The sequence below is a fragment of the Chelon labrosus genome (genome assembly GCF_963514085.1).
Source record: "Chelon labrosus genome assembly, chromosome: 18".
NCBI classification, from domain to species: Eukaryota; Metazoa; Chordata; class Actinopteri; order Mugiliformes; family Mugilidae; genus Chelon; species Chelon labrosus.
The window spans coordinates 17254495-17388792 of NC_140351.1; the positions used below are offsets into that span (position 1 = coordinate 17254495).

General features: G+C 40.8%; 5 protein-coding genes across 6 annotated transcripts; 2 read left to right on the forward strand and 3 right to left on the reverse strand.

The window, feature by feature from the left end:
• Nucleotides 1–201: 201 nt before the first annotated feature.
• ube3c (ubiquitin protein ligase E3C) lies at nt 202–27403 on the reverse strand. 2 transcript variants are annotated; one of them, XM_084565998.1, is made up of 24 exons: nt 26932–27403; nt 26198–26308; nt 26005–26058; nt 25813–25887; nt 24771–24917; nt 24568–24683; nt 24314–24471; nt 23560–23713; nt 22193–22413; nt 21923–22074; nt 19860–20047; nt 17037–17123; nt 16734–16891; nt 16225–16451; nt 13780–13884; nt 13426–13513; nt 10654–10751; nt 10260–10392; nt 8258–8505; nt 5709–5921; nt 3411–3599; nt 3255–3321; nt 2971–3101; nt 202–1361 (listed from the first exon to the last, which is right to left on the reverse strand). In XM_084565998.1, exons 2-24 carry the CDS (start codon nt 26261–26263, stop codon nt 1191–1193), a joined length of 3246 nt encoding a protein of 1081 aa, XP_084422124.1. In that variant the 5' UTR covers nt 26264–26308; nt 26932–27403; the 3' UTR covers nt 202–1190. The 2 variants fall into 2 exon arrangements, with proteins under 2 accessions (XP_084422124.1, XP_084422125.1); XM_084565999.1 differs by lacking the exon at nt 26932–27403 and having other exon boundaries at nt 26198–26439.
• A 4861-nt stretch (nt 27404–32264) lies between these two features.
• Nucleotides 32265–34509, forward strand: mnx1 (motor neuron and pancreas homeobox 1; the record flags this gene model as incomplete). Its single annotated transcript, XM_084565966.1, has 3 exons — nt 32265–32757; nt 33479–33639; nt 34222–34509. The coding sequence occupies 3 exons, from the start codon at nt 32265–32267 to the stop codon at nt 34507–34509; spliced, it is 942 nt and encodes a 313-aa protein (XP_084422092.1).
• A 2186-nt stretch (nt 34510–36695) lies between these two features.
• On the reverse strand, nt 36696–44852 carry nom1 (nucleolar protein with MIF4G domain 1). Its single transcript, XM_084566766.1, has 11 exons — nt 43694–44852; nt 43492–43604; nt 41821–42016; nt 40801–41124; nt 40609–40719; nt 40181–40351; nt 39545–39666; nt 39312–39444; nt 38635–38766; nt 38435–38544; nt 36696–37176 (listed from the first exon to the last, which is right to left on the reverse strand). The coding sequence occupies exons 1-11, from the start codon at nt 44624–44626 to the stop codon at nt 36999–37001; spliced, it is 2523 nt and encodes an 840-aa protein (XP_084422892.1). The 5' UTR covers nt 44627–44852; the 3' UTR covers nt 36696–36998.
• Nucleotides 44853–44995: 143 nt separating this feature from the next.
• Nucleotides 44996–79397, forward strand: lmbr1 (limb development membrane protein 1). Its single transcript, XM_084566137.1, has 17 exons — nt 44996–45173; nt 49753–49825; nt 51379–51418; nt 52127–52266; nt 53846–53949; nt 60971–61097; nt 61370–61438; nt 61537–61601; nt 61922–61994; nt 66139–66228; nt 67290–67366; nt 67836–67913; nt 72403–72476; nt 72727–72817; nt 73494–73560; nt 76377–76538; nt 77609–79397. Exons 1-17 carry the CDS (start codon nt 45111–45113, stop codon nt 77692–77694), a joined length of 1479 nt encoding a protein of 492 aa, XP_084422263.1. The 5' UTR covers nt 44996–45110; the 3' UTR covers nt 77695–79397.
• A 920-nt stretch (nt 79398–80317) lies between these two features.
• On the reverse strand, nt 80318–90178 carry rnf32 (ring finger protein 32; the record flags this gene model as incomplete). Its single annotated transcript, XM_084566658.1, has 7 exons — nt 80318–81090; nt 81853–82020; nt 84998–85106; nt 85534–85691; nt 86976–87118; nt 87194–87425; nt 90080–90178. The coding sequence occupies 7 exons, from the start codon at nt 90176–90178 to the stop codon at nt 80851–80853; spliced, it is 1149 nt and encodes a 382-aa protein (XP_084422784.1). The 3' UTR covers nt 80318–80850.
• Nucleotides 90179–134298: the final 44120 nt, after the last annotated feature.

Genomic DNA, 134298 nt, shown 5'->3' on the forward strand with positions numbered 1-134298 from the left:
CACAATCTTAATTTGTGCTCGGCCCGATAATGCATCTCAAGGCCAGAATAGTTCTGCTCAGTGTTTCTTAACTGGATGTTTCTTTAATTATATGTCAGAGGCCATAAAACCCAGGAGGAGATTTTCCCACAAAGCACTGTTTTATGTCTCGGTCATTACTGTAAATTACAAGCAACAAGAAAATGAGGAGACTTAAGGAAGGAAAATGCAAAAAGAAAAGTGTGTTTATTCATTTCCATACACTTTTTTTTTCCCACCCTGTTGGTACACTGATGATTTGCGAGCCTTATCAACGTGACAAAAGTTGTTGCTCCCAAAGAGCAAACTTTCAGGTGCTGACCAGGGAAGAGATTGTTCACGGAAACGGAGAGCCTCCAGTCATCACACAAAAGGAAAGAAAAACAAACCTGTACAAATACAGAATAAATGAATAATAGAAGAGCAGTTGTAAACATATACATATTCACAAAACCATAATCATATAATCCTTTCCCCAGATTTAAACCAGCAATATAACTCATTTCTACGCTTCAGATGGCGTGTGCACATTTAAGGTATGGTTATCGGTCATGACAGTTAATACTAGTAATAATACTAATTTGAGAAACGGCAAAAAAAATGGAGTTTCAATGACCTCTACGTGAAAATACACGATGGCTGTACACAAAAGCTCCTCCGCCTCCGCAGCCTTTGGCACACCACAAGGTGGCTTTAGAGTCCTACTGTCTTTCCTCTTGTTGGTATATTGCCTTTTCTTTACATGATGCCACGTAATCTTTGGTGAAAAAAAATAACCGTCCATTCATGCCAGATTACACAAGAGCAGATGCTAATCTTGTTTTTATTTCAGCACATGGTACTTCAAAATTCAATTGTATTGTTTGTACTTCTGAAGTGTTCTGACAATTGATTAAACATTTAAATTACTTAAAAGCGACAAGGATAAAAAAAACGGCTTCCTACCCAACTTCACCCTTGCACCCCTTTTTTTTCAGTCTGCGGGTGAGTGTTTCCTCATCCTCGGCTTGGCACGCACACACACACACACGTATACACAAAGAAGCACACAATAAACCAGGCAGGTCAGTGCATCATTCGTTTTCCCTCCTCTATCTTTAAGTCTTTAACTCCGAAGCCACTTCTGCGGCGTCAAGTCTGTGGATGCAGAGACAGAGGAGCATTCGCCCTGCTCAACTCAGCTCGAAGCCGGCGGAGGACTCGATGGCGTACAGCAGCTTGTTCCTCATCAGGTGCTGGTCGCAGAACTCGGGGAGCTTGAGCAGGTTCATGCAGGTGCTGGCGGTAGGCAGGCGCTCCAGGTCGGTGCCTCCGTTGTGAATGCAGAAGGCCGGGTAAAGCTCCTGTTCACACATATAAGCTCATGATTAGCACTTGACATATTGGCAGCAATCACAGAGAGAAAATTGAACATCTTGAAGACAGGTGAATAATGAGAGGTGACTCAACACGTGGCACTAATGATCACAATTTCCAAACCAATTCAGATTAAGCAATAAATGTCAAATTCCACAAGGGGATAAATGTTAAAAGAGAGACATTAAGTGTAAAGCTAATACAGTGGAAGAATAAATTTAGGAAATCAGCTTAGTGCTTGAAAGGTACTGAGTGGGAAAAAGGCCCACAGTTTGACCTTTGGATGAGACGTTGGAGGAATGGTCATTTCATGTTGTCTATCTGGCATTTTTTAAATCTAGCCTCCTACTGATGAGGCCACCTCATCTGCAGACTGTGACACCAAGCGTTTCCATCACATGCCTGGCGGACGCACAAGCTGCTCCGCCCTGATTTCATCCTGCTATTTAAAGTTAGCCTATACGGCTCAGCGGCCATACTCGCCCGATTAAATGGCTCTTCGGGGGCTTAGCCATAATGACCCCATTTTTCTGACAATTACCGTATTAAACTATCGTTGCTTATTGAGAAAGTGTCATTACCACGGCTATCATTCTGGAAAAAAAGAGAGTTTCCATCATCTTTTTTAAATGGTTTCTCCTGACAGAGCTATTTCTCCTCTAATGAATCCTGGGCCGTTTCAAGACAGCTAATTAAGGTTTAGCTGGCTCGAGCCGAGGGCCGGGTCAGGGGCCGATCCCACGCGAATTACCTCCCTTTCCAGGCCGGGGAGAAGACAAGGTGGGAGGGGCAGAGTATCCACCCACTGGCCAAAGTCAAATTTAGAGAGAAGGCACTTTGACACAATTTAAGGGGAGTGTTCTTCCCTCTTTCTACTGCAGAATATCAATAAAGATTTCTTAACTAATGACAGTAACCAAACCAATCAGATCACGATTACAGCTTTTGGATAGACAAAGTATGATGAAGTACGGCCTCGAGTAATGCTCTCTGCTTTTTCTCCTATCTCAAACTACTTAAGTATCCCACAAATCAAGACAGTGAGAAAGTGAAACAGTTTCCAATTAGTGAATCGTTTCAGAAATAGGTTAGCTATAATAATTCAACCCTGTTGAATCAGTGTTCCGAAGTAGATGGGTATAGTTTCTGTGTATATTCATCTAACATCTTTCTGCCATGTTCCACAAAAGGAAAAAGTTGAAAAGTTCAACTTGCTACCAAGTTCAGAATGACAATATTTGTCCAGCCAAGGTCTGCAGCCAAACCCACAAACACGGAGCTGCAGACAGAGTTCTTCAACAGAGGAAGGTCATGAACTATAAAACAACAGTAGACGTGGAGATAACAGTTCACTCCACTGCACTGCCCTGGTCTTATCGCCACATAATTTGAAAATGATCATTTTGAGCGCCGTTATCACTCTGGGTATTTTCATTACAAGCCCATTAAGAGGAGACACTCCCTTCTGTTGAGCTCGGAAAACCTGCTGATAATGGCGAATACCGGTAGTATGCAAAGTCTGCAGAGTATGTATGGGGAGAGTGGAGGAGAAAGGCTGGATGAAGGGGAAAAGTTCACGTCGAGTCAAACCCTCACCTTGAAGCCCAGCAGCGGAGGTCTGGAACAGCTGGTGACGAACCTCAGCAGCTTGCGCTTTTCCTCGTCTGTGAATCCTTCGACCACCTCCCAAAAGATCTGGATCACAGGGTGAGTGGCTGAGTACCCGCCTAAAGGGAGATGATAATGATGAAAAAGATTTCATTAATTTGCACTCGTACATAATGAAAAATATCTTTATTATAGCTACCTGAACTGAGGAGACTCCTAACTAGACACGTCAGTGTGTATTTATTAATTTAAATAGATGTAGCAGCACCTACCTGAATAGTTTGTGAAGTTTTTTAGATCATCAAGACAAATTGGCACATGAGCCCCAGATATCAGAACCTATCAACATCATGGAAACAGCAGATTTTAGTTTCTGTGAGTTATAAAAATGCTGCAAGTCTTACTTTGGCACGTCATGTGCAGAATACCTGGATCTCCTGCTGGTCAAACATGCGCAACCACTCGAGGTTGACCACGTTGGCCAGACCCTGTCTGAAGGCCAGACAGTGAGGCCTGATCTGCTTGTTCAGCCTGTAGTCGGCCACCAGATGGATGTAGGCTATCCGGTTTGCTGTGGTCACGGGAATATCTTTGCCTCCTAGCTTCAGCTCAACCACCTGGATCAAAAAGGCACAAGGCTTTTAACCAATTCTATTTTCATATTCAATTATTTTTGTTTAAATTTGATGTATTGTGTGGTTTTGGTTGCCATATTCATTATGCATATCACTGGCTCCTGCTTCAGGTGCCAGATGACCAAGAAACAATGTGAGTGGTTTAATTGTGCCAGGTGGATTTAATTCAATCACAGAAAGTTATTTAAAATGTTTTCCAATCACACTCTGATTAAAGGTGAGGCTCTCTGCCCAGCTGAGTGCAGTTCAGTGTTTCTAAATATAGCATGTCCACTGAACATCTGGTCCAATACAATTTGGCCAAGGGCTCGCTTTTCATTAGCTTTAGAGCAGTTAGCACTTGATAAGATGTGCTCATCTCTGTTCATAAGGCTGGATGTATGATGATATCATAGCACCGACAGGAGGACAAAATAAAATGATCATCTTTCTCCAGTGCGGGTTTCATATATGTATCTTAACATATAAATTAACTTAAGCTGAGCTCAGACTTCTCAGATTTTTAAAATCCTGTCCGACTGGCGTCCAGTTGTACCTCACACTTAAGCAGCAACTTTACAGATATTTATTACGCTAATCACACTGGTGAATGATATTATATAAAATACTGTGCCAGGACAGGGCTAACAGAAGATTGCTGTGCAACCACTCGCTGTAAATCTACTGATCCACACTCCAGCTGGTAGATGGCGTTAATGTACCTGCCAGCTGGTTTGCCAATCAAACCAAAAGGCGACAAAGACCTTGCTATAACTTTTTGTGCTGATCGTGAGGAGTGGTCAGTGTGGGGATAAATCAGTCAGAATCTGCTGGAGTCTGACCCCAGCATTATTTGTAGAAATGTGATATCTAACATTTAGATTTTTTATTTTTTTTAGATCAACAACAAACATCTAACAAATGTAAAAATGACTAATCGGTTATTTCCCGGAATTTCTGCGACATAAACTACAAATTTTATTTTAACACTGCACAATGGGACAAGTTAAACATATTGGAAATAAATCAGGACTATCTGCACACTGGATTTAAGTTCTAAAGATAGATTTTTGGCCATTGAAAACAAAGTACCTTTCTGAACTAATATGGGAAAATAAAGGTTTTCCCAAAAATCCCCTTGGGACATGCGAAGCAGGAACACTGCATCAACAATGAGTCACACGTAGAGTGTCACAAAAACTGACTGATAAACATTTAACAGGATATTTGTTTAGCAACAATACAAACTATGTCAAAAACTGCAGCAGACATGAATCAGCACCTCTCTGACGCAGTCTCAACAAAAACTGATCGATAAGCTTCACAAAGGTATTCACTGCAGTGATAGTGAATTAGATTGTACTATAACGCGTGGTGTTTCTGTTATTTCGCCCATGCTGAATGTGGCCTCACTGACAGGTAATAATTTTCTGCCTTTTTCTCACTCACAGTGGATTCTGATTATGTGCTAATGTAAGAGAATTACTGTTGTTATCTTGCTTGCTTTGGCTATCTCACGAGGGCAAATGCAGGGCAGACTGCTCCCGGGTGTGTGCCTAATCTTTCACAAATTGTTTTCCCTATCGTGTTTGCGATGCCCTATTTGCGACCAGGAGGGCTACATTGTAACTCAGCCATTTCAGGTGTTGTTTGAGAAGAGCTAATAAGACGCGTTAAGGCCCTGAGCAAACAGGGGCTCCGTGTAGAGTGCAGGTCTGGGCCCAGGTGACTCAGAGTGGTGGTGGTGGCTCGTCTCCGCAGCCTTGAGCTTTGGAGGGGGCGTGCTTAAGAGCAGCTAGTTGCTTCTGTCAGGCGTGTTCTGAGATAATTTCTGGGGAAAAGGCAGGTGGAACGGTCAACAGAGCTGCTGTGTTCCCTGCACTGCAACGGGGCTTAGGGCGACAGTGGCGACGTGCTTTATCTCTCTCAGAGCTGAAAAGTGGTACCATCATGAAGGAAATGAATTATTAACGGGACAAAGAGAAACCAAACAGGAGGAAGGAAGGACGGCCAATCGTGAGGTATTGACCAGGATAGAAACAGAGATGGAAAATAAGCACACATGAATCATTCATCCAGCTCAATCCCACCCTGTGCCCAACCCCCAGTCACCTGAGCTTCTCCCAGATCGTTGTTGACCACGGTGAAGTTGAGGCCCAGCTCCTCCACGTCTCCTTCATAGCTCTTGAGGAAGAGGAGGTTGCGATACATCTCTGGGTCAAGCGAGGCCAAGTGGTGGATGTCCACATCTGCGCTGGTTCCCAGAAGTTTGGAGAGGAAGAAGCTGGCAAAGGGCAACTCCACTAGCATGTTCTCATACAAAGCCTGTGAAAAAAAAAAAATTACCTCAATAAAACAACGTGATTCGATACACTTACACGAGATAGGACGTTACATTTGCCTGCTACTCTCGTATCAAAGATCTAGTCGATAAGATCTGATCGCACCACGCGCCTCTGCTTCACTGGACTCAAACTTTATAAATGCCAGTTCTCACCTTGACCTTAAATGCCATTAAGAACCACAGCCGGGCAGGTGACTCATAAAACCCAAAGCTAATGTACTGGAATAGTCAGAAAAAGAGCCCACTGAAGGCATTAAAATATACAGGTCTTTATAAATGATAGCGCTAAAAACCCTGACCGCATCAGCTAAATGGATTATAAATCTAGAGGATTTCCATAATGCATGCATCTTAAACACACACGCACGCATAAATCACGGCTATTTTCTAAACACAGGTTAATTGCGCAACTTCAAACATTGTCTATTTTTTATGCAAAATAATCCACTTAGTATTTCTCCCGTGGCCGGCGCTCGTTTCAGACCATATGCGCCGCGTGGCCCCTTGAAACCTATCAATAACACTTGTGCCGGGAAGAGGCAGCAATAAGTATATGGAAAAAACCTGTAGCCTTATTTTTTCAGTGCCACTTACTTTATTTATGGGCGTTTATTGCCAGAAATTGTGCCAAAATGACTTGGGCTGGAAAGAATTAATTATTATGGCCTGGGCCTTTTAATATAAGTGAGTGCAGTGGCAACGCAATTAAAGCAGATCGCGGCACCATCAGGTGGAATAAATGCCAACAACATTGCAGGTGCATTCTGTTAGCTGCCAAATAAATTCCTTAATTTACAACATTAAGAATCAATAAAATTATAATGCCTTTCAAACGCATCTCTATCAATCAGGGGTGCAGACTTCACACGCCTCCAAAGGGGGCTATCAGCTGCAGGAGTTCTCGGTAGAAGTCTGGTTTTAGAAACTAAGGAGGATCAATGAGTCCTCACCCTTACAGTTTATGAAGTGAAAAGGCCGCCGCTGATGAAGCTAATGAGAGACAAATGAAGCACAGAGAGCATCTCTCACAAGTCGTACCACATAATGAGAAACATTATTTTGCGGCAAACGCTTCCATCATGATAAAATTAACTTTTCAATCCTTAAGTCGAACGATTGGAACCACAGACGCAAAGGAACCTGTTTTCATGTTTCCCCATTTGTGGCTTAAATCTTTCAGCCTGTCAGCATGGTGGACAAGTGAGGAAGAAGGATGATGACCGGCCTCTATTCTGATGTTCAATCCCATTTCAGTGAGTACCCCAGACAAGCCACTCCTGCCTGTAATACATCACCTCCACAACAATGGCACGCCTCGGACATTAATTAACAATATTAATCTCCTGTGTCCTTTGAGCCGCAATGTGCACTGTGCACACTGCAGCAGTGGTGATGCAATCCCAATCTATATAAACGGTTGCCTTTTATCCAGGCAATAACGGCACTAAACAAATATCAATACGCCTCTTAAATGGCCACTCAAACGTCCATTTTTATGGAGAAAGAAGGACTTAAGGTAGGGTTAATTGAAAGTCAAATTCAAATTAATTTCCCCCCCACCTAATTGCCTGAACCATTAGCTATGGAGAGCACAATATTGTAGGGGCGGGGAGCTTGTAGCTGCTGATTGATCATTTCCTACTTGCATAGAATACAGAGGAGAAGAGGAACAGGAGGAGGAGGAGGAGTTACGATGCTCTGATAAGTGGACCGGACCATCTAGGGCCGAGCAAGAGAGAAGAGACCTGGATGTTCCTGACTGTAAAACAGATCAAAATGCTATTACCACATGCTTTGAACGCTTATTTATGTCCTGTCTCTGAGGGCCCGCTGATTTAGTGCCAGCCAAATGCAATCACTACACAAACAAGAGGTAGGAATCATCGGCTAATGGAAGCCCTAATTGAGAGGCGGCCGCTTGTCATGAGGTAATTCTTCTCCAGGTTGAGATGATAGCCCCCCCCCCACGAGGAGGGCATCTTGACAAACAATCACTACCACGTGCATTAAGGATGATTTAGAAACATTAGGCTCTAATAAATAGTGCCATCGCAGGAAAGAAAGGTCAGAAAAACAACGCCGTCAACAAATTACGCACAGGGCTAATTAACGAAACTAAAGCTTGCATGGGTGCCAGGTTCAAGTTCTAACCCCAACCCTGAAATCTTTTTAAGAAAGAAATGATGGCAGCTTCTCAGAACGCTGCCAGCTGCTGGAGCAAATGCCAAAGCAAGCCTTATACTTTCATTTAAAGAGAGGATACTTTTTATCTTCAGACACACTTCAGGTTTATATAAGGACAACTTCGGAGGCTCACCTTTCCGAGGATCCTGCCCAGGAAGTAGTAGTGTCTTGTGAAGGAGTCGCCCACCAGCATCTCTGCAGTGGGGCTGGGGTACAACAGGCCCTCATTGGTCGTCTTGAAGAAGCCCTGGTTGGGGTTGAAGCCCGACTTGAGGAGTTCATTGAGGAACTCACGAAAGATACCACCACCGTCAATGCCCGCCTCATCCAGACCGTGAGCGTTCAGCAGATGGACTCTAATTCTTTTCTTCAGGTCCGGTTCTGTTGTTAAGGACACAGGACGTGAGGAGGAATTCAAAAAGGTGTTCAAGACGTTGTCCAATAATGTTCATGGTCACAATAAACACAATTTATCTTCACTCCATAAATGTCACCAACAGCCTCCTCCAGATCCTCTGTGAGTTTTATTCATTTTACAGTCAGTGGGAAAATTAGTTCAGACAAACCGACATGATCTTCTGTTGAGAGGTGATGGTTATGTTCCCACTTGATAATGGTCATAAACCTATTTTCTTCCCTGAAGTTAATAGGGTTAACATTACAATTTAACAACAGCAGCTGCTTTTGACTCATTAAAGCAACTTACTTGAGAGGGTACACACTTGTATATGACAATTATATTTTTATATTTAGGATAAATAAATGCATGTGTTTAACTGTTTTCATTAAATTAGTAGTTTTACCTTGGTCCATCTACCAAGAAAGGACAACGAGCCTCTTGCACATCTTTGTGTGATCATGTGGATTGGGTTATTTACTGACCTTTTTATGTCCATCTTATTTTCTACCTCGTAATAGCCAGCCATGGTATCCAGGATCATATAAAATTATTTACACATTCTTTACTTAAAAAGGATCAATAACCTACGTTGGCTTGAGTACTAGTGGAGAGAGACGGGAATTAATGGGGTGAGAGGAAGGGGACAACTCACAGTAAAGACTACAGGCTGGAATCAAACCTCAGTCTATGGAGCGTCCAATCACCAGCCTGGTTGAGCTATAACTACTTCAAATATTTTTCTTCTTACTTCTTAAGTTTTTCATCTAAGCAGGACATCTACTTGATCTTGAATTGACTGGTGGGTCAAAGTTTAGGTTTTTATTATCTGTGTTTCCAGGTGCTTTTGTTTAAGTTTACCTTTTGTTTGTAAAACTCTCCAGGTTAAATTTCTGAGTAACTCTGTGGAGCGATCCACTAGTTGTTTTTTTTTAACAATATCTACATGGTTTGTTGTAATTCAGGTTGTTCTCAGTTTTCTTTTTACCAACACTGCTTCAGTGTTACTTATTTGTCTAATTCCATAAGTCAGCAAAATAATAACATGTTTTTACTTGTTATTATTAGTGTATTAACTATATTAACTTTTTCTTACAAGATGTAAATAAATCACAAAACTCTCAAAAAATAAAAAACTGAATTCCCAGATGACATTGTGCTGTTTTTTCCTAACCAACGTATTTTGCAAGAAAGCACTTTCTTGACCTGCTGAATATTTCAAAACAAATTCTCAAAGAGGTCATCTTTCAGAATAATTAATGTACAGTGATAAATCAAGGCAGCTATAACTTATAGACACATAAATGACATAGATCATGTCTTCAGCTCAGGTCTCCTACTACTCTTTTTAATCAGATTGCCCCCACTGAAGTACCCTTTCAAATTCAAACACAAAGGAGGTGACTTAAAATAATTGATTCCGCTTTTATGTGATCCATTATAATAATCGGAACCACAATTATTCTTTGCCGAAATTCAATACTCTGCAAGGGGGAGAGGGCAAACCTTCATCTTTAATGCTAACCAGAACCTTGAACCTCAATATTGAGATTTTATAGAGCATAACAAGAGTTTCAGGAGGGGCATGTTTGTGGTATTTAGCTTGAAATAAATACAGTACATAACACTGCTGTCTTTTCACGCAACATGACATAAAAAGTGCCGACATCACGTTAAACACAACAAATAATTCACACATAAAGCTGTTCTTTAATTGGACGTGAAGCGCAAGACATACCGTTTTCTGGAGAGAGCTTATCGTAGGCGTCTTCATAGATGTAGTTGCGTCTGATAGTGACATTGATGCCATCAGGGAACGGCCCATCTCCCTGCACGTCCCGTTTGTCAGCGTAGATTAATCTCTGGAAGATCTACAGGACACATGTAAATACAGGAGCAGGGTAAGGGACAAATCTTTTATAAAATCTTTTGACTGCATGTACGGTGTATGTCACTCTTGATCATCTTATCTTTTTGATAGGTCTGCGATTGCATAATGGATTAACCTGTTTATGTATGCATGCAATATATACAAAACATATTGAAATGACACTGTCATACCAGGAAGATCCTTAGATAAAATACACAAAATGCATCATGTTGCTGTCGAGTGTGAGAGATCAGTGTCGTACCTTCACTCGCTCCTCGAAGGGAACTACAAAGGGGAGCTCTGTGAGGATGGCCAGGTGTCTCTCTTCGGACACAGACAGCTGCGGAGGCTCTGAACCAACTGCACAAAGACACACGACGTAGAGGATTTTAACGTTCGATTATTTGGTACAATCAAACATATTTTCTTCATCTACACCCAGAAACACATTTTCGGACTAAAATTATTCTGAAAAGTCTGATTGCAGCAGCATAAACAATATAAACAATCATAAAAGTTACATACAAAATGCTTAACCCGTGTCCTTTTGATGATTTCTGTGCTATAATACTGTAACTTAAAAGTCCAAACGTCCTAGATACTCATGTCACACTGGTGATGCTTGACAATGGGCAAGTTGATCCAAAACATCGAGCAGATTCAAATCAGCTTATTAGAAAATATCATGTGACAAAGCAGCATGCAACAGTCTGGTCTGAGATTAATAGTCCACCTTCTCTTTGCCCCGTCTCTTGGACTCACACCAGTCTTGGTTCTTCAGTGAGTTTTGTCATTGATCTATGATATTCTCTCAACAATATAATATAAATAGTTGAATCTATACAACATTGTCGTCTTAGAATAGTGTCATCTTCATGATCAAAGTGCAGTCACAGAAAGGAAAGAGGATCATAGCGACAGAGTGCTGTCACTGTTTTCTTAATACTTCTATGATCATTCAGTAGCGCCTGTGCTGCTAAAATATGCCCCAGAACCAAGTCACCGTTAGAAGATATTACTTTTGCGGAGATATGAGTTTTGTGCGTATGGTGTAACCCGAGAGTGTATCTGAGGAAATCAGCTGCTATAGATAAACATTATTCAAGGTGATGTAACTTAAAATGGATCTGTTTGTGGTTCATTGTAAGAAAAAAAAAAAAAAAACTCTACATGGATAAACTAAAATTATATTTACTAACTGCTAGGGAAATGTAGGACGAAGGGAAGGAAGTGAAAATGGAGGTCGTAGGTCAGGTTCAAGTAGCTGATTCGAAGCATAGGTTTTGCAGACTGGGTGGTATGGATTGAGTCTCAGAATGGATCAGATGGATGCAAATATTAAAAAAGCTGAAGCCACGCATGCAGCAGTGAACACTGAACTTGCAAACGTCTCAACTTGATCAAAACAGCCATCAGAACTTAAGTTTAAAATGTTGACATTTGTTTTACATTATACATTTTTAATAATGATTAAAACAAGATTTAAGAATTGCTGAAAATACTCAGAGTTACGTCTTCATCTTAATTATGTGATGACGTGTTCAGAGTCACGGGGTGTCAGAGTTGGCTACAGGCAAATAGAGCCGACTCTGGTACCGTTTCACAGCTCAGTGAGCTTAGCCTAAGCCTCTGTGTGTAACATTATCATTCCTCACTGTGATTAAGAATCAGTCCACTGTTTACAGGGCAACCATTACAGACATTTCCATCCTACAGCCTTTTAATTACACACTTTTAATTAACCCAGCTGTTAACTGCTGGACTTTATCCATCAAGCTGACGTTTGTTTTGTATTAAACTGAGGGTATGGACTACATAGCAAACACAAAAATGCCACAATAGCTAAACCGCTTTTCACCCTCCACTGTTGCTTTCACTGCAGCTCAATTATTCTGCTCAATTAGTCAATCTGATCTGCATTTTCCCATCAGGTTTCCATCTTTGGGGAGAAATATGGCCTCGGAGTGGTCAATACGTGGCTCATTCATCAGCCAGGGGGCTGTCCATTTAAGGAAATGAGAAAAGGCCAGACAAACACATGGACCAGATGTGGCTGAGTTCATCAGGTACTTTCACACTAATTGAATTTATCCCATACAGCCTCAGAGTGGCATTAGGTAGATCATACACACATTGTTATCAGCTTGTTTTCACACCATACTTCACAGAAACCGGGGATGGCTCAAAGTGAGCCTGATGAATCCCTGCCTGCGTCAGTGCATTTTCCTCTGAGTGCTTAATTGAGTCGATGAAGAAAAAACGTGGTTAAGTTGGAAACAGGGTAGGTTAATTACTTCACTGAGGGTTTCAGCACTCCCTTTGAAGTGAAGAAATCTTTACAGTTTTATCAATCAGAAACTCCAACTTCTCGTCTTGTGCCATAGAAGGAGACAAATAAAATAACTCCTAGCTTTTCTTATAGGACAAAATATCAATGCACATCTCTATAGAATATGAATAGCAAACACAGAGAAGGTGACTTTGGACAGCAATTACCATGATTTCTTGGGCCATGTATCACGCTGACACAAGCATTATACGATTCTAAATTTTCCTCCATTGCCAAATGCCATGGCATAGCTCGGTGTTGTACGTTTAATACAGCACTGTGGATAATAGGCTTGCATTCCAGTTGTTCTAGTTGATGACAAATTGTAACACCCCTCTGCACACTCACCGGCCTTGCAGCACCAGTTAGGCTGGTGCACAGTCTTAATTACCTCGACAAGCCATACCTGACAAGGAGTGGATAAAAGGCCTTAGAAACGCCCTTCTTTAGGTGCAGATGCTCCCCAGGCCTCATTTTTGCCATCTATCAGTGTTTTCAATGTATTTTTTTTTTTTTTTTTTTTTTTAAATCTGATGTCCCACTTTATGTTTGCAACCCTCGAGCAGGATTGTAACACAAATACACAATGGGAAAAGACTTAAGTTCAGTTATTCTGAAAGGAATTTAATGTTTTTCAAGCACAGTGGGCCATTTTGACAAGAAGGTGGTTGTCAACAAAAAACTCATCAAAACAGATTACAGTACCATCAAGTGTTGACTGAAGTGGACCAATACGACCCATTCTTCGTGTTCTCCACACATGTCTTGCAGATGGGACATACAGCTGGGTGACCTGGAGAGAAAAGAGGCAGGTGATGAAGACCATAAAGCTCCTGTTAGTGCCTTTGGTCTAGAATCAGAAAGACGGGCACTTTAATATCCCAAAGCTCCAAACATCTTCCTTGTAAAAAGTGTTGCTTTAGAAACTGTGCATCCTTGGTTTTCCACATTTTATTCATAGGAGTTTCATTTCACAATAATGCTAAAGTTCGACTTAATATCGCATCTCACAGTTAACAGAAAGACAAAAACTAATCAGCTGGGATAACTGCTGAATACCTTATCGGCTCGGATGTTGACTTCCTCAGAAAGCCAATGACCTGCCGGACAGAAGGGTCGCCTGATGTCCCGAGCTTTGACCATCTTCACCAAGTTAGTGATGACCTGGGTTGTAGTTCAAACAAATGGACAAGTACACACATCACATTAACATCGTTAACTCTGGAAACTGTCTCCCTACAAACAAAACACTTCTCATGTCGAGAAAAAAGGCTGATAAAGGGCTGTACAACAGGACCTGATGCCTTCTGTTAGTAGAAAAAAAAAAAGCAATTTGAGAATTTAGCCATTAGTGCGCCATTTACGGGGAGTATAAAAGAAAAACGACCTGCGCCTTCCCTCAATGTCCAGCCCCGTTAATTACTGGTGAGGTCTGCTGACATCAGCCATCGGACAGAGAATGCAAACGGCAAAGCAGCTTTGGTTCACAGAGCTGCGAGTACCAGCACGGCTGTAGCCTTACAGTGATATTTCTCCTTTTTTCTGAACCTTCGTAAGGCTTTCAAATGCTGCTTTTTAGAAAGAGAGTGTACCCTAAACTACTGAAGATGAAAACCTAATGCCTCCACTGGGATATCTTTCAAATAAGGGCGAATAAGTGAAGGATTGGAACCACTATTCTTTGTGTAAAAAGTTACCAGGGAAAGCATTTGAGCAACCTTCAACATAATAGGCTCCTCTGTTGCTATGGCAAGTTACCTACTGAGCAACCTCATGCATGTCATTGCATGAAGATGTCATAAGTCTACCATAATAGCTACAGTCAGTCAATTTTCATATAATGCGCAAGCTAGATTATTTCCATCGAAGAGTTCTTTTCTTAAGCACATCATTTTCATAGAGCGACCATTAATCTTGGCCAATCACCAGGAGGCAACCAGAGTCCGCAATAATGGCAAGTGCAAAATGCTGTAAAAGGCGCGTGGCGATGGGTTTGGAGCAGACCTACCCCCTGACTCTGGGAATGAATAAGCATTCCTTAATTAGCCCATCGGGTTAAGTGCAAACCTTAATGGGCCTTTCCCAAACTCCGGCGTGACATCGTTCTCCAAACATGGCCAAGAAGAAAGTTCCATTAGCAATATTAATACAAGCTTAGATGATCATTTTCATTCAATTAACTTCTTTCAATTAAATAGATAGCTCGACAATGGAGGTGATAAAAGATGGGGAGGGACGGCTGATGACACGAACCAAACATTAGCGTGTTAGGGGTCAGCAGCGTTAAACCGACTGTAAATCCCACTGTTCAATTTGGAAAATGCATTTTCCCTGCTCCTCACTTCTTTAATGGGTCGTTTTAGCTGACAAGAAGCCTTTGAGCAGATCTTTTATGAAAATTCCCAACGTGCTATTGGTGTATTTGCCACCTTTCACAGAACGCCACTTTTCAATCCTTCCAACAGCCAAGAACAACGTCTCTTAAGCATTGTTTCTTGATAGAGAAAGGAGGGAAGGAAGGGGCAGAAATGAACAGAGGCGGTGGAAAGAGAGGAGAATTAAGTTAATGCTGTTTTCTGCCTCATTTCCTCAGAGTAAATAAGCAATGGGTGACCTCCAAGGTGCTCCATCTTGTCTTTGCCTGTTCATGCATACACGCTCGACTTCCACTAACACAGACGAGCATTAATCTGCCTCAATGCACAAGGAGACTACGCAACAATCACACCTAACGCTAATGTGTTTCATGTAACTGTTTACACTCTTAGCTATTGATGTAAAAGAACAACACATTTTAGCATTGTTGTAGGACGGTGATTCAGTTCAATTCAGTCGATTAATTAACCTAATGGAGACGATGTGAAACTAGATGACTCCTCTGTCTGCTCTGCTTGGACCGTGTCGTTTTGTTTAGTCTCATCACTTGTGTTTCTATTCCCTCCCAGTTCGTTGCACCACAGATTCCACAACATGCTGAATTGTCTGAAAAGCCTGCGTCAGGGCCCAACCAGTGTCACACAGCAAACACCAGTGTCAGTGGGTGGGACACACCAACGCTGGAAAACGACCATTGGCTTGACGCGTCACAGCCCCTAGTTAAACCTTTCTGTGCATCTTTTTTCTACTCAGAACTTCCAACTTTAATTTTCAAATCGTCAACTTCGCAAGTCTGTGTTTGTGTGTTTGAGTGTTTTAAGTGCAGTGCAAGTTTCTCACCTCCTACATTATTTCCCGACTATGTATTGAAAGAGAACAAGAAAGTGAAAAACACCCCACCCCAGGGGAAAAAATTTCAATTTTACATAATAAATCCAAATTCCACCTTGTCTTGTTGACAATGACACTTCTAACTATCCATGGAACTTATCTCAGCCGCAAGTTAACCATATTTTCACTTAATTAAATATGTTTTAAAAGATGGAATGAAGTGTAATTTCACACATAAGAAGAGAAAAAACTGATGCACACCCAGCTGTAATGTGTAGGCAGCACCATGCATCTTACCTTGAAGAGCTGCACCCAGCGCTTCTGCTCGGCCTGGATGCGCTGCTGAACCGCGGTGTTCGTTTTGACACCAACGCTGCGGAAGGCGGCCATGTACTCCTCTCTGTGCTCTGTCTTAGTCTCAGGATAGGCCAGCTTGATGATACCCAGACAAGCATCTCTTAGGCAGCGAGACAAAGTCACCAGCTCTAACAGCGTGAAGGGCATCATGGAGGACTGTGCCTGACCTGTTTTAGAGGGAGAATGTATTCACTGTCTTTCACAGATATTGATCTTCACATTTACTCACATTTGTGGCAAGCCAGTCTGTGACTGCTGAAAACGAACAATGACAATGTATTATTTTGTAATGCACCTTGTAACTGCAAGGTGATGTGTGTCTTGCATAAATAATGTCCAGCAGCCTCTATAGAATAGTATTCATGTATCAACAAACCTCTAAAAAAATACTGTATGTAAACCACAACACTAATAAAGGTTACATCTCACGTCACACATATGATTACTACCTTCCATTTCGTGTCCAAAAAATTCGCTGTCATGCACGGAGATAAGAGAGTGGCTGAAGAGAGAGCTGAAGAGATAGAAGAGGGGAATGATGCGGTTGGAGTCTTCGAACGACATGGGAGACCCCCGGGAGATCAGCTGAAGCAGCGGCACCATAGAGCTGAGGGAGCAGACACGGAAAGTTAGACAGTATAAGGCACAAACAAGCAGGTATGTCGTGAACAAGAACAAGTTTGTGTAACTGCGCAAACAAAGATACACATACGAGTGTGTATATATTATACAAGATAATCAAAGTAGCTCACCCGGTGATCATTTTAGTTGTCATTGAAGTTATCAGGTGCCAGATATGCCTCAGGAAACGTGCATTGAACGCTAAACTGTACAGAAGTCTGCGGACAGAGACACATAAAATTGAACCATTTGTTTTGATTAAGCATACAGCTCTCATCAACAAGACGACATGACTTAGAGTGGTATTTCGATCAAATGACACAATCGGTGCGAGGGACAATAAAATTACTCTCCGCCAATCTGTCTGCTATGCTGGGATTGTTAACTTTGGCTGTTAACCAGAGGACACAAACAAAAAGGAGAGGAAAAAAATAAATGACACTGTTAACCAACATTTCCCTCATAGAATTTTCTTGGCCTTTCTCTCCTTTTAAACCTTGTGAGGGCCAAAAGGAGATTAAATGAGCCATTAAGCTTTATTTAGGCGAGGCACCTTCCATTAGTAAACTAGTTGCCGGTGAGGGTGCCCAGCTCGGGTCATAAACAGCCCTATGGCTTCCTGCTGGAGCACCATTTAACTTAATGGCTGGGAGAGCAAGACAATGGAGGACGGAGGAGGAGGGGAAGCCTGGTCCTCGCTGTGACCCCGCAGCACCAGCATGCTTCCACACTCACGGCGAATTACATGATAACAGCGAGGAGGGCCCGCATACCTCGCTGAAGTCGCTCTACACTCAACGGGCTGTGGCACCAAGGTGTGAAGGTGCTCTTTGTTCAAGTGTGTGGGTGTTTGTGCATACTCCTAAATTGTATGGCTTTTCACACAGAGGGTAAGTACAGGTGACAATAATGTGGTAAGTAAGCTAAAAAGCAAAATAAAGTACCCCTGCATATAATAGGCCCTTGTCTAAGAGCGACAGTACTGACACCTATAAGGATGCCTGCCTTTAATAGCCCTGCATCAAGTATTCCCAGTACATAAGAGGAATAAAGATCAACAGATTTAGCAGGGGAAAAAATAGGTACAGATGAAAAAGGGAAATGCTGTGTTTGATGAATATTCTCCACCATTTGTCCATCATCCAATCTACCGAAAACCATTAAAGAAAATCCCAAAATGGAAATGAACATCCTGAGCAGACTGTCAGACAACCCTCAGTATGGCTTGAAAAATGGTTTGTGCCGAGCACGGACCATCTGTCAGTGCAACAAGGCTCAGGAGAGAAGCGAGGAGTAGTGCTGTGGGCTCATAACAAGAGATGCGGGTGTTTGATTGAAATGGGAAACAAAGCACTAAATGCCAGCTGACACGCTGATTTACAGCCTGAGAGAACCCAAACCCCCATTTCAATCATGGAATGAACCACTAATAAACAAAGTCAAGACATCAAAAGTAACGTGTACATGTGTGTATGTGTGTATGTGTGTGTGAGGAGCAGCTAGATGAATAATGCCCGGATCATTTCATTTTGCGGTAATGAAAGATTCTCCATTCAGCAGTAAAAAAAATAATAATAATAAAATAAAATAAACAGTCAGGCTCGAGTCAGAGTTGATACCTCAAGGACCGAAGGATTTTCCACCTCAGTACAAATTTGTTTTGCAGACTTGTGTATTAACACAATCATTATTTAGGGACAACACAAAAATCACAGCAACCGCTCAAAAGTAAATGAAGGTCACTTTCATCAGAGCGAGCCCGTTAGCAACCGAGTGCTACGCTGGGGGAAAGCAAACCATCAAAGTGAGATTACACCAAATATCCAACACAAACAATTAAAAGTGAAATTAGAGGATACTCTCTAGAGCAAATCAGATCGATCAAATAATAGTTTTGGTCTCAGCTAATTAAAACACTTTTCACATTTTACATATTTATTAAAAAGGCAGCATGCTGGACGAGTGGCCGGCATCTCTCTCTCTTTCTTTTCTTTTTTTGCTGTAAGAGCAGTAAATCAAGGCCGGGATGCAATTTGCTCCCCTTAGCCTCTTGTAAAGCTATCCCATCCACTCCTGCAGTGATTAATCTTTCTCAGTGAGCTAATTATTTTGTACAGATATCCAATAATGATGGAAGACGAAGGACAGGATTTATGGTAAAAGCGGGGAGAAGGAGGAAGCCGTAAAAAAATAAGAGGAATGCGAAGTTATGCGCTGAAATTCTCGTAGATTCTGGTCAACCACGTGCAAGTAACTGTGTGAAACTACTAGTTGACAACTGGACTGCAGCTACACATACCTCGTTTTTATTATCGAAGACCGTATGCGTATGGTTTGAGGTAAGCTGAGGCTTCAAAAGTAATGACTGTAAATTAGATAGTAAAAGTACAGTTGCTAACGTGATTAGAATACTTACACATGCACCCCTCCACCCTCACAATTAAAGGACAGCAACTGGCTCCACTAATAATTAACCAAAGCAGGTTGGTCATCCATGAAGCTCAGTCCGGATCACCTCCTGTCAGTCAATGCACCATCTACCACCCCCACACTACCTCTGACATCCCAGCCCTAATGTAATCAACCTGAGAAGGGGTAATTGCCCTCATCCAGAACTGACAGCTTCCCTGACATCCCTGCTTCCTCTGCCGGTTGTAAATGCCAGTGGGTGCGGACCACTGATAACTGCCTGCCTGCCGCACTCCGCCGTTATTTACATTACTGCTTACAGCGCGGAAACACATAAAGACACAATTTTCCTCTCAATCAGTTAGGTGTGTAAACAAGATCTTGGGACGCAAAGCTGATATCGACAAGGTGTGTAAAATGTTATGATATGAAATAAAAAAACTGCAAGCGTTTAAATTTATTTTCAGGTTATGTTTCGATTCGGAAGACACCTGCGTCGCTTTGTGTTGTTTTGTAATGTGTTAATCTGGACTGCGTCTTTGTACCTGACTTTTGGCACCATGAGGCGATGCTGCACCATGAGAGTGTGACAGATGGATGCCATCATGGTGAAAACCTCCTCGCTGGCCGAATCCCGCCACACCAGGTTGAGCAAGGCATTAGTCTGCTGCTTGGTGTCCAACTTGTGCACACACTCCTCTGTTATCAGCTGCACAGAAATCCGGCTGTCGTCCTGACCGAGAAGGAAACAGACGTTGTTTAGAAGGCTGGCCTTAGCAATTATGTGCAAGAGTAAAATAAAAAAATAAATAACAGTGGTCCTATTTTCCTATTCAGATTTATTCCTTATTTGCATAAAACATAAATTTTACTTCATCCCATTTTATGTCTCAGTCCAGAGACAGAGGACGTTAGAGGACTGACAGGAAATGAGAGGATGAAGGATTCAAATAAACTTGAATTGTGAATGTTTTTATTCAAGTTCAGTATCTTAAATTCAGGATGAACCACCAGGTAAAGATCAGTGAGATGGCATGTACGTATGTTTACCTATTTTGAAAGAGTACACTATTTTACTTGCAAAGTAACTGATTGGGGACAATATAAATATGACACTATGCTGCAGACCAACTAGCATATTCATATTTCACAATGAAGCTGCAGACCGGCATTCTCCGCAACACTGCTTTGTTTACATAATGAAAAGGATACCCCTGTCCCGTCTGCTCTGTATTTTGGTGAATTATAGCAGAGTATTTGTTGGACAAATCAATTAAATTACAGACAGTACATATTTGGATCAATTAATGGAAATTGCTGTGACTATGAGTGAGCATTCATTCATTATATTTGGTAATCCAGTTTCAAAAGGAATAGACGAAAAGGTGACAATTGCTTCTTCTTCTGGTATATTTCCAGCTTATTTGCCACCACGGGAAGTGCACAACCACTTTGTGCATGTTATATTATGATGAATGGTGAATGTAAATGCGTTACATTATTTTATCAGATCATCTTCAAATCAAATAAAATCACTTGTTCTTAGCATTTAAAACATCCATACAGACAAAAGAATAGTGAGCACACTGTGAGCAGCCACGCAACCAGCACCTGGGGAGCAGTCTTAGGGGTTGGAGGCTGCATGCTGTAGAGGGGACCAGTCCACTTCCTTAACCATTAAGCCACAGTTCCTTTTCATTTAGCATCCATATACACATCTGAGATGGAATCTCTAATCTGAATAATTTCAGTCGAGTGGAAGAAGTCCATGTAAACACGTTATAACTATAACGTAATCCGAACTGGACATATGTTGTGCAGGCACATACACATGCCTGAAGTTTAATTTATTTTGATATTGAGGTCGAACAAAAGCATAAAACACATGTTAGAAGTAGGGATGTCCCGATCCGATCACGTGATCGGAAATCGGGGCCGATCACGTGGTTTCAGACTCGATCGGAATCGGACGTTACACACCGATCAGGGATCGAATATATATATATATATATATATATATATTTATATTTATTCTCATTATTTTTTTTATCAGATCTATAATATTTCAAAACAAATGGGAAAAATAACAGCTTAGTATTTGCTGTTATGTGGTGGTACAGAGTCAGAACAGAACAACACAGAAACAACGTATGCGGCATGACGTCACTTTGCTGCGTGCTGTAAAGGAAGCAGAACACGGCAGCAACTTCAAGCTAGTGGCGCGAATATGTCTGCGGTGTGGAGATATTTTAAAGTTGATGAAAGAAATTTCGCGATTGTTGATATCATAGAAGGATAAAATAAAAAATCAGGGATATCCTGGATCTGTTTCTTCGCTGTTCTTCATTTTTTTTAATGTACTGTAGAAGTATCGGATCGGGACTCGGTATCGGCAGATACTCAAAATCAAATGACTCGGACTCGGACTCGGGGGCAAAAAAACCTGATCGGGACATCCCTAGTTAGAAGTGACCTTTAACTCATGAATTAATACCATCAAGATACTAATTCTGCCACGATCCTACAAACTTTGCTCTAACCTTCTTTAATCCCATGACCAGTTTACGTGTACATATATTTTAAGTCCTTATCTACATGATCATTGTACCTGCATGGGCAACGGGTGAATGCCAGCATCATCGTCATCCTCCGAGTCACTGTTTATTTCTGGCCTGCTGCTGCTTTCCGACACTGGCAGCAGAGGCAGCAGAGTCTGCAGAGCCCGAAGGTACAGCAGGAGACCCTCCTCTGATAATGATCCTGCCAGCACATCATTACAGTACACATTACACATTATCTTCCTCTCTATAAATCAGTCTCCTTAACACACAAAGCTATATACATTAGAAACATAACGTACAGCTCACGTGCTACCCACCTAAGCAGTTCTCCCCTACAGAGAGGACAAAGTAAAACAGCCACGGTGCCTGACTCTGTGCTGCTGAGGAAGAGTCAATCGTGGCCTGGAGGGAGCTCAGGAAGGCCTCGAAGGGGAATGAGAAACGAGAGTCGGACAGTGCCGGGATAAAGAAGTGAAAAATCTGCTCGGTAAATGGCGCAGAGATGAACTCCTCAGTAAAAGCCGCAAATACAAACTGCCTGTAAGACAACAGATAAATCAGATATCAATGCACTGCATGAAATGGTTAACATGATTTGAAAATAAAAATAAAAAAGTAACTCAAAATACGAGGCTGGTTTATTTTAACATCACTCTGGCCTTTCTGCTGTGGGAGTTCTCCAATATTGTCTCTCCAAACAGAGCTGCTTTGTGTGGCCCAGTCACACACATCTGGTGGGCCGAGTCAGATAATTAGCTGTTAGAATCTGTGTGTACACAAGTTTCTCTCACTCCCGCCTTGCTTTTCTTCAAAGAAGAAAAGAAGCCTTCTTGTCGTTTGTTATTAAGCATGTCTCAAACTGAGGGCAAACAGCCTAATATTCTGCACTCTAGTGAGCAAGCGAGTCTGGGAGACTTTTATGGCTTGTTGTAAATTGGTCTCCGAAGCAATTACTGCTTCAGCACTGACTAGAAGGAACAAAAAACTGCTGTAGTTTGTCTGATCGTTTTAATGGATGATTTTAAAAGAATTCCCTACAGACAAAGGCCTTCCGTTCCTGCTATTAAGCAGTTATCTTCTCAACAGTTTACTGTATGGACCAGGAGGTCCTACTACAGACATGTAAAAGTGTTCCTTCTGTGACTGCTTATCTTATAAAGTTAGACATTGCTGTGCAGTTTTTGTATTTTTTTCATACACAATAGAAGAGATTCACTTTTCAATCAGCTGCTCCAAAGGAAGGCTCATTGCTCATGAGGACTTTGGCAGAGTTGTGCCAACAGTCCCAATTACTTATACTTTTACAAGGCTGGATTTCTTTATATTTAATAAAATAATTCTCTAATTTTGTGTCTGGTGAGTTTGTCTTCTTTAAGTTATTTGCAGCAGAAAAAGAGCTCTTCATTTTCTTGTGAAATTACCGCCCAGTTGAGGAATACTGTCACCAATATCTATTTTTGTGGTGAATTTGGGAAGAAAGAACACCTCAGGTTTAGTCTTGGGTGTACCTGCAGGCAAAATGTCTGTCTGATAGCATGAAAAGCTAATATTTTTTTTAATTATTTAATAATATGTTTAAAAGATTAATATAGGCAGGTAACTTTGTGGAGAACATTTTAAAGCAACCATCTTTCTGTCCGTCTCCAAGCAAAACCTAAAATGGTAATCTTTGATTTTGCTGTACCTTGCGCCTATTGTGCAGGAGGAGTAGGTAAAGTGCAGAGGTTTGAGGATGTGCTCCAACAGTGTGCTTGCCAGAGGGATAGAGGGAGCATCGCTGTACTCCAGACTGGAAGGAAGTCTGTGATTCACGAGAATATACAGCGACCTGTAGTATCCTGGCAAGTGGACAGAGAGGAATTGAGAATCAAAAACTCATTTTATAAAACATCTAATGCAATTACATGAACATAAAAAGAATTTGAAGTCCTGTTTGCAGTGATTTTTGTAATAAAATAAAAGGAAGTCAACAAGCAGCAACACATTTCCTGGTTAATTAAGTTTCAAAACATTCGAGTCCAGATGACGTAAAAAGACTAAACAAGATTCTTTGTGTTGACAAGTATGAATGATGTTAAACAGTGCTACTGAAATGAGTCATACGTCTGGGAAAATGCAAACGCTTCGAGACTGACTTGTGCACAGGACTGTATACACTCAGGTACCAGTCACAGAAAGAACTGCCCATGTACACTTAAAAGTACTCAAACACTTGAGACAAACTGATATTGACACACATTCAACATCCCTGTACAACACTTACTGTTTGACAATCTGTGCTACAGTAAACTGTGGAACAAGATCAGTATATGCGATACTGAAATTAAAATATAAATTATGCATATTCTCGATCACTGCAGTGACAGTAACATCAATGCTACTTCATCCAAAATCTGAATAAATGTACAATAAGCCAACGACACAAACTGTTAACTTACCTTTCTGTACCATATAGTGCAAAATCTGCTCGAGTATTGAAGCTACATAGTTAGCATCTGGAATAACAGGAAGATAGGTTCTCTCTGAAGAAAAGATTTCTAGCATGCGCATGGGAACTGCAACATTTAAACTGTCGTCGGTGCAGTTTAGCAGGAGTCTGTGAGTAGGAGACAGCAACACGTGAGACAATGGAAACTTCAGGCTCTTAAAATATCCAGCCAGCTTGCTGTCTATTTATGTATTAGTACTGTACCTGCAGCAGAAGCCTAAGATCCTCTTGATCTGAAACATACATGTCTGCTTCTGTGGGCCCACCAACAGCTTCACAAACTGGCTGTTGTGCTTCACCAAGTTCTGGCACAACCATATCTTTAAAATAAACACACAACGTTTTTGCCTCATACATTTCGACTTTACTTTCAACTGAAAATCACCAAAAACATTTTGCATTCTTACCAATCTATGTGCATCCACACTCTGTCTGTAGAAAAATATGAGTTGTCTTGATAAGAGGCAGAGAGTAGGACCATCCAAGGCGTGTTGAGCTGCCCCCGCCTGTGTCTGGCTGACACCCGCATCAAATTTAGCCCTCTGAATGGCATACTGAAAGTGAAAGTTTAGGACGCATGTTGTTAGTAATTTGTTTGACTAGTGTCATAAGAAAATATACAGTAAAATTAAACGTGCATACAATTATTGAGCATTTAGAATTTCATCACTTGTCTTGTTTGGATAATGACAAGTTAATATGTTCAATAAGTCAACCTGTTCAAAGACAGTACGATGAGTTAATGGGATGCTGCTACTACTTAGCAAAATGTGTGGGCTATATCTGTGATTTGCCAACAAACAGGCTATAGTTAGTGTATTGTCATGTGAAATGAATGTGTATCAGTGGTGGTCAAGTAAATGAGCCAACTTTAAAATAAAACTAAAGAGTTTAACTCTCTGAAAGACTAGGGAAGCAAAACATAACTGCATCATCACACGAAAAAAATAACAGTATGACTGATGAATACTGATTGTAAATCAGTAATGTATTCAAAGGCAGAAAAAACAAAATGAAAATCTTCCACAAAGGACATAAATGCTTATCAGCTTCCTTCCTGAAATAGTAGTGTCTCAATCCCAAATCTGCATCAGACAAAAGCCCAATACTTAATTCGAAAGCTAAATATCCCAACCCTATTAAAGTGATGGCTAAGTCCTCAAAAACACTGGACCACATTTGCTGGACCACCAAACAAGCAGCACTGTTCACAAACCACCAATGATTATATAGCGATACATCTCACATATTTTACTTTAAATCTGGCTCAAAATAGTCAGTATAGAAATACCCATCATGTTCAGTTACAGCTTTTACCAAAACGTATTCAAAAGTTATTCTTTGTCCTTACTTTTCCTTTAATTCGAAAGATTTACTCAAAAACAGGCGAAAGATGCACAACTTTGAAGGTTATTAAAGAGAAAAAGGTGTAAAACTAAGCAGACATACCTGTTGTTTCAAGTCCTGGTAGCCACGAATGTAGGACTGAATGATAATGGCATTCTTCAGGCGTTTTCTTTCATCCTAAACAATAAAAGAATAAATCTTAGACATGATAAAGTTGTAAAACTTAATTTTAATTGTACATTTTATTTAGCACTTCATTTATTTTTATTTGTTCTTTCACATTAAGCCACACACCTCTCTCTTTCGTCTTTCTTCTTGAGTGCGGTGCAACAGCGATGCTTTCTCCTCCTAAAAGTAATAAAGATAAAAGAAAACCTTTGTATGATTTAGGACTTTTGGGAGCATAAATATGTGGACTTTGACTTTTTGTTTTTCCAAGAACAACACACACATTGTTGCCGCTAATTTGAGGTCAGGCGATACTTACCTTCTTACTTGCTCCTCCAAGTGATACCTTGGGTCTTGTCTTGAAATCTCCCTCAAAGCTAAACATTGTTAGACTTTTCCCATTGACTGATTCACACGCTGCCACCAATTTCTGAGAAGATAAAATGAAACAAAAAGAGTTCAGATGTCCTCAAAAGTCCCAATGCCTAACAGCAATACTGAAATTAAACTTGACGACTGGTTACTTAGCTCTAACTTATAAACAACTAGCTTCGGCTAACAGATTGCCCAGTCATTATGGTTCGTTGCTACGTATACCGTGTTAAATTTATGCACCCAAATAAAAGAGTCATGAACGCCTTTGTGGATAACTGTTAAACGATTAGTCAGAAGGTTAACTTCAGTTAGGTATCCGGCTGACAGCTTCAGTTTTGTTGCAACAATAGTTAGCTAGCCGGTTACCTTAGCTAGCTAATGACTCAGCAGCTGTCAGGGGCTTAACAAGGCTATTTACGGTTATTTTTACCCCATTTAGCAAACGAGACACCACAATACAAAGCATTTATTGATGACATGTCTAAACACACATTCATATATGTGTAGTTAGCATGATTTTGTTGAAGTTAGCACTGCAGCTAACTAGCTGGGCAGCTAAGCACAGGCTAACTTTACGGGGGGGGGGGGGTCTTCCTATCCGCATGTCCCTTTTGACATCTTTTCTTTTACAGGACACACCTCCGAGAAGAATAATTCAACAACCTATTAATCGTTTACCTTTGACGTTTGAAACAGACACAATAACACTGAGAATGCTGCTTAGGTTAATCCAAACGTCAAGTCTTCTTTTCCTTCTCTCTAGAAATCAACATAACACAGGGAACTTAACTGCTTCCGGTTCCTGCGGGTCCAGGCTGGTGATTGGCTGCAATTCCCGTCAGTAACAGCTAAGACCCGCCTACCAGCTAGATCCATTGAGAAGCTTCTGGGACTAGTGTGTGTGTGTGTGTGTGTGTGAGAGAGAGAGTGCGTGTGCTTTAATTATTGCTCATTATGTTCCCATAACATGGTTCAACCTGACATATTATAAAGATCCGCCTCCCTTTAGGGGGAAAACAACAAGTCCTCACAACGCATCATTAATTTGTGTGTGTCCCAGTAGAATAATACTAATATTAATGAGAACAAATAAGAAAACAATCAGTGTTTTGTAGTCTGCTCTGAATATGCTTGTTTGTGTACTAGTGTAGTATATTGCATTTTCCACTAATACGGCACCTGAGATATTGTGAGGAATTAGTTTTGCTGTTTAAAATCAGCTTGTATGGAAAATTACTGGCATACTAGTAATATATTTACATTTACAATTTTCTATACATTTTTACAGATTCTTTTCCTCCTTAACACCAAGGTCAAGACCTGTAGTTAAATTCTGACATTAGAAACAGCCATATGTACTTAAAAGTATTGTTATAAATTAATTTAAACAACCATCATACTTAGCACTGATCCACAGAAAATGCTAAATCAAATCCCTGATAGGTTTTTATATGCTCATTTCTGGGCCAAGAGGCTTCTGGTGATCTAAGCACTGTCGCTATTGTTATGTTATTCATCTAAGTTTTAGCATTAGCATTGTGCATGCTGTTTTGGTATGCCTTTCTCTTGAATTTCAACGGATTTTATTTTAACTAAAATATTCACTTATATAATGAACAACAGTGTTATTAATGTGTGTGCATGTGCGCATCTCTTCACAGCTGATGCTCTGACTTGTCACAGCAAACAGTTTTAACTATGGAAGTCCCAGTAAACCACTCACTTTGCACAATGAACTTGGGAAGTGGATCCACTGAGTGAAATGCAGCCATTCTTTCTGTTAATAATTGCATCTATGATTTTAGTTGTTTGGAACAATCCAACATGTCTCACATGACAAAACGTAAATTATAAGTGGTGTACCTCAAGGCTCATTCCTTGGACCCATTTATATTCATACAGTTTTGGTGGCTTTCAGTCTGTGTGAGTTATTGACAAAACCCTTTTTTATTATTATTATTGAAATCTAATTTTAAACCATGTTCATTCTGGGTTTTTACCACGCTGATGGATTAACCTTTTCCTATTTGTTTCTGTCTTGGGTTTTGGGCACATACTGTATCATTCATCTATCTTGATTGTGTAGTAACTTTTGTTCCAAAAACTGTACAAAGGTTTTCCATATAAAGATAATATTGACTACTGCACTTTCAGCTGTCATCAGGAAGTCCAGCTCTGTCCTGGGCTGCCCCTTGGACTCAGTGAGGGAGGTGTGACGGGAGAGTTCTGGCTAAACTGTCCTCCATGCTGGACAAGGAGTCCCACCCCCTGCATGGTGACCTGACAGGACTGAGGAGCAGCTTCAGTGACAGACTGCTTCACCCTCGATGTGTGAAGGAACGATACAGAAGGTCTTTCCTTCCTGCTGCTGTTAGGTTCCACAACGAGCACTCGTTTATTATATCTCTGCCATTTCTGCATGCTGCTGCAAACTGCAATTTCCCCATTGTGGGACAAATAAAGGTTTTTCTTATCTTATCTTATCTTAGAGGTATTCTGTTTTCTATTGCTGTTTCACCTGTTGCAGCACCTGCTTGATCACTGACACCATTTTGGATCAGTTTTGAGATGCATATTTTTAGTTCAAAACTATCAATTATATAATAGAATCAAAAGCTGTTTATTGGTTTTACAGAAAGGCCATCATGATAACAATAACAGTTTTTTAAATAAATTATAATTTTTGTACTTATAATTTTGTACTAAATTATAATTTTTGGCTTGGAAAATCTTCAATAAACCCTAAATAAATCTTCATTAATCTGACTCTGCGGACCTTGAAGTAACAGAATCAGAAAATGACCGTTATGATGGAGTCCTCTTAAGTACATACATATATAGGACAGACATCAGAAAGGGCACAGCAGACAATAAAAATGATAAGATTCAGTACACTCCAGCTTTGCTGGCCATCCATGTAACATGACATGATTTTTGTTTTAACACCACAGAAGCTTCATTTCCATAAAACAATGAAGCAATGGGTGTCAAAGGCAGGCAAGGAACTCCTTGACTAATTTAGAGCATTAATTCATTTCTATAAAATAAACAAAAAAATATCTAAATCTAACTTGTCAGAGACTTAAAATGTGAGCTTTTTGACAAAACGTTTTAAGTCCAAAATCCAATAAATAACAATGGTAAACCAGAAACATCAGATAAATCATATTTAGTTTAAAAACACAAACAAAAAAAATATTAAGAAACTATTTAATTCGTGATTTTTTAAATAATTCACTTTCTCTGTATTTTGTTAGTATTTCGTATTTTAATAATACATTATTATTATTATTATCAATATTATTGTAGCTGAAAGAATATAGGCTGTAAAGACATCAATTGTTCATTTTATCTATCTGATTTGACTATATACTGAGAACACGTTTAAGACAAATTAACCACTGATATCGAACTTCACAAAGACTTGGAGATCTTTTCAGTCGTTCTTCAGTTATAATTATGTCCCACTGATATTGACAGTCATATTAAGGCTTTTCTTCTGACAGAGATTAGGCAGCCCAAGGGATGCCACATTGAAAAATCAAACTGAAAGAACGATTTGGGGCCATAAATGTTTTTAAAAGCAGTTTTGCACATTTCACTAAAGCAGCCATTTGTGCCAGCTGATGCGAAATGTGGGCTATTTATCGCATTAAAAGAGACAGAAGGTCCCTTTAAATTGCCTTTTCACAATGAAGACGTTTACAGAAGGTAATTAATATATAAACTATCCCGATTTGTCAATTTGATTTGTATTTCAGTTAATTGTGAAAGTAATTACGGAGCAAATTAACAGCTTTCAGGAAAGAAGAGAGGTTTAGGGTCCGGTTCCATCTTGGGCGCCTTATTAATTTTCTCTCTCCTAGATGTGATGAAAAGGAGCGATAAATCCCGGTGATCGGCGAAGGCCAATACTAAATGGCACCATATTTCACCGCAGCTTTAATAGAAATATTCATGTGGGTCCCTTAATGAAATTAAACCCTCGGTGGGGACAAGGCGCAGCTCGGGTGTGGCGATCAAGAGTCCGGCTGTTAGAATAATCGTGAAAGAGGCTGATAAAAAACCAAACAAAAAAAAAAAAAAAACATGAAATGCGAAAGGGAGACGCCTGTTTTCATTTCTGCTGAATGTCCAGAGGTGAGTATATTTATTTAGCCCTTCACAATATCATAATCATTTCTAGATCGCGGCCGCGCTCTCTCACCTCGTCTCATGGTTTGGGCCAAAAATTGGAAACTAGAGTTTTAACCTCTTGATTTAAGAGAAATTACTCACAAAAATAAACAAAACTGGAGTATATTAGGACGAATCCTTAAGAACTGGAGACCCTTGATTTTAAATTCAACCCTTATAAATCTTCTCATCATTGATATTTGCGCATCTCCACTTAAAAATAAGATTTGGCGCACATTTTTTCTTACAAAGGCACATTAGTGAGCTGACTCTTCCCCTCTCATTCTGCCTTTGTATTTCTTTTCTTTCTTTCTTTCTTTCTTTCTTTTTTTTTGTTCACCCCGTTTCCCTGCAGGCCCACATCAATCTCCCCGTTATCATTCTGTAATTGGTCATGATCATCAAGGTCCACAATTAAATGGCGATCCTTTACCTGAAAACTACCCGGTGACTTGTTGATTTCCCCCGAGCAAATAAACGTCCCAGGAGCGCGGTTAGCTGATGAATTGACAAAAACTAATCAGCTTTATTGGTAGACAGGTTAAGGGCAACGGGGTGTCAATAATTCTCATTTTGACCTCCTCTTCCATTAACTTTAAGTGGCTTATTAGACCGAAGTCACCCGGAGCAGCGGGCCTGTTACATTTCTCCCCGGTGATCACACTTTCAGGCTTTCAATTACAAAATTTTGCTCACGGATTGCACCGAAATTTGACTTATTTTGACAGCTGCGTGTGTCAATTCAGGAAAATATTAGATTTTCTTTTTATTCATTTGGAAACCACCAATGATATTTGTCATGTAGTATGGATGAGAATTTTTTTTTTTTTACTGAGTGAAAATCGAGTGAGGCTGTAACCTAATTAATTTAGGCATACAGCTCAGTTATAGCATGTCAGATGTGCGTCTGTCACCTTCAGGTCTGGGAAGCGACAGAAGGAGGGCTTTTACTTAAATTTCCCTGTTGGCCTCTTTGCGCATGCTGTCTTTTTTTTCTGCTTTCAATAAGAGAAGAAGGCGTAGCCTCATGTTACGTCTGAAAATTGAGTTTTACATTAGGATTATTAAACATGTCTTTTATGTCATTAAATAAATATTTGGTTCAGTAGTTAGGGCTTTTTCTTTTGTTGCTAAACCACCCCTTGTCCCGAGGTGAACCATGAAGCACGCAGGCCCAAGGCAAACTCCTCCTCTGGCAGCGAGAACGCCTTGAACTTGGAGTGGAAATAATTGCATTTTCATTTAAAGAAGACGGATAAAAACTTAAATATGAACTTTTACAGAAATAATGTTATACTATTAATAATTTGGAGCTTCAGAGTTGACAAAAATATTATCAGACCTGTGACCTGGTACAAACCGGTGAAGTTAATCAGTCCCACAAACCGTACATTGCTGTAATCATGAAACGAAAGAGGTCCTCTCTGATAATTAGTCACATGGAGACCTGCCCTTAACCTGTCGCAAATTGGTGATATTATGCCAAGGTAAAAATAACATCCAGTTATACCTGGCCCAAAAAATGAAGTGCTATTTCAAACGTTTGCGTCATTTTCCTGTAATAGCCATATTTTTATGAAAGCAATAACGCAGCCAACACCGTGCTTTACAGTGATTAGAGCAGAGAGGCGTTGTTGGGTCCGCTGTAACGCTTGGGACAGCCCCCTACCAGACGCATGCACCAATCGCCTCCATCCGACGGGGATTAAGTGTCACACAGAGCTCCTCTCTCACACTCCGGATCACATCATAACTTTGAGAGGTGGGAAAACGGCACTGATTTCTCCTCCAATTTAACGGTAACAGAGGCGACAAGGACGCGCACCGGGAGACCAATGGAGAAATCCAAAAACTTTCGCATTGACGCGCTCCTAGCAGTCGATACACCCAAGGTGCAGACCTCGCCGCTCTCGCTTGTGACTTCCCTGTCCTCCTCCTCCATCCCGTCGTCTGGAAGTGTTGCGGCCCCGGACCTGACCACCGGTGCCGAATCTTTACGCAACGAAACTCCGTCCCCGCCGAGGATTTCCGCCTGCGGGCTGATTCCTAAACCGGGTTTCCTCAACAGCCCGCACAGCATGGTTGGATTACATCCGCAGAGTACCGCAGGGATCCCGGCACAGGCTCTCTACGGTCACCCCATGTACACCTACTCCGCTGCTGCTCTCGCAGGCCAACACCCTGCCCTTTCCTACTCCTATCCACACGGCTCCCATCACCACCACACCAGTGATCCCATTAAACTGACAGCCAGCACCTTCCAGCTGGACCACTGGCTCCGGGTCTCCACAGCCGGGATGATGCTCCCCAAAATGTCTGACTTTAATTGTGAGTAGCAGTTTAATTTCAAAATATTCAGGCAATTTCTCCAAACAAAAACATTATGTAGCCTATTTGTTATATGTTTAAAAGTCTGCTTTATTACCAAAATATATTAAATGGTCTTAGACATAATACAGACTCACATGGTGCTTTCAGACAGCATGTGTCGCTGCGTTAATGACGTGCACAAATCCAAACACTAAATTCTTATTTTACTTCAAATAAAGTTAGTTTTGTGAGATTTCTTGTGCACATTCTCCTCTAGATATTTCCATTTGAATGAAGAGGCTGTGACAGAGTGATGATTTTTCTGAAAGGAACTAAAATGGACAGATAATGGACAGTGGGAAAGTGGCAGAGGAGTGTGAAACCCACAGTCGACATGCTATTTGCTCACCAGATACTGCCTTTTTGTCTCTGCTCGTTTTAACAGATTTGTTCAAAACGAAGTGGCAAATAGCTTGTCTATGGACATATTCACATGAAGGGCTGTTTGAGCAGAGAACAGACACCTGAAGAAATGTATATTCTATTGTACCATGAGAAGGATGGCAAATTCATGCAGTTTTTAAAGATTTCTTCCATTAAAACATAAATGTTCGTTCATATTGTCATTATTTGGATTATCATTTATTTTATTTTTTCTTATAATATTGTAGGCTACATTCTATATAAATCATTTGCTGTAAAAAGCGTTGAGGCTAAATTTTTTGGTTTACTCTTGCAGCTCAGGCGCAGTCCAACTTGCTTGGAAAATGCAGAAGACCAAGAACTGCATTCACAAGTCAGCAGCTGCTGGAACTGGAGCATCAGTTCAAACTGAATAAGTATCTGTCACGACCGAAGCGCTTTGAAGTGGCCACGTCCCTCATGCTGACAGAAACTCAGGTAAGCCATGTCTGCACCCATCACACTTATGTCATTACTTGAGCATTTAATTCATATTTTCTGATAGGTTACAATACATAAGACCAAGTTAGTGCTTGGTTTTCAGTTCATGATGAAACGAAAAACTCATTTATATCCCACAGAAAACAATTCAGAGATTACGCAGGCATTTCCCAGGGATAGCTATCGCTTCACTTTCAAAGGAAAATGCCATCATATTAAAATTGTCCCTGTACTCGACTTCAATCATTTTTTGAAGTTCAGTTCTAGAATAAATAACATCTTCGACACGTTTTATTGCAAAGGTCAATGACAAGTGAACTGGTGACCTTTACGCATATTTTACGCACAGTGATCCTCTTTCTTATCTGCTGTTTTAAGTATTCTGGGGGCATCTTTATGACTTTAAATGAAAGTGCAAGGACGTAAGAAGCTGAAGGGGAGGGATAAAATTAAAAATTTTCAAGAAAGTGTTCCGGACTGACCAGAACCGTGGACATTGTCACAATGTTGTGCGTCTTGGCCGCCAACAGGCAAAATGACGCTTTGTTAATAAAACCAAATTATCGTTTCTTTTTCCAGGTGAAAATCTGGTTTCAGAACAGACGCATGAAGTGGAAGAGAAGTAAGAAGGCCAAAGAGCAGGCCGCCCAGGAGGCCGAGAAGCAGAAAGGCGCCAAGAGCGGCCAGGATAAAGGAGACGGACACGAACAGTCGGATTACCACAGCAAGACAGACTCAAAAAATGGCAGGATAAGAGATTTCAGGGACAGTGACGACGACGAGGGCGACAATTTCCTGTACAACTCCTCAGACTGCTCTTCGGACGACGAGAGGAACCACAACAGCGACATAAGCCCGCAACCTTGAAGCTGAAGCAAAAGGTTCGAATGTGGCGATCTCAGTTTCTAACGACTCTGGGGGGGGATTTTCGCTGTATTAAAATACAGTTGCATGTAATCCAACCTCTAATCACCTACATGGAATTATTGAGAATTTTTTTTATGTTATGAAAAGTATAAAATTTTAGGTCAAGAATAGACCCCGGTGTCATAATAAACAAGCAATAAAGCAGGAGATTTAAATCAGCACTCGGCTATAGGTAAACTGTGACATATTGCATGGTTATATGCAAACGCTGTAAACTGGCTCAGGATTTTGCAACCTTTACCTGTCGTGATGGTTAGTTTACCGGCAATAATCTTTCAATAATATCCTATAGCCCATACACTAAGTAGTTCTTTTGTTTTTTGTGATGTTACTTCCGTATAGTGCGTCATATCACGCTGAAAAAAATGTTCTGTTTATTTTTCTATACTGTATTTATAAAAGGGTCATACAAGTGCATGCTAAATTATTGTTTAGCGTCTCTCTTGCTGCAAAACAATGTGAAATAAAATGTTTTCTATATAAAAAGAAAGAAAGAAAGTGTATGTACATTGACGCTTTTTCTTTAAGAAATAGTCCCTTGATTTATGACTTACTTGCAGTGTGTGAGCCTGGAAGCGGACAGAGGCGTGTGTTTTTCTCCTTGCTCTGACAGCTCGGGTCATGGGAATTACTGTTAATAGCGCTGTCGGATCTGTGCAAACGTGCAGTGAGAGCAAACAGCAAGCAGGCAGTCAGACGCAGGAAACATTTCACACCACACTAGCAATGGGCTCGTATTAATAAAGCATTTAAAAGGCGCGCTGAGCGACAACTTGGCTGCTCAGCCACTATTTTCGGGTCGTTTTGCAACTGAGCCCAACGAACAAAGAGTGAAATATATTTAAGGTTTACGTACTGTGACACGAATTTAAAGCTCATACAAAATGAATAAACCCCGCAGAGCTTTCGTTAACATTTGGATACTCTCGTGCGTTTTTGGTGACCCTGGATGACAGAAGAAGTTCCTCTCATCTGATGCTCAAAAGCAATTAAAATCAGAACAATATAACTTGGTCATATTATTTAGCTGAATTCTGCATTCAGAAACGCAAACCAACGATTAGTCCCACGTAATTATTTATTTAGGGTGGGTTGCTTTCTAATTTTCTAATGACAACATGACCTTTTATTTTATTATGATAAACATGGGGGACACCCACCACTCAGACCGAGCTGAATGACTCACCTGTACATGTGTGTCTGTTCCTTTCCGGAGAACACTGCTCACTAAATGATTGTTCCCCTAGTCATCAGCGTGGCTCTATGGCAGGGTCTGACTGATTATGTGTCATTTGTAACAGGATTACTGAGGGATCTGTTGGTTATCTTCGCCTGTTTGCTTTAGCTTTGGCACGCTGAATCAAAGTTCAGCTGAGGGTCAAACCCAAGCAGAGTATACACCAGGTAAAGCTGAAGACTCATGGCTGCAGACTAAGGTATGGACTGAACAGTGAGCCCATTGATCCCATTATCTCCCACCGCCTACCGGGCCCCGTCTCACTTGTCCACAGTGCATCTGTGCCCTCGTGTCGATGATGCCCTCACCTCCGAATCCCCTTCGACGCGAGCCTTCTGCGTAGTTTGAGCACTAGTCACAATCATTTCCTCCGGCTGACCTTGGTGGCCGATTCCCGACCTCAGGCCACGCTCCAGCTTTAGATTGATACAGGCCATTGGAGCTAATTAATAGGAGCAAGTATCAAATGTAACAGAACGACTCTGCTATGCTAACCACGCCGCGAAGACACTGGTGTCAGCGAGCAAACAGAATAGGCCAGATTCAAGGCCCTGGGTCACTTCGTCGGGGCGTGTAAACACTGAATGAACGACAACGCAATACCAACAACGGGGCTGAAGACTGAAAAGGGGCTTGGGTGAAATATGCTTTATTGTGCCTGAGGTGTCAATAGACTCAGTTAAGCCCAGAAGAATGGTTCCAGGTGTCTGAACTGATTACCTCTAGTTGAACACTGCCTCCAAGAGGGCTGTCTCAGAAAGAAAAACTGTTAAGGCATAGAGAAAGAAATAAGGTTTGTAATTTTTTGAGGCTTTAAGTCATGAACTCTATATCATTAACCTGGTACGGAACAACACTTGTTGATATTTCTTTGCCGTTTTATTAACAAATATACAAATACCAGTATAGTATTATACAGTATATAATGTATGTAGTAGATGAAAATGTGCAATATCTATGGTATTGCATGGAAATCACTATTAAACACAAGAAAATCTGCATTGAAATATCTCATTGTTAACAATTATGTACAAGCACGTACCAAACAGTAAATGTTCACTGGATATCAAAAAGTATTTCATTTCTTCTTCAAGCACACTGTGTTAGGACGTAGTCTTCTTTCTGTTCCACCTTTGTTCTTCACAGTATTGGGTTTCTGGTGTCGCAGTGTGTGTGTGCGTATGGGTGAGTTTTACAGTTTGAGCTTGGCCTCTTTGGCCTCCATGGCTTTGGTTGCGACCTGGGCGCGCTCCGACAGCAGTGCTGCTTGCTCAGCTGGTCCCTGCGACTGGACATTCTTCAGGAGGAAGTGGCTGATGAAAAGCTTCAAGCCCTCCCGCAGCATTCCTAGCTTGGGAACTCCTGAAATCCTGGAGGACGGGGGAACAATGAGAGACACTGATTTTCAGGCTTTGTAGTGTGAAGCATTAAAGGGGAGTGGTTTCACAAGATACGACAAACAGACGTTGACGTTGCAATAGAGCTTTTAATCAAGCTAGCAGCAGTTCTTCATGGATGTTAATGTTGGTCTATCAACCACTAAGATCCAGACTGAAATAGCTTAAGGTACGAACACACCCAACCTCAAACAGAACATCACCACTACTGGCAACAAAGGCTGACTGTGACGTCTCTTCACGTTTTCCGAGTCAACAAGTTGCAGCTGAACACAAGGCAAAGACCACAGAGCTAGGCAATCACCAGCTGGCACATTGGTTCTGCACCTGTAACTCTTTATACCAGCATGCATGGTTCAGCAAGCCGATCAGCAAAACTAGCATCTCAGAAGCTTGTGATCAGAAAGACCCAGGCAAAGAGTTGACTGTCGGTTTGGTGTGTCAAGACTCAGATAGCAGTGAAATTCTGTACACTCACTGTACAAACATTCATGGTCCCCAGAGGATGGATCCTAAAGACTCTGGTCACCCTCTCTAAATCACCACCACTTCTATCTAAAGAAGCAGCTGGTTCCTCAAGAGATCACATCTCGCCAGGATTCATTTTAGCCGAGGTGGGGATCAATCATTGTTTTTTGTGCACAAAATTTTCTTTAAAAATGCAACAAGATGTGTCATGTGTCATTATTTAGCTTGCTAAGCCTTCTTGCTTTCAAAGCTCCTCAGACAGCAGATTGCTGCGTTTCCTCCATGCTCTCTGGTGATAGACAGTTCATCCAATCACCCGCCAACTATTTATTCATAAACTGCCTGTCCTTTCTCTAAATCGTTTCCATTTGGCACATAAGGTACAGCCTCGGTGAGCGGCCATCAAGGCTGTAGACTCTTAGATTGTCTGCCATATTTCATACACATTTAAATCTTAGACTGAGAGAGATGGCGAATTTATTGATCCACAAGGGAAATTAGTTGGTCACAGTAGCTCAGTTCAACAAAAAGCAACAACAATAAAAAAAAAAACTCTCTTGAAAAACACCATTAAAAATAAAAATAGGCATAAATAAAATAGTATAATCAAAAATATATGTTTTATTTCCATCAAATCTACAAGAAATATAAATATACACTATATACATACAGATAGGATAAATGATAGGGTGCAATAATTTGGATAGAGGAGCATTAAATCTCTAAACCTCTATCAACCAAGTGTATGAACAATGCAGCTCACCTTGCAAATATGCTGGCCAGCTCCTCAGGTTCAGTTTCTTTTAGAAGTCTGGTCAGCACCTGGCGTAAGAATCGCACCGTGGGCTTATCTAGTTCCCCAAACTCTATCACCTACAAAGACAAACACAGAGGTAACCGTTTTCACGCTTGACTCATTTATAACATCAGATATAACATATACAATATGACGAAAGCCTTTACTTTAAGTATGGCGAGCGAGAGGCACTTCCTCTGAAGGAAGCGGGTCACCAGCAGGACCAAATTATTGAAGGTGCTGCTGGGAAGGTTGGACAGCTCCTTGAACTTGTCCCACAGGCTGAACTGGAACGTCATCTATGAGACCACAGAGGAGGTTTGATTCAATATTGACATACTAAAATATATCAGAATATTGATTAAAACATTAAATAACAATGAGCACATCTCTGATTCTCAAAAATCAGTAGCAGACACGGCATAGAGCCGACTTCTTCAGACAGGTAACCCTCTCCTCTAGACCCAGCTTACACGTGAAAAGCAAACATTCCCACCAGCTCCGTTTCAAGCTCTTTGATGAGGACAATGGTCATCAGTTTCTGATATGAGCTTGGGGGCCTACATGGCAGCAAAGTAGGAAGTGTGGTCTCACCCCCATTGTTTGCAGTCACAGTTAGAGTCAAATCAGAAGTTAGAGGTGCTAAAGGCTCCCACACTGGAGAGGTGAACTGCAGGCCACATGCAGGTCACACCAGTTTAAGAGAGTGGGTGGCCACACACACATTTTCCAGGTAAGTGATCCCTCCACGTAACCTTAATTACACAATAATCATCTATTGAACATTCATCATTAAAGCTACCGGCGTTCTATTTGTAGGTGCGGCCTCCGTTATTGAGAGTACCTGGAAGCGTCGGTCGTGGGAGCAGAATTTCTCTCCCAGCACAGCGTAAAAGGCGTTGAAGGTTTTCTCCTGCAGACAGCAGTCCATCAGAACGTGAACGATCTCTCTCTCCTGCTTGTCCTTCAGACCCATCCTTCACGCGGAGCAAATAAAAATCAACATTACAAGCGCTCCGTTCCATCTTTGCTTGAGTAATTTATTAAAAAGAGACACTGACGCGAGCCAAAACAAACCTCAGCAGCTTCTCAAACGCGTCCAGGTAATCTTCACTGGTCATGAGCACACAGAAGATGTTTCTCCTGACGTCGGTGTTCATCCTCTGTTTCTTCGCCAGCTCTAAGACTTTGGCACTAAACTGATAGAAATAATGATGACAGTTAAGGCGGATTGCATTTTCACACTTTAAACACTTTACTTTCAGAAATATAAAAGTGGTTTTCAATAAATGTCTTTTTTACTGAAAAGAGACACTTCTCAAATTTTACCCATGAAGATTTCCAAGGAATGTTTAAGTTTTAGTTTTAGCTCTTTAGGGGTTGCCTTAGGTTTTAATCTGAGCAGGAAAAATTAAAGAAGATTTCAAATCTTTCCAAAAAAACATACTCTCGAGCCTCTGACATATTTTGGTTGGTCACCAAAAAACATTTGAGGTTCAATATCCAGCCCTAATGGCAACATTGATCTTATTTTAAAGCATATATTGCAGACTAATGATATTGTACTGACAAATATCATTCAGTATTTACTGTCGATACCCTTGAATGATTTAGGCCTTTTACAACAGAAGCAGCTACAGTTGTACAAACATTTCCAAAATAAACACATGGTCTGCTAATAATAACATGTTGCCTGTGGTTCCAGTGATGTACCTGTCCTTCAGCGGCGTTCTGTTTTGTGTTTGTGTCTTCTTGCCTGCTGATCATGGGCGCTCCGCTCCACGAAGAGCCGACGATCCACCAGCGGCCCACTTGATCCGCAGCCAGGAGATTTTCTAGAGAGACCCTCAGTTTCATGTCGCTGCCCGCTGCAGTCCGGTGGATCTGAGGATCACGCATTCACCAAGAATTAGTCTAGAGTACATTTAGGAGTCTAACTCCAGTCCTGAAGGTGAAAACTGTTAGAAAAGCCATATATAGAAGAGAAAAGGTTGGACTCTGGGGCCACCTAGTGGTGCAAGTAAAGACTACTAATGAATGAGTGCCTATAATCCACTCAGTTATATCTATCTAGGGAGCATCTATTCAAATTCAAATTTATTTTTACTATTTTGGGCAAAGTAGTTCAAACTATCACTCACCAGACTCCTCTGAAGCTTCTTCAGTTTTTCCACAGGCTCAGGATCATACCCAGGGATCTTCCTCATGTCATTATTTTTTAAGGCCAGCATGGTTTCCAGCATGAATCTTACCTGAGGACAGATTTACACATCTTCAATAAACTAGACACATGAGTAGGTGGTCAAAGTAAAAAGTAGTTCTGTTTGCCCTACTCTGTTCTGATCCTGAAACTTGGACCCCAGGTCGCTGGCCTTGCGCTGGGCGTCAGAGATGAGCTCCTTAAGAGCCAGAGCGTCGTCCTTCCTCAGGGCGAAGCCGACGTTCCTCAGCACAAACAGAACCAGCTCGATGTCCTTCTCTGTAAACGTGGCCACCAGCATTTTAAGGATGTCAAAGATGAGGACAGAGTGTACCACTTGGAAGTTGTAGAGGTGAGCAACAATGGCGATCAGGTTGTCACACTCCTTGCTTTCACTTGGGGTCTTGTACACCTCGTCGAACTTGCGCACAACTGTCTCCAGAAAATGGGCTCCCACCTGGAAAAAGATTAAAGGTTAGGGATGCTGCTGTTGGTACCTATGATCAATTGCATATGAGGTTATTGTAAACAGACGCTGTCAAAGCCGACACTTTTAATGTAATTGGGCTTAAAACATGTGCTGGAAACAAAGAAGTAAATGATGGACTCAGAAGTAAAGCTGAAAAGTAAAATAATATTAGGAATCTAACTGACAAAATTAAAATCTAAGTGGGTAAATGTTCTTCTTTCAAAGAGCTGTCACACTGTGACTTGGCAGCCGTTGACGGTGACTTATTTAACTAGTAATGCTGTTTTAAGTTATTTACAGAACGGAGAGTCAACAGTAGACAGATGACAACCCTATTACACCTCAAAGGAGATCAAAGTGTTACGTATCACTTTTTAATTAACCTAAAGGGTAGTAGCTCACAATTGAGACGTGCGAAAGAAGCTAATCCCTTTGAAGAAAAGCTTCCTATTAATAATCTAAGAGCGGTTGTCAGTTTTCAGGTCAGAACAGACAAAGTAAAAAGAAGCATGGCTCCTCTTAACAGTGTAGCAGACTCCAAAGGATAATGCCTACAACAACTAAAATCTAAAAAAGCTCAATTCAATTCATACACGTAAAGGGAAACCCATACTCCTCTAACCAGTACCACACAATGTTTTTGAACATTATAAACCTTGCTATTAAAGATTAAGATTATCTTACTTCCAGCCCCACAGCATGATGGAGGACGCTGACGAGCAGGACATGCTCCATTAGTAGTCTGTCTGGCATCAGGCTCGGTGTGACGCAGGCTGCCAGTAGCAACTCTGTCAGGGTGTCATTCATGTCCTTCCTGCTGCTGCTCATGTACAGCTCCTCCAGCTGACCACTGATGGATGCCATGTTGGCCTCGCTCAGCCTGAAGATGTCACATAATGATGAGAGGCATTTGAACAGAGCAAACACGGATCGGTTAAACTGAGCCTATACTATGTGTATATACTGTATATCATTTGAAGGAGACACTGTCCTCAGATTTGTGTGGCAGGACTTCAGTGTCTGTTCAACAGAAATGAGACTAAGGACACAGAGGACAATCTCTTAAAAATAAACACTATATTGCCAAAAGTATTCGCTCATCTGCCTTTACATGCATATAAACTTCAGTGACATCCCATTCTTAATCCATAGAGTTTAATACGACGTTGGCCCACCCTTTGCAGCTCTAACAGCTTCAACTCTTCCAGGAAGGCTTTCCACAAGATTTAGGAGTGTGTTTATGGGAATTGTTGACCGTTCTTCCAGAAGCACATTTGTGAGGTCAGACACTGATGTTGGACGAGAAGGCCAGAGAATTGATCCCAAAGGTGTTCTATCAGGTTGAGGTCAGGACTCTGTGCAGGCCAGTCAAGTTCTTCCACACCAAACTCGCTCATCCATGCCTTTATGGACCTTTCTTTGTGCACTGGTGCACAGTCATGTTGGAACAGGAAGGGGCCATCCCCAAACTAACTAACCAAGGGGCCAAGCCCAACTCCTGAAAAACAACCCCACACCAAACTTAACACTTCACAGTGCAGTCAGACAAGTACCGTTCTCCTGTCAACCGCCAAGCCCAGATTCGTCCATCAGATTGCCAGATGGACAAGCATGATTTGTCACTCCAGAGAACGCGTCTCCACTGCTCTAGAGGCCAGTGGCGGCGTGCTTTACACCACTGCATCCGACACTTTTCATTGCACTTGGTGATGTCTGGCTTGGATGCAGCTGCTCGGCCATGGAAACCCATTCCATGAAGCTCTCTACGCACTGTTCTTGAGCTGATCTGAAGGCCACATGAAGTTTAGAGGTCTGTAGTGATTGACTCTGCGCACTATGCGCCTCAGCATGTCATTTTACGTGGCCTGCCACTTCATGGCTGAGTTGCTGTCCTTCCCCATCGCTTCCACTTTGTTATAATACCACTGACAGCTGACTGTTTAGTAGCTAGGAAATTTCACGACTGGACTTGTTGCACAGGTGGCATTCTATCACAGTACCACGCTAGAATTCGCTGAGCTCCTGAGAGCGACCCAATCTTTCACAAATGTTTGTAGAAGTAGTCTGCATGCCTAGGTGCTTGATTTTATACACCTGTAGCTATGGAAGTGATTGGAACACCTGAATTCAGCTATTTGGATGGGTGAGTGAATACTTTTGGCAACATAGTGTATATTTTATATCTTGCTATTCATATTCCCAGTTCTTCATAGGTTGTTCATTTTGTGTGGTTTTGTAGCTTTTATTGGACATTAAAATGTATTTTTATTACCAATATATCACCAATGAGTTGCAAATAGTTTTAGCATTATAACAAACAAGACTCGTCTCCTAATGTTGTGATGGGTCCGTTACCTGTTCATCAGGCCTTTCACATTCCTCTTCAGTTTCTCCAACTCAGCTTTGCGCTTATCATCGCCAATGTTACGCAGATGAGGGGGCACATACTTCCCACTTGTAGAGGGGACCTTGAAATTGGAAGAATAAAGTAATTATCAGATCCAAGATGTCAGTACTAAAATAATCTTAATTTGGTATCGCATGTGTCTGAATTTACCGTGTCCGACTTTGTGTCTTGATTTTCCGCTTCTTCCTCTGCTTCCTCTTCATCGTCTGAGTCAGCTGCATCGCTCTCAACCAGTTCACTGTAGTCATCGTCCATGTCCTCCTCCTCCTCTGCGTCCTCCTCATCAGCCATTTCTTCATCATCCTCCTCATCATCATCCTCATCCCTTTCCTCTTCATCAGCCTCATCGTCACTATCGCTGCCTTCACTCGCCATCTCATCTTCAGCTTCTTCGTCCCCGTCCCCATCCGACAGGTCGCTCTCATCAAGCTTTTCAAAGTTGTCTTTTGCCATGTCCATGTCGTCGTCGTCATCGTACATTGCTCCAGCTGTTGAGCCGGAGTCAAGCACGCCAAGGATGTAATCAAGTCCATCAGCCGCGAAGGACTGTGGGAGACTTTGTTTGTTTTTCCTTTTGTTTAATCCAAGCCATTTCTCTAGTTTCTTTATTTCTTTGTCCTCTTGTTCATTGGCTTCCAGAAGCGCCAATTTTCTTGATTCCTGAAGCTTATTAATTTTCTTGCCTTTCTTAGCTGATGTTTTTTTGTTGTTGTCAGATTTCTCAGAAGGAGCTTGGGCAGACTGAGATGAGTTTGTTTTTGACGGCTCCTTTTTTGTTTTGTCAGCTTTTGTCTTCTTCACCGGTTTGTCAGCTTTTAGTCCTGTGTTTTTATCATCAGTATCTGGTAAACTGACGACCTTTTTGCCCTCATAATGACTTTTCATTTTGGCTTTTTTCAATTTTCGCTTTTCTTTGCGCAATTCCTTTCTGCTTTTCTTTTTTACAAATCTCAACCCATGGTCGCTCTCTGCTTCCTCCGTGCCACCTTTGCTCTTAACGAACTCGTCCACTGCCACCATGTACTTCTGTAAAACTTCGCTGCCATTCTTCTTTTTGCTGTTCTGCTTCCATTTCCCTTTCATTTCTACAAACTGAACTAGTTTGTATTGTAGATAACGTGAGCTAGCGTTAGCTTTAGCCGGCTAACCTCCTTTCCAAAACGTACCACAAAACAAAGCTCAGAAGTTTTTAAACGCTCTAAAGAGGTAATGCAGAGGCTTAAAATCTGTAAATATTTTAATCACACAAATACCTTAAACTGCACATGTATCTCCATGAGGACAGAGTTATTGCTATGACCCGCGAACACGTGAGCATATCCTTCCGGGTTACGTCGTTGAAATTGACGCACGGTGATGACGCACTTTATTTTGAGTTTTTTTTTTCTTTTTTCTTTTTTTTTTTTTTTTTCTAGCACGGAGCGGTTGAGCTTCGATGTAAACTGTCTTTTAACCAGTCAGGGCAGTTTAGTGCAAACGAGGGTGGAGGCTGGAGTTGTTGTCGCCAGCTGTACGAAGTAGGATGTTGAGAGTCTGTAGCTTTTTTTTGTATTTTGCAATATGAAGAATGGAAGAAGACGATGTTACTATAAGAGAGCAGAATTTTCACAGCCAAGTTCGAGAGTACATCGTAAGTAATGGCTAGTCAAGGCTAGCTTGGCTAACAACGTCCTCTAATGCACATTAACGGTATCGGTGGCTAGCATTAGCATCGCCTGTCAGTTTGACTCGGCAGAATTTACAAAACGTAATTTTGTGGTGCACCGAAAAATGTCAGTTTCGATATGTAATCACGTTACAGGACAAATTTAGTCAATTTTCAAAACGGCGAATTAACGCGCCAATTAACACGTTCTCCGTTAACGTTAGCTGCCTCCGACTAGTAAGTTGATCGCAATGGTAGAAGTTCGCCAAGCTAGGGGGTGTTTAAGCAGACTTGTAAACATGCCTGCGATTAATAAGAGAGATCTGGGACATGGACAAACTGTCCTAGTCCTCGCCCATTCAATGAGACGAGGTCCTTATATTTCAAATCGCATCACGGTGTAATATTCTCGCTTCTCAGTGCAAATGGTTGCATAGTATCAAATTTAGTTAATATTTGCCACATAGCCCCTCAAGAAAATCCAATACTTTTTTTTATTAGGCGTGTCCGTTTTATTCTTAATTACAAGATATACGATTTAAGGGCTATTTCAAAAAGATGTTCTCAGTTTAATGTGTGCAGGGGACCTAGTTGGTGTCAGTATTTGTTGCAGTGTAATATATATATACACACTTGTAAGTGTATTAGGTACACCAGTGAAAACAAATGCATTCTATAATAGAAAGGTCCTGCACTAAATCTAAGCTTCGTGATGGTTATGGTATTCAGTATTTGTTTAAAATAACCACGTGTATTTAGTTGTGTTTTGGAGGCTGTGTTTTGAAGGACTACTGAATTGTGTTGTGTTTCTATTATTTTGGCAGCCCCATTTTAGTCAGTGGGCTAGGCTGACTAACAGAAATGGTTTTTAGTTCGTTACAGTTTAACAGCACCTCAAGCCGCACATGCAGTTGAATTACCACCTTTCTCTGAAGGGGGATGAGCCCCAGACGGTTGCTGACAGAATGCTAGTTTACCTAATGAACTGGCACGTTGTGGATTTAAGAAGTATTGCTCTTGGCTGGCAACTGTTTCCAGTTGCAACTTTTATTTTTAGTGTCTTACACTGTACTGTGTCCAGGCCTTGTAAGCACATGACACAATAAATAATATGAAATTGCATGTGACTTTCCTTTGTCAGAAACTATATTGTTAGTGGCCTCTTGATGTCCCCATAGCTTCAGGGTGAAAGAGATAACTTAAGTGACGGGGGGGAGTGTGTGGAGTAGGTCTTCTTGATTATTCCTGACACACACATTTGAAATATAGAAACTATCAGATGTCTTCACAAGCAGGCAAGCTCAACACCTCAGCTTTTGCTTGCACATTTTGTCTCAGGCGTATTCCGTATCCGAATTCTTTACCTATGATCCCTCTCTGCGTGATGCCGCATCAGGGTGTCGTTTCGTGTTTATGCTGAGGCTTATGGATGGATTTCTACAGTGATACTTGTTATTGTGTGAGCTTGAAGTTACTCTGGGTCAAGTTTAAAGTTAGCATGCATGACTCAGTGACAAGATGGTATGCTCCCTTTAGACCTGAAGTGTGGGAAACGGTTTCTGCCTCTTTATACATTGACTGAGAGAAGAGCAGAGGAAATCAGGTTAGTGTGGGTAAGCAAGTTATAGCAGCATAATATGTCACTAGTTTACGTTTACCCACGGCAGATTCGAACAAGGCTGCAACATCATTATCAGTTTGTTTTGTTTTTTGTTAACAAAGGATGCGTTGTGTTTTTATTGTCATATGTCACCATGTCTGAAACTGCTATGTGGTAGAAATTTTTTTTTACATAAGGAAGTTATTATTCTTACCCTTAGGAGAAAGTACTTTTGCACTGCATTACAGACGATCCAACACTGTCGTCGGTTTCGTCTATGCAAATAATGCAGTTATAATCCCCCAGATAATAATATCCCGTTTACGCTCTGGTATATTCATTTCACATGCACGAATGGTTATCAGGCTATTCTTAAACTTGCAAAGGGAACTCATGCTTCTGGGTTTTGCCTCTGAAATCAGACTATTCCCAGTTCTTGTCTAAGCACTAGAGTGCATGAAAACAGACTGATTATCTGTTTGCAGGAATATCCCAAAGCCCCTCTTCGAAAAAAATGTTGTTATTGTCCCACAACTCCAGCTTGAGTTCATGCATCATAAGAGTGTGAAATAGTATGGCTGACTTGCTTGGAGAGGCTTGTGAACTGCTGGCAACTAGTCACCAACCTGCTGTGTACATTTGAGGGGAAACCAAGTGATGTCCAGGCAAGTAGCAGTGACGTTGATCGCTTTCAACTATCTGTTATCGCCCCCAAGACTCTTGTATCTTTCTGTGCCAGTTTATCAGCTCTGTGCACATGATTCTGTGTTGTTCTGGGTTTGCCCCTTTAGGAGCATTGTCTGACTTGAGTAGTGGTCATCGCAAAGTTTGTAGCTTGAAGTATTATAGGCAAGCTTTCATTTGGAAGTTGGACTATATGTTATAATAAACAGTATTTGTGCCTTATATTATTGACAGAGGAGGTTCGGTTTGTCTGTCTGCCTGTGTCATCTTATAATCCCAGCTCAGCTACTATGAGATGAGCAGCGTTGACCGGGTGCAAAGTGCTGAAGTGGGAGCTTCTAACATTAGTTGCGTCCTAATCGCTGTCACAGTAGAAGAGTGGAATGTGGAACGTGATCTTTCTGTAAGGCCATCCTGCTTGTTTTGAGGCTGTGGTTACCTAATTTCATACCTAATTGCTGTAACAACTTTGCATTGGCCTAATTAATGTCATCAGAAATAGAAGAGCAATGATGCATTTTCTCATTTTCCTCCCCATAATCACATAAACTGGTCATATTCTATATTCTATATTTATACTTTTGTTTTTTTTGTTTCTTTACTTATGGCTTGAATCGGGACCAGAGTAACCAATTTCGTTCCTTCCCATGTACCAACATGTGTCGTAATGACAATAAAGAATCCTTGAATCCTTGAATCCTTGAATATTCAACAGATTCATAGCCTTTAATTGTGTTGTAAAAACAGGGTTGACATTTATTTATTTTCCTTATCCTGCATCAACCTTATAACTGACATAAATCACTTTATCTAATTATTTTAGGGCGACACTGTCAAACATTTACAGGCGCATATTGTACACAGTGTTATTACCAGAGCAAATTGACACACTTGGGTGGAAAAGTCTGTACGGTCCCAGTATTCTGAGGTCTGCTCAGACAGACGACACATTCATAAACACAGATAATTAGAATTTAAACTTTTAGAACTGAGTCATTATTTATTTTGACAATTTGACTATTTTCTGACAAGCATAAAGAAATGATTGGTTTCCCCTAGTTTTTTTTTTTTTTTAACTAGTTTTAAAATTGGTTTCGGACTGAATATGAAGAGCAATTTAATCAAATTGCTGTCATTATGTAGACCTGACAACCAAGGAATTAATTTCACAAATATTTGGTAGATAACTGCTAGTGACAATAATTTTCCACTTTCAACCTAAAAACTGTATGTTGTTTAAAAACGTGTTTGGCTTTTTCAGTAGTTTAGTAGAAAATGCGTTGCATCTAGCGTAGGGCTGGGCGATATGGCTGAAAAATGTATCACGATATAAGTGTTTCATATCAGTCGATATCGATAATTATTGATTCGTTTTTTTAACCTTCTACCCAGACTTCTCAACTGTGCTGAACTGCATCCGTTATTTCTTTATATCGCTTAGATGTTTTGTCGTATGGCACTGCTGCCGTGTACGCTAGCCTTTTTCGTTGTCTGTCACTTTGACTGACAGGGTCATAAAAATCCCGTCATAACCCATTTTTACCCGTCACTTTAATTTTTTTAAATTTATAACAATGACATATTCAATAGCATTTCATTTTCATTCATTTTTAATTAATATTCAGTAGCGGTGGAAAAGAAAGATTCGGCTCATATAACCGGCAAACTAAGGCACTCAGACACTCACTCACTTAAGCACAATACGCAGAGAAACGAAACTTAACCGACTCATAACCGCTGCTCGTGGATCCCTGCTTAACCGAGTCAGCAGCCACTCACTCGGCCGGCAGATAAACGAAACTTAACCGACTACTAATCAAGAGACAAGAGACAATATGCTCACTCGAACGTATTTTCTATTGGTATCGATCACGTGTCTATCGCGATATATATCGTTATCATTTTATCGCCCAGCCCTAATCTAGCGTACTTCTGTAATATACATAGGCCACACGTGCCCACTGAGATCTGTGACTGTCGGTCATGTGTAAAGACTGAGACATCAGTATTCGCATGTGTGTAGGGTCCACAAGTGTAGTATAAGTGTGTATCATCACATATTTAGGTAATGTATATACGTGTATTACCAAGCATCTTGCAGCTTTAGACATGCAGTATATTAATTTCCACAAATATCGTTATTGCAATTAACAATTCATTGAATCTATAAAATTTCATGAAACTACACCCATCCCATAGTCTAATATGGGGAACAAGGGAAGAACGCAGAGTGAAACAGAGTGATAACTTTATTTCTTCTCACTTCTGTTGTCGTTTCAGATTTGCTTCCTCCTGTTTGCTGTCCTCTACATTGTGTCCTACTGCATCATAACCAGATACAAGAAGAAGAGTGGTAAGTTATCAGTAATATAAGAACTCTCCCTGCGTGGGAGCAGTAGATGCTTTAACTGTGTTAAAACATCTGTAACACTTAGGCAGCAGAAGCGTGTCTATGGTGGAATCATTTTTACAGGAAACACTGTGACGTGTTGGTTATCTCTTTTGCTCACGCACCGAGCCTTTCATTGTGTTTAGACTGCAGGGAAGTCACAGCCAAGAAGGCTTTAGGTGTATACTTAAGAGACCACATCCAAATAATATAGTACAGTCACTTCTTTATCAGTATGAGCTGGATCCACCCCAAATTGATTTTAGGGATGTGGCAACATCAATACAATTGGTCATTGTTAAGCTATTAAGCTAATACTGACATTACCGCCCTTGTAGAATGATAAACGAACAATTACATCCCAATCAGTCTGAACTTTACTTTCTGACACATCATCAGTGCTACGGCACGTAAACATTGATACTATTAAAAAGGGAGCAAAACAAAAAGACGTTATGAACTGCATCCCATTTTCCCGGGACAAATATAGTGTGTCCAGGTCGCAGAGACTTTCCATGTCTCATTTTAAAACTAGACCACTTTGCACCAGAAATCCCCTCTGGAGGTTTTACTGTGTTAAGTTTAGATTATTTTCAAATGATGGTCTAATCTTTTGTTAAATGTTTTATCTGCTACAGTCAAACGTACTTTTGTTTTAAGTAAAAGAACTAGGAAAAGTAAAAGCACAAAGCACTTTCCCTTGTGGATGAATAAAGTCTAAGTTCATCGTTGTACATTAGTTCAAAATGAATTATACTTTCAGTGTTTGACCTATTGTAAAAGTTCTCAAGACAACAATTGCACGTTGAGAAAAAGTCACATTTTAGCAACTTTTTCACGTATGTCAGATGCATTCTTAACACTATAAATAGGTACTCCATGTGGTTTAGACCCTGGGTGGTGTCTGGGTTGAGCTACAAGAGGCAGGTCATGATGGACCTCACACAATTGCCCACTCACATATCCTCGGTTCCTGCTACCTGCTCTATTCATACTCTGGCTCAGTTGGACATTACACAGACTTTGTACTTGGGTTATGGGTGAAGTCCAGCAGATTCTGACATGTGCGTTCTCGCCGCTCATCTGGGTATTGTCAAGGAAAGTTCAGAGCTGCAGTGCCTGTGTGAAAGTGTTTCAAATCTTGACACGCTTTGCTCTATATTTGCACAGCAGTCAATAATGAGTGTTGATATTGGCTCATGTGGGTAGAAAACATTGTTGTTTGACTGTCAGTTGACCTTTTCCACTGTAGGCATTTTGACTTACAGTACAGAAAGCACAGGTGTATTAATGATGGCTCAGTTCCAGCGTCCCTCTGAGCCAGCATGAAGACAAGCAGTACCTCCCATAAATGCAAAGCACTTATACAGATGTGTGCTTTGAAAAAAACTAAAAACATCTAATGCTGTGGTCTTGTCATTTCTGTTTGAAGTATCACTTAATGTATGGAAATATAGACGCTATAAAGCTCATTAGCATTGCACCTTGTGGCTGAAGTGATCTCGTTTCCTTTGTAGATGACCATGAGGATGAAGATGCCGTTGTCAACAGAATATCGTGAGTGATGCTGATTTCAGTTCATCCTTCTTTGTTGAACAAAATAATTTTGAAATGTGATGGATATTGGGCATTTTTCACTAATTTCTCATATTCTGTATTCTATAATCAATTAATTCATTAATCAAGAAAACAATCAGTACTTCTAGCTGTATTATAACCCGTTACATAAGGTAAAAAGGATCCACTAATTTACACTCTGAGTGTGCTACCGATAGTTTCATTAGTTAGAGCAGTGACAGCAGGTATCTCATGTCAGTCCATCTAGAATTACTTGTCACTCTCAGAGGATGACCATTGTAGCCACGTTCATTCTTCCTGCGTAATTCCAGTTGGGAAAAATAGTGCTCAAGGGTCCTGCACAATTAAAAGAAAGCCTTTCAGATTAACAAGCTTCTTTAGTGATGTGGGGATGTGGTGACTTTGTGCCGGCCCACTGAACAGATGGTCATTCCCCTGGGCCCAGTCTGGTCAGCTACTGACTCTGAGTCTCTGCGAATTGCAGGCTGCAGAAACAAAGCCCGGCTATGTCTTTTGTTCTAGGACTCAGGCAGAGATGGATGAAATGTGGAGTAGAAGGTGGACTGGAAGTATATATTGGCCTGCTGTCAGTTTAATGCTTTTTAGGCGATCGCCGACTTGTGCTAACACTGTGTCTGTGTGTCTGTTTGTGGGTCTGTGTTTGTGTATGTTTGATTCCATTTGCAGATTGTACTTGTGCACCTTCACCCTGGCAGTGTCGGGTGGTGCCGTCTTCCTACTGCCTTTCTCAATCATTAGTAATGAGATCCTCCTCTCCTTCCCCAAAAACTATTACATTCAGTGGCTCAATGGCTCCCTCATTCACGGTCAGTAGTTCAAACTGTTTGTGTGTCTGTTTATTTCAAAAACTAAATTTCTCTCCATTTGTTGGCTTTTGATTAAGAAATATTTCTGCTCTTCAAAGAAAGTAGATATCTTCTAACATACAGTGCTTTGAATCACATTGATTAGAATTAACGTGTTACATGTCAAAATCAATAGATGTGCCTATTAACGTTGTGTGCAAATTGCTGTTGATTTGTTTGATTAAGAATACATTTTTACTGTATTTCTCATGTGCCATTCCACACATATTATGGGGCAGAGATTCACTTAAATGACATTAAACAGTAACATGGGTGGGAATCATGATACTAAAGTCATCATATGATATTAATGTGACTTTGAAACATCTAGCAATATTTTGAGTATTGGAATAACACATGTTCCAAGACAATGTTATTTTCATACAACACTCCTTGTGCAGAAATCCCCCAAATGTTTCTATGTTTGGCTTAAACAATTTAGTTTTCGTATTATTTTCCCCATCTGCCTCCATCTTTAGTTTACTGCGCCCCCCCCCCACCCACACACACACACACACACACGCTAACAGTCACCTCTGCTGACCTCACAAAACAAAAAGTCAACAGTACCACCTAGAGGACTGATAAAGCAATCGAGTTTATCTTTCTAGCATCCAAAATTGCTTTACATATTTGCGACTTATAAATGAAAGGTTAAATACTTGGTATCCATGTAACCATACAATATTGCAATGCAAAATGTCGACATACTGTACTGTATCAATTGTGTTTCTTGCCCAGTCTACAATGGTCCAAAACTCTGTAATTCACTGTCAGTAACTACTTCATTTAACTATCAGAGATGAATAGCATTCGACCAGGACATGTCTGTGGATAAAATCCTGTGACATACTTTATATAGTATTACTGTGTATTGTTGACATTGATATATGCCTCTATGGTGGTCAGTTATGTTGGAAAAACAACTGAAATTACTTTTATAAATGTGATAACCAGATGGAATCGTATTTTTTCCCTAATTGATCAAATGTTAGACTTAAAAAATCATATCAAGAAATCCTGTTATGATAAGCAAGAATGATACTCGTCAAGTATTTGAAGTCCAAGCATTTAAAAAAAAATTGTGAAACAAAAAAAAAAAACGCTGCAAAATATTTACTGCCTTGACCTAAGATTAGGATTCTTATAAACAGGTATGCATTACGTTGCATACAGTTTAAGTATATTATAGAGTAATATAAAGACCAATTTTTCTTTCCTTTGATACTTTGTGTTAAAGTATTCTTTAACTAAATCACCAGCTGCGACTGCTGGTAGATGAAGGATGATGGTTTGTTTCCATGAATGAAATCTGTTCCATCATCCACCAGATGGCAGTAGAGTCCATGACTTGGATTACACAGTAAAAACAGTGTGTTGGTACCTCTCCTCACAACCACTTTATATCATGTCCTCTAATGAAACCTAGACGCCTGAACAAATGGTCATATTTTCATGTTCAGAATATAATGTTTGCTATATAATATATTTGTTTGTATATAAGTCTATGTGTTTGTGCTGATGTGTTTGGTCTCTGCAGGTCTGTGGAACCTGGTGTCACTGTTCTCCAACCTTTGCCTCTTTGTCCTGATGCCCTTTGCCTATTTCTTTTTGGAGTCTGAGGGATTTGCAGGATCGAAAAAGGTACAGATCATCGCCACATTTATTCTATCTGTCGTTAAGTGTTTTCTTGAGTATTTATATGAATGATGGTGAAGGGGTAAGATGACCAATTACTGTCAAAAAACATTTAACAGAAATCTTTTTCTCAATTTGCTGGAAAACAACTTATAACTAGAATTACCAAAAGAAGTCACGAATGAATATTATTTTGTAATATTCTGCATTGACATTTTATTATTATATTATTAGTTTGAGGGGCAAACAAACAATCTTTAATGTCAAAAAGAGACATGTTTGAAAGCTTTGCTACCATGCAAGAAGTTTCTTCTGAGCAACCAAAGCAGGAGCAGGTGTCTTCTCCTTGCCCTCTGCCTGACTCACGCCACTGACCGTAACTGCCACCGCAGAAAGCTCATTAACCATGAAAGTCTGAATCTGGTCTTCGCCCAGTGCCACATCCTGACAAACCCTTTCAATAAGGCCATAGGCTGCAAACGCTTCAACACTGCTGCATCGGCCCCTCTGATTTAAAGCCTGATTCCTTGTCACCCCCTCCCCAGCCCCCTAAAATAAAACTTCAAAAGGACAGGCTAATAATCGAGTTGTAAGGCTCAGCGAACTTCCTTGTTTAATTGATTACCCCCAAAAAAAAGAGGCTGGGGGCTCGTGTTCCAAAAGTCCATAAAGTCGCAGCAACATGACAGCACAATAGAGCCTTGCAAAATGGAGGGGGAAAGATTTACTTTTAATACACCTCTATCCTGTGTCACAGTTTGAAACCTCTCTGGTTTATGTCCCTCCTGGCAAAAGCACATAAAAATTAGTCTGTACTGTAGTGTATAGCCAGTTCTTTTCTTCCTCGGCCCACTAATTTGTTTCGGTTGGATTTCTTCAGCAGAGGGCAGGCCCTGATGTGTAGGAAGCAGGACGCGGGCCTCTTTCACATGTCTCCTTTTTGTTCTTTTTCATTTCAGCAAGACTGTTTCTTGCTACATAGCTTCAATAAATTTGCTCAGAGGAAGCACTGTTCAATGTTGAGCTGCACTTCCACGTATATATTGCGTGTGTGCTAAGGAAGGGGTGGAGGTGACACTGGGCTGCCTGCAGAGTGAATCACACACCCGACAGCAAGAAGAATGTAAAACACAGATCCGAGTTTTTATAATGTGATATTATCCCTTTATCCAATAACAGCATTAGACCACAATGTCATAAGGTTTTATGTGGCATTTTAACCTCCTGGACTAATGTTATGGCACTGCGAGGTTCCTTCTGCGGAAATGAAGTGAATGATGAATTTCACTACTAACGTTGTAAGTCAGCCTTTTCATGTGGCTGTGTTTACTTTTGACGATGTACTAAAAGACGCCAACAGAATAAAGATGGAAATGTGGATGTTGTTTTTAAATGTTTTTTTTTTTTAATGTTCAACTCTTTAGAGGCGCTGCCACCTGAGTGATTAATAGTCTAACTAATTGTCCAAATTGTGGATGAATCCAAGTGACTTAGGGTCTTGATGTCAGATGTTATGATGTAGCTTTATTTGCTGCTATAAAATGTCTCCCACTTTACTGCTGTTTTCTCAAATCTTCACAGAAAAGCCACATCGCTGAGGCCTCTAACGGTTGTTGTGTAGTTGGTTTTTAGGTTCTTATCATATTTTATAGACGGCCATACGGTAGCGGGTGTATTTGTGCCATGTATTGGCGCTACTCCAGCAAAATACTACTCGCAATTGTTGGTGTATAACATATGTAAGATGTCCTCTCCTGTGGGTTTATAAAGCCTAACATAGCATTAATGCCACTGACTATATTATAATTGTCTCCACACCGCCAGTAGATGGCATTATAATGATGAGAGCCGCCCATGTCATCATTGAGATGATCAGCATGTCCTAATGGAGACTGTCAAGACACGTTAAGCCTTTGTTCAGTCTTCTATTTATATCATAAATAGTCTTAATAATTAACAATATCTTTCAGCTAAAAACACTTGGATCAAAGTAAAAAACTTTTGACAGTGACAACTTTCTGGTCTATTTCTAGTATAGTGCAGGAGCATTGCCTTCAGATGTTTGTTCTTTTTAAATCTTCCATCTAAAAATGGTTGAGTTGGTTGAGTTTAGCATAACATAGAAGTATGCAAAACTTTTAGTAAGCTTTAAAAATGTTTTTGAGTATGCCTTGCAGTGAACAGTCTTTTGGTCTTAGCAGCAGTATTGAAATGTGTTTGATCCCGAAACAAGTTGGAACGAGTCTGACCCCCTGACTGACCCAGCAAAGGGCCAACAGGTTTCATCTGGTAGTTAAAGAAACTCCTCATCAATCTCATCCTAAGCCCTAACCCGCCGATGATGAGAAGTGTGTTTATTGTGGAGGAGGAGGAGGAGGAGGGGAGAGAAAACGTCTCGCCAAGCAAACCCGTGTGGTGTTACTAAGATACTCCTCTTTGTTGGAGCTCCACAATAGGGGCCTGGATATTTATTTCAAATCTCCTGCACATGCAGACATTTTTCCCAGGCCTTCTTTCGGGCAGGGCCAGCCGGAGAATATAAAGTGGTGTTTACATACCTTCCTTTAAGGTCACAATGTCTCCCTAAAGCTGCCTGTTACAATGTTCGTTACCATGGCGACATATTAGTTTGAGCTGGGAATTTTAAAAAGAACAAGCGAGATTTTCCCCTCCTCTCATGACTCAGTTTTTCTAAACTAAGTGGAAAGTTGTGAAACTGATTCTGTATTGGATTTTTAGTGAATTTCGAAGCAACATGTTGTCTGTCATTTGTGTGGGCTCAGTCGCACCATTTCATTTACACAACTCTAGTTAGGTAAGAGTATTGTTGATTAGTTACCAGATGTACTTGTTCCTGACGTTTTGCTTGATAAAATCCAAAGTTTAGTCACTTATCATCTGAAGACTCATAAGTCTGTGATCACTACAAGCTGTTGTCACTGTGGGATGGTAAATAAGACTTGGCAAACAGTTGAAAGTACTGAGGCAGCTTCCTTCATTTAAATTATTCTGTTTTCTGACTCGTCTAATGGAATCTGATCAGTAATGGAAACTGAATGGTCACTTTCAGAGCGTTGCCTCACTACAGTGATACTACTTGATACCAATCATTTTCCATCCTCCAGTGTCATTGGGGCTTTATTAAGAAGTCTTAAGAGTCTTTAGAAGTTCATTGTGCAGCTTTACAGGGGAGTGTCCCTCTCCTCTGCTTTCTGTCTTTGACACGGTCACTAGACTGTGGCTGACTGCATGAAGGATACGCTAATAAGGTCCCTGAGCATCTGGCATGTCTTTAGCAGGGAGGGCAGGCTTTTTGCTAGGGACTGAAAAGGACCCTGCCCCCTTCCTCACTTATTACACTCTTGGCCCTTGTTGCACACGTCTCTGACAGTGAGCAGAAGGATTGTCTGTGGGATGATCTCTGCCACCACCTGCTGACCTGCTGAGGATTGATGACACCCAGCTAGGAAGCTCTTGCACCACCTAACTCTCTGCTTTTGTCTGATAGTAATACAGCCCTGTGCCATCACAAATATCATCTCACTTGCTAACACTTGTCCACCATTGCGTTCGGCTTCCAGAGGCGATTTCTTTGCTGGATTCATCAGTCAAAGCGCTACATCAAAGACAGTGGCAGATTGTGCCGTAGTTTGTCTGCAGCAGACGGAAAGCTTGTGAACTGTTTCCAGGCACTCTGTGGCTTTGTGTAATTGGGTGGATTTGGAGGTTGATTTACTCGTCTGATCGTGTGTGTCTGCCCGTGTGCATGCGTACATCAGTTCGTGCATGTTTGTTTGCTGCTGCATATGAAGCGGTTACTTCTCTCTCTGGCCACTCCATTTCTTGGAAATCTCTCCAGGCTTGTACGAGCAAAGCTTCAGTTAAGCAGCCCCTCACTGGATGTCGGTGTGAGGATCGGAGGATGCTGAATATTTCAGAACTGCTATATTTAGAGGTAGTTACACATTTAGAATAGCAAGAATAGAAACTTTCAGCGGGCACTCTGGATGCCAAGGCACAGGTCTTTTTTCTTTTTTTCCCCCCCTCTCCCTTCACCAGTTGACAGTTTTATCTTTGATCTGTGATGATGACATTTCCTGTACTTAAACTATATTTCTTTTTGGGAAGAAGAACAAAGGATTCCATTTATCCCTTGTAAGAATAAGTAACCATAACTTTCAGTGTGAAACATCATGCATTTAAAGGGCTCAATGAAACCAGTCAGGCCTTTCAGTTCAGTGTCCATGTTCTCTTGTTCAGTCATATCACGTCTGACACAGTGGATTGGTCTTTCAGCAAGGCAAGAACCAAGGATGATAGTAAGGGAGGTGACAAGCATTGCCTTTGCCCTAAATGATCTGAATGGGTAATGATTTGAGTCTTATAAATGATTGAGAGACCTATCTAAAGGGAATACACCTTCAGTATGGCATGGGCAGCTTGTTAAGGTGGACTGGTGCGCTTGAGCGGACGCATGTCCTGCCTGTGGGTTCCGCTTGTTCTGATGCATCCTTAAGAGAGCGCGTGTGGGACAAGGCTGAAGTCCCTGAAAGCATTCCTCTCTCACCTCTCTTACCTCTGGGGAATGAGATGCGCTCAGACGTTGACTCCTCTCCTCCACCAGTCTCTCTCTGTTTTCCCTCTCTTCATTTCTCTCACATCCTTATGATCGCTCTCCTCCCGTTCTCGCTCATTTCTATTCAGCTGCGTTTAGTGTTTTCCCCGCTGCCTAGTTGATTTGGGATGCGAGATGCTTGATTGCAGCATCCACCTAATGCACTCAAGAGTGTGTGAGTGTACAAACGAGCACAAGACAGTCAGCAAAATTCAAGCCCATGTTAAGATATGTGGCAATATTTGTAGTGTGTTGAGTTTTGAATTTATTGTTGGTTTATAGCTTAACAGGAAACATATGTTCAAGGTTCCCTTATGTTCCCACTGTGATTTCTCTAGTAATGCTGTGTATTTATCCTTGAGATTTAATGGATTTACTTCATGCTGACGAAAGGTTATACGCTCTTTAACGCTACCTGTCAAGTGGCTGCAGTGTCCACCTTAGCCACACTGGGGCACTCCAGACCCTGCCCACTTCCCTCTCTGTTGTGCTAGAAAATTCTGAACTCACTCACTGAGGCTTTTGCAGAATAAGAGGAGGTGAGAAGCATGTGACTGCTCAGTAATAGCTAAAGGATGCTACGGGGGGTTTTCATCACTGGCCATGAATGAAATCTGAACCTTGACTGAATAGGATAGTGATAATGTGTAGACAATAAATTGATCAAATGTATCTGCATCGTCATGCAAATACTTACTCATAGGCGTTCTGCAAAATATCTTGAGGGTGAGCTGAAAGGTTGGAGAGATGGGGGGCTTTAACAGTGACCCAGATTGAAATGCAGAAGCTGAGGGACAGGTGGTTTTAAACAGTGTCAAGAAACTTAATTTAATCTCTAAGATTAGAACCACTCTATAAAGTGCCTTCATGATTAACAGGGGTAACTTTCAAAGAGAGACCCCTTCATGTACCTGTTGGCAAATACTAAACAGCAACCGCACAGCCATTATGTTAGCTGGTAACAAATTGCTCATATGCACCCAATTTAAACAGCGCTCCCAGAAGCAGAAAGCCCTTGTTATCCCATGCCTGGTAGCCTACCTACACGTGTACCAAAGCGCCTATCTATCTTACAGTGCTAGACAGCTCGGCTCTGACGGTGGAGGAGGGAGGTTAGGGAAACTGTGTGAACAGGTAGGGGAGGACTTTATTAACCACTCAGAAGTTTGTGACCCGGAAAACCCAAATTACCCCAAAACCCTCTTGTCTGCACGGCCTGGGACACGGCCGTGGTGCTAAGGGAGCTCCTAATCGGCCCCAGATGGGAGGTCTGCTCTTGATCGCAGACAGTAGCTGAACCAGCCAGGCTTCATGCTCCTTACAGCGCCCCCCCTCCCCTTTTTAATTTCACCTCTGCCACCATCAACCCCCGTTAGACCCATTTTATAGACCGCAATATGTGTATAAGAGAGCTGTTTTACACAAGCATCTATGGGAGTGTTTATTTCACGTTTGTGTGCTGTGAGTGGAAATGATGTCCTTCACTATGAGAAAGGCCTGACATTTCTTGTAAAAAGCAATCTTGTGTGGCGTTCAAACGTTTGGTAAAAAAAAAAATGTAGGAAACATCACATTGTAACTCCTTTTTATATAAAACTAAATTTCTTTTTGTGCTTTATGTTCAATTTGAAATAAAGAATGAGTGCCACATTGAAGTGCACAGTCATTTTTACTTTGAGTAGGTTTGTATGAGTATAAAAAGGGAGTTGTTTTTTTGAATTAGGTGAGCAGATACACATTAAATCAAAGAACCACTGCATTTAATATTCTATGAAAAAATCCATTGCAGTCAATAAGTGCCAGAAGTCTTGGAGCCATAGACATCATCAGGTGCTTCTTGTCTCCCCTGGTGATGTTCTCTCAAGTCATCACTGCAGCCATTCTTCATCTCTCCTTGTTGTGGGACCTGTCCCACATTAGTCCTGTCTTCAGCAAGCAGATTTCATTTAGGCTGAGATCATGTTATTGCTCCTAGAAGTCAAATATATTCATCCTCTCCACACTGAAAAGCTCTTTGGTTGTTTTAGCCTTATGTTTAGGATCATTAGGCTGCCAACTGGTGAAATGTCGGCCAGTGAGTTTTTATGCATTTGGCTGAAAATGAGCAGACAGGCTGCTCCTGTATTTATGCTTTCTGCCTCTTCATCGTCAGCAGTGAAATCATCAAGAAATACTAGTGTGCACATGAAAAACCAACGACCTTTGACATTTCTCTGACACATTTTATCATCTGAAACATGCTTGACCTTTTTGTGCATGAGCTAACATTGCACCCACACTTGGACCCTTTCAGTTTGTGCACAATGTTGATGTTAACCTATTCAAATTCAACTTGGACTTTAAATAGACATCTTGTGATAACAATTTCATCTGAAATAAGCGTAATTTTCTGTGTGTCCCTTCTTTCGTCAGGGCATTAGGGCACGTATTTTGGAGACCTTTGTGATGCTCTTCCTGCTGGCATTGCTTATTCTGGGTATTGTGTGGGTGGCATCTGCCCTCATTGACAATGATGCAGCCAGTATGGAGTCACTCTATGGTATGTTTATTTAAATATTCTGCTTCAATTGTGATTGTAAACCTTTGTTTTAGTTTGTTTAAATTAATAGTTTTACAGTTTGGTAAATACACCCACTTTTGGTTTAGTGTTAGATGAGAGGATTGGAGTGTTTGTATTAACGAGCTAGTTTGGCGTTCAAAATCATATGATACTTCTTCACAAGCAAAAGGTAGCAAAGGAAAATGGTGGTTTTAGTTTGAGTGAAAATGCTGAACCATATTTTTGCTAATGTAATGCATCTTTTTCTGTAGATCTTTGGGAATTCTACCTACCATACCTCTATTCCTGCATATCTCTGATGGGTGGACTGCTTTTACTAAGTAAGTGTTTCAATTTAATCCCATATGCAACGTAAACATAGCCATTGCCGTACTGTATTGTGGTTAAACACAAGCTCATCACACTGTTTTCTATGTAGTGTGTACTCCTGTGGGACTGTCCAGGATGTTCACTGTCATGGGCCAGTTACTAGTGAAGCCAACCGTAAGTAATCATTTAAATTAAGTATTTACATGGTTTGCAAACAATTTAGTCACTGGAAAAAGTTTATCGAATAACTGTAATTCACATTTTATGAAATACCTCCTGAAGACCAGAAGCTTGAACTTTCACAGATCAGAGTCAGACTTGAAGCCACTTTGCGTTTCTGTTCTTGAAAGACGTCTCAGTCGGCCATCTAAATGCACGACAGAGGACTACAAATACATCACCAACTCATCCTCCCATCTGCCATCGCTCCAGTCCCACTTTGGGCCTAATTATAACCCATTTCGTCTCTTCCTACTCTGCTCCCTCCCCTTCAGATCCTAGAGGACCTGGATGAGCAGATTTACTGCATCCATTTGCAGGAGGAAGCCCTTCAGAGGAGATTAAACGGTATGTCTGTGGGAGACGTGTTGGCACATTATAGGGGAGGGGAGGGGTTGACTGCCCTATTGGGTGTGATGGAGCAGGCCACACTGGAATCAATTAGCATTGAAAATTCAGCTAGGCACACACACACACACACACACACACGCATACACACACAGACATTCACAAAAATCCACACATGCTTGACACAGGCTTTTCCCTAACCTCGTCTTACTCTCATAACTTTCTGCTGAAGGACAAAGCGGCCAGGATGGCAAGAACCATATTTTATGTTTAGGAAGTTTTTTCCTAAGGATCTATTTAAGGCCTTCCAGTGCCACTGTCACTGCTGGTGAAATGATTGCCTCATTTAATGGCAGGCCTAGAATGGTAGCCTGGTTAATAAGATGGAAATTAAATCTTTCACGAGAACTTTTGACTTGGTGCTGTGGACATTTAAGAGCGGACTTTTTCAGGGACTTTTGAATGGAGACCTTGTCCTATTATTTGGTCTGTGGCACAAAGAGAAAGTTTAAAGAGTTTAAGGATGTTGAAGGTGTTATTTTTTGGCCTGCATTTCCTTTTCACGTCCAGTCTTCTGTGTTCCCGAATTCCTTGTTTGACGTTAAGTAATCTCAAAAAGCAGGAAGTATTTGGGCCAGATTCCAAAACCTACTTTAATATTAACTCAAGCACGCAACCAAGTGTACAGATGTGAGTAAATGAAGAGGATGAGCGTCTTTTCAAACCAGGGTGGTAAGCGAGATCGCTCCCAGATAACGCATGTTTTCGAATACTATGCCTGCCACCTCTATAGACTGCCACCAATGCGTACGGTTTCTTGGGGCTCATTCCACACTGCACTGCTTTGAACTAACTGATAGAATAATTGTAATCTGTTCCTTATCATCTCCAGGACTCTTTGATCTTTACAAGTCGCTGTGAGGCAGAAAAATAACAGTGGTCAACATCTCGTGTTCTGAGGCCAAGCTGCAGTTCATTTTGCTTGTTAAGGAGGTGGGAAAGGTGGGAAGGGAAGGATGTTGTTCAGTGGAAGTTAAACCTTCGCTTATCAGACGTGAATGTTTTTATGCACATACTGTAAGCACATGCAAATACTCTTCGCTCTTGCTCGTACGTAGGCGAAACTGAAGGCTCGAGTGGCGTTCCTTTGATCTGCTGAGAGCATTAAGTAGAAAGCAGTTCAGGAACAGTTCACAGGACACACTCCAGAGACGAGCAATGCTGCCTTCTTGCTTCACCTGTGTCCGCTCTGCATCAGGCCTCTCTAATAGATTATCCTCTTGTGCAGTTTGTGTTTGTAGATGTGGACTGTTGAGCCTCATCAGTTGATGCATTCATGTTTATTTACATGTCTGGCCCTTTGTTGTCCTCTCTCTACATGCAATTGCCCATTTGTAATGACATGCTGGTAATTTAAATCTTGCAGATAAGCAGATTGTGCTTTAAACTAGCTTGTTAGCCATGTTTGTCTGCTTTCCTTGTCAAGAGCATGATGATCCTAATGAGTGAAATATTTACGGACAAAGAATGGAAGAATGTTCGGATAATCTGCCAACACATAAACAACATACAGTATACAGTTTATTTACACACAGCGGCACCCATTCTGTGCTGCTTTAAACGTATTTTTAAAGGGGTTTTAAAATTAAAAACTACTACATTTGTAAATGGAGCAGACATTGTGTTTTTTCCAAGCTGCAAGAACTGAATAAGATGAATTATTGTATGAAAAAAAAAAGTACTCCACCGATTTAACATTACACTCGTATGTCACTGTCAGAGGTCTCATAAAATGATTATTGATGCAGCAATAGTCACTTATTTCCTTTTCCTTCCTTCCAGTTTGGAGATTCTATAGATTTTCACAGTCAGTTTATATACTGACAAAAGATCTATTAGTAAATAGGTTTTAACACATTGTAAGTGTAAATTATAAACCCATTTGTTGAAAAGCAAGAAAAGGTAATCGGTTAAAAGAGGGCAAAGTTCTTTATCCTCTAAACCTTTTCGTATCATAGGGGATTACTTTACAAATATTTTGCAGAATTTGTGGGGTCACCTCAAAGATGCGACGCAAAACTGTATTTCTAACTAAACCTAGTGGTTGTCTGATTTATAACAGTTTCTAATCAGGTACATCTATTTATTGCCATTGCATTGAAGTTCATTTTAGGAGAATAATGATACATCATATCTTAAAGAACATGCTTTTTAGTTCAGTATTAATCCTGGACTCCTGTTACTCTACATACAAATGAATCCCCATCTGTGCTCGATATTGACAGAGGTTAAAGTTGATGAGTCAGTGCAGACAGAGAAAGAAATGTGTCATCGGTTATCAAACATGTATATTTGAGAGGAATGCTCCCAGCTGGAAAAAAAAAAGAATTCTTGGATCAAAGATTGTATGCAATTTATATATACGATGTAGATATGTTCTTATCTTAAACATCTCAAGGAGCAGGAGCACCTGAATATACTGCAGTTGATGCTATGTGATGCGCACACTTGTACGGACTGCCCCTTCAAGACCCTGATCTGCTGAAAACAGAGCAACGGAGCGCTTGTCCAGATGCTATGCGGCACGATGACCTTGCCAGTGCCTCTGTTGTCTCAGCATGGTGTTTAGCATATTTGTGGATGACGTAATTTTTTGACTGTGGAGAGGGTTGGAGAGGATATGTTGAATTACTCCAGGCTTTCCTGGCTGCCAGAAGCCTCACTCAGCATCTCTGCCTCGCTGTAACTCAGTCTTTTACTTGACGCTGCCAGCAGAAAGAGAAGGAGGATATATTTAACTTCAGTTTGGAGTGATGTCACTGAAGATACTGCGGTTGAAATTCTCACAATTTCCCCTTAGCATTTGAACAAGTGGTGATATTGTCCTTTGTTTTCAGCTTGATCTACTACTTTTTGTGGCTGTTGAGAGCCTATCTTTCATTTCAGCAGTGATTTATCTGTCCTGATGATGCGTGAGGCCATGTTTGGATATGCTATGCACATACAGTAGGTGATAGATTACTTCATTTGCGGCTGAGCATATTCGGCTAGCCTGAGGCAAAGTGTTCCGTTCGTCTTTGGAGAAAAAGAGCTATTGAACTATCCTTGACATTTCCTGTTGTGTTGTCACTGCATTTGCTCGGAGGGTTCAAACTTTCCCCTGCTCAGATCCTGGGACAGGTATCTGCGAGGGCATAGACGCTTAACTCTTTCTCTCTCTGCTTATCTCACCTCCTTCACCCACTAAAACCCATCCAGACAGGGCGTGTCATAATAACAGAGGGAAGAAAAGTGTCTGATCAAAGTGATTGGTCCTTCACTCCTGTAACAAAGATGAAAGATGGTATTTTTATTGCACGCTAGTAACGGTGTAACACTGAACTAATTGGTCTTGATCTGCCAATCACCCCAGGGGATGCAAATGGATACTCTTCCACTTTGGCTTGGAGGGGCCTCTATGCTAGTGCGTCAAGCTGGAAGGAAAACAGAGTAAAATAGATAAATTAGCCTTAAATGAGATGGCCTTGTGGTTTTCCTGGAGAATCCCTTGCTGTCTTATCCAGCCCACTCAACCAGTTGTGGCATGTGCTAGACAGCTCCTGACACAAGAGATTATTTTTACTTGTTTGAGATCACATTGTTATGTTCTGAGCAAGATTACCTGTTTTGACGAGATTGTTTAATAAAGTCAAATAGCATACGCTGAGGTAAGATGATTACAGTGGGACGTTATCAGCCTCTTAATATATTTAGTGTATGAGAAATGTCTGAAAAATGTTGTTTTTCAAACTTAATTAAAAGTTTTCTAAGTGGTCTGGCAGATACAGTATTTCATATAAGGTGGCCAAAAAGTGACCTTTCAGTATGTTTTCTGTTTCAGCAGAAGTATAGCTAATAAACTGAATTAATCTCCTTTTTATATAATCATTATTTATGTTGTTTATTCAAGAAAAAAAAACCAATTATATTCTGGTTCAAGCTTTTCAGGTGCGACAATTCTCAGTGTTTTCTAACCTTTTAAATTAGATCAAATAATATTGAACTGTTAGTGGATTTCTAAATGATTATTATTATTATTATATATATATTTTTTTACATTAGTCAGTTATCATACAGAATATTTAATTAACTTCTGTTTTCACAGGCTCCTCCTCATACACTTATACCCGAGGAAGCGTTTCTCACCAGCTCAAGAAAGAATTGGACAATATTAGAAATCAGAGGAATAAACTGGGTAAGTATTTGTATTAAGAGACACGGCTGATGTATTTTGTCTGAAGACCTTGAATTGCCATGGAAATATATGCCAAAGACATTAGCTTTTTACATATTGCTGACAGGCAGCCGCTTTCTCTTCATCTCCCTTAATTTCTTAATTTGGACTTGGACCAGAACTGCCTGATAATTTTCCATCCATTTTAGGATATTATAAATGAGGCCTGAGTCTTTTGGGGAGCAGGGTGGGGGGAGGAGAGCACAAAGGCACTTAGGATATTGGACAAGATGCAAACTTTATATTGTAGCAAGCCTTTTAGTGATGTCATTAATTTAGAAGGATGGTGCATATAAAGTGCACTTGGCAAACTTCTCGGGCAGGCAGGGTGGATGCACTTTGAGAATAAGGAGGCCTAACAAGGTTGGAAATGGAGAAAGAAAGTCAATATGGCAAAAACTAAAGGGCAGTTACATACACATTGTAAGAGGACAGTGGATGTCTGGAAGATATAGTGCATGCGGTCTACAAGCTGTCAGCAGTGTCTACAAACATGACTGATGAGCTGTTGAAATACGAGGAAGGTATAAAATTGAAATGTTTCATCTGGCTTCGTCGAATGAGACGCGTTAGTGGGGCGCGCACACCCGCACGCTAACCAAAATATAAATCACAGAATTAATTTTGTTGCACTTCTTTTTATCCAGGATTTATTATTGTTTCCACTAATTAAGGCCATGATGAGTCTGACTAATTAAAGAGGAAGAGCATCATTTTTAAAGGTTATGAAATGTATATTACCTGGAGGTGGGGTGGTTGTGATGAGAGGTGCGATTGTGTTTGATATACACACTCACGATATGTTGTACCAAACCAAGAACTACAAACCCAGTGAGTAAAGCCAGAGGGCTTGCGGTTTCTGCTGTTGTCTTTGATGAACACATTAATTAACCAGTGGCGGAAAGTGGTTTGTAATGGAAGAGATTAGTTCATCACTGGATCTTGTTTCTAGAGAGTCGGTTATACATATTCCTCTCAAAACAAATAACCTAACGCTTTGTTGCGCTCTTGTTTACTCTCAGAAAGAAGAAAGAAAGCATCAGGATGGGAGAAGAACTTGCTGTATCCCATAGTGATGCTGATCCTGCTCACAGGAACGGTGAGTGCTGAGACTGACCTATCATTAAGCCCAAACTGTTTACTCGCGGCGCATACAGCCTGGCTGGTGGCCACGGGGACTAACTCTGCACCTCAGAACTCATCTTTTCCCACAGTCTGGGTGGGGAAACTACTTTTGTTTTAATGGCTGTTTAAGACAATGCTGAATAGCCACCTGCAAAAACGGTGATTTTCAATAAATTATAGTGTGGGAATACTATTTAGGTCGTCTGATACTGTGAGATAAGACAGAAGGGCCATGTGAGAGGCACGTGCGTCAAACAGCCCCACATCGTTCAGGTTTTAAGAAGCTTGATGTTGGAACAGTTAACAATCACAAGATAGTTATTATGCATTACCATACTTGAAGATCAGCCCCTGCAATTCAATTATATCATGATTCTAGATACTCAATCTTTTTATAATTATACCATGTGTAAACAAATCTTTGCCTTCCTCTGTGTCTGCAGACAATCTCAGTTCTTTTGGTGGTGCTGAATGTCCTCTACCTTCTAGTGGATGAGACTGCCATGCCCAAGGGATCCACAGTAAGCCTTCTAACTAAAGTGCATTTTTAGCTTTCACACACACACACACATACACACACCAGCACACCGCTTGCCTATCAGACCTGCCACGTCCCTGGCGGGGACATAAATCAAATTCCGGATATGCTCAGGTGCATGCTGGAAGAAAAGGCTCGACCAGATGTTAATCAGGCTCCAACCTTGTGCCTCTGGTTTTGTTTTGGAAGCTCATTCAAAGTCATTTCACAGCAGTGTGCAGATTCAATGAGCTTGCTACCTGTCTCATGTCCACAGTGAGTGAATAAGCTGCTGTTTCTCCTCTCTGCAAAGGCAGCCAGGGCCAGGTGAAGGGCTCTTACTGAGAAGCAGACTAACCGAGCGCGGAATGGCTCTCAGAGATTCGCATCTCCGTCTAACATGCAATGTGTTTTAAGCTCTCTGTATCTCATCTCGTCTGCAGTGACAGAGGTGTGTGTGCACACGTGCGTGTGTGTACTTTTGTGGTTGCATTCTTGTGTGAAAAGGGGCAACATAATGTATCCTATTTCTCCCTCATTTCATTTTGCGTCTCGCGGGCAACTGACAGAGCTGCCCTCGACATTCCAATTATTTTATTGAGCAGAGATGTTTTCTTTGGCTAGACGCGTCGCAGAAAATCCCCCAAATTACACTTGTCATGTAGCTTGAAGCTGTCCTCCCTGACAGTAAGGCCTCACTAAATGGTTTATGCGTTTGTTGAGCTGGATGGGTGCCACACCTCTGATCTCACACAACTATGAGGCGGGGATTTTGTCCTCTAAAACAATCAATACTGATATGATACCCGTTTATCCAATTCTTTATCCTTACAGTCTAACTCGTAGCCTCTCTGCCCCTCTGGCAGAGAAATTCCCTATGCCCACTGTCTGGAAGAAGACAAGGAGAGTGGAGAAAGAGTGAGCGTGTGGTTTGATGTCTGGACGAGGTACTGCCAGAACAGAGAGGCTCAGACTGTGGGAAAGTCAAATGAGGCCCTGATGCGGTGATTGTTATGGGAGGAGAGCACAATGGAAGTGCCGTGTCAATGTTTGTCTTCCCTTCCAGCTAAGCATCCTGCTGTAGTCCTTAGCATATTGAGCAGCGTCCCGCTCAGCTTTGCAGAGCAGGAGAGAGGACGGGCGCAGAGAAGGATGTTAATGAGAGAAGAGTAGGGAGGAGAAGCAGGTGAATGGAGATAAGACGTTGATGTTGCTTCTATCAAAGGACACAAGGTTTTACAGTGTTATGAACAAGCACTAAGACAGACCAATAAAACTATTACTGCAGGCCCTTCTCTTGGTAGCCGCCACATTTGACACTGTATTTTGTAGCTGTAATTAGCTGTGACTGGACAGCAGTTTTCACTAAAGTTGCCATTCTATAAACATACACACAAGTTTGTACAGTGCTGCTTAAAAGTATTTGCAACATTTCTACATTTCTGCATAACAATTACTCAAAACATCAGCGGACTTTCCGCTTACAGTAGACCCAATCAAACAAATGAAACAGAAATATTATGCTTTGGTATTTGTTTATTAAGGAAAATGAGCCAATATTACATATCTGTGAGGTGCAAAAGTAAGTGCACCTTTAGGATTACAAGTTCATTCCAAGGGCAACGAGTTTCAATCGATGTAAAGAGACTCGAGTGTTGTTCAGTCACAGTCTGATCTTCACAACACATGTTTGTGGAAGTGTATGATGGCATGGACAAGGGGCTTTCTGAGGACCTCAGAAAAAGAGTTGTTGTTGATCATCAGGTGGGGTGTAATGATACACCAACCTCAAGTTTTGGTTCAGTTCACAGTTTTGGAGCCACGGTTCAGTTTGATTTGGTTCCCTATGGGGATGGGGATCATGGCAAGGTTAATTTTTAGTAATAAAAATGATAATAACAATAATAATAATAGATTTAATTAACTAATTAGCTGCACACATCCCCTTTATATAGCTAAATCAATTAATAAAAATTAATATAAAGACTATATATACTACACCCCCTTACTTTAGTAAGGAAATAACTTAAACATTGTGGTATGCTATGCGAGTATTGCAGTACAAAGCCACTGCTCTTCAAAATGATCATTTCTACCTGTCTGTAGTTTTGTAAACATCATGTGAACAAACCAGAAGACTATTGGGGTAATCTTTTGTGGACAGATAAGATCAAAGTAGAATAATTTGGTTTAAGTGAGAGGCTCATTGCGTCTGTGAAACATGCTGATGGTAATGTCCTTGTTTGGACCTATTTTGCTGCGTTTGGGCCAGGACGACTTGTCGTCATTGATAGACCAATGAATTCTGAAATATAACAACAAATTCTAAAAGAAGATGTCAGGACATTTGTCTGTGAGCTGAATCTTTAGAGAATCTGGGTCATGTAACACAAGTCGTTCTACAACAGAATGGTGAGAGAAGAACAAAATGAATGTTTTGCAATGACCAAGTTAAAGTCCTGACCTTAATCCAGTAGAAATGTTGTGAACGGCCCTGAAGCAAGCAGTTCATGTGAGGAAACCCACCAAATTCCTGAAGTGAAATTCCTCCCAGCCACGACTGATCAGCAGATACCGGAAAGGTTTAGATGCTGTTATTGCTGCACAAGGGGCAATAACAGTTTTTGCACCTCACAGATATGTACAAATGATTCATTTTCTTAAATAAACAAGTACAAAAGCATTATATTTCTGTTTCGTTGCCTTGATTGGGTTCTCGTTGTCTGCTGTCGTTGACGTTTTGAGTCATTTTTATGAAAAATTCTGTGGAGTGCAAATACTTTTAAGTGGTATTGTATATACTTAGACATCAGCTATTTACCTTCTTGATTCTGTCTCGATTTTGCCCTTTTCCTTTTCTAAGGGCCTTAAATAAAGTTACTTTTTGACCAGATGAGTAAATATTAAAATCTGTAGTTTTTGATGCTAAGGTTAAAACATGGCATTCTCTTGTAGTGGAAGATAAGGGTATGGATTAAAAGTGTTAGTACCCATGAGGAGTATTACTCAAGACTTAAGTTTGGAACAGATGCACCTGCTGTATCTAAAATTAAAAGAGCTTCTATATATTTACTGTTTATTCTACTACTTGTTAGCAACTAGACCGATTGTTTTGGTCAACTTTAAAAGAGGTACCTTTACTGAGAGGACTTATCTGAGGTCAATAAATCTGTGTGGGAAAGAAAGACAGAAGCTGGCACGGGTATTGCAACTGTGCTGGTGCTGTTGACTGACCTGCAGCAGGCAGCAGAGACCCCCCTCCCTGTCTTTGATATACACAAACACACACTCCATCAACCTTCCTGCTACTGAAGTGAAAAGAAGTACAAGTTGAAAGGAGGTGTACAGTGAAAGCTAGGTGTCCTGAGTGCGCACATATTGCAAGTGCACACGTGTGCACACAGTCTTACTGCATGCCCGCCCTGCCTCCATTAATAAATGACATCAGATGCTGTCTGCTAATTCTCAGTGTAAGAGAAAAAAAGCACTGCGCCAGGGCTCTGCAGTAAGCTCCCAAAGATGACAGTTGCATAAAAAGGCATGAAAGAACCTGCAAGGCTTTCCTTTTTCTGCAGGCACTTTTACAAAACAAATTAAGATAAGGACACTTGAGGTGGGTTAGATGAAATAATAATAAAGTAAAACTATGACTGTACTCTAAATATATACTGTGCAGTTGTAATATACTGTATATCAGTGTTACAATGATTACCAACAGCACTGTATGTTTGCTAAGTTATCTAGAGGAATGTACACATAATATAGGGATATAGACTATTGTAATATGCTCTATATTATAGGGTTAATGATTGAATGGTGTACTGTACTGCTGTATACTTTATGAATCCACGTAGATATGAACTTGCAGCATGTACTTTTACAACTTGTATCCGTAAAGTCCTGTAGGTGCCCCATACAATACACTGATCTTTCAGGGGATCAGTCCCGGTGCCAAGTCTGACATTTGCAAATATTTATCATTTGACAACACAGATGCTTGGTATGTGCAGGGTATGTAGATGTATGTCTTTTTCCTACTCCAGTTTCAGAAGGCCCTAAGGCTTAGGGTTTGAGGACGGGTGGGTGGGTGAGCGGTGCGGGGGTGCCTAGTGTATTTGCTGAAGTATTTGTTTTGTTGTTTTTATGTTTTTGGCGCGAGTTCAGCCTGTACACTCTTCTTACCGTAAGCAATGTGCCGTTTTTGTTTGAACACCTGTTCACATATTGTATGATCGACAGTGATTTGCAAAGAGCCTCTTTCATCTTGTTCCATTCATTACTTAGCCAATTTCATTCTGTCTTTCTCAAGTGGGGGAAATTCTTCATGCATCATGTACTCACTTTGCAGGATTTCTGTAATTGCACGTGTACAACATGGGCATGCAACTGCACACAGCACGCAGTGTTGCTGTTTCTTATTTTGTGATGTGTTGTTTGTGTGTAATGATGTCGATTAATATTTTTTTTTTCTTGTATGTTTCTCCATCCTGCAGGACCGAGGCATTGGGAACACCTCTTTGTCCACTTTTGGTGTGGCTCAGGCAGTGCTGGAGATCATCCTCATGTTGTATCCTTTGAGTGACCTCCCCTTTGTCTGTGGCCGGAGTAGCATGCTCCATGGCCAAGAGCAACATTGTCAAGGCAGCTTTGTTTACCCAGGACATCGTTAAGCCGGAAACCTTCCAGAAAACATGTTGTGCTGTTTCGTCACCTTTTATCGTAGCTAAAAGGGCGCAGCCTTGGAACACATAAAAAAAATAAAAAATGACTGAATGTTTTGCAAAGTGTTTTTGGTCCTTGATTGATTTGCTGAACAGCTACTTGATGGTGTCTTCTGTCGTTGGCTTCTACAGCCTGCGTGTCTTTGAAGGACTCACTCCCAGGAAGGATGACACAACCATGACAACGGTAAAGATGGGATGGAAGGAGTGGGAGTGGGGTGAAGTGGGGGCAAGGGTGCTGAAACTGCTCCTGAGGTGCTGATGTGTTTGGGCCCCCCTGTGTTTCATCTATTTCCTTTTTCTTTTTTTTTTCTTCTTCTTTTTAAACCCCTATCGCTCCCGCCCTTCTCTCTACTCTGAACTCCTACTGCTCGCAAATGTTTTCTTCAGGGCCCCTCAATAGCTTTAGTTGATCTGTTCAATATTTGTTTGTGGGTTGCGTAAACACTGGCAAAGTGCAAGCTCCTTTCTTGTACATCAGAGGGAGAGAGGGTTTTTTTTTTTGTGGGAGAGGGGGGGGAGTAGAGGATGTGTGCTCTGCTCAGCCCACAGTGGCACCCATTCACTTGGTAATGAGTTTGGGAGTGGTGAGGCTTGTTAACTAGCCATGACGCTTCAGTGAAAGGACTTGAAAGGACAATAGAGGGAACCTGGTAATGAGCAACTTCAGAGGTACTAATTGTCTAATATGTGGAACCAATTTAACATCAAGTGGTGCGTGTATATGTGTGGGCACATCATGACTAAAACTGCAATTTGTGCTTTTCTTCTCACACTTATCATGGTGTTCTCCCTTAAAAATATCACGTTATGTGCTTGAGAGATCTGAAATCTGACATGTGACTACTTGGTCTTATTTGTAGATCATTGGGTGCTGTGTGTCTATCTTGGTCCTGAGTTCAGCTCTACCAGTGATGTCCAGAACTCTGGGTGAGTATGTTATTTTGTAAGGCCTGTGTTAGAGATTGTGTACATGTTTATTTCATAAATCACACCTAATGTTTGTGTAAAGATCAAGTTTATCCACTAAAGCTGTAGCTTCTGTAGCAAGTTAGTCTTAAGACTGGAAACGACATGCAAAAACGGCTATTCTTTAGCTCTCTGAAAGTAACACAATCAATCAGCCAGCACATGTAAAAATCATATATATATTTTTTAAATTTACTTTTTATTTTTTGATTCAGCCCAAAAGTTCACAGAGATAAAAGAGTGCCACGGCCAGTAGTGACACATTTTATCTCCTTTTGTTTTGTCCATGCAAACACCAGAGCCAACTCTCTAAGCCAAGAAGTGGCCTTGCACACCTGGCGTAAACATACATTTTTGGATAAATCTAAGAAACAAGATATAACACGTTGATTAGTAAGCATTACAGGAGCTGGTGTCTGACTGATATGTAGTTCACTGAACCGAAATATTGTCGGCACAAACGACCGGAAAGCGCCAACTGTCCCTTCCCCAAAGCCATTTCTCCGTACCACCACCAACACCAGGTCATAGGAGTTGAATTCTCCTATAGTTTCCCATAGTGACGTTAGAAAGGAGCACAGAGAGAAAGGGTAAAAATGACAGGAGTAGCACCATCACAATGGCACTAATAAACATGCAGAGTGCAGAGCACAGCTGTTTAAATAGCGATATGTGTGTATGCGAGTATGTGTGTGAGAGACCAACAGAGTGGGAGAATGGGACGGAGCGAGCATACAGTGACTCACTGGGAGCTTTACAAAATATCAACAGGTTCTGCTTTGTGACACTGAATAGATGAAAAGGAATAAATGCATGAGACAGAGTTGAAGAGAAAAGGCCTCCCAGCAAAAGATTTAAAAAAAAAAAAAAAAAAGACATGTGGAGAGTTGAGTGTGACGAAGTGAGATGTTAAGAGACAAGAAAGGGTTTTGTGTGTTGACGTGAGGCGTTTTTTGTGTGTGTCAGTGGGGGAAACACGCACACGCAGAAAAGGAAACTGTACCACCACGCAAAACTGTGCTCATTGTGTGTATGTAGTGACGAATATCGTCGTGCAACAAATGTATATTATGACCAGTTCCCACTCAGGTAACGGTTGTTTGGCGACTCCCAACAGAAAGATCACTTTCATGTTGGTGAGTGGCTGAAATTACTGCTTAGTGTTAAAAAAAAAAAAAAAAAAAAAGGTGTTTCTATGTGTCTTGAGAGCAGGTCTGACGAACGAAATCAGATGGTTGAGCAGTATGTTTTGTTTGCTGACATAAGCAGCCTCTTAAATTGAGCATAATCCTACTGTACCATATGACCCTGATAAATCAGACCTGTCTCTTTGGTGAATGACCATCAGCATTTTAATGTCTACAACTGTACTGCCTCTACACTCCTGACATTTAAGACGGTGTTTTTTCCCCTCCAATTAGATTTTCTCAAATTACTGAACCAAGATCAAAACCTTTGGCATTAGAAATGAATTTAGCCAGACCACAGTGGTTAGCCGTATCGACTGGGGTCTCCATCATCTCTTCCTCTGACTCTTCGCAGGCAATTTTGTTAAAGGTCCTTGATGCTTGCCAAACTGCTTACTGCGGCTGTAAATACATCTCTCCAGACACCGAATCGATTGACCAATCTAATTGACGACAGAGGTTGTGAAGATGTTACAGAGAAGTCCAGAGGCTAAGGCTTCTTCGCTCTGATGCATCTGAATATGACTTCTGGACTTGAGATATTGATTCAGTAATTCCCTTGATCAATGCTAAAAATTAACGCAGCAAAAAAGACATCATTAATAACAGAAATAGAAATGAACAGCAGTTTATTGAAAGCTCAATTATCTCCCTACATTACTTTGTTATTGGATGTCAGAGCTAGGCTATCCTAGAGAGCAGGAACACATGGATTAGAAGGCCAGAATGGATAAACAGAAAAACAATAGAGCGTTGATGGCTTTCCAGGCAGCATGTGATCAGCTGGGGCAGATGGTTTGAAATTGGCCTAGCGGTGTGGAGCTAAGAGGGGCATGTGTGACCTTTTTTTTTTTTGGTGGCTACTTTTTGTTTGGCCAGGCAGTGTGTTTGGGTTGAAATCTGCTAGGAATTGTGTAACCGCTCAGTTCCATGGAACCGTACAAGATTGTGCCTGTTTGCTGTTTGAATTAGTTGAAGTCGTTAGCTCAGAAGCTGACTCAGGTGGATGTGTGGACAGGTGATCATGAATCTGTGAGAGATGTGGGTGTGGCTTTCATTTTTGTACCTCCGTACTCCGACAAAATGAAACCACAAAATGCTGTATGTCCATGGGGCTGATCAAGGACCCAAAATACAACACAGCCGTTCTAATCAGTTATGAGGAGTCACTTAATTTAATATTTGGTTTTAAACTTCTTAATGATGAGATTATTCTTGTAGCTCACATGAAATTGTTTTTGTACATAAGCCCTTCTTTCAGATTGGGCTTTTTTACTTGTTGAGAGAGGGACCACTGGAGAGAGACACTTTCAAAGTGCCTAAACTGCAGACAGAACAGACATTCCTAAATTGTGTGCTGGGAAGAATTCTGCTTATGAACACAATACTTATCTTGTCAAATGGGGCCTTGGGAAAAAACACTGTCCTTTGTTTTTTTTAGAGTGTAGTTTATTTTTTGGAGTTGCAGTTTCAACATCAGGGGGAATAATTTAGACACTGTCATCTGCCTCTGAAGAGTTATTACACATTTTTAATGAATGTTAACTGGATTTCTAACCCAGGAATATGTTGTCTTTTTCTCGTTCACAGGCATCACCAGGTTTGACCTGTTGGGAGACTTTGGGAGGTTTAATTGGCTGGGAAACTTTTACATTGTTCTTTCATACAACCTGCTGTTTGCGGTCGTGACGACACTTTGTCTTGTGAGAAAATTCACTTCAGCGGTACGGGAAGAGCTCCTAAAGGCTTTAGGTAAGTGTATCTTTATGTTATAACACAGCACAACGTATTCTTTGCAGTGTCTGACAAATGGTCCATCATTGGGTATGAGAATGTTGCCTGGTCGTTACCATCCTACGTTTCCGCCCGAAATTTGATTTCGGTCTGGCACGGAGTCTGGCCAAATTGCACTTCCACGGTTCGCGTGTAACCGTGCGGTCCGCGCCAATCAGCGAACAGTTGAGTGATGACGCGGAACTCGCATGCCGAGTTGCTTGTAGTCCAGCGAAGCTTGTAGTTCAACAGCATAGCAACAATGGCGACGGAGGAAGAGACGCTAGAAGCCATCCGCGAAGTTGTCTCAACTCTCGAGAGCATCACGGAATTAAAACCAGAACAAGAGGCTTGTCTTGTCAATTTTATAAATGGCAAGGACGTCGTAGCTCTCCTTCCAACTGGCTTTGGGAAAAGTTTGATTTATTTAACTGGAAGCGGAAGTGGTAAGCGTAAGAGCCTGAACTCCGGCGCACAATATACGTCATTACCAAACGTTGCTGATTGGTTAAGGGAACTCCAATGATTTTAAACCTCAAAATAAGCATCCACCCATTACGGAGACAGATTCCTATTACACTGGGCCAGACTAACGTGCCAGACCGAAATCAAATTTCGGGCGGAAACGTAGGATGGTAACGACCAGGCTAATGAGAATGTACAGCAATCTGCAAATAACTTTGACTTCTGAATTTCATCCAGATATTGTATCCACAAAGGTTTTGGTTTTAAACATCCACTCCAACTCCAACCTACTCTGTGGTTTTGTAGAAAGAAAGTTATTTCTCTCAGATAGCATAACCTGGGTGACAAACTAGAAGAAATTGCTTTAATAGACAATGTGCTGCGAAACTGACGAGTGACAGAGGATGGGGCTAGTCTCAAAGGCTTGTGGTGACAGGTCCTGGATGTTTGATACACAGGGTGGGATAGGGTTAGAGGATGTCAGACAGAGGCACTGAGGAGGAAAAAGGGACATCAATACCTCTGTCTAAGTGAAAGTCTGAAGCTTTGTAATGAGATTTTCTGCCTTATCTCCCACTGCCCAGGTCTGGATAAATTGCAACTGTCAAACAGCCCAACAGACCCTGAATCTGGGAAGCTCTCAGCCAACGGGCATCAGAAAACTCTGTAAAACGTCGATAGATCAACACACGCACGCACACACACACACATACACACATACATGTTAGCACAGCCAAAGGGAGATTTCGACAGTACTGCCTGACTCCTGAAAGGTGAAAAGGATTGGAAGGAACTTAATAAACCCAGGCAGTGTCTGACGGATGCTGCAAATGGAGGCTGAGAGCAATTTAGCTTCGTGACATTCCATCCTCTGCGTCTCGGATGGAAGCTGGGACAGAGCCAGGGCTGAGACTGAGGAGTGAAATAGACTGGCATCACTGCAGTGACCTTGATGTTGACCTCAACCACGACTGTGACTTCAAACCACCCATCACTTGCTTCAGGGGCATTCTTCCCTCCCAGCTTTTGCTACCTGGTATTCTCCTACAACCTGTACACCGCTGCACTAGACAAAAGCAGATGAAATGATGCACCTTTTTTTTTTTAATATCCGGCTCTGCTCGGTAAATAACCCTCCCCCCCCCCACACACAATTCAGTAAGATTTTTTTCTATACGTCAGTAAGTTGCACTAGAAATGAATGGTCTTTAATTGTTGGTTTTTGATTGTTACGTGAACTGAGGCATGATGCGGTGTCAGTTTTGGTCTCAAAATGTGAAAATAACAAAATGTGCTTTGTGAAGCATGAAAATAAGTCATTCATTCATTACAGCCAGTACATAAATCAGCATCAGTACAGCTCTCATTATATGCATTGGCACTGTCATTCTTAATTACAGGTGTAGGGATTTTAGCACTCCTGTTGTCCTTCATCTTTTTATCTGGCTTTACTTAAGTGCGCTTTAACTTTATTGATGATGTCATTAGTTTGTATGAAGTAGGGTAAGAACTGTTTTTAGGTGCTCTAGATTTGACTGGAGCTACTCTACAAATGGCTTCAGCTCCAATGAGCAGATTGATGTAGTGCATTTGAAGCTAATCCTAAGGTTAAAGTTTTTATGCACATGCATTTGTTTTGCTTATTCCTCCTTCCCAAAAAAATTGCAGGGCACAGAAATTTGTTTCATTATGTAAATGTTGTATTTACATGTACATATTAAATCGTGTTTCATACCTCTTTTGCATTATTTGGATGTAAATACTGGGCACTGACCCACTGAGGGTCTGAATCACTAGGTATTCTGTATTTTGTTGTAAATATATACAATAATAAAAAATAAAAAACAAATCATCTAATGCAAACCTACAACAGTCTTCACCCACAAAATGCACGAGTGAAGCCGGGAGAAAAACTTGGTGACTCAGGCCCCTTTACATGTTGTTGTATCGCTGCATAATCTTCTGAACTGTGATGTTCTTTGTCTCCAGAACCACCTTAAATGCCTTACAAGCATCTCGAGGCTCATTGTTAAGGTTGTTTCTTGTTGTGTGGAGGTTATGCTCATGTACCTATGTGTACATGTTCAGTGTGAGTCTTCAGACAGTTCCACTGTGATTCCCTGTATGCCACTGAGTAGTCTAAAGCCAGCCAGGTGTAACACGTTTCTTTTTGCCATGAATGTTGTCACAGCGGCTTCATTTTGAGACTCATTCATTACCAATGAAACTTGAGTACTTGGATGGACAGAGTGGAGTGATCTGATGTTATTTTTCATTTGTGTTACAGTAGATGTCATGTGTTTTCACAGTAACTAAAACAACATGATGATCATAAGAAGAAAGGAATAATTAATATATATCATTTGAAATGTTTGTTTCTTGGTACAGGTCATTTCTTACATTAAAAACTTTATTATAAAAGACTGAATTTAAAGAAATTTACATCTTAAATCATAAAAGTCAGTGATGTCAGCTTCTCCAATCGGACCTGAGGATGTTTTGTAAAGGCTGCTCTAAAACATCATTACAAAATGAATCCAAAGCAGCGTGATGTTTTTCATTTTCAAACACGTGATGTAAGCAGAGCAGGTTTACCAACATTTTGTACTAGCAGAAAAAGAATTAGTAGATATTTGTTCTTTTGGTTGTCTGCCATTTGTTTCCCAAGTGTGCACAGCTATTTTACTGGTAGATCAGACAACAATATTCTATGGATACTGTGAAAAATCAAGATTGCACCTAAGCAATGGCAAATCAGAAAGGATGATACTGTAACTTGGCAAAAGATAATTATAAGTCTTAATCTAGATGAGCTACAGTAGCTACTAGAGTGTTCAAGACTTATCAAAGTTGTGCAACTGTACTCTGGGATACCTGGCAGAGAACTGTCACACACATGATTAAAAGAACTATAAGTCATTATCATATTCCTCGTAGTCGCTTCTGAAGAGATTCTGAAGGGCCATTTTCTAGGTTGCCTTTACAGTACATCTCTGTGTTGCGTGGAAGTTTCCAAAGCTGAGAGTTGGCCTGAGTGGTAAATGAAGCAGCTTTTATTTCTGTCCATTCGTCAGTCGGTGTCTGCATGTCATTTTTGGTACATGTTTTGTGAATGTATTTTTTTACAATTTCTCAGTTTGCTAAATGTTATATTATTTTTGATGTTTGTGTGTTTGCAAATAAAACAATGCTCTGACGTCTTTTCAGGTTTCATTGTGACATCTGGGACATGAGTGGTGGTACTATGAAAATTTAGGGAAATGGACTAGAAGGAGTTAGATCAGAGGTGCTGTCATACCTTCGTCATCTTATATTATCATCATTAAACCTAATAATGTGGTGAAATGTGTAATATTGCTTTTGCATTTCGGAAAAAAGATCCTTCAGTTTCTTGCAGAGTTAGACGACAAGCTCCAAAGTCTGCTCATGTCTGAGGATTAAATATGAAGCTGGAGCTAGCAGACAATTAGCTTAGCATAAAGACTAACTTTGTTCAATCGTTTAAAACAAAAACAACGTATCAGCACACAAATGTAAAGATGTGGAGATGCATGTTGCCGGGTGCAACTTATTGCAGCTATTTTTAAACTTGTTATATCCTGTAGAGAGCTAGGCTAGTTGTTTACTCCTATTTCCCATCTTTATGCAAAGCTAACCACCCTCCAGCTCCGGCCTTATACTAAATGCTTGGACAAGTGATTATAAATTTGTCATCTAACTCTGTATAAAAGTGAAGCACGTTTTCCGAAATCAGCAACTATTCCTGTAACTTTGTCGCTTTAAGACGAAAGAAATACAACTACATGGAATAATCTAAACTACCTGATTAGATGATTTTTTTGCGGTAGGCAGATCTGCACAGTGGACATGAAGGTCTGGTATCTGGAGTGAAGGTGGTGAAGGTCTCGAAAGCCTCTAGACATTGCTGGTGGAAAAGGTGGGAACAGGACAGGAGAACGGTGCTTCTGCGCTGTTGAAGGCTGGAGCTGCTGGACTGCGTTGGGAGCCTGGGATTGCTCAGTGCAGTCAGGCAGATGGGACAGTCCCAGACACCTCTCTGAATAACCTGTCAAAAGTTTGAAGCAATCGATATTACATCTCTGGCTAATCATCTATTTAGGAACATGAGAGGATACTCTATGTATTTGTTTGGGGTGATTAAACACGAGGTGATAACATGTTTATCAATGATCCTTATAAAAACAAAGCATGCACGACTCTACCAAAGACAGTTTCCTCTATTTGGGAGCCAACGTGCCTCACTGTTAAATGTTTCATAACGAGCTGCACTCCGCTTTATAGAGTTTGCACCCGTGAAAAAGGTGCAAGGTATGTGTTGAAAGCACATTCACTGTTTGATACTTCATGTCAAGGCTGAGCCACTCCTGCCTTGCGCTCAACCTTTTCACACCAGATAAAGAGAGGAAAAAAAAAAAAAAGAAGAAACAGACATCTCCTTTGCACACACCCCACCCCCTCTATGGAAAATGGTACCGACTGCAATGAAAGCCAACAATGGAGCCTTATGGAACAGCAAATCTTAATGTCTTTTCAGTTCCTCCACAGTAGTCTGGGCGATGAAAAGCCTGCCGTGCATTATCAGACTTGCTCATGTTTTTTGTAAACACAGAGGATTATTAGCCTTCTCGTTCACATTCATTTGGTAAAGTGAATGATCACCTCTGGAGGGATATTTACTTTCTATATAGCAGCTGTGATGCTGCCGTCTCCATGCAAGCATTAACATGTCAAGGCAAAGGCAAGCCTGGAAGAATCAGACTGGGATTAGATATTTTTATGGTTCAGCAGAGTGTATCTTGTTTCTGACCTGGCTCTTTATTTGGTCCCAGTCGTTCTCCTGAGGTTCAGAGACGCTCTTTCTCTCCAGCTGCTGGAACACTCGTCTGCTTGATGACAGTGAGCGGTCGATATCACTCAGAAAAGCCTCCGTGTCGGTGTGACAGTATCGGACAAAGCTGTCATTCAACTCCTGCAACTAATTAGAAAAACCATTTTAGTGGCACAAAGGATGCGAACGTTTCGTTCAGATGCACAATAGAGTCGTGTTTTTCGGCGCAGGCTAATTGTGTGTGTGTATTGTAATGGCTGAGGCACGCTGACAGGGTACAGTTGTTAAACAGCCAGATCAATACAGTCACGTCTCCCACTAACATGGAGAATTAATGGAAACCAGTAAAAAAAGGAAGACAGAGCTGGGAAACATGGAAACACACACATCACTGACACTCACACAAGCATGTTCTCTCTTCAGTCTTGTACACACTGTTAGTGTGTGCCAGTTAAACACTAACGGCTCAAGATAAAGTGTCATGGAATTACCAATCTGCCATATTTCTGCACCAATTTAGCCAGCAGGTCTACACACCCAGACATAGCTCACATCTTTCAGCTCAGGGCTGTACCTACGACAAAAGTCCTCTTTAAATATGAGCATATTAACAACCTGGTGAGAGTGTATATAGCACATATTTTATAGCAGTTTCTGTAGATTTAACTACTTTGAGATATATAAAAGATTAGTTTTTTCTCCATGTGAATGTTACCTCATAGTGTGGAGACTTTTTGGTATCTGGGTATTTTTTCCTGAGGAGGTATCTTAATAAGGACATCTGGACTCTGGGTCTCTGTCTCTACGACCCTGACTCTAGGATTTTCTACATTTTCTGGTGCACCCGATCAACTATTCCATTCTCAAATTGACTATTTTTAAAAGACTTCTCTCTGCTGTCTTTGTACCCAGATATCATCTGTCTTCTCTCATTTACAGTGGCTGTTGCTAGGCAACAATTAAAAAAACTTGGTTAATGAAACAATGGGGAGGCTGTATATATATTGTATACGGTATATAAAAAGATCTATGCAACTGACCACAGATTTGTGCACGTAACAAAAACAGCAACATCCTTGCACATTATAACAAACCATCATTACAGAAATGTATATATTAACGAGTATTTTTTGTCTATAAATCTGTCACAGTTTGAATTTGCATCTTAAAACATTTCTTTTGATTGATCAGTAGTCCAAAATCTAAAACTACGTCGCTGACGGAGTGTCAACCAGTTGCGCAGAAGATTAGTAATTACCTCGACATGTTACTGAGATTATCCTCAGCACGTGCTTGCACATATGTGCTTGTTTTCTTTATGAAGCACACACACAAATACAAACTCTATCCCTTAGCTTGTCACAGAGACATCAGAATTACTTTACAGCTAGGTTTTTATCACTAATTAAACAACTGTTAACCATTCGGATGGAGGGTTTTATGTGCTTGGCTGACTTTTCGACAGTCAAGGCAAACAGTACAGCCTCTGGTGAACTTTGCCTTGCTCCACAGTCGATGCGGACCAGAAAGGACTCAGGGGAAGTTGAGGTGCACGCGTTATCTCACGGCAATCCATCTAGATGTCGGTACTGTCTCCCTTAATGTGTTGACTTAGGGTCGGACCGCCGAAACACAGCAAAAATTGAAAGCTGGGCATCGGGACAAGCAGATAAGAATTCAGAAACCGAACTGATATCTGAATGTTTTTTACAGGGAACACCTGTGGCTTCATGGTACAAAGATGTTTTATTGCCTTCTGCTATCATGACTAAAACTCAAAGAATAGGTTTCTCCATCTCGTACAGGTCCCAGCTTAGCACTAACACGCCTGTTTGCATTACAGTCAGCTAAGCAAATAAGTCTTCCACTTGAGAATCAAGTCAATCAGACCTGTCAGCGCTGTGCTGCGCAGCTCTTGAAGATCATCCTCGGTGTGACAAAAGATAGGAGACAATCTCATGACCACCCACAACCGCTGAATCACACAACTTGAATGTAAAGTCTTTGACACAGTCTATGACTCCATCCTGAGAATGTGTAGCTGGACATGGCCTAATGTGTTGGAACAGAGTTAATTGGCTCAGTAAATGCTGTGCCTTTGTTTACGCGACATATTAAGGCTGGGTTTATAGGTGAGATGATGGAGACTGACAGGGGGATGGGTACGACAGTCTGACCCTTGCAACACATGGGAAGTGTAAGTGTGACTTTAGCTTAATCAGCCTCTTTGAAGCCCAGGAGCACTCTGTATGATTGCAACACTCCACAAAGGAATAAATAGCACCTGGCAACACAGTGGACATACATGTGTTGGAGCTAGTTGGAAAGGAGGGTCACTGAATTATTTTCCAGGGGAAACTACTCTATACCACTAAAAGACCAATGCTTTGTGAAGAGAAATGTTGACCAGTGTAGTCTTTGGTCATTCAAGGCCTCAGCTGGGGGAGGTTCACTAGGTGGCAATGTTCCCTTTTCCTGAAAACCACCATGAAGGCAACACAGCATCAGAGTCGAACGACCCCATCCGCTGGCTGGACCAATGGTTGGACACTTCTAAATATTTTCCCCATCAAGTCCAGTCGTTGCATGATTTATAGCTTTAAAAGAGGACAAATCTTGAAATGACAACCTGTGTCAAGTATTCAAACACCACGGTCAACTTCTTCACCTCTTCACCTTCTTCGATCCATCTAAGTAACAGGACAACATACACGCACCAGACACATATAGATGGATGAAGGACTCCCAAACATGCACAGCAGACATTGTGCTGTTGTCTTGACCCTGGAATTTCTAGACTGTTTGACTAAAACACAAAACTCTCTCCACATTAGTGGACAAACAGTGCATGATTCACAAAACATCAAAGGTGCTCGAGAGGGTGAGAGCAGGTGAAGGTGTGTGTGTGTAGGCTAGCGCCGGGGTCAGTGAGTCCCTGAAACCGACATCTCAACCCTCGAGATGTGATGTTCGTCACAGACGTTATTTGACCGACAAAACAATCAAAGAATGTCAAAGAGGAAAATGTAGGGGGGAAAAGGCTGGAGGAATACAAATGCTCTTCAATCAAAGTGATCTTAAGTAGGTTTGAAGTGATTGCTGCAGGATCTAAGACAAAACTCACCCTGGCTTCGAAAAACTTGCGCCTCTGCTCTTTGTCTTTTGGACGGACGGTTTTCTTGACATGTCTGTACCATTTTCGAGCAACGTAGCCTCGCCAGTATGCTTGAATCCTACACACAAAACATAATAACAGTAATCAGATAATCTACTTAAAAATGCATGCAAAAACATGTTCCAGGAAAATGATTGCCATGTTTCTGTGAAGCCATTAGCATCTTATTAGTACAAATGAGAAGAGCGTTGCTGAACTCTCACATATTATAAGTGCCATCTCCACTTTAAAACGTAAGGCACACAGTTTTATTGTAACAAAATGTGCTAAATAAAGAAACATGCATTTACTTTCCTTGTTTTATTATAGTTTTTTTACCGCAGCACACAGTCAACATTTGTTTCAATGTGACCCTTGATTGTGTAATTCGATAGTCTTCTAGTTTAATATGCAAATACTACTAGAAATATTGGATTACAGCACATATGTCTATTAATTTGTGTATTTAAGTATTAATGTAATTATTCCTGGTTCAGTATCTGTACCTGGTGGCACACTGATGTCTGAAAAGGCGCGCTGCATCATGGATCACACGTGTTTCGTACTGATCTCTTCTGCACATTGGGCAGCACTTCCTCCCAGAAAACCTCTCAAAGGCCTGCAGACATGCTCTGTGGAAGACGTGAGAGCAAGACAGCAACACCTAAAAAGCAGAACACATACAATGGATCTGATAAAGGACTCTAAACTAATCTTCGAGTTTAGATATTATAGTTTAATTGACTATATGAGTAGCCGCGTCTCCTGCTTTGAGGATACTGAACGTGTATTGGCTTTAAATATTTTTAAGTGCTTCGAACATATATAGAGTGAATAGGGGAGGTCTAAGCCAGGCTAAATCTGTGTGTATTCGTGCACATATGTGAATGTCTGTATCTGCCTTTCAGTGTTATTTGCCAAGAGGATAGAAGGAGTCAGCATGGCCCCCAGTGGGCCAACTGGGACCTGGACTATAGCCTCCTTCTACCTGTGAGAGGGACTCTTTTATCGTCTGAATGGAGACAACCAAAGCTATGGGGCTTGGCACACAGACCAGTTTACTCAGATCTCTAGAGGGCAAGGGGGGGCATATTGATTTCCCATTGTTTTTGGCCTGACCAACACACTCCATCACCAGTGAAAGGGCCCCCTGCAGTGTACAATTTCCAGGAGCTCGACAAGCCATTAGACCAGAGAGAAATTTCACATCTCTCTCTCTGCTCTAAGGCTACAGGCTGCATTCAGTCATACAATATAGAAATGAAAAACTAATGGATAGCAGGGGAACGTCTTCTGTTTTAAATCTTTTACAAACAATTTGTGGTTAGTATTAAAATAATATGAGCTGGACAAGAGAAGCAAATATTTTAGTCCACAAAACAGATTCAGTACAAGTGCTGCTGTAAGCATTTTTAACTGTCATATTAATTCCTGAATGCGACACAAGATTGTACGATTCCATTGTTACAATATGAAGGAAAATGCCAAATCAACAAAGATTCCGTCTTGTCACTTTCTCTTGTTAGCAGGCTCTAATTAACTTTTTTCCCCCCCTGACTCAAACTAATATTTACACGTGCATCTATGGCAACTGTGCTTTGTGAGGCCGCCTATTCTAGTCCTGCATTCTTGAGGAGATTGGCATCTTAAAAGGGGATCGGAAAGGTGTAAAAGACTGAATGACCCTCACAGTAACACACTGATTGCTACATCATCACGTCACAGTTGAGTTCCAAGGCAGTATGGGTAAATTTGTACAGTTGTCTACACAGATTAGAATATACAGGAACTGCAGGGGAGAGGGAAGGCAAAGGGGGGGTTGCTTTGTTCGTGTGTCAATGGGTGTATACGGAAACAGAGGTTTCCCTGAGGACAGACACAGAAAACACGTAAGAAGAAAAGAGCTCTTTCGCAGAGAATTAACACTAGCTACCGTGTTGGGGAATACCTGAGGCTGGAGTCGAAACTCCTCCCTGCATATTGCACAAGGCTGAGCTGATTCCTCTTGCTGAACAGACCTCGCCTTGACCTGAGTCCACTCGTATTCTGTTAGTCTCTCTCCAGGGGAGGCCACCAGACCCAACTTCTGAGCTAAAAGAAAAATGCTGGTTATATATTTATAAGTCATATGAGAAAGCCTTTTTCAAGATACCATGTTTGTTCTACCTAATGTTAAAGGAGGTGGAGCAGGATCAAGCACATATTCTCTCTCTTCTTGCCCATGTCGAGGCTTCTCTTCCACTCTCTCTCTTGCTTTTGGATATTTGGATGCTTTCCTGGTGCGCCTCAGAAAAGGGTCAGAAAGTGAGAAATCTGGATGCAGCAGGGTCCGTGTTAAATGGTCTTGGAAGGCAACTGACGTGATCACCAATTTGTTGTCCGTTTTGGACTTCAGGCTCTGTAAAATATGTTCACCGCTGCAGTTTTATTAAAAGATGCATAACTGCAACTTGGACAAAGCAGCAAATGTAGACTTATTTATTTCAATCAGGGTGAGTAAAAAGCAATACATAAAATAAATGTGTTCTGAACCATACTGTCTACACCAAATAACAGTAAAATGTGGGTATAAATTACAGCATGGCCAAATGGAAAATGTTTTAATTGCCAAAGATAATTCACTGGTGCAGCAATTATTGTGTCAGGGAAATTACTTTACTTACAAAGAGCACATCTATTTTCTGGCTTTCCTAAAGAACGTCTAACCTAATTATACACAGAGACGAATTAATATATCGGTTATTTTTTTTTTTTTACCGCGCTGCATTTTCAACACAACCGCATGAAGTTTAGATGACACAGGTGTTTGCTAACTACCTCATTAAGCTAACAGGTGCAAAGCACAAAACGGGGTAATTTAGTCCAGCTAACGGCTTTGGCTTACAGTCTGCAATTAATAACCCCGGACATAGTCTCTGCACAGATAAGAAGAAAACTAAATGTTCAAACTAGTAAGTTTTTTTGATTAGTAAATTCGTAAAGTGGGTTTAATAGGAGCTGAAATCCAAACCTTCCGTATTTCCATCCTATCAACAGTGTTTGAGTGGTTACCAGGTAACCAGTCCCCGCCACTAGCGTCACCACCACCGAGTCTCATCGCTGCCTCTGATTGGCTCACAGTATCTCCTCATTTGATTGGTTATTTTTCATTACATTCATTTAATTGTGTGAAGTATTTGACGTCTTTATTTGAGTCTGTAAAAGCCTCTCTATGTTACATGTCAATATTATTCATTTTAACATGTCCACAACAAGTGAGTGCTGTATTGTAGTTTAACTTTAAACCTTTAAATACATATAAAAAGAGTAAGGTACTTTGTATCTGCTTGAGTTATTCCATTTTCTTCCTTTATCATTTCATGACTCTAAATTATGGTCCCTTTTTACTCCATTAGAATACATTTAACTGTCAGCTATAGTTATTAATTACCCAACAATAAACATTAATAATAAAACAATTAAAACCTAATTTGACTACAATATAATTATGCAGTTTACTTATTCATAAAATAATGAAAAATAACATATACATGCCATATATATACAATGTTGATTGTGTCTTAATTAATTCACTTATTTCTGATTATGTTTTTCTGATTTAATTTGAGATTTAAGAGAATATTTTGGTACTATTGTATAGGTGTTTTTATTAAAGCTACAAATCTCCATGCAAAGACTTTGAAAACGACATGTCTCAATCTCACTAATGATTATTTTATTGTCAGGGAGTTGTCAGTGATTAGTTGGAACATGACCAAAGGAGGAACGTCTATGTGTCTAGGTGACTCACCGAGCTGTCGTCAGAGTCGACACTCAACAAAGCTAAGCTGCTCATACCTGTGCTGTGAGCTAAGGGATCCCTCCCAGGTCAGCCTTACATGGAAAACCATGCACACAAACACACAGTACAAGCCGTCTCTTTTTGTGAGCCTGATGAAAAGTTTGCTTTATTTCTCACATACAAGGCGGGGGTGAGCGACTTTTAAAATGCTTTGCAGCCTTGATTGACTTTGATGTGCTCAGTCAGAATCGGTGAAAACAGATGGCCGAGGAGAGGGCTAACGGTGAGGCCTGTCAATCTAGGGAGTCCTCTAAGAAAACAAAGTGAAGACCTGGCTCTGGGAGAGGAGGAAACCCCTGAGCTTCTCAAGAGGCTGCCACATTCTTGAGATTAGGGCAAGAAAAACGTAGACCACTGCTGTTAATGCCCCAGACAAAGGCATGGAACAATTTATTAGTTAAGAATTCAAGCTCAGAGCTCAATCAAAGGCCTGTCGTCCACAATGCCAGACTTGGGGCTTTGGTTTGTTGTTTTAAGTAAATAATCATGCTTAAAAGATACAGCAAAGATGGGGCTCAAGTCCCCCATAAAGCCTGCATTCTTCCAACTGTCATCAGAATGGATTTTGGTGCGCGCTTTTATTTTCAGCAGGGTCGCTGTTTGTCTTTTTCTTTATGAATACCATTTTAAAGAGCTTTTTATTTAACTTTCTTCCCCCTGGACCTCTTTGCCTGATCTGTGGTATTTTTGAAAAGACAACTCACCTTGACGTGCAAAGAGCTGATGACTTAAGCGTGAGGTTAAAAAAAAAAGAAAAAGAAAAAAGCTGTCCTAGCGAGTCCTTTGCAAATTTGCACGGACAACAGGTTGAAAAGGAAAATTATCCGTCAGCTCTTGGTGCTAAGTGAAGTAGAGCTGCCAAGATTTTCAACAAAATTGATTCATCTCACCAACACCATGCTATGATTAATACTAGGGTAAATACATGAGAGTAAATGCACAACATTTTCCGGATATTGAGTCAGTTCATGCTCGTAAAACTGGTCCGTGTCCATACATCATACCCTGTGATATATTGCATTGTTGTCAAATGAGTAATTGCTGTGAGATATAGATGAGAGAGGGCAGCCCATAATGGTTAATTAACAATTATGTCAGCCAGTGAGATGACCAGGAGACCAATCACTTTGATAGGAGACAGTGGAGGGGAACAGAAATCAAATTATTTTATGACTTGACCCATAATGCTTCTCTAACATGACTTTAATCACTCCATGGTGCATAGGAGTCCCCCATGGCTGTCTGGGAGCGAACAAGTCGGGAGTGGAGGACAGCGAGGCTTCACTATTTGCCGTTATCTCCTGCGTCATTGCTGAGTAAGTAAGCTATAAAAGAACACAGCCATCATTACAGCCGTTTGGTTGCTTTTCAGGGAGATGGAGCTCCTAATGATTAGACATGTCCTTTGTAAATGAAATACAAATCACCCCAGGCTTTTGGTTTTACTTCATTTACTAAGTGCTACATTACCTCATACTTTGGACCTAACAATGGATTTCCTATAAATCTCCCGGTAGTTGAAATGATGAAGGGGCTCACATATCACGAAATGTGCCAGTGCTTATTAGCACTTGAGAAGTTATTGATCGGGGATTTTGATTAATGTCCGCTGTGGGCTATGGTGGCATTCAGAGGCCGACGGAGGCCCCCCTGTGCAACTGGCTGGGACTTCTCTCAATTACCTCCAGTTTGTGCTGACTGCCAGCCTGAGCCTGGCAAGATGACAGCCACTGCAGCGCCCTGATGCCAGGAATAAGAGGAACTCGCCCTCTGTTTCCCGATTCTTCTCCATTATTTAGACCCAAACATATTGAAAGTAGCAAGAGAGCTAACTTATTGAATAAAGTTTACTGGAAGGGTAAGGATTTTTTTTTACATAACTAGCAAATTACAGTAATGATATTGAGAGATATATATTGAAAATGTATCATATGTAGAACAGCTGACAACCTGTCACTGACAAATTGTATCAGCTGTACCTAGCTAGCTGGTTGCATTAGTTGGTTGTTACACCTGGCGACTACATCTGTCCAAAACAGAGAGCATTCAAAATAAGTGATCGTCCAGGTGGAAAACATGGAAAGTGAGAGACAGCATTGTTCTTGTTTTATGGTGTTAAGTTGGCAAACCGTTATATTAGAAACATGTTCAGGAAGATAGTAATGTGTATACCATTGCATTTGTATTCTCAATTTACAAGAAAAGACTTCATGATGAAGACCAATCAGTATTCTGGTGAACGTAAATTAGTTTGGCTTTGATAAAAAAATGAGTCGTTTTCAAAAGATTGAAAATAAAAAATGTTCAGAAAATTTGTGTCTGTCTTTATATACAGTCAACGGTTCTGTGCTGCCTAAAAAAACATGCTATGGTAGAGTTTACAACCTGTGTGCTGGAAGATCCACAAAGCATCCTGAGACTAAAATCAGGGGTCATCAGATCATTACTAGTTAAGTCGACAATAGCAGTTACCCCAAAAATATAAATGTATTTATTATGTATTTATTATATTTCTCTTTACTGTTCTACCAAAACACACATACAACCTTTCAATCTTAAAATGAAAGAACTGAGAAAAAAGATGCTTTCAGCAATCTCTTGTAGGGGCAACAAGTAGTGGCACTGCAAGCCAGAAGGAATTACTGCATTAATTAGTCACATAACAACAGAATTTGAGTTTAGGCTACTTTTGGCTGAGCTGAACCTGCAGAGATGATTTCAATCAAATGCGCTGCAGCGGGAACCAATCATTTCTGGCATGGTTTCGCGGCCATCTTTCTCCATAATGGACAATAATTGAGCAGAATCCATCACTATAGCTAGAAATAGACCACCATAATGGCCATAAATTGTGCCCTGTGAAGGCACTGAAAATCCAGTCACCCCTGCTGTGTGCGAGAGGCATTGCAACTTTCTGTACATTTCCTTTCCTCCTCAGATTTTGACTCCATGCTGATTATATACAATGCACATCCAGTCGAGTTAAATAATACCTTTTAAGCACAGTGCAGTGAACTGACCTTTGCCGAGCCTCGGAAGCACAATGTATGCCAGCATTTCCGCTAAAGAAAGAGAGAAACATCATATAAAATTTGTCTGATATAACATTCAGCTCTGTTACATGAAGATATGCATATATAATGCATTTTGATGATATTCATTACAGTAAGACATTAAAGTATATACTTCTTGGTCTGGAAAGGCAAATCATTGTTTTTCACCACTGTGGAAAATTTGAGACATATTAATCAACCTTCCTGAAGAGGATCGACCGTAAACGTAATTAACTTATTTGATTTTTTTTGAAGCAACACCTGAATTAAATAAGCACGGCTGCCGGAGACTTTCTTCCAAACTCCACCATAAATCATCAGCAGCAGCTATTTCATCTGATTGAGCCGGCGCGGAGAGCCTGAAGTTTGCCTGTGCTGCGGGGAATGTGTTTGTGGTGAGTCTCATAAATGCCAAGTTCTTTGGGCAATAAGAATAAATATCACAACCACTCTCTAGATTTACCACATAATTGGGGACTTTCCCCGTCTGCACAGGACCCTGCTGTCTCCTCCTCCTCCCAACCTGCATGTACTACAAAAGATGAATCCATATTTAGGGTGATGAGGTTAGGAACATGTGCAGAAGAGCCTACAATTTAGGACTACTGGAAAATAAAGTCAACAAAAACAACTGTAACAAGCTTGTCGTTCATATATATATCCAGTCATTCTTCTTTATATTTTGGTTTTGACTCAAATATTAGTTTTCTGCCTTGTTTGCCAAATCATACTGTATAGAAAACAACAAAAATGATTATAAAATAAGTCTGCTCTGATTATGTGCAGTAATAATAATTATTAAAGTAATAAAGTTTGAAAGTCTGCTTTTGGATAATCCAATGAATTAAATCTACCCGGTGGATAAAGGGTGGTCATGTTATTAATTAATTAATTAATTCATCTTCTGTAAGCTCTTGTTCCTGTTAAGGGTCAGCGGGGTCTGCTGGAGCCTATCCCAGCTGTCATCGGGCGAGAGGCAGAGTACATCCTGGACAGGTTGCCAGTCTCATGCTATTAATGATAAAGGAAAATATATAGCAGTAAACAAATTATAGACCCTCACGGTACATATATTTATATTATTAAATCTCCTATACTGAACACAATATTCAAGTTATTACATGTGAGCATCCATGTCCATTATATTCTACACACATGTCCTTGCATATAGACACGCATAAGCTGATACACATACTGTATTTGACATGCAGAGCTCAGTAATGTATAGTATTTAGGGTTGCTATGGTCATGAGGATAAACAGTACTACAATAATATTCTATCATACTTATTTTAACAAAGGGCGAAACAAAGGAAACTGAGCTAGTCTGAGTTTTCTTGAAGACATTTCATCCAAGTCGCTTCTTCAGCTCTAACTGATGAGATGGGAGTTCAGGTCTTTATTTCAGAACATCTGTGGGTGGTGCGCACAACCCAGTGATCACCTGAGTTAGAAGATGTCATTCAGATTAATGTGGGTGCTATCTTCTTTGCATGATTACAACTACAAGAGCCTGAGACAATCAGCTCTAGCACATAGATGGACACTGATTGGTTAACTCAGCCTCGTGAGGTATTCAAGACCAAAGCCAGAGAAGCTTGAAACTTGACAATATTGGCAATATTTTGCCTAGTGGAAGTCTTAAACCTCAAGATAGGAACACTTCTGTCTTCTGTCACTAAAGGAAAAGCAATGACGTTCAGTGTGCCCACATTATATTGAGCCCAGCAATCTTTGTTTATTATCATTCTTTCTCTCCCCATATTTCCTATTGACGCCATTTTCCACGTATGTATGATGCCATGTTGGCATCCCAGCATGGAATTCAGTACCAAGCTGTCATTTGCTCCAGTAAAACAACCCAAAACAATTTGATTGTCAAAAGAAAACCCAAACATTAAAAAAAAAACATCAAGCCTTTGCCATCAAAATGACACATTTACCATTCAGAGGGCAACTCATTCACCATCGCTCACCTACTTCAAAGTATGTTGAGATGCTGCCAAACAGGCAGTCTCTTAGTTCCTTGTTGTAATTTTAGTGTGCGATGAAAGGTAAAGTAGCAACACTCATTTATGTGTTAGTCAGTGTGCCAAAGGTAGCTGCAGCCGCAGATGTTTTTCTTTCCATTATCTGTCTGATCAAGTGTCTTCCTCCGATCCTCTGATTAACGTTTATTTATGAATCCCATCTTTAATGGCACCGTTTGAAAGAGACAATGTGATGTAAGCAACGCAAACTCTAAAATTACTAATGATCTGTTTACTTGTAGTTGTGTTTTTTCCGTCCGAGAATGAGTTAATGGTGACTATGAGCAACTTTTTTTTCCTGCAGTAAAGAATGGATTTGTGATTTGTAAACATTGAAGTAATTGATGTCATCCACTTAAATGTATTTCCCATTGTGTGTTCAAGTGTTCGCTTCGAGCGACAATGTCTGGCAAAAGTTTGATGACGGAAATTCGAAGATTTGAGTCATATATGGAGCTAAAGAATAAACAAATAGAAACATGGTGATAGTCATCTACTGTTCCATAGTAGATGCTTATCTTAGTGACACAATTACTTATTCCACATGAATCTGATTTATGATCCTCCAGTTCCTCCAGCTGGGACCGATCCCGAAATGTTTCCCTGACTTGTGCTCGTCACGTCAAGCGCGGTGCCAGGTAACATTTCCGCATGAATTGCATCGATTCACTCACATGTGAGGGGACACAACTAGGGGCTCCGTTGGGAGAAGTGACAAGCTACTGGCTGTTTGCCTGCTCAGTCTTCACTGCCAAAGTAAACAGGTGAGCTTCTTATCTTTTCACACCTCTGTCTGCTCCTGACAGAGAATCACATCGAACAGAATCAAGACATCAGACAATATGGACAACAGTTTGTCCTACTTATAGGTAGCAAAGGTGTTTTGATAACCTGAATGGCCTCAAACTATTTCAGATATGCGACTGTAGCTTGGACTAAATGCGAAAGAGCCACTAAGGTTTCAATCAGTTGTATTGGCTGCTAGATTTTTCTTTTTTAAAGGTAAAAAGTAAGACTCTATCTTGCTGAAAGAGAGCCAGAAGATCAAGGCTAGAAAAGGCGCAGTGCTGACTTGTTTACATTCCTACATGATGTCCCACTCAACATATGTCATTTGACACCGCAAATCAATTTCAGGAGAGATGAAGTGGAGAAGAACTCATGAAATTCAAACATTTCTGTGATGTATATTCCAATTCGCTTAACCTTTTGATGAGGTCAATAGCACCGCGTCACTCACAGCGAGATGGCTTTTTGTTTATTTTCCCCCCGACATGTGTCACATACTTGCGCTGAAAAACAGGCCGCCGCAGCTGCCTGCTGGGAACCCAAGATGTCATACAAGCAGCACAATACCTGGTCATCAGAAACTGACAACCTTTGAACTGTCAGTTCTCAAAATGACTGAACCCACTGAGGCTAAACAAGACGTGTCAGGCTAAACAAGCTGGCGTGTAAGCAGACATTTCATGCAAGATGGGAACCACAGACAAATTCTTTATCAAGAAGCTCTCTGACCATGCAGAGATTTACTCTTCTGTACACACACACACACACACACACACACTTACACACCCTACAGTGTACACTCACATCTTACCCATGCAGCAGTTACTTCAAAAGGAACAAGGAGATAAAACAAAATGAATTGCAGACACATCAAGCCTCCCTTGCCCTTTAAAGCTTAATTATACCTGTTGGGGTGATGAGAGACACATCACAGAACCTAGTGATTAATAAACAAACGGCGCATCCCATAAAGCGTCTGACAAGTCCCTGCTCATCGCCCCTCACACTCACAGTCTGGGCTCAGGTGGAGTGCACATATCAAAGTGTATCAAACAGGAATGAAGTTAGCCCAACTACGGCTAAGCCTTAACCCCCCTGCCCTCCCTGTCCTGCCCTCCTGGTCGTCACCTGTCCGTCTGAAGGCCGATGAGAGCATCATCCAGACACGTGCTTCAGAGCACCAGTCTCAGTCTGAGCTTTCATCTTTCACTGCCAGGCCCGGATCACTCGACTGGGGCTTTGTACCCGCCGACGCGGTAAGTGTCGCATTTGCCGGGGTTTTGTAAACAGACACACCTTTTGTGAAAGATGATGTGAACGAGATGAAGTTACTAACTGCTGGAGCTCTGCGGCTGTCGCTGAAGGAAGGGGCTGAGGGCATATAAGATCGCCCCGTCTTGAAAGGGATAGGTGTCGAGTGAAATTCAAAGTTGCAGCAGGCACAGTGAATACTCAGGAAACACCAGCAATGAGAGCCACCAGTAGAGCTGTAAAATCATTTTTTTCTGCCATACATTTATATTGTTGTTTACTTATCACCTGGGCTTCAGTACAGCCATAACAATTCCACTTAAAATTCAGTATTTGCAACATCTACAGCCTGAAAACAATAAAGTAAAACCTCTGAAATGCTTTACTCTTAATCACTTTAAGTACAGGATAGCTTCTGCTAAAGATTTAAATCTAAACCTCACACTGATATTAATGAACAGTAACATAAGCACAGACAGAAGGAGGGAATTGGACCCAACTGTTTGTTATTTTGTCAGACTTTTGGTATTTCTAAAGCCTTTTCAGTCACTGCGTTATTACGCTGCTTCTTGCTATAAGCTGCTTTAGCCAAACAAATGTGATTTAGCCTAATCATTTCACTCAGACAAGTTGGTATTGTTTGGGGTGTTTTTCCACTGGCCGTTTTGCTCGGTTCGCAACAAAGGCTGCTAATATCCACCTCTGTGAGGCTGACTTGTTCTGAAGTTTCAACCTTAAATCGGGAAAATGCACACTGACGTTTCAGCCGCCATGTTTTGACCATGCATGACAACGCACATACACAAAGATGATAGGTAGAATTCTGGAGCATTTTATGGAAAATAAAATATTAACGCTGTACTTCCCATTATGTTTTTGACATCGACAACTGACAAAACGACTTTTGAGAGAGAAGCGTGGTGAAGAAAACTCCAAACTCTACAGCTCTCTAAAGCACTACAAAGCATTTTAGCGTCTTTCAGCTCATTGAGTTGATTTTAAGGGCCGCCACATTGCTGCTTTAGTTTGTTTTTTTATGAAAACAACCTGTTAAAGCGATGTTGTAACCAGCGTGTCTAGCCCCAAAGAAAAATGTTAGCATCTTGTGAACACAGCGAAGCATTTCTAAGCTTTACAGCCAGCTATGCTAGCCGCCACTGTGGCTAAGCTAGCTGTTGAACTAATATCATACGTATTGGAACTGGTTTCTTTTGTAATAAAGCAATGCAATGCACTTTTTCAACGGGTGATATCAAAAGATGGATTATATTTTAAAGGCTACTTGCACAAGACACATGCCCAAGTGAATTAAATTAAGCAAAATGCCCATTATAACTGCCAACTAAGGACATTTTTACATGCTATATTTCTGTGAGTTTCTAAATGGTTGTGAAACTGTTTCTACACAAGTTTGACACTATCAAGATAAGTTACAGTTGTGTGATATTGTATAATCTTTAAATAAATAAATATATTAAAAACTGTATCAGAAACTTTCCTTTTCTATTGAGTTCATTCAGTCATTTATATTGTACTTATAAATGACTTTATTGTACTTATATTGTACTGGGGTTAAAAAAGAAGAAATTATTTTATGGAAACAACACAATACACCACAAAATCTGCAGTTTAAAATATAGTCAATACAGGTCCTTTACAAATTCGGTATAGAGAGATATAGATATAAATGCCATCATACGTCACACAACAGCTACTGTCATAACTACTGTCCATTAGCAGAGCCTGTGTGTTGTACTGCTGGGGACTGGTGATAGACTTGGACCAAATGAAAGGGCTGACAGAGGCTCTAGAAGTGCGGCATAGTATAAATGATCATGCCTTACCATTGATTTAGCTAATGATGAGTGCTCCAAGTGCAACAATAGTAATTTTGTCATAAAGCTGTCAGCAGTTAATCAATCTGTTAAGGGTTTTCCTCCTTCAATGTAAGATTTATTAAACATTCATGGAGGCTTGTTCGGGCATGCTCACGTATGTCTGCACAAAGCAAGTCTGAAATGTTTCACAAGAACTTTGATGTTCCCATTTGTCACAGTCTCCATTATTATTTCATATTAGCTACTTAGTGAGTGGCATAAGACTAAGGTGACATAATAGTGCATTTTTTTTTGACACATGAACTTCGAGACAATTTTCACATGTGTGAGGACTTTTTTGGTATCTGGGGTTTGACTATTTTGTCTGAGGTCCTCAGGCTGTGTCTCATGAAGCTAAGACTTGCTCAGTAGATGCCTAAAGGACTTCCAAGGCCTGCTGGTACATCTGCCAACAATAGGAATTTCCCCAGTTTACACAACTCTAACACAAAGTGCAGTTATCCAGAGATTCAGCCTCATTGTTTCCTTTTTAGGAGGGTTCGAGCCACTTAAGTGTTTGACTGATGTTACCTCAAAATCTTTTAACTGAGCCGACTTAATCATCAGCGATTAATGTAATGAATATTGCTCACAGGGTTGTTTTGTAATTGCATCCTTTTTCTAATTAAAAAGTAATATTGTAACCCTGTGGTTTGGCTCTTGTAACCCTTTCAATGCTGTGATAGCTAACAACAAAAAAATCTTCTAACCTTGTTTTTATTTTGAGAAATATTACATTGTAAAAAACATTACTGCTTTCACTTCTGTAAATGAGACAGTAAAATACCACTTATGAAACTAAACAGTTTAACATGCACAGTTGTTTTCTTTTTTGGAATCAGCTGAGAAGATTGATACCACTCACATAAATATGAAGCCGCAGTAGATTAGCTTAGCTTTGCATAAAGACAGGAGATAAGGGAACGCTCTCTGGATTCATCCCAAATGAAACAAATTACCGTCATTCATTTCAAATGCAACCTCTTTCAAGTGAGCAATTATAAAAAAAGAGAAATGCAGCATTAAAACCAGTATTGTTTGCAGCTTTGTAGGTAACATAACATGACAAAACATCAGTTATGAAAAGCGAGGTATTTCAGATTCTCAAGCTAAAATACACACAATAAAAAAAAGTCACCACCAAATAAAAAGACTCTAATATTTCTTTGGATCGACTTTAGCTTTGATAACAGCACGTATTCGCTGTGGTATTGTTTTGATAAGCTTCTGCAATGTCACCAGATTTATTTCCATCCAGCGTTGCATAAATTTTTCACCAAGATCTTGTATTGATGATGGGAGAGTCTGACCACTGTGCAAAGCCTTCTCCAGCACATCCCAAAGATTCTTCATGGGGTTAAGGTCTGGACTCTGTGGTGGCCAATCCATGTGTGAAAATGACGTCTCATGCTCCCTGAACCACTCTTTCACAATCTCAGCCCCATGAATCCTGGCATTGTCATCTTGGAATATGGCCGTGCCATCAGAGAAGGAAAAAAAAAAACCTGACCAACTGCAGCAACCCTAGATCATAGCACTGCCCCCACAGGCTTGTACAGTAGACACTAGGCATGATGGGTGCATCACTTCATCTGCCTCTCTTCTTACCCTGATGCCCCTATCACTCTGGAACAGGGTAAATCTGGACTCATCAGACCACATGACCTTCTTCCATTGCTCCAGAGTCCAATCTTTATGCTCCCTAGCAAAATTAAGTCTTTTTTTTCCCAGTTAGCCTCACTGATTAGTGGTTTTCTTAAGGTTACACAGCTTTTCAGTCCCAATCCCTTGAGTTCCCTTCACATTGTACGTGTGGAAATGCTCTTACTTTCACTATTAAACGTAGCCCTGAGTTCTACTGTTGCTTTTATTCCATTTGATTTCACCAAGCATTTAAGTGATCGCCAATCACAATCAATCAGGATTTTTTTCCAGCCACATTTCTTCCTCAAAGACAATGGTTCCCCACTATCCTTCCAGATTTTAATAATGCATTGGACAGTTCTTCACCAAATTTTAGTAGTTTCTACAATCTCCTTAGATGTTTTCTCTGTTTGATGCATGCCAATGATTTGACCCTTCTCAAAGAGACTAACATCTTCCCCACAACCACAGGATGTGTCTTGAGACATGGTTGTTTAAGAAATGAGAAGCTACTCATTGCGTCAGTTGGGCTTAAATAACTTGTTGCCAGCTGAAAGAGATAATCGCCCATGCAGTAATTATCCAATAGGAGGCCCGCACCGTTTTGCTTAGTTAAATCCAGGTGGCGACTGTTTTTTTGGCCAGGCAGTGTATTTAACAGTTTAAAGATTCAGCACATTGATCTTGCTGTGAATAAACTGAGAAAATTGGCCATCACGTAAATATGAAGCTACACCCTGCACTGGCTTAGTTTAATTTACCTTAGCATAAGGACAAAAGAGATGAGGGGAAACCTTTATGTCACTGGTCAAATGAGACAGATTACAGCTGTAACATGTTATATCTAGTTTGTTTAATCTGTGTTAGTGAAAAGAACGAAAAAGAAAAAAGAAAAAAAAAAAGATGTGTTTTTAAGGAGTTTATTTCTCAGATGGGTGTAGTGACGTCCTGAAATTCTTGCCTTGTCAAAAGGCCTGGCTTTCTCACATGACCTCCTTTAAACTGAACAAACAAGATGTAAAATTTTAATTAGAGAGCTTCAGAGTTACTGTTTGGTGGATTGATTTGTTTATCTTTGTATAAATTTTTCACCCTGTTTCCTGCCTTTATGCCAAGCTAAGCTAACAGGAAAGTACAAACCTTTGGATTTAAACTTAGTATACTGACGTCAGTTGAACAGCAGCTTAGTCATTTTTTTTTTTTACATGCAATTTTTAATCAGTCTCACCCAAATCTCCCAAAGTAAATTAGAATTTTAACTCATATTTATAATGATGTGTAAAATTATTGTTTTTGCTGCCCGTGCTTGCTCATCTCTGCTGACTTTGAAGTCAGATATTAAAGTGCTGTTTAATGTGGTCGTGGGCTTCATATATTGCCTTCCGACTGCAGTCAGCTCCTCTTAAATACATAGCCAGGGCTGTTATTTTTTACAAGTTAAGGCAAAATGCACTCTAAATACAGTATCATAGTTTCAAATGACTGGGATAACCATCTCATTTTGTATACATCACCATTTGATATTCGCTCAGCCATCCTTGCTCTCATCAAGCAGCATGGTGTTATTAAAACGTATAATCATAGATTTTGTGAATGAAACGGCCCAAAATGGCAGGTGTGAAACATTTACTTAGAGTATTTTACTCTTGGCGAGGCTCCAGATGGAAATGTGTCATTTTAAAAGCATGGGATCTTTTTTTTCAACGCGAACACAGATTTCCTTTATGAAGCAAAGAAAAGAGAAACGCAGCTATAAACAAGCTGATACGGAGCTAATGGAATGCCTGCACTCTAATGGGGCCAAATGCATTATATATGCATATACTGCTGCGTTAAGCCAGTTTTTATGGTGATATCGTAATTATACCCATTGAAAAGGACAGATAGCAAATGTGCAGACGTGCACACACACCCTGTTTCTTGGCATTTGTGTTGAACATTAACTGCCAGTTGATTTATCTTTATTTTTACCTCTGCCTTGTGTTTCTTGTGTCAAGTCCATTCCTTAAAGTCTATGATTATGACTGTTTTGACAGGAAACTTCTCAAAATAAACATTCATAGAGAGCAACCTTAATGCTTTCATGTATTTCAGGCCTTCATCTGCTAAAAAATGCCTTAAAACCGTCAGAATCAAAGCTGAAAGCCCTCTTGAGTCAAAGCCCTTTCTATCTCTTATTAGGTTTTGTCTGCAGGTCTCATCGGACGAGCGGATGATGAATAGGAGTGGGAACGCTGCTGGTCGATGGGCGCAGACCACCACAAGCTCCCCTCTGTGTCCTCCTCCACCAAAATGAAGCGCTGCGGTGTTATGAGAACAGGATAGCTCTTGAGACGCTTGCCTTTCACTCCTGAGATGGTGCGTAAACAGAGCAGGGGCCGACAGATGGGCCTCAGCAAACTGGTCCCGTTGACCTTTCAACCCCACTGTCCAGCACTCCCCTCATCTCTATAAGAAAATGCAGCGGAATTCCAAGGAGATTATCATCCTTTATGTCCCCTGGTTTGCTAGCCATTGCGGGTAGTGAATATACAGAATACGCCAGGAAACGCAGAGCACATTCCCAGGATCCTGGAGTGGCAAGAACACCGTGTTCTGATAATGTTACATAGAGCGTAGGAACAGAAACAGAAAACTTAGCAACTTAATGCATGCTTACATGCTTCAGTTATGACTCTAATGTTGAAACATGTACATTGTGGTTTTAGCTGAGTTTCCGATTTGCAGTCCCATTTCACAGATACTCACCCTATGTTACAACAGAACGTCTAAACAAACAACTGAAGTTGCAAACCGGCTGCTTCTGTGATATTATTACATAGTGAAGCTTAGTTTAGACGCTACAGCTACAGCTACTGTTTACCTGTTCACATCATATGTATGGAGAGAGCGGTAATGAGAGAGTCGTCTGTCTGAGTGAGGGATTTGAACTTGCATGGTGAGACAGAAGAAAGAGGAGACTAGCAATTTGGAAAATTATCACTTCAGATTGCCCGAAGCTATACTTTTGTGTATTCTTGTTCTTATTTTCAACCTGCTTCCTGGTATAAGCAGAACCTGCCCAAGGTTTTAAGGAGCTGGTAACTCCTGTGAGGCAGCTTCATTCATGATTTCCTCTTCATAGTATTATTTTGGCTCCATTTTAAAGTGGCACCCTGTGTATGCATGCTATATATGTCTCTTACCATTCTATAGGTAACTTTTTCTGATTACAGTTACACAAGTTTATGCAGTCCAATTTCTGAAAGTTACATTTTGCTGTTTACATGACCAGCAGTCCCCATCGCAACATGTCTACAAGGGTAATGCTAATTGTATTTTTTAGTAACCAAGAAAAAACATGGAACACAAAATGGAAAGTGGAGTGAAGTTTCGCTATGGTTATATAGCAAAACCTTTCATTAAGACGCACTGACGTTTATTTCTAACAGTTGAAACAATGAAACCCAATCAGTGCCATTCTAGTTTCCATAAAAACGCTTGAATTTTTGTGGGGAGGAAATCATTTTCAAAACAAGAGTAACTTCACTTCCATAATTGACCACAAATGGAAAATGAAAACATCTGCAGTGATCATCAAGTCAACAGGGGTTTTGGGTTGTTGGCGTCAATTGGTCGCAGCAGTCCATATTTTCTGCTTTTTACATCGGGTTATGTATTTGTATATTCATCTAAACATCTAATCAGGAGTTGTCTTTTATTAACCTGGAAAAAAAAAAAAAACACATTAAAACTAAAATCAACACTGGTGCATCAGTTACTCGCTGCTCTACCCTCTCTGTATGGCCGTATTGTGAAGTAAATATTAGCATAGTTTAGACTGATGCTGATCCATGCAGAGAGGAATTTTTTGCATTCCTTGTTGAATTTTAATCTGCTTTGCTTTTGTTTCATACTAGCAGAGGGAAACAAATCAGTATAAGCTGGTCAGGTCAGCATTGTGGTTTGTTTTCCATGCCAACTGCAGGGACTTAAACTGCTGTGAGAAACGACAATTTGATCCCATAACACGCCACACTTTCTGTTCATTTAAAACAGAAGAAGAAATAAACCAGACAAGCGTGTGTTGACAAGCAGAAAGATAAACCAGGCCGACACATGTTACACTCTTGGCTGAGTTAAGTTTCCTTGTCCAACGTCAGCATCCCTAACTATCAATATTTTTATATTCAGAGCCTCGGGCCGAGCATTCAGTCACATAGTTTTGAAGGAAAGCACACTTACTTATATAACAATGCTGATTAACAGAACATTTCCCTTTTGTAGACGACCACAAAGAGCGACTCTTAGCGTCTCTGTGGCTGAGTCACCACACAGCTTGGGCCCCATTCATGTTTTTCCCATGTTGCAATTTACTCACTGAATTAGGTTTCGGCCAAAAAAGTGTTTCAGTCCCAATTATCATCTGGCAAGGAAGAGAGGCGGTCTGACAGGGGTGGGGGGTGAGATACTTAAGCCTTTTCACTGGTCCTGCCTTGTTTCCCCTGTTCCTCTCCTTGAGAGAGTAATGTGTTTCCTCACACAAAAGGAGGATCTTCAGAGATATGCCAAGAGTCTGGAGAGTGTGTTTGCTGGACCTGTGAAGAGACCTCTTTAGGAGGCTTTGAGGACAATGGAGCATGGGCACCGGCCATGGTTTACTTTGTCCACGCCAAGCATTTCACACGCACCCAGGGCAACAGCCGGTCTGAGCAAAGGCACAACATTAGTCTGAGTTATTGAAAGGCCTTTTTCATCTTTGTCACCCAATCAGTGCAATGATCGCTCTGAGGGAGTTATGTTTGATCAACAGTTTTTTTTTTTCTGTTTTGCAAAACTCTCCACATTCTTTAGCCACAAACTATGTCCTTGCTGAGAAGTTACAGCTTATTTTCTAGTTTTTATTGATTATATATATGTAACGTAACAGTTCCTGATATTATATTGCTATGAATAAAACTACTAACAGCAGGATGTCTGTCTCTGAGAACCTTCACAGACAGCAGGACGTCTACAATCTGATTTCATTGCGCAGCTTCCTATGAAAGACATGCTTTGCTGCTCATAAATATTGTACAGCAATCAAACAGACTCAGACTCACATTAAGTAATCCTGCACCAGCATTTTTTTATTTTTTATTTTTTATTCACAGTTGTCTTAACAATGACAGCAATCAACGTGATGCAGGTTAATCAAAAACAATTGCAACATTATTTTTAATAAAATACATTAGTGGATTAGTATAGTACTGTTAGGCAGATTATGTTCTTTTTCTGCAGCATCTTCATTTCAATAACTAAAAATCCATGACAGTTATTATTTAGTAAATGAAAAACAGCACTTTTTGAACATGTCATATTAAGAAAGCCGAAAGAATTGCGGTTTGAATAATCTAGAGCTGAAATGGAGGAGACACCCGATACATCTTCATTACGGCTGAAGTTTCCCATCTCTCCTGTGTCTCCAGACTCTGCCTGCTCCATTTGCCCCACCACATTGTTCATATCTCAATGGCTAGGCTGTTGTTGCTATAGCAATATGTGGATCTGACAAGGGCCCAGGTTGCTCCCGATTCAAGCAAATGGCACCTTGTCTTCAACAGTCTCTGCAACGTGTGTTATATAAGGAAGACGGGGGGAAAAAATGTACAGCATCATTTTATGCATGTGCATAAATTGCTCTCTGATGGAAAATAAATTAAAATTATACAGAAATGTATTGGTACGATCTTTTGTTTCCTCAAAAATATGGCACAGCTTTATTAAAGGTTTTTTGGCGCAAAACATTTCCTGAGCCCTCAAACGTCATTGTGCACACTGAGACGACAACAGTACGCCCACCTGTGCATCAGTCACTTGAGACAACCCATAAATACTTTGTTATGAGCAAGAAGTTGATAACGGTGGCAGCCGAGCTCTTGTGAAAACACAGCCATTCAAACACGCAGACTCTGAGCAGCATTTTCTACCAATGTTGTGTTAAATATTAATCTCACACACTTTGAGAGCAGCATTCCTGTGAGATCACAGTTGAGGCAACTTGTGGAATGCAACATTAAGCTCTGAAACTGTACTTCCTGGCTATGAACAGAGGCATGCTGGGAAGGCCTGCAGATTCTTTTTACCCTCTGTCTCTCAACAGGTGGCCCTCCCTTCCTGATCCCTAAATTACTGCTCTTCTGTGAGACCCTCCACAAGGGATGGGTCTGACAAATGCGATTGCCCTTGTTGTATTCTGCCTTTGATTTAAGTCAACAAAAGCATCGTGACAGCTTGCACTGACATTTGGACTTTGGCTTTTGAAGACCATTGAGTTCATGAGGTGAAGGTGTGACTGTATCCCGTACCCAAACAAATAATAGACTAATGGATCACATGGTACATGTTTTGAGCAAGCATGTGCAGGCAGATCTGCGGCAGTCCTTGAGAAGTTTCTTGATATAAGCCCCACTTGCCAGACCACATAATTAGCTTTTGACCTACATTTCTCCCAATGCTTTTTGTGCATAAGCGGCAGGTCAGTTTTACTGGAACTGTGACTTGACACTTCAAGGAAATCTTTATTCTGTGACCAACTCTAAGAAAGGACAAGTCATTTATAAATGTTTGCCAAACAGAAATGTCACCTTCTTTTCACAAGTAACAGCTGTTTATGGTTGCATTGCTTCAAAGCAAGTTGAAAGGCTGTTTGTGCATGACTCACTGCAATTGTAAATGCTAAAAGATAACTTCCTAAGATTCAAAATCCTCTTTTGATGATGTGATGATGTGGGTGGACAGGTCCTTGAATGATGTGCCACTGAATGTAGTTTGGCTTCTAATGGAGGGCCTATAAATACATTCCTTCTAAATCTGTGCCCACCGAATAACAGAATGAAAGGGTAAAAAACTACAACATGAGATAACATGACATGATATGGCGAGCCTCAGTGTAATATACATGACATTATGTACCGTAAAACTACATAACATGACATGAGCAGAAAGGGGCATTACATAATATGGACTGACTTGACATTAGATAATGTACTATGACAATCCATGGCATGTTACAGTCTGACAAAACATCCCACGGAAATGTAATGTTACATGGCGTTCCATGACATCACACAATGTCACATGACATTACATAAAAAAAACATAATGTGACATAATATTCAGTGGCAATGATATAATGTTACATGACAAATAAGGACACGACATTCAAGTAAATGACATTTTTGACAATGCATGGATGGCGCCGTGCGATAAAAATCATCGGCATGGCATTACATGGTAAGACATAACTTACTATGTTATTCCAAGACATGGCAATGATGTGGCATCCAAGACAACATGACATAATGTGAAATATTACTACATGGCATAAAACACCATGCTACAATACATTCTGTGGCATTACATATCTGACACGAAGATCTTTGAGATAACGTTACATTGTGTTTCATCATTTCATCATGTGGTAGAACATAATATGACAATCTAAGATATGACATAGTTCTATGACATCATATAGTAATGTGACATGACCTTTCATAACATGATACTGGATGAAATGACATAACGTGGCACAACATTCCAATGATTAGGTCATAACCTGATCTGACATTCTATAAAATGACATAATGTGACATAACATTTCATAAAGTGAACTGACATTCCATGGAATGGTATAATGAGAGACATAATTCCATGAAATAGTGTTCCATGATATTTTTTTTTCATCATGTGACACATTGTAATATGATATCCAAGAGATGTCATAATTTAGCATTTCGATTACATCATAGAATTTGAAATGACATGACATTTCATAAAAGTACATAATGGCACATGACATCTCATGGCCCGTCATGATGTGATATGGCATTCTTTGACATTCACTGAAATGGCATAACATGACATCTTATATATAACATCCTGTCACATTCTTTGACATGATCACACACTATTCCATGACATAACGTGAAATAACGCATCATAGCACGACATAATCTGACGCGACACGTGTGAAAACGTGTGTGACACAATATAATGTGACACAGTCCATGTTATGACATAATGACATGTAACATTCCATAAAATGACACGTGAACTGGACTTACATTGGACGCAGTTACGTGACACATGCCATGAAATGATGGCATGACATATCTGGATGTATTATGACACCATGCGACACAACTTAACAATATGTTGTACTGTACATAAAAGTCTAAGAACACAGTATATAATAATATCTCGGAAGCAGCGGCTCAACTTTCACAGCACACCCTCCTTGTTGTTTATTTAGTGAAGTTGTCATCTTTGACTTTTTTTTTCATGGCTGGGATTTATATTTTTGACGTAAGCAGTACCTGGCATTGGAATACATTGAAGTCATAAAATGCAGTCATGCAGGAAAATATCATTGTATCAAGTTAATCTTTTTTTTTATATATTATACCATGATTTTCATAATAACTGTGCTTATAATTTAAAATTATTTTTATGGTGTAAGCTATGGTGGGACTTCCTGATTAACAAATGTGTTGTTAATTACTCCCAAAGGTCATCTCAAAATCACTACATGAGCCTTCGTTTATGCAATATGCCGTATAAAAGTTCAGTTACAACACTTTGCAAGTCATAGAGCCACTAAGAGAACTGAGGCAGAAATTAAGACCTGATTCACCGCATCTCTGTGATTATTTAGAAATTCATGATGACACTTGACAATTCACCATGGCGCAGCCTAGTTTTTGTACCTCGTCGGTGCAATAATCTATTTATGCAGGATAGGCTATGTAATCCTAGGCGAATTCTTGTGGTGAAAGAAGATGCAGGCCTTACAGCAGATTAATGCCATGACGATGTGTTCCGCTGCTGATGAGAGTGGGCTAAGCAGTTTCTTTATGGATGGCCGAAATGTTGGGGTTCCCTGCACAGAGGGACGGGGGGCCGCAGGGTGACATGCACTGCAGAATTCATACTGTTCTTAATGTTCTCACCATAGAGAATAAAGGATGTGAAAAAGAAAAGACAAAGTAATTCGGGTCTCTTTTGTATAAAATCCTCCCAAGAGCTACTCAGTCCATGATTTCATTATCAGTCCGACTTACACTAATCCTCTCAGAGTGGAGTTGGCCGTTGTTAGACGGCTATACTTGGGTATCAAAACCCTGGGTGTCAATGGGTAAAAGGGATGGGAGGGTCCAATATCCTTAAAGTTTACATGTGTGTGTGTCTGTAATTGTGCATGGTGGCGAACGAGTGTGGACGCGGGAGTCATGAGTTTGGGTGTGTGCGTGCATGTGGGGGAATGCTGGATGTTTGAGATCATCCCCAGACGCTCAAGACTGTTTTGATTTCCCACTTCATGGAGAACGTGAGAGTAATCCCCTCAGGATTCCCCCTCTAGAGGTCTTTAGCTGCCATAAGCCACCATTCAACAGGCAAAACCCAACATGGGCTCTATACAGCCTGCTGGTATTACTGGATGATTGGGGAGGGGAGAAAGCTTAATCTGCCCTTGTGGCTAACCTGTCGCTGAATAGGAACCTGCAGGGAAGCCAGCCATGAGACTGGGTTAGCTGACAAAGTATACTGTTCATCTTCTGGATACATAGAAGGAAATCTGGGAAGGATTTGTCAACTGGGGACTGAATGATAAATAATTCACTTTGTTTCTTATCAGTCACCTTCATAGTTTTTATATCAATTTATTAAGCTTTTCAGTGTAACTGGAAGAAGGCAGCCATGCCAATATGTATTTGACAAATCGACATGTTTTAGGTAACATGGTAACATGTTTAGCTGCCTTTATTCTCCTTTCACTGTAGATTCTGAAGGATCAAGTAGCGTAATTGTATTTTTGCTCTGTCTTTAACAAGCACATACAAACGTGCATGCTGCAGCAGATGTGTTTTCATATGTTACACATGTTAAATTTCTTTATACCACACATTTAGCATTAAAAAGAAAATATTATTAAATAGTTTATAGCATAGTCTAAATGAGGAAAAAAACACGAGGCCACTTGATGTCTTTGTAGATGTACAATATATGTTAACAGCTGCAATTATTTTCTTTTCCCTGTTTTAATTTATCATCTGCTTATGAGTTACAACAGTTGACGACTGCACAAAGTAAAACACGATAACCAAATGGCTCGTGGGAGTTGCTAGTACTACAGATCGCTCAACACTCGAGATCTCACTTTTCCTGTATTTTGTTCCAGACAGACCCTTTCCACCCTCCTCTGCATGGTTTGAGTTAAAGTGCACAGACCACACATGTGCTATGTGAACGCTTTATTACCGCGTACACCTAATCCCAGATTTAATGCCAAATTAAAGTTTATTTAGTTCCTAAATTCAATAATAGCTGCTACAAGTACAGGTGGATCGGAGCCTTAAGGAAAAATGTTAAGCAAATATTTCCCCTGGTGAACAAGTGAAAGAGGCACATGTGCCCAGTTCCAGTTTTTCTTACTCATTTTATGACCGTGTTGACATATAGTCACGCTGTGCTTTGTTGTTGATAAGATGTAGGAGCATGAAGGTACAAACTAGCGGCCGGATTGTTCCACGAGTATCAACGGCGAAATTCAACGTGTCACGGTGGAAATATTTTTTGAGTTGTCTCTGGCTTTGCGTGTTGATGTGCGATCCTCCTGCCATTCAAGTAAATCCAGATGATACACTAACTCCCTTTTAAGTGCTTGATCTGAAAGCAAGTATTGTTAAGAATAATAACATGGATGTGGGATGGATAACGCTGACAAGGAATTAGGTGACCTGAATGCGATGCAGTAGCATGCCCTCCTTTCCAGCCAAAAGAGTCATGTCACATTGCACATATTGGTGGATTACTGGCTAGTTTAAAGAGCTTAAGATGAGTTCCTCTGGTGTGTGATCAAGTCTGAGCAGCGTGCCTTATAATGCACCCCTAAGAAGAAAAGGCCCTGTCACACTGGTTCTCTGTCCATGTTACTCTCAAGGTCTCCCGTCATTTGACTGTCTGAATGGCTTTGTGTGACAGCTGTAGCTATGCAGCGCTGATTGCAGCCAAGCCGCATGGCGTTACCATGGAAATGGCACTCAGGTTACTCCTTTTGTGCTATGCTTTGTGGTAATGTATAGCAGTCATACCTGCAATAAAAGTATGTATTCATAGGTTTAATATGAATGTATGTAAAAGGCCAGTGTACAGAAATTATATGTTTTCTTGTTTACTGCCAGTGTGCTTTAGATGTGCATATAGTTTAGGCTTCATTTACACAGAATTAAAAACAAAACACAATGCAGCAATAGAGATAAATGAAGTGAATTACAGTTAAAAATAGTTCCTTTTCATAGAATGTATTTTACCTCATAATTTAGTTTTAAATGTAATGATTCACAGACAGAGGAAATGAACTGGTGACTTGCTTACTGTACACTATGTGCAGGTGCTATGCTGCTGCAGCAAATGCAACATGTAGGGAAGTGAATAGTGTAAATGATAAGTTTATAATGTGCAGGACTTTGACCCTGGATGCCAGATTGGCATTTTGATTCTCACCCCTTAATCAAGACACTGATACTTCTCTAATTTTAACTGAGGGCTTTGAGCACCCAAACATAAAGATACTCACTGTATGTAAGCTGGGCGGACCCTCCATGACGTCACCCTAAGGATTCCCGAAGAGCACTTTTGAAGCTCAGTGCAGCGGCTCTGGCAGTCACCATCTTGGCACCGCCTAACTTTACCTAATTCCCGACTTCAAAACCAGTCAAAGAGGTGAAGCTTGAGAGAAGCTGTGGGAGGCAGGTAACATCGAGGCAGACGACTAGCAACCTGTGAGTCAACCACCTGTCACTCAAAGAGGACACGCCCCTTATGGTTCATGTGCAACTTTAAGCCTCGATACAATTTCAACAGGTTGTTGAATTTTACTTCAGAGACCAGACTCTGTTTATGTTTTTAACCCAGGCTAAACCCAGTAACCCAGTAAACACGTTTATTTCTGCCGTAAAGTTTGACATTTTAACATGAGGTTTGTGGGGACTGGCCCACTTTTAAGTCCAGCCTCAAGTGGCCATTTGAGGAACTGCAGATTTCGTCATTTCCTCATTAGCTTAGTTTTTGGTTACTGTTCGCAGAAACGTGTTGATAAAAATCAGGATTGGGCATTTACTGTAGTGTACTCCTATGCCTCATCCATAGATGAATTAAGAACATTTGCTGTAGTATAAAAATAGTGTAATTCATAATTACTTTCTTTATCATCTATAGCAAAGTGTACATACCCTACATGAGCCATTTTAGTACCATTTGTTTACATTCTTTTTTTATCCAGTCTACATCTGAATACTATGAATTCCTGCATCAAATCTGTCAAAATAGAGATGTCTGCATATTAATCATTTGCATTCCAGACCGTGTGAATATTTACCACGGGCCTGAAGAGTGCGTCACCCCGACATCCACCACAAAACTCAACATGTCATCATTGAGCTCCCTAGAAGTCCTCACCACAATGCTCGACATAATCTGCAATTGGCAATGCTCTGTTTGAAGTCGTCTGTGGGAGAGAGAAGGCTGAAGGACAATTATCTTGTATGTCCTCAAGAGGTCTGGCATTGTGGAGGAACGGCTGAGTAAAAGAGATCAGAGAAGAAGTACACACAGAAGTACATCTGAGGGCTTTGTAGATCCCAGGTATTACCAACTGTCTGAATTAACAGGATACACATACTTCACTAGACAGTCAACATGTCACGTCTTAACAGCGTTTGGCTTCACCTATGAGCCAAAATTCTTACATGAAGCCCCATGAGCTCCTCGCTGTTTCGCAAGCTTAGATGAGGTCTTAAGCCTCAACACAAGATGAATGCCGAGTGCTAAATTAATTTGAGGCATTTTCTTTTGTGTGCTGACAAAAGCGACCAGGTTGGTGCTGGTTTCCATACCTGATGACAGATCATTGGGCTGCAGTGTTTGCCCAGGTGTCGGGCCTCCCGCTGCAGACAGCAAAGGGTTTGTCCAGGTCTCCGAACTTCACATTGCTGAAGCTTCTGTGTCTTAATTGTACAGATCGCTTCATTCATAGTGTAGCCATGAAAGAAGCTCTAAAAAATAATTGTGACAAAATAACAGTGCTCCCTGCTGAAATGTTGAAACATGCCCCGTGCTCATTCACATTTCAGGCTGCAAGAAATAAGACTTTCTCAAAACACTTTTGAAAGCAGTGGTTTAAATGTGCTTTCACAAAAAACACACACACATATATATATATATATATATATATATATACTTCCGTTTAAATTCTCACGTACTTGTTTAATATCCAGTTTTGTGTATGCAATACTTTTAAGCACCGTACTTACACTGTTTCCAAACAACATTAATCAAGACTACATTCTAATTACCCTGCACTGTATACTGATGCAATACGGTGTTTTAATTGCTCTGTAGTATATAAAAAGCAGTGCCCCAAGGTGTTTGGCAGATCACTGCTGTGTTTGGTGTGGTCAGGAATTTCTTGATGTATAAATATACGATTATTTGATCTGTGTGTCACTGAAGTTCGCAGTGTTTGGTTAAGGTTAAGCGTTTGGAGGCCTGTCCAAAAGTTTGTATCCCATCACTCAGGGATGTCTGCGTTTCAGAGGGCGGGGTGACGGCTGCACAGCTGGCAGGTACGCTGCGTCTGGATCTATAAATTCCCTTCGGCTGCCATGCGTGAAATCCCTCACCTTTACCCAACCCCTTCTCGGTAACACCGCTAATCAGTTCCTTAAAGTGACTTAGATACTGATATATGTCGCACATGTGTATCAGTGTTTATCACCAGCCTATTGGCAGGCTCTGAACACGCACTGTGCTCTCACGTAGTCAAATCACAGGTGCTCTAAATCACTTTTTTGCCTAGTTCGAGGGAGTGTCATTTGCACGTCTCCCACAGTCGGTTTCCTCTATGATGTGTTCAGCCTTTTGAAAAACACTCACCCCGGACCCGATCATGTGCTCACACGCTCCTCCTGCAAGTTTATATTTGTCCCCCTTTTCACTTTTAGGAGTTGATATAAGAGGAGGAGGAAAAAAACTGCAGAATTTCATGACAAACTTGAAAAAAAGCACAGGTTTCTCAACATTGCTACGGCTTACCGGACAAAAGAGTGAGGGGATTCGTTTTTCCACAGGGTGAGCAGAGAAGAATTAGAAGCCTCTGCCACTTAATTTGGCGGCTGAGACTTACCCTGCGAAGTTTTGTTTTTCTAAGCCTCCAACATAACAGAGTGTGCCTTGCCGTCAGCACCTTAAGCAAGTAAAAGCGCTTCCTTTATGAGCTAAACCCGCCAGATATTTGCTTTGCGAAGCCCAGCGAGAAGAAAAGAGGAGGGTTTGCAGTGAATAACTTTTAAAACACTGTGTACGAAGCGAAAAAAGCAGCAGGAGACATGAAAGAGCAGGAGAAATGAATTGAATGTTGTTTTTTTCCAACTCTATGAAAAAGAGGGCGATGGGATCTGAAGGCTTCTTTTCCAAAAGCCTTAGCCAGGTGATTCATCACAGCGCTCTGTCAAAAGAGCTTTCCACAACATGAGACGAACAATGACACTGTGATTGCAAGGACAGGAGAGCTCTTGATTGAAAGATATCAGCTATATGTTCAGCAGAGAGAGGAGGCCAACTGCAAGAGCGGGGAGAAGGAGGAGGCGGGAGGCAGGGAGGCAGGGAGGGAGGGAGCACAGCTTGCAGATGAAAATCAAAAATCTTAACCCTTCGACATGGGTGTCAAGAGAGCTTTTTAGGGAGCTCTGCGTAACGAGAGCCTCCAGATATAAATTAACCAAAACAATTTAACAGATGCTTAACTGTGAACAGAGGAGCTGCCAGGCAGATTGATTGGAAATGTAGCAAAGGAGAACAGCGTTCAGGCTGCGTTTCCGTGACGGTGAGTCCTCAGCTGTGGAGCGATGCTGAACAGATCGTGGACCAATGCCAGATCTTAAGATCACACATTCAGCTGAGCAGTACTCAGAGGAGACACTTGGTTTGTGATGACTTTGTCGCCCTAGACTAACACAGATATATACACTTTTGCATTTTATTTTATCTTAAAGCTAAGATTTTATTTTAATTTTTTTTTTAAATCTGACGGATTTTTTTTTAACCGCACAGCTGAATCTAAAAAAAATATATTTATTTGTTTTTGTTTTTTTTATCATAACCTTCTTCAGTTTAAGTGTATTCATGCAGGTTGTTTTACATGTGAAATTCACACGTAACACATTTAGATCTCCGGCTATATGAATAAACTTTACGGTTATAAACTATATTTTATATTGGTAAAAAAAAATCACAAATTTTTTAAACATTTAAACACTTAATGTAGAGCGAAGTTAGAAACACACCAACTCAAAAAACACAACGCAGTCTAATTTGTCTGAACACACCACAGACGTGCAAAACGTAGAAAGAATAAGACATGGCTCATTGGAAACAACGACGACATGTAACACTACATCCAGCCAGAAGAAGAAATATTCTGTAAATTAGTAAAAAAAAAACATCTATGACAAATAAAAAGCTGTATTCAGTATCTGTGTCTTAAGCACATCAACAGTATGTATTTGCAGTATCAAATGTTTTGGATAAATAGCTTGTGTATTACAATAATTACATTAAAAGTGAGAATATGGGGGAAAAATTATTTTATGTTTAAAAATTCAATCATTGCTGTCATCTGTCTTCTACCTGCATGGTGCGTTATATTATAATGTGAATTGTTGATTATTTTAGAGTAGTTTTTTTGCATATTTTTTAAATTTTAGATCAATTTTGGCAGCTTTTAATTCCTTTTCTCACACTTTGCGTTGCGTCTCACGCCCTTGCCTTTTTCCCCACGTGAGGAAAGAGTAATCACCTTAGATACTATTTACACTCAGGGCCAAGGACTACCATTACCCTTCCATCAATATCAGCACTTAAAGTTCATAAAACTGTGAGCCAGCCCTCCAGCCTGTAATTTTCACAGTCCCTAATTCACGGTGAGCAGAAATAATATTACAGGGTATTCAGCTAAATAGTGATGACACTCACGCGTAATTGTGAGAGACAACAAGAACTCTCACTGCTCACAGAAGCTGTAATACATTAACGCCTGTCTTCTATAAGGAAGTGTATGCGTCATAGGAGTATAGATGCTAAATGCGCTCCGTGGGAAAATTCTAGGCGGGTGGAAAACACTCCCATCATGTATATTCAGTGTGGACACTTCATTAGGAACATCTTCCTGTTCACACACAGTGCTTGATCCTGCAGACAGTGAGTCAGCATTCGCCTTTTATTCTACTAAATGTTAGAATGGGTGAAACGTGTGATTATACAGTTTTGAACTTGATATGATTGCTGATACCAGGTTTGGGGTGGGGATTTTTAAGTGCTGTGACTTGACTTGGCCAACTGTAGTTCAATAAACATCCAGTTAGTGGATTTAACTCACTCAAAGACAATAGCAGCTCTGCAGTGATGTGCTGAAGGTCACGTCACTGCACACGACTCAAATTTATTTAGAAAATGTCATTGGAGAAACATCTTCACGGTCAGTGAAGTCTGTGGCTGCATTTACATTCAAAAATATTTCTTCAACCTGACTGAAATCATTTGGATTGTTTTTTGACAGGAGCAAATTAGTTCAGTCTGCATCAGATCTGCTAGAAATATGACGCATGAAGAAGAAGATGAAGAAGAAGAAGGGGTTTGCACCAATTTTAATGACAGCATTGACTTCATTTAGTAGAAGAATCATTTCAAAAACTGTTTCGAATGACTGGTTGTTTTGCTGGCTTCACGTTTCTGTCCTTCCGGGAAAATCAACACATCAGCTTAAGTTTACGGCACATGATTCAAACGTGTAGAAAAATATATTTAAGGAGAATTAACATTTTTTACAACCTAGACCTTATTTCTGGCATAAAATATGATCGTTTACTCACCCATATAACTTTGTTGTCATTTGGAGTCTTTTGGACGATATTTAGATCCGCGTATATCCATATAGTGGGAGTGACTGGGGCACCGAAACGCAGCTTCTAAATAACACATTATGTGCCGCGAAACTTGTTCATTTCACCAATATTTTGTTATGATACGCTAATGCTATTCCCCTCTCTAAATCAGATTAAATATTCCTTCCAGTAAGACCAGACTAATCAGACTGATTCTGATTGGGCGATTATTAGTGGAAAGTTAGTGACCATGTAAATGTAACCAATGACAGCTCCTATACAAGACCAAGAGAACTCTGAAATACAGTATGTCACCAACAGGAAACCATAGTGAAATTTGGAAAACAGTAAAAACTGACATTTTTACTTCCATTTACTCTAAAAACTCTCATCTCTACCAAATGGGATGCAACCAACGATCCATTTTAGCCACAGAATTAATTTAACATACCAAGTTCAGTCCCATCACGTCAATAAATGATGGCCACTCAATCCTAACAATCCTAGGCTCTTCTAATCAGCCGAACATTGAAGCCATGTTTGTTTTTTTTCACAGTTTCTGCAGCATTACGTCTATAAACAGACGCATTAACCAATTCACGTGTTTTTTAAAGGCATTAAATCAAAGGATACCAAAGGGATGAGAAAGACAAACCCTTTAAAGCTGCTAAATCTAGTTTTCTGTAAACAGAGGAATTAAGTTCTGGTAGTGAGTATGCGTATGGTTGAGTGAGGATTTCTTTTTTTGACACTTGCACTGTAACAGAGAAACAGACGCTGTTTTATACCATTATCACCAGCAGATGTAACACATCCTTCGATTACAGCAATACAATATTTTAAAATTTCAGATTTACAAACTTGCTGTTTTGTGCACATATTACGGATCAAAAAACGGTGTTCAAACTGCCACCAGACCTTAGACTGAATGACTGTAACCATCTAACTAATCAACACTGGACGCATTATGTCTTTAAGGTTTTCAGTGAGCCAGATAGAAACCCTTTATATTGCAGGCTCTAACAAATCTAACAGGAATGTTTCACCGATCCCAAATCCCAACGTGCTAATTAATAACATCTCAGCTTACACTGAAGACACTATGCAATATACTGTGATTTATGTAGGCCCAACAGTTAAGTGTAGAGGAAACTACTTGGCCGAGAGAGTGTGACCTGAGGCATTTCAACTGCTGCAAAGGGAAATGTCAGCTTTACTCGGAGATGGGATGGATGATATCATAACCTAGTGTGTGCTTTTAAAATGATCTCATTTTAATGGCCAAAAATTGCCTCTCATACAACATTAAGTCTTGTGAATCAGGTGTTTTATGCCTTCTTGGGAATGCCTCTGTGTTAACATTTAACATTAGTACATATTAATTAAATTATCAAATAGTTTAACATTAAGAAAAAAAATGTGAATCTGTTAGTAAACTACCAACATGTTAAAGTAGAAAGTGTCTTCTTTGCCATTTTGTAAAAAAAATGAAATGAGAAAATTGGCATTGATTTTGTCCCATCTTGGCCACATTGTCATTAAATTTCATTAGGAGCAATTTCTTGGACGTTATGGAGAGTAAATTGTACTTTGGCTGACATGTTAGCAGGGAGAGGTAAATATTTGCTGTCCTGGACGCCAATATCTGGAAATTCATCCTTATCACTTGTGTAACTAAACGACATATGGCCATGCCGAGGTGCCTCATTTCCTTCTTCGGCTCTGGACCAGAGATGATAAGCACATAGGTAACTTAGACCCTTAGACCTGCATACCAGGATACAAAGTGCTAAAAATAATTTGTAATTTGAGCAGTGATGTGAAGTTAAAAATGCTGTATTTGCAATCCTCCATTTGTTAGCTTAGCTGAGACTGTTTACACAGACAGGCTACTTTTTGCAATGTCTCGATTGCCCTCCAGCTGTGAAACCTCATTCTCCATTAACAAGCGATCTGTGAAATCTTATCCTTGACATATCGATTTTACTCTGTTTGTTGTCAGGTTTTTTATAGCAACAGTCTGTAAGGTATCTGATTGTATAAAAACGTGTCTACATGTGATCATTAAAACCCTTTAAAAATGATTTGTAGAAACACAAAGCACCTTTAGCATGTTACGAAACTAGAAGCCGATTCTACAGACCAGTGTGAAAACAATGGCCCCAACATTTCTATCCACCATATTCAGAGATTTTTCCGAAGCATAACATTAATTATTGAGATGTGTTTTAGAGAAACTAATGGCACTCTTTTCCCCCAGACAGATGTCGATATGGAGGATAGAGAAAATAGATGTTGCACTATAAAACTGTCAAACAACTCTTCAGGGGATGTAATTGCTTCTTCCTGCACCCTGGTCTTGTCATTCCCACCCTGAGTGTAGACACATTGAAAGCTTCCTCATTTCCCCCAAAAATCCACCAACTTACCAAACTCCTCTAGACTATCCTGAGATACTCATTTTCCCCCCACTGCATTACCCATAATTGAAAAGCATCTGCTAAATGATAAAAAGCACCATCGTTGCCAAATTAGCACCACATTCAAAAGTTCTGAAAGGCTGCTGAATGTCAACAATGGAGGCTGAGCAGCAAAAGCTTAATTATCCTAAATGTGTGTGTGGGTGTGTGGTTGTGTGCAGTATGCACGAGTGTGTGCTCTCTACCCAGGTTTAGTACCGATGATGTAATATCATATATCTGTATTTGCCTCTGAATGAGCATTACATCACTGATACTGCCGGATGGCAGTGAGACCGAGATGATCGGGGTACTCTGACTCTGGAAGCATCACTGGAGCTGTGAAGCAGCCAGGGAGTCTGTTAGTCAGTCAGTCGACAGCTTACACCGTGTGCCAGTGGTTCCCAAAGTGAGGTTCAGGATCCTTCAAAGAGCCATAGGAAGATATCAGAGGGTCAAAGACAGTTTACTTAAGAGTGTGTTATTAAACTGTCAATGTGGAGGCACGATAGTGTTCAAACTAATGCTTTTGTAAGTTGGTTACAATTTTGATGATGACTAATCAATAGTAGCTTATAACATCTATGTTGTTAACATCTCAGACATGTCTGTAATTACAGAAGGACAGCTTCTGAGGAGCTACCAGACCACTTCCTCATTTTGGTTGTCTATTATGTCAGTGTCTCCAACTGACAGCCATGATTACTCATACTGAATCTCCTTTTTAGTTGCACATATTACAAGCAGGTAAACTGTAGATAATGTTATTTTTTAGCTCACTTGACAGCTTACACATCCAGAGGCAGGGCTTCATCTGTCACTCTGTAATGAACTGATACTTACTGTCATGCTGTCTGCTTTATCTTCTGACAAATGTATTACTTTTTCGCAGAAGCTTTTAGAGCAGAACTCAGTCTCAGACCGCTGGTGGAAAGACAGTGATTGGACTGAAAAGTAATGGAGCACACATTACTCATACAGAAAAAAAAAACATTTACTTTTTGAGTTTTAGTTACTTCTTAGAGACCCAAGCTATACTGGCATCAGATTGTGTTTCTCTGGATAAAATAACGTGCTTACTGTAGGTTTTGATGAATCAGTTTTCTTAAATCTCTTTTAAATTAGATCTCTCTTTAAAAGCCCAAAACATTGTCTGGTGCCCTATAGTCAATAAAGGTGTCCCTCAGGGATCAATACTTTTCCCGCTGTAATTTACAATGCACATAAGTATCAAATATTTTTCAACTGAGTAAAATCATGCAGATTTTTTATTCATATTTCTCAAGGAAAAGTGACATTTCCAAATATAGTAAGTACCATTACAGCTGAAAAAAGATACATAGACAAAAAGAAAATAAGAGGAAGATGTGACAGAAGAAGTTGCCTTCTCTTGTGACTTTGAACTGAAAGACAGTTTGTCAAAATAATGAAATAATCCTCACTCGTCCGTTATAAGGCTGTAGGAGGAAGAGAGGGGGAAAATGGTACGCTGACTACATTTATATTGTGCTTTTTTACTTTACAATGTGCATATGCCCTGGAAGACATGACCTCATCATCACTGCAAGCACACACTGCAACACAATGCCCTGACTACTTCCTGTCTATCACCTGCTTTGATCCATCTTAAAGGAAATGAAAAACTGACTGATGTCTTCAGATCACAGTTTATAGGTACGACGCAGACAGGAGTGGATTCTCTGGAGTAAAACTGGACAAATTCAGACATCTACCCAAAAACACCCACAGACACAAACTTTCAGACTCACTGCTGTACAAAAGTTGCCTTGTCATTTATTATTTCTGCAATTTATAATCTTAAATATTCTATGCTCTTTGGAAATGCAGAGCAATGGGTTCAACCGAGGCACTTCTGAATTATGAGTTGAGCCAAAACTGTTTTAGAACTTGGCTCAAATTAAGTTTGCTTCGATGACCTCATTACACAATTTAAGTAATCACTGCAACAGAGTCACACACGCACATTTAGAATAATGCAGTCGGCAATGTATTATTGCAAAGTATTGATTTTTCATTTTCATGGTTTCATGGTAACTTTCCGTCAAGGCGTTTGACAGACTGTGGATGAAAATGGCCATGCCCTGAGTTAATTACTTGCGTTGGAAACACATCCTGTGTTCAAAGGTTGGAGCAGAGAGCAGAAATCATCCATGATCATTTATGTAAAACTTCACAGTGGCCCTTCATCTTCGACAACAGCCAGCTCTACTTAGTAAGCCACAAGAAAGTGTGGCTGACAGGTTGCAGGAACCTGCCTGTAATTCTTACCTGTGCATTAAGCTACCTCTCCTCCATGGAAGAACACATCAAAAGGAGATTAAAATAAAAACTAAAAACAAGGTGAGCCAATGTATGGTTAAGTCTGCAAATGATAAAGCACCAGTCGGAAATTTAACCCAAAAAGTGAGACTTGAAAATTACCATAATGGAAATGTACAAAAGAGCGGAGCATGGTTTTTCCCAGAGTTCTGCAGGTGTCATGAATGATGCAATGTACACCACCACGAAATATCAAGTGACCCTATTATTACAACTTAGATTACTTTACCAATACAGGATTCAGAGATGGTGTCTGTTGTGAAGTGCAAGTCACAAAAACACAAAAAGATCAGAGAGAAAGAAGAGGAGGGGGGTCAGCAACAAACATGTTTGTGTGGCAGAGTAAATTGATCACCGTGTGGATGTCAAACAGCTGGTGTTATTCCCTGCTGGAGCCACAGAGAGGGTCATTGTCTTATTGTGAATACATGAATACAGATGTAGGGCTTTCTTCAGGGCCGAGAGCATCAATGCAGACCATAAACGTGCCCGGTCCTGCATCTGAGCTCAAACATACAGGAATTATGAAGGGCAAAACTTAAAATGTGGTGCCACGCCAATACCCCCAGACACCATTCAACCGCACAGCCATAATTAATACTTTATTCCTCAGCAGTTGCCTTCATGAGGTGCAGATGCAGAGAAGATGACCTGAGATTGGGAAACCACATGTGAGGCGGCAGCATGGAAGCGAGGTATCGTGTTTACTTTCATAAATATGGCAATCCCCTCCAATCACCCCCACCCTCCCTATAGCCACTCTCTACCTAGCAATTAAATCCAGTTAGAGATTACTCTCAACTGCATCCCTGTCTTCACAGGAGTCTCAGCCTCCAGCCTGGACTGATAATAACTACGGTCGGTACATTTTCAGCCATTCATTTGATAAAGTGCTTTTCACCTTGCAGCTTTCATTATCCACACACCACAAAGTGTGTGCATGTGCATGTGTAGGTTTATTTGCTTGCCGCGGAGTGTCTTGATTAAACAAGTGTCATGTCATTATTCTGTAATCAATTTTTCAATTATGATTCAGGCACTATAATGCTGTAATGGAAGGTGAACTCAGATCTATACCAGAGCAGTGGGGTGATTAGACGCCGCTGGAAGCAATCCAGAGAAGAAGAAAAAAAAAAGCACACACACAAGGAGAGCCTTTTTTTCTGCATTAGATCGATCCTGTTGACTGAAATGGCTTTGGTTCATAACAGACCATGTCTGCTAGCAACAGCTTAGCTGGTCCACTGAAGTGTCTGTCTGCACATCTTTTGGGAGGTCCTTTAAAGAGGGTGAGTAAAGAAGTCTTTCTGAGTAAGAAAGAGAAAAAGATGTTCATTGTGATGACCCACCTTGACACTGTGAGGCTGTTTCCATGCCATAAAAACATGCTACTCCAGGGCTAGACTTTCAGACAATCTACAAGCAATGACCTATATAAACATGACTGGGAGCAGATTATAGCATTATTTGAACTCATAGTAAAAGGTTTCATTTCAAAAACACGATCTCTGCTCAAAGAAATGGCCTAATAATAGATCATAAAAATGTCTGGAAGAAAGTATTTAATAGCCTGTTTTTGTTGTTTAAGCTACCCTACTTAATAGGAATGATAACATTATGCTCATAAGGTTAAAGGCACCATATGAAGTTTTTGACCACTAGTTGTGCTATAGAGTCATATTTTATGTGTAGCTCCTTGTCCTCTTTATATCAACCATATGAGTGCAAACGAAATACAGCATAGCTAACGCTTAAAAAAAAATCCACAGTAAATACCTTTACAAGGAACAAAATACATTTACATTTTTAAGCCTCAACGATATCCACATTTTTTTTTAGGAGAAATACTAAATATACGTATAATCACTCATATTGTACAAATATTCCATGTTAAACTTGTTTAAAATTAGAATAATAGTCTTAATAAACTAGAATCATCTTTCACTACTTCTATTTGTTTTTCCTAAACTACAAGCGACCATTACGCAGACAGCGACCGGACACAAAGCATTCATATAGCCTGTCAGCTGGCATGCACTGAAAATAATAGATAAGGATCTGGGTGACTGATTTACTTCCTATGAGGAAAAGTTATCGTAAGGACAGAACAATACCTAAACTGTAATGTGAGGCTTTGAAAGTGATCTGAATGATAATTTATAGACAGCAGCAGGCAGATGTCAGCAAAGTCACAGCACATCATTTATAACGCTATTCTCACCACAGACACACACATACCCACCTCACACGTAACGCGCTCCTCCTGAGAAATATTGCTCACTATACTGGCATGACTTAGCAAATAATTGCCAGTCAAGGGAGGAGGTAGCTTATAATATGCATTGGGAATTTTAATCTTGACTTTTAATAAGCCTTTGACCTTCTTGCGTCTGTAGCCTATAATTAGAAATTCTGGCTGGGCCAGATTGACAGAATGCTGTGTCTTAGGGGAGGTAAAACCTTGTGTGACTGCGGTCAGCAGACCTTCTAAATCATGCGGCTGCATGAGAAATGTTTAATCTAACAAATTGGTTTCTGTTTCCTCTCTTTTTTTCGTTCTTTCATGCAGTAGGTATTCTGAATATGGAGGTGATGTCATCGTCTCATCCTTTTAAGAGTGACTGTGGACCATATATTCTGAGTGGGAGGCAGAGAATCAGGACCTAATGGTCTCTCCTCCTTCAGCCAAATCTAATTGTGCCCTTATCTTCTCCAAGTTTAACTGCCCCATTGAGCTGTCTGGACTTTAACTGTTGACTTGCCTGTACGTGTTTTTGCATATGTCAAATTGAGCTGCAGCCATTCTTGTTATTTCTGCTACTGATCGCATGCAGGTACACTAGTTTGATCCTCCTCAAACAGATGCATTTGCAGTCTTCTTGTGTCTGAGTTAAAAAGATGAACTCTCTCTTCTTCTCTGGGCCTCTGTATCTGTCAGGCAGCACTAAATTTAGCGGCTGGCGTTTATTTACCTTATGTCCTTGCTGGTGTGTCCTTGCTAAATGAAGGCGAACAGGACTGCCACCGTCCAGAGGACAGAGCTGCCCAGCCCCGCGGGACTTGATGGATAACGTGGGGATGTGTACGCCTGCACGTGTGCATGAACAGAAACAAGAATAAACACGTGTGCAAAAGCAAAAGATGCAAGCATTAGGCTTTGCAGTAATCCACTCAGATCTTACAGTACAGGAAGTTCAGTGCACGACCAGCCATCACAACGGGCCTGTGTGCCTCCAGTCATACAGGTATTTGAGTTTTCAGCTTGTGAAGGTATTCTGGCTTCCATGAGGCATGGTGGTATTTGCACCTTTGCTGTTTCAGTGTGTCGGTGTTGAGCGCTACACAGTCCTATGGATCAGTGCCTCTGTATGGATCCCCTGGAGCAGCCTCTTGTTCCTTTAACATTCCAGGTACATCCACACCAGCTCCTTCCTGTCGCTCCCCTTGTGTGGCGCTGATTGACAAGCGTCCGCTTCTCTCAGGCGCATAATCAATCTGCTAATTGGTGTCGGAGGGTCGGTTGCTGTTGAAGCGTCCCCCGCTCTTTCTTTGGCTAATTTATCTTTGTCACCGCCAGACTCACAAGGTACATTAGTTGGGAAAGTTCAGTCTGTTCAGAGCCTTGTCTCTCTCACACACACAGTAAGCTAGTGCGCTTTGTTCATGTTTTTTTTTTTTTACTGCAATACATCACACAAAAGAGTGAGGGTAAATGTTAGCCTTGCGCTGTTTCCATTGGTAACCATGGCTCAGGAGGTAGAAAGGGAGAGCAGGTCAGTCTTTCTGTGCAGGATAATTGGTGACAACAATGTGCTTTATCATAATTCACTCCAGCAAATAAATCACAGAAGCAGAGTTATAATTAGTGGGAGTGCTTCTCGGAGTTGTTGAATAGGGTGAAAGCAGCCTAATAATGAGCAGATTTTCTTTAAAAAAAAATGTTAAAACTGGAAAAATGAACAGTATTAAATGCATTTGAATCCTGATGGATGCACAACAGAAGCATGTACACTTGCAGAGAGCTAACTGAGCCCTTGAAACAGCACTTCACATCTGATTGATTTACAGGCCGTTTCTACCCGGGGTGCCAATCAGGCCCTGATTAGACATCGCTGACTCGTTGATGACGCTTCAGACAGCGGCAGCCGTGTCCGCGGTCTCACCGAGCACAGAAGATTGATTGCACGAGGCTGCTTTAACCCAGATTAATCTCAGCAAATGAGATGAGGGTCATGAAGTTTTTATCTTTCTTCGTTTAATGGTTTAAAGTAGGTGCAGTGTGACAGTGAGGAAGTAGAAGGAAAGGCATTTGCCTGCTTCCCAAACTTGTGGATTAGGCCCCCAGTGCCCCCTATTGGCCCCCAAATCATCTGTTGATCATCTCACACACAGGTGATCCTCCACACTCACAAGGAGAAACTTCACTCCCAAAAACTGAGCATTAACTGAGGACAAAATATTATTTAATGTCTAACACAGGACACATATGTCTGTGAATGACTCTATAGGACAAAGTGAATGTATTTCCCTCTCATTCTTTCCCACCTACACCTTTTCTTCTCAGTGTCTCTTCCCCTTTCTTTCTCCCTTTTCTCTGATGTGGTGATTTATAGGAGCAGAAGGGAGGTAAGGTGCTCTGATGGAAGGAAATTATGGCAAGCAGCAGGGGACAAGTCCATACTGTAGCCCTGCCAGCTTCCTCGCTCTTAATACGACGAGAACGGCGGCTGCACACTGATCATACCCTCATTAAAGTTGTTCACTTTCTCCTTTTTCATTCTTTTATTTTTTTCCCCCCCAAGACGCACTCACCGCTCTTTAAGTGCTTTAAGCGCCGCCTCAGTCGCCTCAGTAAAAGTCTGTTAACAACCACCTCTTCAGCAGCGGCAGGACCATCAGAAGATGATTTTATGCAAACTTCTCCGGAGATCGATGCACCTCCATTACCTCCACTTTTATTCACTTGCTGCTTTTATATAAGCGTCTTTTCAACGCAAAATGAGGCTCTTAACAAAGAGCAGAGCTGATCTCAACGTCATTATTATTCATCGCTGTCATGTTAAAGCGCCAGGGTTTTTTTTATTATTTATGTTTTAACCCAGGGAGTTTTGGGCTTTGTGCGACCTTGTGTGTTTTGAATAATCAGTTATATAAAAGAAGCTTTTATTCGTCCAGTCTTATTCCTATTTCCAAAAAGGCTTTGTTTTCATTCAGTACAATTCCCAGACAAGTTTGTTTTGAGACTATTTATTTGGGTTAAATTATTGACATCCAGAATAATCTGATTGAGGAAGGCGACGTTTGTGGTTTATGGCTTATACAGCCAAAGTTTAAGGTTCAGAGTACAAGAAGATAAGAGTGAAAACTGTTGCCATTGTAAGGATCTCATCACATTTTAAGTAGTAAATTCCTAATAAGAGCAGATTTCAGGAGGAAGTCAGAGTGCCTCTTTTTACCATACGAAACGACGCACACCACCAAGAACAGACCGTCCTGAACAGTCGCCTCTGATCACCAGTCTTGCGTCCTGTATTGGCCCGCTGTGTGTCACACTGCACATTGTTTTAACCCTGACCCTGACACGCCGTCAGACAAATACACGGACAGGGACAAGATCAGCGGACATGGCTAATACAAGCCTGTTTTTAACAGAGGTCTTGAGTTTTTGATATTCTATTAAATTCCTTTGCTGTATCACCCATAAAGATTATGAAAATCACAGAGCTATTACTGAGATTCAAATATTCGAACGCCTTTCTGAGTCCTACTGTCTGGACGCTTCTCTCTGTGCCTCCGCCTGTATGTATTTAAAGAAAAACGCATTGACGGGCAGTGGATTCAACACATTTTTGAGTGCTGAGCTCCAGTCTGGTTGGCACTTGACAATGTTGCGAGAGGGTGAGTTTTTGCACACTGTCCTGTCAGTTTTCAGGGAACTACGCAAGCGGAGGATGTGGTGGAGTCTCACACCAGCCCCGACCTTCCCAAAAAAAAAAAAGTCCAGTGGTGGCAAACGGCCTCTGATAGTTTGTTGAGATTATAAAGGAAAAGAAGAGAGTCTAGCGTGAACAAAAACAACAATAATTCCATTTAGCTGCTGAAACATACCCTATGACATGACCGTAAGGTCTGCTGAGAAATGGTGTGAGGTTAAACACACAAGGATCTAAGGTGGGAAAACACCTTTTCTGCAAGAACAAAGCATAAACATCAATTTGAGCAGCGCTAAACAATAATCAATTTGTGCTACTATTAAATAATAAGAGGCTTGAGCGAGATAATCTCTGTGAGATTGGCTGCACTGCAGAGTGTAGCCACCGTCTCCAGTGTGAGCCAGTCCGTTTCCTGTGCTTTTGATCTGCGGGTAGAACACGTCCTCACAAAGCCAAAAGATAATGTACGATATGATATTATGTTCATATGTACACGGCACTAAAACAGCCTTCAGTGCACTCCTCAAACACCTGCACTGTCTGCTCTGTGATCCCCTCACCTGTGATCTAAGCCTTTTATAAACCTCTGCAGCCTGCCGTAGCACAGTCGAGAAGGAACATTCAGACCGTAAACTCCTCCCTCTGCTCCTGACAGGGCAGCCGTCCTCTGAGGCAGTAAAGATAAAGGATGAGGAGTTTCCCACCTGCCAACAGGAAGTGGAGGTAAGTTCATTCACAACTGCAGCAGCCAAACACAAACACTTCTTAGACCTTGTCCAATTTACAATATAAACCAACATTCAGGAGAGCTGTTGGGCCTTGACCTTCTGTGATAAGAAATATGGTGTGCGAGGCTTGTTCCGACATGCCCACGCAGCCCCTTCTTCCCCATATATCCCACCTAGAGTAATGTTCAAGCTCCTGGTTTGTACGTTTGAAATGTATTTAGTCGTTGAGGTTGTATTTGCTGGGGCTGGACAGGATTAGTTCTGAGCTGAGCTGCACGTAGGCACAATGAGAAGGAGAGGAAGTCTGTAGACTGTAAATAATGTTGCTCTGCTCAGCAACTGTAGATAAAGACGTGAATTATGTTATTTTATGTGTCTCATAATATTACCGTGGCCTTGACTCAAAGCCCCACTAATCAGTATGCTTTGGATAAAAAAATGGATCAAGTATCTGTATGTGAAAGTGGTCTAATGTAATGACCGAGCTTTATCACCCAACTTCATTGTCAGTCACTGCAGACTTTTTTAGTGACTTGCCGCTCATTGTTTTGGTTTTAGGCCAGCAACTTTGCTGTTTTGATCACTGACTAAAAGTGGACGAACCCTCGATTAGGTGCCTGACTCCACCTAATCCCCGGTTAATACAAAAATAGGAAAGGAGGTGCAGCATGAGTGGCGCCTAGACGGGCGGGTGACGCTGTGACAGACAGCTAGCAGCCTGTGAGGGCATCTACCTGTCACTGAAAGCAGCCTTGACCTAAATTATACACAACTTCAAGCTTTGGTATGATTTAAATGATGATTTAAAAATCAACTCCTGGAAAAATGAGATCAGTGAGATGGGGAAATTAGCCACAGATCAGTTTACCAGGCTGTTAACGTGTTTATTTTTGTTGTCATTATAACATGAAGGTCTGTGGGAATTGACTCACTTTTGCAACTAGCCTCAAGTGGCCATTTGAGGAACTGCAGTTAGCTATGAGTTGGTAAACACAGTGACATATTTAATGGCTAAAGAAGGGAACATTTAGAAGCTGTGTGATCTATATATCAGGGGCTTTACTTTTTCAGTTGAATCTGTCTATTATTGATCAAAGGAGTTTTAATGCAGGCATGTTTTCTAAAGGGACGCCAACAGAAGCCTTCTCAATGTTAGACATTTAACCCCGAGACCACACAACGACACAGGCCAAACAAATAATAAAAATAAGTATGAGAACCTGGCAGCAGTTTGTTCGGCAGCTTTTTATGAAGCTGCCATAAAGGGATTCTGTCCTTCCACGATTCATTTGAAGTTTCTCAGTTTCTGCTTGTTAAAAAAAAAAAATGTCTCAAGGTGGATCTTGTTATTCAGGATGTCAGGGTGTGAGCGGCAGGGGTCATCGCCAAGGTGCGAGGGAGGGGTTCAGTGCAGTCTGGGTGCTAATCAGACTCGTCCTTCGTAGCAGCATTTGACATTTCCCATCAACGCCGGCTCCCGGCTTGCTCTCTCTCCTCACCTGGACTCTCTCAGACACTCATCCTCCAACCAGTCTATCCTCCATTCTCTGTTGACACAGGCAGACTGCTCCGTCAGTCACTCGCCTCATTAACTCCTGCTGGGATGTTATTCCCACCGCTACAGTCGTACACGCACGTGCCTTCGCACTCTTGCATACATCCACCGGCTCCAAGTTTCCCATTTGGAGGCAGTCAAGTGTTTGTCAGTTTGCACATTTTGACATGTTTTGACATTTTTCCTGCTCGTCTGAACTACTACAGCTGCAGGATTCACCGTCGCCCTCTGATCAGATGAATTGATTTTGGAGTGCGCTGACAGAATAAGTGTGTGCTTTTTTCCTTGTCTGTTCGGATCATAGCTTAATAGATACATCAGTTTTTTCAGAACCTGTATAGACTTCAATATCGGGGATCTGAATTTTGAGGAAGAGAAGATCTTTAGATATTATTGAATGGTTCTATCCAATGCAAACAAAACCCACCTTTAAACTTCTTCGTTGCCCATTTAATCTTGTCGTGTCTAATTAATTCAAACAAATGTGATGTGGCTTTACAGGTGGAGATATTCTTTTCTGTTTGCTAAGCTAAGCTAACTACCTTCAAAAAGTGGGTTCATATTGAGCATACAGATATGAGAGCTGGATTCGTGAGATTGTAAGATGACACAACAGTTGATCTTGACAGGTTTCAAACCACGCTGGCCCACAGAGGTGCAGCCAATCTGTCTTCTATTCCCGAAGACGTCTGCTGACTGGCTTACTTGCTATGTGCTGTAGCTAGCTGCTTTTCTGACTGTCTGTGATTGACAGATGATTCGTCCAATCACCTGTCAATTATGTCTTTTCTACCCTTTCCAAATAGTTTGGTTACACAGGGTTTGTGTAACGTTTTTTTTAAAGTGTAATCACTGTAGAGTTATTAAAAAATGTGATCTGAAAAAAGCCACGTGTACTACCAAAAAACACGCCCAAAAAATCACTTCAGTTACACACAAAAAGCATCGATCATTACAAAGCCACACAAGATGTATTGCAGCTTTCACTCTGAATCACTATCAAATATCCAGCTGACAAAGATCTGTGTCCATCCATAGACACAACTCACAGTAACATGTGGGGCAGTGTCATTCAGTTCAGCTTCCTTGTTCCTTCCAGGCAATAACTTTGATCGGTGGCAGCAATTTCCTGGATTGGTAAAGTCTGAGCGAACGCGCAGAGGGGAAGGATCTAGTTTGCTGTGGAACTGATTGCTATCAGCTTTGATTTAACACAAACTGTGACACCGCACAGCGTATCAGCACTTCCTCTTTTTGATAAATCGGGATATCTGCGGCAAAACAACACGAAATTGGTTTATATTAAAGGGGGGGGGCACTGATACAGGAAATGACGCGTACAGTGGGAGGGGAAATATGTAATCAATGTTTCACCAAGCAACTTCACAAATAAAAATCTGGCCATTTGATTTGATGACAGACGCTGTGTTTTGCAGATATCATCAAAGCAAATGAGAAAGAGCTGATTGAGGAGAGGAACGCCTGAGCAGCATGTTAGCATATCAGAAGTGACTATCAGACACACAGGTGGTTACTGCGGTTGGCGTGGGTAGTGTAGTAGCCTGCTAACGGGGCGTGATGAAGCTTTTCTGCTGTTTGTTGTGTTCCTATTCCTCCTTTTAGTCAGAAGGGAGTTATTACCACCATTTTCATGGCCCGGGGTGAAATGGCACACAGTCGAAACACTCAGGGCTCATTAGAGAGATAGAATCAGTGTCCTCACTTTAATGAAAGTGAACGCATGTTGAAGCAGATTGCTCATCTCTATGAAGTATATTTGTACAGCCGATAATTTCACCTCAGCGTGATTAAGTTTGCCGCTTCAGTCAGTCGAAGCGCTTTCATGCAAATAAACATATTGTAGTGCAAACACAGTAAGTGACACGCAAAATACTACAGCTGCATCTAAGCTCATGTTCACTGGTTCTCAGAGTCAGATGTGATCATTTACTCTCTCAGATTTTCTAGCCCATCAACACCCAGAAACAGCAACGTCAGTATGAGTGCAGATTGCTGCTCTGCAGTGTCGAGAAACAATACAACTATAAGGCCCATTTTTTTCACATGAAGGTGATTCGACTTGTCTCGCAGAGTACTACTTCAACAATGTATGTTTCTCTGTGGCTCTCGTGGGAGTTTTGTCTGAGTCTGAGATGCCAACGTAGTTATCTCTTGGCAGGCCGAAGCAGAGCTGTCAGAACAAAAGATGCTACAGAGTTGTATTGGGGGAAGTATAGTGTGCGGTGCTTCTGGAGCTTGACTCATAATAAGAACTAAAAAAAAGAACGAGCCTCAGCAAAATGCTGGAAAAATGCTGACCATTCCAATTTTACTAAATCTCTTTTGGGTTCTCCAGCTTCATATCCCTGCCTTTAACAAATAACAACGATAAATCAACCTGTTAACTTACTTTATTATGTCTCCTCAGAACTGTCAGAGCATTTGTGGACGAAAACATATTTTGTGAAATATATACTCACGCCACTTAAGTTTTTTATAAAGAGATCGATAAGAGTTTTCTAAATCTCTATAAAATATGAAACTGACAACTGAGACGATTTAAAGTAGGTTAGCTTAGCGTGAAGGCTGGTAGACGGCGTCAGTCTTACCTGATTCCCGTATTCCAGTCCTGCACTTCTGTCACTTGTCCAACCCTTCCTGGGTTCCTAGCTCGGCCTGACCAGTTTTAGCTCTTCCGGTTTCTACTTTTCAATGACGAACACAGACTACTGCCATCTGCTGGTGTGGAGAGTTATTCCCACTCACCCAGGTGCAGCAGGTTCATGCCAGCTGTTAGCCAGTTAGTAGCTGATGCCGGCTGGTGGTGTGTCTTGGCCTTTAGACAACAAGTTCATATACAGCCTACAGATAGGACGGTGGTATCTGCCTTCTCAACTATCATTTAAGATGCACAGTCTTTACTACCTTATGAGGCAGCTGGATTCTTGCAGGAGTCACATAACACATGACAATTGGTTTTGCCAGGTTTCAAGCCATAGATGTAGGATCCAATCAGTGGTCAGTGAGGAATGTTCTAGGTGTGACGACAGCCTCCCATAACGTGCCTTCTATGCATGAATTTTCTTTACAAAGTCTCCAAGAATCGTCTGCTGACTAAGCTACTAGCTAGCTGCTCCTAATAGTGTGGATTGTTGCGATTTGTTTGTGACAGCAAGTGAGGTGGCAGATGATTCGTCCAATCACCTGCCAAGAATATTTTGAAAGAAGAAATAGGTTTCCTTCTTATGTGGTTCTGTGTAACAAACTGCCTGTGTTTACAGTGTAAACACAGATTATTCTCATTAGTTATTTGAAATAAGAAAATTATACTTAAAGGTGTAAAAACACTCTCCATATCAGACAAAACAACCTCTGAAACTCAGAGAATAGTTATGTCTGAAAGGAGACAGACACATGCCGATACTTTTAAGCCCTTCCCTTCTTTGTCACCGTTGCCTAAGATTGTGATGGTGTTGCGCTGCATGGCGGCCAGCGCTGACTCACCTGGTGGAGTATCGCACAAACACCAGCCCCCCGCTCTCCACTCACTCACCTCCTTCTCCTCCTCCCACTGAGTTCACCCTGCCCTGCAGTTCAAAGTGGTTTTGCCTGTCTAGCCTTGGCGTTTAATGTTTAAGTATTGGGAGCGGCTGGAGAGTGCAAATAAAATGCCTTTACAGAGTCCGGGGCATGCTGAGGGCTGTGATTCTAGATACTGTATTGTGAAATTTCCATTGTACTTGACAGATTAGCTCCAGGGCACCTGAATCTGTTCAGTTAAATTCTGACGCTTTACTTCTACATAATGCTTGATGCGTGCGGCTTAGATAAACCATTTAGAGGAAGATTATTCAAACTTTATTGCTCTGACAAAAGACTGCACATGTTCATGGGATAGAGGGCAGTGTGTATGTGTCATAAACTGTTTGTCAAAAGTTCAAAACAGGATAAAGGTTTGAATGCGGCGCCCACCTGCAAGAAAAACACCACAAAGAGTTGCGGTAAGGCTGGCTTTCTGTTGGAGTGGGAGAAAGGAAACCCTATTTGCAGCGATGGAAAACAACACAGAGAGCCTGACACTACTTATATGTTTGTGCGTGATTATTCTGTAGTCCTAATCCGTCTAACAATGTTACAAAACATTCAGACAGGAGGAGGCTTTAAAGCAGTAATTGGGGGGACTTACACTGAACTGAAATTCCACTCAACCACTTCTAGTTGCATCTCGCTTGTGCTTGATCGAGACTATGGCACAAGAAATCAAACATGGGTGTGGATTTAGTCTGATTCTAAGCATATCTTTTAATTCCTTTGAATGTCAGACTGAAGAGGAAGCCTTTGAAACAAAGATGGTGTAACAGAGCACTTGAAGATAGTACACAGAGGGTAACATGAGAGCATGTGAGATATGTGCGTTTGTCGGGGAACAGTGTCTGATGGGACACAGAAACAATCAGAAACTGATGACTCACTGGTCGTTTTCACGTCTCATGAAGGATTAACCATCACATGCAACAGGCTTAATAGGAATTGTGTAATGGCCCCAATCCCTCCAGAAAAAAATATCCCGTATTTTGCTCTGTCACCTTCGCATGCAAAACAAAGTTCAGCGCAAATAAGAGTATCAGAATATGTGACCTAGAAGCGTGTTTGTTTTAGGGTGTCTGAGGTTTTTGTGTTGTTTTTTTTTCCACAGGCTCAAGATAAGTTCTCGATTAAAAGTTCATAAACCAAATTGATCTTTGATAGTTTAATTGTCTAAAATGTCTGAAGTGATTTCCTTTGCCTTCAGTGGCAAACTCCACCCATCTGGC

Bases quoted from the DNA above. Each gene is read 5' to 3' on its own strand.
- ube3c (XM_084565998.1), bottom strand. From the start codon at position 26,263: ATGTTTAGCTTTGAGGGAGATTTCAAGACAAGACCCAAGGTATCACTT. The intron at 16,892-17,036 runs GTGAGCTACTTT...CTGCTCCCTCAG, and splicing joins ACAACTAAAATGATCACCGG to CTCTATGGTGCCGCTGCTTC. The intron at 10,393-10,653 runs GTACGACACTGA...TGTGTCCTGTAG, and splicing joins CCTTCGAGGAGCGAGTGAAG to ATCTTCCAGAGATTAATCTA.
- nom1 (XM_084566766.1), bottom strand. From the start codon at position 44,626: ATGAAAGGGAAATGGAAGCAGAACAGCAAAAAGAAGAATGGCAGCGAA. The intron at 38,545-38,634 runs GTAAAGGCTTTC...TTGTCTTTGTAG, and splicing joins TCTCGCTCGCCATACTTAAA to GTGATAGAGTTTGGGGAACT. The intron at 37,177-38,434 runs GTGAGCTGCATT...CCCGTCCTCCAG, and splicing joins CTGGCCAGCATATTTGCAAG to GATTTCAGGAGTTCCCAAGC.
- lmbr1 (XM_084566137.1), top strand. From the start codon at position 45,111: ATGGAAGAAGACGATGTTACTATAAGAGAGCAGAATTTTCACAGCCAA. The intron at 45,174-49,752 runs GTAAGTAATGGC...TTGTCGTTTCAG, and splicing joins GCCAAGTTCGAGAGTACATC to ATTTGCTTCCTCCTGTTTGC. The intron at 73,561-76,376 runs GTGAGTATGTTA...TCTCGTTCACAG, and splicing joins AGTGATGTCCAGAACTCTGG to GCATCACCAGGTTTGACCTG.